The 144,179-nt window shown below is 37.3% G+C and overlaps 2 protein-coding genes, 1 non-coding gene and 1 pseudogene across 10 annotated transcripts; 3 read left to right on the top strand and 1 right to left on the bottom strand.

Moving 5' to 3' along the window:
• The first annotated feature begins 53,528 nt into the window (after positions 1-53,528).
• LOC141516487 (protein NDRG2 pseudogene) lies at positions 53,529-54,451 on the top strand (annotated as a pseudogene).
• Positions 54,452-61,400: 6,949 nt separating this feature from the next.
• On the bottom strand, positions 61,401-110,746 carry HPS5 (HPS5 biogenesis of lysosomal organelles complex 2 subunit 2). 6 transcript variants are annotated; one of them, XM_074230159.1, is made up of 26 exons: positions 110,611-110,746; positions 106,621-106,700; positions 105,917-105,945; positions 104,699-104,806; positions 101,806-101,977; positions 99,284-99,394; positions 95,386-95,450; positions 93,558-93,750; positions 92,872-93,005; positions 91,843-92,055; positions 87,572-87,643; positions 83,307-83,395; positions 81,742-81,920; positions 79,875-80,033; positions 78,885-79,059; positions 77,602-77,725; positions 75,989-76,138; positions 73,583-73,654; positions 72,413-72,981; positions 70,668-70,788; positions 69,784-69,939; positions 67,717-67,836; positions 66,852-66,965; positions 63,390-63,496; positions 62,526-62,808; positions 61,401-62,006 (listed from the first exon to the last, which is right to left on the bottom strand). In XM_074230159.1, exons 5-26 carry the CDS (start codon positions 101,911-101,913, stop codon positions 61,946-61,948), a joined length of 3,375 nt encoding a protein of 1,124 aa, XP_074086260.1. In that variant the 5' UTR covers positions 101,914-101,977; positions 104,699-104,806; positions 105,917-105,945; positions 106,621-106,700; positions 110,611-110,746; the 3' UTR covers positions 61,401-61,945. The 6 variants fall into 6 exon arrangements, with proteins under 6 accessions (XP_074086260.1, XP_074086257.1, XP_074086262.1 ...); XM_074230156.1 differs by lacking the exon at positions 104,699-104,806; XM_074230161.1 differs by lacking the exon at positions 104,699-104,806 and having other exon boundaries at positions 78,900-79,059.
• Positions 110,747-110,938: 192 nt separating this feature from the next.
• Positions 110,939-143,013, top strand: GTF2H1 (general transcription factor IIH subunit 1). Of its 3 annotated transcripts, none has more exons than XR_012477146.1 (16): positions 110,939-111,190; positions 122,416-122,584; positions 127,131-127,323; positions 128,326-128,491; positions 129,795-129,888; positions 131,471-131,620; positions 131,714-131,793; positions 134,871-135,001; positions 135,109-135,196; positions 135,819-135,907; positions 136,266-136,383; positions 137,251-137,341; positions 137,714-137,829; positions 140,436-140,528; positions 141,500-141,785; positions 142,736-143,013. XR_012477146.1 is itself a non-coding variant. In XM_074230162.1 (15 exons), the coding sequence occupies exons 2-15, from the start codon at positions 122,431-122,433 to the stop codon at positions 141,584-141,586; spliced, it is 1,650 nt and encodes a 549-aa protein (XP_074086263.1). In that variant the 5' UTR covers positions 110,939-111,190; positions 122,416-122,430; the 3' UTR covers positions 141,587-142,708. The 3 variants fall into 3 exon arrangements, 1 of the variants encoding a protein (XP_074086263.1); XR_012477145.1 differs by lacking the exon at positions 142,736-143,013 and adding an exon at positions 142,070-142,708; XM_074230162.1 differs by lacking the exon at positions 142,736-143,013 and having other exon boundaries at positions 141,500-142,708.
• LOC141519833 (U6 spliceosomal RNA) lies at positions 130,168-130,274 on the top strand. Its single transcript, XR_012477464.1, has one exon. It is a non-coding gene; the product is annotated as a U6 spliceosomal RNA (small nuclear RNA).
• Positions 143,014-144,179: the final 1,166 nt, after the last annotated feature.

The raw sequence follows: 144,179 nt of genomic DNA, 5'->3' as shown, positions 1-144,179 counted from the left end.
AGACCAACATCTCATACCCTATACCAAGATAAGATCAAAGTGGGTACAGGATTTACACATAAAAAACAATATTATAAGCAAAGAAGGAGAACAAGGAGTGGTTTGCCTGTCAGATCTATGGAAAGGAGAGCAGTTTATCACCAAGGAAGAGATAGAGAATATCATTAAAAACAAACTGGATAATTTTGATTACTTTAAATTAAAAAGCTTTTGAAGAAACAAAACCATTTTAACCAAGATCAAAAGAAATGTAGTAAATTGAGAAACAATTTTTACTACTAGTGTTTCTGACAAAGGACTCATTTCTAAAATATATAGAGAACTAGTCAAATTTATAAAAATCAAACAAGTCATTCTCTAATTGACAAATGGTCAAAGGATATGCAAAGGCAATTTGCAGATAAGGAAATCAAAGCTATCCAGAGTCATATGGAAAAATTGTCCTAAATCACTACTCATTAGAGAAATGCAAATTAAAGCATCTCTGGGGTACCACCTTACAGCTCTCAGATTGGCAAATATGACCAGAAAGGTCAATGATCAATGTTGGAAGGGAAATCTGGGATACCTATGAATTGGTGATGGATTATGAACTGATCCAACCTTTCTGGAGAGGAATTTGAAATTATGTCCAAAGGGTAATAAACACGTGCATACCCTTTGATCCAGCAATTTTTTCTAGTGGGTCTATACCCTGAAAAGATCATGAAAAAGGGTAAAAACATCATTTTCACAAAAATATTCATAGCAGCCTTATTTGTGGTGGCAAAGAACTGGAAAATGAGTGAAAGTCCATTTATTATGGAATGGCTGAATGAATTGTGGTATATGTATGTTATAGAAAATGTATGTTTCTAATAGAACAATAATGTTCCACAACATATATATGGAACACTATTGTTCTATAAGAAACCAGGAGGGATAGGATTTCAGAGAAGCCTGGAAAGACTTTGCATGAATTGATGCTGAATGAGATTAACAGAACCAGAGGAATATTGCACACCCTAACAGCAACATGGCGGTAAATGATGAACCTTAATGGACTTGCTCATTCCATCAATGCAATAATCAGGGATAATTTATCTGTGATAGAGAATACCATCTTTATCCAGAGAAAGAACTGTGGAGTTTAAACAAAGAACAAAGACTATTACCTTCAATTTTTAAAAGTTGTCTCTATTATGTAATTTTGCTATCTCTAATATTTTATTTCTTCCTCAAGTATATGTTTTTTCTCTGAACACATTCAATTTTGATCAATGCATAGCATGGAAACAATGTAAAGCTTATCAGATTGCCTTCTGTTGAGGGAGGGGGGAGGGAAGGTGGATTGTAAAATTCAAAATCTTACCAAAAAAATGATAGGTATAAGCTACTATTGTATGTAATCGGGAAACAAATAAAGTATTTATATAATAAAAAAGCATACACAAAAGAACCATACAAAAAAGATCTTAAAATCACCAAAGTCAAGATGGTGTAATAACTGATCTAGAACCAGACATCTTGGAGAATAAAGTCAAATGAGCCTTAGGAAACAATGCTGACAATCAGGCTAGTAGAGGTGATAGAATTCCAGCTGGGCTCTTTAACATCCTAAAATATGATGCTGTTAAAGTGGTGCATTCAGAAGGTGGAGGAGTATCAGATACTGTAGGTTCTGTGAATAAAGGAGCCCTCAGCTGAGCCAGACAGGCCTTGGTTCCTATGCTTACCCCACCATGGAAGTCAACAAGAGGGAAAAAGTAGAAGATTGGGCTTGTGGATTGAAGGTTACTGAAACCCAGGAAACAGAGTGTGCTAGCCCCACTTTAAAAGTTGAGTATATTCACAACAAACTGCTAAAGGATTTTCAGGACCAAGGAGAAGGAGAGTGCTTTCATGACTGTAAGGACTCATTTGAAGACAAGAAGGATCAAAGAATGGTAAAAACAGAAGACAAACTAAATGATGATGTAAATCCCTCAGAATTTGAGGAAGACTATCTACTACAATTGGAAAAAGATGAAGAGGAACAGAAAAAAGACAGGGAAAGCACCAGATTAAAGGAAAAAACAGAATCAACATTTTAAAAAAGGAGATTATAAGGCAGCTAGGTGGCACAGTGAATAGAACATTGGCCCTGGAGTCAGAAGGACCTGAGTTCAAATCCAGCCTGGAACAATAATTGCCTAACTGTGTGACCTTGGGCAAGTCACTTAACCCTATTGCCTTAAATTTTTTTAAAAAAGGAGATTATGTAAAATCTCCTTTTTTGTATCTTCATCCAAGCCATACCTGCTTATAGATGTCCCATAAGATTCTGTTGTGAAGCCTCTTCTCTTTTCTCTTTATACAATTTCACTTATTGATTTCTTTAGATTGTGTGGATTCAATTATCATCTTGGGCTCAAATCTACTTATCTAATTTTTCTGTTGATCTCTATTCTCACATTTCCAATTGTCTAGTAGACATCTTGGACTGGATATGATGTAGGCATAAAACTGACCCTTGACTAGAGTCAATTTAATAAAATGAAATATAAAAAGCTAAAAGTAAAGTCTTATACCTTAATTAAAAAATACTTTAATAAATGCAAAGTAAGGGAAGCATAGTTTAGAAGTTGTTTTTTTGCAGAAGGTCTGGGGGTTGCTTCACCATTACTCAGGATGAATCAACAGAGTGAACCATCAACCACAAAAGTCAATGCACTCTTAAGCTGCACTAAGAAGCACAGTTTCCTTCACAAAATCATGATCCATTGCCTCATCATGTCAGAGGTCAGACTGTGCTCTCAAAAGCTAAGCCTGAGGACCCAAACCTCTGGCAAGTTTTATTATGATATAAAGGTATCAATTATGCTTCTGGGAATAAATCAAGGCTACTTTCTAAAGAACCATCTAGCTAAGGAGAGACTCATTGCCAGTATACTGGCCACTTGGGAATACATCATTGGCCCTGCCAACTCATTAAAAAACATTCAAAATGACCCTCAATCTTGTGTAGCTTCTTGCCACGATAAAGACAAAGTTGCAGACAAGAGAAAAGGACATGCTAAGAATGCCACCAATTTGCGGGGTGCCTAGGTGGCGCAGTGGATAAAGCACCAGCCCTGGAGTCAGGAGTACCTGGGTTCAAATCCAGGCTCAGACACTTAATAATTACCTAGCTGTGTGGCCTTGAGCAAGCCACTTAACCCCATTTGCCTTGCAAAATCCTAAAAACAAAAAAAAAGAATGCTACCAATCTGAAAATATCTATATACTTCCATTTTCCTGTGGGTACAATAAGGATAAAATCCTTACCCAATGACCAATGTGCATGCCCACAACTGAACGAGTTGGATGATGTTAAGCTTGACATTTCCTCTGCAAAAGAAACCAAAAGAAAGTAGGAAACTGATACAGAGTAGAGCTTCCAGGTGCTCTTGGAGTGATAGAGAAAGGAATTATTAGAATAAATTTTATTCTATTCTTCATGGCAACAAGAATCATTATGTCTATGATCATGTCTTCTAATGTCTATTACCTATTTCCTAGTCCTCATGATAAATATTTGGATAAAATTCACCATAAAAATAATTTTATTTCATGCCTTGACATCAGTTATAGGGAAGGAAAAAGATAAAGATATGACATAAAAATCTCAGTAAAACCAATCAAACATCATAAATTTTGATGGATTAAATAGCATCATTGCAAAGGTTGGAATTGTTAACTATGGTGAAAAAAGTATTGAGAAACCTGAATGAGGAAGCAGGAATGAGTTCAGTGAGAGACTTGTTAACCTTATATAGAAACTCTTGTCTTTACATCATGAATGCATTCTTTCAGTAAAGAAAATAGAGGTAGTGTATATTGTGACCAATGAATCACATCACAAAAATGACTTTGTTTATATTTTAGTTTATCAGGAAAAGATTCATTATTTGGAAATCATTTTTACATCAATGTCTATGTACAATTATAAGGGTAAATTTTTAGAGCACAGATATGAGAGGAAATTAAAAAAACTCAATCTCGAACTACTTTCACAAGTAATGACCATTAAAAATAGGAAAACTACAGCAAAAATTACACCAAGATCAATTAAAATGATTGAATCCAGAAATTTGATTTACTTTACCATAAAACTGAAACCACCAACAAACTGATTGAGTTCACAAATACTAAGAGGGATATCAGCTGGAAGAAACACCACTTTTTTTAATAGTATTTTTTAGGGGTTTTTTTCAAGGCAACAGGTTTAACTGACTTGCCTAAGGCCACACAGTAATTATTAAGTATCTGAGGTTGGATTTGAACTCAGGTACTCCTGACTCCAGGGCAGGTGCTCTGTTCACTGTGCTTCTACCTAGCTGTCCTGCAACACTACTTTTGAATAGGAACTCCTTTGTAAAGTTTTTCAGTAAGAGATGATACTGGTTATGAAACAATGAAAAAACAGAGAATCAAATGTAGATAAAATCAATTTGGAGAATGTTGGCAAAAGATTTGACAAAGTAGCACTTAAGAATGAAAATTGAAGGAGAAAACCAAACAAAAGAAAAATGGTGATGATCTGTAAAAAATTTTATGACAAACTATAAAATGAGTTGAAGAAGGAAAAGGCATCCAAATGGTTACAGGACATAGACATAAAAAACAATACTATAAGCAAATTAGAAGATCAAGGACTAGTCTACCTATCAGATCTATGGAAAGGGGAACAGTTTATGACTAAGGAAGAGTTGGAGAACATCACCAAAATGCAATTAGATGATTTCGATTACATTAAATTAAAAAGCTTTTGCACAGATAAAACCAATGTAACCAAGATCAAAAGAAATGTAGTAAATTGGGGAACAATCTTTACAACTAATGATTCTGACAAAGGACTCATTTCTAAAATATACAGAGAACTGAGTCATATTTTTAAAACAAAAAGCCACTCCCCAATTGACAAATGGTCAAAGGATATGCAAAGGCAATTTACAGATGAGGAGATCAAAGTAATCTATAGCCATATGAAAAAATGCTCTAAACCATAAATTATTAGAGAAATGCAAATTAAAGTTTCTCTGAGGTACCACCTCACACCTCTCATATTGGCCAGTATGACCAGGAAGGATAATGATCATTGTTGGAAGGGTTGTGGGAAATCTGGGACACTATTACACTGTTGGTGGAGCTGTGAACTCATCCAACCCTTCTGGAGAGCTATTTGGAACTATGCCCAAAGGGCAACAAAAATGTGCATACCCTTTGACCCAGCAATACCACTACTGGGTCTATACCCTGAAGAGATGAGGAAAAAGGGTAAAAACATTACTTGTACAAAAATATTTATAGCAGCCCTGTTTGTGGTGGCAAAGAATTGGAAATCCAGTAAATGTCCTTCAATTGAAGAATGGCTGAGCAAACTGTGGTATATGTATGTCATGGAACACTATTTATTGTTCTATTAGAAACCAGGAGGGACGGGATTTCAGGGAAACCTGGAGGGATTTGCATGAACTGATGCTGAGTGAGATGAGCAGAACCAGAAAAACACAGTACACCCTAACAGCAACATGGGAGTGATGTTCAACCTTGAAGGACTTGCTCATTCCATTAGGGCAAGAATCGGGAACAATTTTGGGCTGTCTGCAAAGGAGAGTACCATCTGTATCCAGAGAAGGAGCTGTGGAGTTTGAACAAAGTGCAAGGACTATTCCCTTTAATTTAGAAAAAAAAAAAAAAACAGATAGCTTATTGTCTGATCTTGTTACCTCTTAGACTTCTCTTTTCTTTAAGTATATGATTTCTCTCTCATCACACCCAATTTGGATCAAGGTACAACATGGAAACAAAGTAAAGACTGACAGAGTGCTTTCTGTTGGGGGGGAGGGAAGCAAGATTGGGGGGAAATGTAAAACTCAAATAATATCTTTAATAAAAATAAATTTAAATTAAAAAAAGAGGGAATCTATCAGAAAAAAAGAAGGAAAAGGCAAAGCACACTACCATCTTTTCAAGAAAATGCCATATAGTAATATGTACTAAAAAGACTGAATAATAAAAAACATCTTCCATATAAGGTCAAAGATATTTTGATTGGCCCACATAATGAAGAAGAGTTGGAATTATGGTTGCTAATCTCCTCCCTAAATATTTTGATTGGCCTGTGTTTCAAATGAGAAGATGGAACTGGTGAGAATTCTTGGCAATTGCTGGTATGTATCATTTTTTTTTTAGTTTTTTTTGCAAGGCAAATGGGGTTAAGTGGCTTGCCCAAGGCCACACAGCTAGGTAATCATTAAGTGTCTGAGATCAGATTTGATTTGAACCCAGGTATTCCTGACTCCAAGGCTGGTGCTTTATCCACTATGCTACCTAGCCACCCCTGCTATGTATCATTTTAATGAGATACGATTAGTGCTAAAGAGATATGATTAGAGCTCTTGCCAATTGATCCCTTCTGTAGGACTACCCTCACCTACAATCCAGTTGCACTTAAACTAAAGACAAGCTACAATAAACATGGGTTCACTTCAGAATGATTGTGCAAAAGTGACAGATTTTACACAATTTACATGGTCATAAAACAGTAATATACGGTGAAGGGTATAAGTTTATACTTATGAGAATTTGTTAAAGAAAATTTGGAAAATTATCTTAGAGAAGAGAAGGCTTCTAAGGGTTGTTCATGATGGCCATCATTAAGAATTTTTTGTTCTAAGGTTAATCATCTATAAGAGGGAATAGACTTATTTTTCTTAGCTTTTCACATTATGTCCCTAGATGCTTCCCTTGAGCAAGGAAGTGGTTTTCAATGATATTAGATCTCATATATTCTCTTCCATCTCTAGCTCCCATAGCTATGGTCACCAATTGATTTCTTCCAGAGAGCTATCTCATCAATTACTGGAAACTTGGGTGAAGGGGCTCCACCTACACCATGAACCATGGCTCTTATGTCCTGTAAAATCTAATATAAATGGTTTTTGAGGTCCCTTCCAAATCTAGTATTTTATTCTTTTTTTGTATATTTGGTTCCTTACTGTATGCCAAGGATTTTTGTAGGTTCTGTGAGATCCAAAAGAAGTATCAGAAATGATCCATGACTTAATAGAAACTACAATTTCATTGGGATAGGATATGAACCTTTATGAAACAATGAATAATTGTGATGCACGTTCACAGTTGTACCATCTTACTTGGCTATGGAAGACTGAGTTCTGATGATAAAAATGAGATATGTTTCTCTCGACCTGAGAAATCGTGTCTTGTATTCTATCTATTAGCTCTCCTATCATCCAGCAATTGAGCACAATGAAAAATATGAATGGAAGTACAGATAGGACACATGAGGCACAGTATTTACACAGTATTTTGTCATCTAGGTCCCATACAATCCTAAGAAAGGTGGTAGAGGAAAAAATCTAGACTGGCCCAAATGAGCTGCTATAAATGTCTTGGATTTCTTCCTATTATTTATTTTCTTTCTCCAATAGACTGTGACAGGATTCCCACACAGAATCTTTAATCATATGAGTCATAAAATAGGAACATAAAAGTTTAACTCAATAATCTCTGTTTGTAGCGTTCTCTTGGTTTAAGCATGGGCCAGGCACTTTAATCCCTCCAGACCACAATTACTTCATCTGTGAAATGAAAATCATCTGTGTTATTTTCTATATGAAGTTGCTGTAAATCTCAAATCTGAGAATCTGAGAATATTTATCAGTTGCTTTATAAACATAGAAATGTTGATTGTTTTTATAATTCACAACTAAACTTGTTTCCAGCAGCTAGGTGGCACAAATGAATAGAGTATTTGACCTGGAGTCAGAAAAATTCATCTTCTTAAATTCCAATCTGGCCTCAGACACCTGCTAGCTGTGTGACCCTGGGCAAGTCACTTGATGCCATTTGTCTCATTTCTTTCCCTATAAAACTTACTGGAGAAAGAAATAGCAAATCCTTCCAGAACTTTTGCTTGGAAAACCCCAAAATGGGGTCATGAAGAGTCAGACCTGATTGAAAGAACTAAATAAAATAAACTGGGTTCAGAACACCAAGAGATTAGAAATAATGTGTTATAAAAAGCATAATGTATCCATAACAATCAAAATGTGTGATTTTCTGGTTCAATTCCATTAATGGATCCCATGAAGATTTTTCCTTTGTTCTAAGACAATGAAAGGAGGAGAAAGCATGCCAAGAATCTAGAGTTGAATGTTTTACAGCTTATGAAAATGGTAGCTTCTCTGTTCCTTGAATTTAGATCAATAATCATCCAGGAAGACTTTTTAAGGGGGAAATTCCCCAACTTTCTGGACTCTGATTGATTTACAGATTCAGTCTTTATTTGTTCCACTGATGAAAGGTTTATATAAATTTCAGTCTCTCCTCCTGGGCATCCACTTTGACCTAAATCAGAGGAGGACACCCTCAGTAAGTGTATGTTTCTCTAAGGTCTTGCTTCCCTCCAGCAAGATAAAGTCTTGCTGGAGACTTTATCACAACTAACCGATAAGGTTCCTGTGGGCAAGTACTCTTTCTTCTGTTTCCTTTTGTGACTTCAGGGCTGATAGGTATTAGATTCTCAGTAAGATCTGAACTAATAGAATGTAATCTTCTTGAGAATGGTGAGTACTTAAATATAGATAGATAATAGATAGATAGATAGATAGATAGATAGATAGATAGATAGATAGATGCTAACATATTGCAAGATATATATTAGGCAAATTAATAATGCTTTTTAAAATTATTTGGTAAATATGCCTGACTTACCTTTGCTGGTCAGTGACAAAATTGAGAACAAAATTTAGAAAAGATCCATGGTATCAATGCTATCCATGATATGGGAATTCTACTGGCTTTTTCCAAAATGCAATTTTATGGTTACTTATAAAACAATTTTGAATTTTTAAAAATTTAAATAAATATTAAATTTAAATTTTTTGAAAATTAAATTTTAATAAATATACATTTTAAGATTTTTAAATTTAAATAATGAAATCACATGCAAATATCAAACTAGAAAATAGTACAACTACAAAACCAAAAGACATGCATTTTGATCTGGATTCTTGAGCATCTTTTTCTTGTATCCCAGGCTGACCTGCACAATGAAGCTTGTCATAGGCTTTTTCCTCTTCTCTTTTTTCCTGAATGTCCACAGTGGAAAAAACTTTCATGGAGAGATAAAAGAAGGATTCAAAAATTTTACTCAAGGTAAGACCATGTTAACTGTATAGCGTTTGGTGTACCTGATTATCCCTCTCCTTAGGGAGAAAATTACCTTTGATAGTGCTGCTTTGCATATATCTGTGAATGATAAGAGGAAGAAGATTGTTTTTATCTAAAAAAAGTAACATTCCTCTAAGGGAAAAGGGTCCACAGTGGTGAGTGAGTGGGTGTTTGGTGTTTATGGGGGTGGGGGAGTATGTGTGTATGTGGGGGGGGGGGGGAGACAGGGAGTGGAATCCTGACACTCGAGTCCTTGTCCAACAGAGGAAATAATGTTCAACTATAGTGTTGCACTACTCAGAATGTAAAAGAGGAGACTTGTTTGTCTTCAGGCGACTGCTTTTATGTTAAATCTTTTCTGATAGATTTGAAGTCATATTGACAATATAAATTATATTTAGAGAATCCTGTATTTAGCAGTTGGACAGGGAAGAAGGTCCTATTTTCTAAGGTTCATCTTGACAAGTCATTTTCACTGGGAATAAGTAGTTTGGAAAATGCTTCCAATGACATCCCCAAAATCTTGAACCCCAGGAGGCAATTTCATTCCCCAAAAGAACCAGGTCTCTCTTATTTAAATCCTTTTTGGGACTCAGGATGCCTCTGTGATTGTTGTTCTGTTTTTAGGTATTTTCATGATGTGCAGTGACTACTGTAGGAAAGCTTATGAAAAGGCATTGGAAATCAACATTTCTGAGAACAAAAACTGGCAAAAATGGAATTTCTTAAAGAGTGAAGATAGTGACAAGTATGAATTTGGGGTTGTTCCTGTCAGGGGAGTGGATCTGGTATATCTAGAGACCAGTATATAAAAATCCATGTATAGCTAGTTCATTGTAACCCCTGCAGTTTCACTTTGTCCTCTCTTTTTCCCAAAATATCCATTTTCATGGTCCTGGGTCTTTCTGTTTAACAAAGACATCAGCAGGATATGATATCCTGCTGGCATAATCATTTATCCATTTCCTAAATGCTAGAAATGATGGATACCTGGACAGCAGATTTCTTTTTTTGAACTTCTGAATTTAACATGCACTTTCATACAGAAAGAATAAGTGGAGGCACATTGGATAGAGCACTGGCCCTGGAGTCAGGAGTACCTGAGTTCAAATGAGGCTACAGACACTTAATGATTGCCTAGCTGTGTGGCCTTGGGCAAGCCACTTAATTACCCTGTTTGCCTTGCAAAAACCTAAAAAAAAAAAAGTGGAAGAGGATTATACTTGGGACTATTACATCAAAATTTTAAATTAAAATCAAATTTTAAAAGTAGTGATTATCAGTGATCAAATTTTAAAACTCTTTCACTGATGCTTTGTCTTCATTTCTCTTTCCTTTGCCTTCCCTTGTCATTCCCTTACTTCATATGCTTTTCACTTGCTTTCCTTTCTTCTTTCCTTTTCTTTCTTTTCTTTCTGTTTCCCTTCTGCTTACCTTTCATTAATATCAAGTTACTCTCTTTTTTTGCTTAAAGTTAAAAAGAAAACTTTCTTTGTAACAAATTTATCCTATTTCAACAGCCTCTTGAGAAGGAATTTTTTATTCTGCACCACTAGTTCAAACAAGTCAATCAAGATGTAAAGGCATGCTTCATCAGCTATCTTGTGGAGCTGTGGATGGTCATGGAATGGATCCAAGTTTTTAGACTCAACAAATTATTTTTCTTGGCAACGGCACTGTCATTTTAGAAGTTGTTCTCTTATTTTTGCTAACTTCAGTAGGTTATCCATTCATATGAGTCTTTCCTTGTGTGTCTCTGAATATATCCCTTTCATCATTCTTACAGCACAGTAATATTTCATTGCCTTCATATATCATAGTTTAACTATTGCCCAATTAATGAGAATATACTTATTTTGCTAATCTTTACTACAAAAATATTCTACCACCAATGCTGTTGAATATACGAATTGCTTCCCTCTTTTTTTATTCTCAAATCATGGTATCTGCTTAGTAGTAGTGTTGCTTAATCAAGTGGTATTTATAGTTTAATGACTTTTTGGGTATAATTCTAAGCTGCTTTCCAGAATGATGATACTAATACATAGCTATATTGATAGTGTAACTAATATGATTTTTCTTCTACTTTTTTTTTGTATCTTTGCCAGTCTGAGAAGATGAGACAGAACTTCTGAATCATTTTAATGTACATTTTTCTTATCACCATTGATTTGGAACATTTTTTTCACATGATAGTTTTAGATTGCTTTTCTTCCTTTCATATACTTTGACAATTCATTTATTAAGAAGTCTCTTGTTTCCAAGTACTTGAATTAGTTCTCGATATAGATAGGTTTACAGATCTTTATCACAGAAACCATGCAAAGATTTTTCATTAATTTCTCTACTAATTTTCACTGCATTGATATTGGTTGTGCCAATTTTCAATTTTCTGTAATCAGAATAGTCTGTTTTCAAGGCAGCTAGGTGGTGCAGTGGATAGAGCATCAGCCCTGAAGTCAAGAGTGCCTGAGTTTAAATCCCACCTCAGACACGTAATAATTACCTAGCTGTGTGACCTTCTGCAGGCCACTTAACCCCAATGCCTTGCAAAAACCTAAAAAAAAAAAAATAGTCTATGTTCCAGTGATCTTCACTATTAGCTAACAAATTTATCCCCTAACAATTCTTATACTCCATTCTCTACTCTTTAAATGTATTCATTATGTGCTCTTTTTGCAGTTTATTAATTTTTATATTTGAAGCTTGTATGGTGTGATATGTTCTTTTAATCTAATTTTGGTTTTCTTGTATACAAGAAGGTTTTTCTTCTTTTTTTCCCTCCTTCAATCCTTTTTTTTCCTTTTTGTTCTTTTTTTTTCTTCTCTGAATTTTTTTTTAAATCATATTTTTCAAACATCATCATGGCTTTCCCAGGTATCCTGCCCTCCCTTTCCTAAGAGTCAAACTATGGAACAAAATAGCATTTTTAGAGAAGAAGAAAAGATCAGCAGAACAGAGCTGCATCAAAAAAAAGTCCAAAAAATGGAAAATGGATAAAACCTGTGGAACCCCCTACTTCTATCAAGGGGTGTCTGCTCATATCTCTTTCCTCATGTCCTGTTTGGTTTTTATAATTTTGTTAGATTTTCTTTTTTATCTTTGGTGGTTATTCTTTTCTTTTGCATTATAGTTGTGTATATTCTCTTCTTGCCTCTGTTTATAACTCTCTTTAACACTTCTTATTTATCTTTCTCTGCTTCTCTGTATCTATCACATAACCATTTCTTAGTGTACAATAATATTCCATTCCATTCATGTACCTCAATTTGTTTATCCTTACCCCAGTTGATAGGTATTCACTTTGATTCTAACTCTAAGCTAACACAAAAAGGACTCCTAACCTTCCCATACCAAAGTTTCACTTTAACTCTATGTGACCCTTTTACTGTGACTTCAGGAATGTCTGTTCCAAGGCAATAAACTACACTTCATCTTAAATCTATTCCTCTCCTACTGTTTAATCTACTAGCTCTTGATGAAACCTGCTTTTCCTTGATGACGCAGGCTCCCTGGCCATTCTTTCCAGTACTGACTATACACCTTTCATTCTCCTCATTCTCCATTGCCTCTTCTAGACTTTCTTCCTTCTTTTTTCCTTTGAGGTTCATACTATTCACATCTAACACCTAATCAAAATTCTGGTTGCTGATGTCTACAGACCCCTAAGGTACTCTCTTCCTTAGTGAGTTGAATACTTGCCTAACCATTAATTTTCCTATCTACTTTCTGCCTTCATACTAGGCAACTTCAACATATATATATATACATATATATATATATATACGTACATATATATATATATATATATTGATTCTCCATCAAATACCCTTACCATTTGATCTACTCACCTTCCACACCCATGCAAATTCACACATAAACTTCAGTCTTGTATCACTCCCTCAATTTGTTGCTAAACACATGCTGCTGAACAAAGATGAAAAAAAAATCATGCAAACGTTCTCCCTTTCTGTGACATAACCTCAATTGGGCCCTCACTGTTGCTAGTCCATCCTACTATACCTTGTTTATCAACTTTATATCTGAATTTTCACAATGGCTCTTCTGAACCTTTTCAGCCATCCTCAAACTACTCAGGGCTCCCCCCCGCCACTTTCTCATTCCTTGGTTCATATTTTACAAAGAAAATTGGGACCATTTGCCACAAATTCACTCTATTCCCTTCTTCCTTCTCTTTTCTCACTCAGATGCCTTTTGTCACTACTTGGTTCCTTCACTCTCATTTCATATGATGAAGTGGGCTTAACACCTTAGCAAGACCAATGCTTCTACTTCCTCATATGATCCCATTCCCTCCTGCCTCCTTGAACATATTGTCTCTTCTCTCATCACTCTTTCATGCTCTACTCTCTCATTTTCTATTGCCTACAAAAATACTCATGCCTCCTACATCCTGAATAAACTCTCACTTGATTCATTTGATTTTCCTAATACATGTCCTCTCTTCCAGATAACAACAATATCCATGAGAAGATTACTTCAGAAAATGTCTATTGGGCCAAAGATGAAACCTTCATTTCCCTAGATACACAACCTAGAAGGATCTGGAATCCCAGATTCTAAGCTGACTTTCCTGTTTGCATGCCAAGATTTTTCAGTAGTATTCTTTCTTCTTCCTATCTCCTTGTTTCAGTTGTGCAAAATGTAGCTACTAACATTTTGGTCATTTAATAAACAATAGAGCTGAAGATGAACTTTCCTGAATTTCTTGTATCCATGCTGAAGCCAAATAGCCTATGACCTGGACTCATGAGGGATCCCAGATTAGACTTTTGAGCAACCCCATTCTTGACCTCTTAGAAACCCCTGAACCCTAATTAGATTCATAAAAAAATACCAGGTCTGGAAATATGGTATCTAGTTGAAACACATGACCCCTTGAGAGCAGCTCTGAAAAACAATTGAAACCTAAAGAAAGGGCATTCTTGAAGAAAATGTCTTCAAAAAGTTGAGACAGGAAATAACACTAAAAGATTTAATGAATATGTATGCATACTACCAGATTTAATATAGGTAATGTGAACCACAAATAGCAAAAACAGCATACCAAATATGACTTCCTTAGAAAAACTCCTTATGTCATAGGATAAAGGAAAACTACCCACTGAGTCAGGGATTACATAAAAAGAGTTTAAATTCTGTGATATTTTATTTAATAATTCATTCAGCTGGGGAACATTGTGGCCCCAAAATGGTTTTATAATTATCAGAAATTGAAAGATATAAGACCAGAGATAACAGACAAGAGTCCTAAATAGTTGGATAATACCTCTGGAATAGATTCATGGATCCAACCAATAAAATTTAGGCATCTGGGAGCATCAGCTCAATCCTCCTCCCAAAGTCTTCCTCTGCTCTCTTGCCTTGTCTCTCTTACCTCTTACTTTTTTCAACCCCCACCTATCACTATGATCTAGCTTCCAGTTTTACAGTTTGCTTTTTTTTGCTCCAATTTCTCTGCTTTCTCCCTTATCTAATAACCCTAATTTACCAGCTTTTTCTGTGAAATCCTCTGCTGGTATTTGCCCTCCTATTCAGAAGTCAGTTGGGAAATTGCAACTCCAAGAATCCCAAGTGTGCAGTTCTGATATTCCAAAGTCATTGGCTGCAGTTCCTTCACTTTCTCTTTCTGCCTCTCCTTTCCCAGTCTCTGTACTCCATTCTTCCCCTGTTTCCACTGAGAGTTTCAAAGATCCCAAGGCAAAAGAAAAACTTGAAGACAGTTTTTCCTCTACAAGAGGTAGCCTTCCATAATTACAGAGCATATTCCATTCAGCCCCACTGATCCTTGTAAATTGAGGGGAAAAAAAACTCCTAAATTTGATGAGGATTCATTCAACTTCAAACAATTTTTAGTGGTTTCACTCTCAAATTGGGAAATATTAAAAATATGATGCAAATCTGCTCTCCTTTGGGAAAAGACAAGCTATTTTAAATGCATGAAAAGGTCAGTTTTGCAACTCAGTCAGCCCAACTTTGCAGGAACTCAAATGCAATCAAGAATTACATCAAATTACAAAAACCCAGGGAAACATTACTTAGAAGAATGAGTGTTTGGGTACACTGAAGAAGTGAGAAAGATTTCAACAAATTTTTCAGGAAGAGAAAGAGAATCTTGTTTTAATTTTATTTTTAATTTATGGAATAAAGCAAGCATTTCCATAACAATATGCAATAAAAAAGAGGTTTACAGTAATTGACTGTGCAGAATCTCTTATTCCTTTCACATATGCAACACAATTATCATGTAAATGTCTTTTTTTCTTCCCTCCCCTCTCAGTCGCTGCCTTAGAGATGCTACATTTATATTTACAAATATGTATATATCATATATATAAATGTTAACATATATGTAAATTTACTCTATACATACTTCTATTTATCAGTTCCTTCTCAGGATGCAGATGGTAACTTTCTTCATATGTCCTATATAGTTAATTTGGTATTTATAATAGTCAAAATAATTAATTTGCTCAAAGTCATTCTTTAAACAATGTTGCTGTTTACTGGATACAATGTTCTCTTGGTGCTGCTCATTTCTCTCATTACTATTTTTATTTAAAACCATTTTCCATGGTTTTTTAAAAAATTGGTAATGACTTGTACTGGCCAAGGGAAAGTCCCATGACCACAGTCTATAGGGATTGATTAGGCTGTCAGCTCCTGATAAAGAAAGGGTGGAAGGATGCTACTAACCACACATCATGCATGGAGAATTTCTAACTGCTATTTCTAACAACACAACACTCAGGAAAGAGATGGGGAGTACTTCTAGCTGCAAACTTCCACAGACACTATGAAAGTAAATGTAAGGAAATGTGAGGAAAAGATTGTACTGAGATTGTACTAAGGATTAGTCCATTGAGTAACAGACTTTACTCCATGGTGTCCTCATTCTATCAACAGAATTCACTGATGTTTTGCCCATTGCTGTAGAGGAAGGAGGTGTTTGTTTGCTGATATGGGAGAGGAAACTATATTCAAAGGCATGAGATTCCCAAAGCATTCAGATCATCACCCAAAGTCCTACCATGGGTGAAATAATTCTGGAAAAGGAAAGTGAGAAGGATGTCTTTACACAATATGCTCCTCACTATATAAACATAATGCGTAAGTTATACCACCATTAAGTTGGTTGGTGTGGGCTTCTTTGAAATTGAAGGACAATTATTATTATTATTAAACACCAAAAAGACTAACACTGAACCCTGAATGCTAGTAATTGGAAATCAAGAAGAATGGACATTTGGAATAGATATCAATTAAGAAATGGGGAGGCGGCTAGGTGGCATACTGGATAAAGCACCAGCCCTGGAGTCAGGAGTACCTGGGTTCAAATCCGGTCTCAGACACTTAGTAATTACCTAGCTGTGTGGCCTTGGGCAAGCCACTTAACCCCGTTTGCCTTGCAAAAACCTAAAAAAATGGGAAAGGACACTGTAGTAAGAACTCAAGAGAATGGATACTCGGGATAGAGATAGGGGACTAAAAAATAGGGATCAGGTTTTAAGGAAGCTAGCTAAATAGGGATATCATAATGGGAAATAATGACTTCAAGCTATACAAGCTATTAATAGTGTAAAAGAAGAAAATAGGGGAGGTCATCACTGGGAAAAATAAGAAAGGAAGTAATACAGAACTACAAAGGTGTGCAGTTCTAGGGTCATTTTCCTCTCCAGGTTTTATATTCCTATGGTTTAAGTTTCTCTAAAAGAATAGGTCAAGTCATTATTGGGCTGGCTCTCTCCTGGTTCTCTAGTTAAAACGAACTCTAGCTCATACAAGAATTGAATACAGTCAATCAGAGATCAAGCCCTGGGTCTGGAGGAGAAAATGGACCCCAAAGTCACTGAAAGACTGGGTACAATATTACTCATGGGCCAAGCTGGGGGAAATGTGAGATTCAAACCAAGCTATAGAGAAGTATCTACTTGGGTACACAGATAGCTAAGAAGGTTCATGATCAACATTGCTGTTTATTGAATACCAATATATTAGCAGGTAGGGTTCTACATATCCTGGGGAGATCTTTAGTAAAGGAAGAACTTAAAGACTACATGGAAAAGGAAACAAGAAAGAGAAGCCCTACTTAGTATTTGAGATCCAGGCCTGATGGTCTGAAGAGATTAGGGTCTTTGTCATTCTGACGCCATGTGTTGTCTTCCTGGTCTGTCATGGTGTCTTTCATTCACATGATACTACAGTTACCCTGAAAGAACTCCTTGCCATCCCTTAAAAAAAGAAAACCAGATACTCAAGAAATCCACACTTTGTCTAAAGCCCAATTCATTATGCTTCCTGCTTCCTTGTTGCTAATGGAGGAGAGAATACTTGGGTTAGAGTCCAGAGCAGCCTAGATACAGTTGCTGCTTTTTCATCATTCATCCAGGTAGTGGAGACACAGAACTCAACTTCTCCATTATATTCAGCTCAAAATCTGTCAGTTAGCCTTCTTGTATCTTGAGTGTCACAAGGAAACAAGAAGCATCAGAAGTCCTCCCTTAAAGTTATCTGATTGGCATGGTGTCATCACCAACAACCCCCCACCAATGCTGCACTATTCCTCTTAGCAAGACAGAATGAGTAGCTACCATCCAATACCCTGAACTTGTCCCTTTGAAAAATATAGAGTCAAGGGGCGGCTAGGTGTCACAGTGAACAGAGCACTGGCCTTGGAGTCAGGAGTACCTAGGTTCAAATCTGACCTTAATAATTACCTAGCCGTGTGGCCTTGGGCAAGCCACTTAACCCCATTGCCTTGAAAAATCTAAAAAAAATTTTAAAAAAATAGAGAGTCAAAATGGGACCTATAGTCTCTCCAGTAAGTTTATCCTTGGACTTTTCTAGGCTTCTAATAGTTCCAGAGAGATCAGATCTGTTCCACTGTCAGGGGTATCTGCAGATACCCAACCTGGTTCCCTCTGGGAACAGAATCATAGTCCCCATGAGCACAGAAGTATTTTTCTGAATTTTGAGGACTGGAACAACTAAAGCTGGGGATATGAAAAAATAGGAGTAGAAGTGGGGAGTAATAGCTAACATAATGAAGGAAAAGTATGAGTTAAGAAAAATTGAAGAGGTAAATCCAGAACACCACAGTGAGGACAAGTAAAGCCTCAGGGGGGAAGGCAGAGATGGTTTGACCACAAGAACTTCAAGAACTTCATGGCATGAAGGATATGAAGAAAAGATACAGAATTTGATTAGACCTTCTGAGGAACATACTGAAAAGATAATAGGTAGCTTAGAAAGAAAGGGAAAATATACACCATTGAATAGATTTTTCTAAAAATGACTTTTTTTCAAACAGAAAGTCAATGATTCAATGACAACTCAGAAAGATTAGAAGAAAATTAAAAGGCTGACAATTTAGATCAAGTGATCTATTTTGTCCTAGCAAAAATGTTTAAGAATTCCAGCCTCAGACACTTAATAATTACCTAGCTGTGTGGCCTTGGACAAGCCACTTAATCCCATAGCCTTGCAAAAACCTTTTAAAAAAAAGTTTAAGAATTGTCAAATTTCTGGAAATTGAGGGGATATCCATCAATTGAGGAATGGTTGAACAAGTTATGGTATATGAATATTATGGAATATTATTATTCTAAAAGAAACATGACCAGTAGGACTCTAATGAAACATGGAACAAATTACAGGAACTGTTGCTGAGCAAAGGGAACAGATCCAAGAGAACATTGTACATGTTACAACAATATTGCAGGTTGATCAGTCTTGATGGATGCAGTTTCTCTCAGTAGTTTAGAGTTAGGACAACCCTAGGAGACCAGCTATCGATAATGTTATACCCATCAACAGAAAGAAAAACAAAGCAAAACAAAAAAATCTACACAATCCGAATGAACACTACATACATTTTTTTAAATCTCTTTTATGTATTTCTTTCCTATCTCATGGTTTTCTTTCTTTTCCCTTAATCCTAATTATTCATACCGAAACTCAAATGTGTATATACAATATATACAATATACCTGAGTGTTTGCTGCTGAGGGGAAAGAAGTAGGAATGGAGGGTGGAAGGAAATTATTTAACTTTAAAAGATGCATATGCATGTGGATGAATATTGAAAAACTTTTATAACATATAATTGGAAAAGTAAAATATCAATTGAAAAAAATTATCAAATTCCCTGAAAGAAACCTATGATAATATCAAAACTCAATCCTAAATATTATTTCTTTTAGGTTTTTTGCAAGGCAATGGGGTTAAGTGCCTTGCCCAAGGCCACACAGCTAGGTACTAAATTATCATTTTAAGAAATAATAAAAGAAAACAGCAGATATATATGAGCAGTGAGTAAATCAAAAATAAAAATAGAATCCACTGGTCATCTCCTGAAAGAAACATCAAATTTAATTTTATTTATGGCAATAGGGTTAAGTGACTTGCCCAAGGTCACACAAAGTCTGAGGCTGCATTCGAATTCATGTCCTCCTGACTCCAAGGGCCAGTGTTCTATCCACTGTACCACCTAGCTGCCCCAAGAAACACCAAATATAAAACAATCAAGAACGTCATAGCCAAAACCCATAATTTCCAGGTCAAAGTAAAAAATACTGCAAAACAGTGAGAGAGAATTGAAATACAAAAGGAACCACTGGCAGAATCATAGAGAACTATCATAGACAACTGAAAAGGAAAAAATACTGTGGAACATAAAAGACACTTGTCTTGAGTAGCACAAAAAGACATGAATATGAAAGTGGACAACAAGGGAATAGTATTACTCTGGTACTAGTGCCAAGCAAACTAGATCATGTGAAATTTTTAAAAAGAACTGGGCATAGGCAATGAGCATTAAGGGAACTCTAGTCACTGCTAACAGGGGAGTGGATACCCAGGTGACTAGAAATTGGCATTTTGGAATCCAAAATATGTGAGGGAGATGAAGAGACTGATTGAAGACGGTCAACAATGAAAATCAGAAAATCTAAGCTAATGGTACTGAAGAGAAATACTGGTGACACTAAAGAGAGAATAGATTCTGGCGATATTTTCCAAAAGTGGGCATCCAAGGAGTAGGATACTAAACACAAACACTACAAACTAAGGAGTCAGGATTTTAGACAAGGTAGGGGACAGATTTGGGGAGAGTACAGTGAAAAGAATTATTGAAAACATCTGAATATAAGTAATGGAACTACAAGCTATTATCATTAAAGAAGAGTAGAAAACAAGGTTTCTGTAATGGAAGGTTATGAAGACAGGTGGAATGGGAATGGGATCCTAAACAGAAAATGCAGTTCAGAGACAATTTTCCTTTCTAGATGACATTATTTCAAGCTTCCACAAAATTTGTGATGGTACACTTTAGAACCAGGCCCCTTGGGTGACTAGTAGAGAGATACCTAGATCAATAAGAAACTAGGCAGAGGGTCCCTTAGAATCCACAATTGAGTGCCTGAGAAAAATGGTCCCAGGATCTCTAAGATGTCAATACATGGTCACTCAGATGTCCAGCATCAAAATATTCCTCGAGAACCAGACACAAAGTCAAAAAGGCATAGATTATTTGACTTCAACATGGATGAAAATAGATTCAGGAGTTCATTTTAGTAGCTACAACCTTGGGAGATGGGGGTTACTCCAGGAGAAGCTCACAAATTACATGGAAGAGGGAGAAGGAAGGAAAAGTCAGCTTAGAATTTAGGATTTCAGCTTTCTCTGAACTGAATGGGTCTAGGAACATGTGGTTACCTTCCATACTATATCATGTGCTGTGGAGTCTTCATTCTGGATATTGTCCTCTGGGGAATAAGACCGAATCATAACTGGAAGAGAGGAAAACATTTCGCCTTCTGACCAATGCCTTCTGTTTCAACAACTCTCATACCTGAAAGGGGAAAAGTATACTCTGGGAAGAGCACAAAGAAAGGTGCTGCTGAACTATTGTTTTCCAAAGCAATGAAAGCTTATTAATTATCACTATCATCCCCATATCCAGCTCAGCATCTACCAAGTAATCTTTGCTTGTCAGGATTTTAGCTGGTTCTTAAAGGAATGGCCTGTTTCTTAACAGCCAAGAGACCAGTGTTATTTGATTAAAGAGTATGTACAGGGAAGTAAGGCATAAGAAAAAGACTGGAAAAGTAGGAGGGAGCTAGGTTATGGAGGGTTGTAAATGCCCAGTAGAACATTTTGAATTTGATCCTAAAGAAAATAGGAAGCCACTGGAATTTATTGAAGAGGAGGGTGACATGATCAGACCTGCATTTTAGGAAAATAACTTTAGTGGCTTGAATGGAGACTAGATTGGAGTTGGTGGAGGCTTGAGGCAGGCAGACCAATCAGCAGATTATTGAAGTAATCAAAGTGTGAGGTGATGAGGGCCTGCATTACACTGGTGGAAGTACCAGAGGAGAGAAGAGAACATGTTCAGGAAATAATGCAAAAGTGAAATCAGCAGGCTTTGGCTATAGCTTGAAAGATTGGGAGAAATTCAGAATGTCTCCTATATTGAAAGCCTGAGGAACTTAAAAGGATGAGATTTCCCTCTACAGTAATAGGGAATGAAGGTGATGCAGTGCATAAAGCATGAGCCCTGGAGTCAGGAAGACCTGAGTTCAAATCCAGCCTCAGACAGTTAATGATTGCCTAGCTGTGTGACCTTGGGCAAGTCACTTAGTCCCATTGCCTTAAATAAATTTTTAAAAATTAAAAAAAAAAACAATGAAGAACAAGCATCATCAATGGTCAGGTAAGAGGATGGGAAAGTTCAGAGGAAAAGATAATTAATTCTACTGTGAACATACTGAGTTTATTCAATATTCAGTTTGAGATGTTGGAAAGACAGTTGGAGATGTCAGATTGGGGAGACAGATTTGAGAATCATCAGTTTAGAGATGGTAATCAAATACCTGAGAACTGATAAGATCACCAAAAGTAGTATAGAAGTAGGAAAGATGAGGACCCAGGACAGAATTCTGAGAAATATCTGTAGCTAAGAATGGAGATCTGAATCTGGAGAAGGATCCAACAAGGAGACAGAGGAGCGGTTAGATAACTACAAGGAAAGCCAAAAGAGAGTGGTGTCCCTAAATCTTAGAGAGAAGAGACTATCAAGGTGAAAAATAAGCCAGAAGAGATTGAAATTAAGTAGAGAATGAGGATGACAAAGGGGGACAATCTGTTTGAGGAGACAGGATGGAATGGGATCATATGAACAAGTGACAAAAATGAAGGGATATGAGAGGACACCCCCTATCCATCCTTGATGGAAGTGAGAGGTCCACAGGTGTTACATGTTACCCATGTTTTCATACTTTTTGGATAATGCTCTCTAAAAAATACTATTTGCTTTATGGTATGACTCTTAGGGAGGAAAGAAAATAAGTGGAATAATTGGAAAGATGGATGGAAGGAAGGAAGGAAGGAAGGAAGGAAGGAAGGAAGGAAGGAAGGAAGGAAGGAAGGAAAGAAGGAATATAAGAAGGATAAAAACCTACTTGGAAATACGAAAAGTAGTCTGGAACAAAATTAAGTTTAGATAAATGTCTCACATCATATAAGCTCTAAATGGATAAGTGACCAAGACGCAAAAATGATAAATAATAATAAATTAATTAAAAGCAATATGTTTAGCTGATGAACTTAAGCAAATTTGTTACAAAGAAGGGTTTTAAAAAACTTTAGGTGGAGAGAAAAATTAGTAATTGTGATGCAAGAAAGGAGAAGAGAAAGAAAGGAAAAGAAAAGGAAGCCAAGGAAAGGAAAGAGCATCAGTGAAGGATTTTTAAAACCAGTCACTGACAATCAATACAGCTTTAGAATTAACATATTGAATCATTATATACTTTTTAAAACTGTATGTGATAATTTTATGTATAATCCTAATGTTATTCTTTCTGTATGGAAATGTCCATGTTTGTTACTTGTCTGTCAAACTCAGGATTAAAAAAAAAAACCTAATAGAAAGTCTCCCCTGGGCATTCATATCATTTGAGAAATGGATACTATCAGTACCAACAACAAACCAAATCCTGGCGTTGTCTTTGTTAGACTAACAGAAGACACTAGGCAGCATTTAGCAATGTGTTATTTGGAAATACACAGGGCAAGGTGTATCTGCGTTGTCTAATGAGCTAATTCTTGATTTGTAAAATCCCAAAATATGCCAGATCTGCTCCACTGTCAGAAACATGCCCAAATTCATACCCAAATATGTGATCTCCAAAATTGACCATATCAACAGGGTCTCTTTGCACATGTTGTTCCTCATCACAGACCATCATATATGTACTTAACAACTAGAAAGAAAATAGATTGTCAGAGGAATACTGAGTCACAAGCTGAACTCCAAGAATAAAGATCTGGCTCTTAGGAAAAGAAACTTCTGCCCAGTGTTCAAGATTTTTCCTTATGAATGGCATAGAAACATTCCCCAGACTGTGGTCCTCCAATAGAAATGGCATGTCAAGAGTAATCTTACAATAAAGGAACTTCTGAATTCTCCTATCACAATTTGGGTTATCATTTTAGCTCCTTGCTAATACTGTTCCAGTCTGTTAGAAAGGATATAAAAACAAATCTGCCCTAACTCAGGAGTGTGGGGGTCCAGCCTCCGTGGGGTCCTTGGAACCTGACAGGAGGGATAGAATCAGAGAAATAAGTTGAGTCAACAAGGGGGTAAAGGCAGGAGCAGGTTGACTGACTGTCAGCTGCTTGGATTTATTTTTATAGTCTCAGAATCATGTATGCATCAAGCAAGCAAGCTAAGATCATTTCCTTGGTTACAAAGGTGTAAAATTTTCATCATCAATCATATAATTCATGTGGTTACAAGTTTTAATCATGTGATTACAAGTTTAATTAATAATCATATAGTTAATTGATTTCTTATCCCTACTCAGACCATGATGACCTCAACCTATCTGTTACCTTATTTATTACTACATTGTATAATTGTTAATTCATTTAAAGTTATTAATTAAGCAATTCTTTTCATGGAAAGTTTTTTATATTTTTGTGTAAGTAATGTTTTTTGATACACTTCCTTAACAATCTATAGTGAGGGTCTTTATGCTTGTCCACCCATCCATTAACTCTTACAATAACCAATTTTTCTTTCAGGCCTTGGTAGAAACCACAGTTTCTGTGACTTTTTTATTCTTCCCCATGAAACTAAGGCTGCTGGAGTTCACATATCAGCCACCTGTACTAACTATTTTCTCAACATCTTTTCCATATATTCCTGTATATGGTAAGGGGGGGGCAAAACTACTAATTTCCCTGGAATTCTACCCAGCCCATCTTGTATCTATATTCCCTGTATATATTCTGACATCTCCTTGGAATTTCCAGTGTTGGGTTTTCCAGAGATTTCATAATGTTGAGGCCTTTTGTATGCCTCAGGGAGAGGCAGTCCTGTTAAATTTGGACAGAGTTTACAATCTGTTTTATTCAAGGAATTTTTCTGAAATCTTTCCTTTATAGTCATTCCACTATTAGGGTGAGTAAATATTGCAATCAATAATAAACCTATAAATATTGGTATGCAAGGAATCCCTATATATATTGAAGAAGGAAATGTTCCATCAGGCAGTGTGATTGCCTTGAGTCTTCTTGCTGCAACTGTGTCAAACAGCTTAGAGACCCTGGCTCCCAACACAGGAGTCTCTCTCTCCTATTTCACATCATGAGTGACCCAATACTACAGATGAACACTTTTTCTTTCCACTGATAGCCAGTGAAAAAGGGAATTATGGCCAGGATTCCATACCACTTCAAAGCTACTTTTTCCTTGGGGAGCATTCCCTTCTAGGCAAAACAATCTTTCTCTTCTCAGCATTCACATGCTTTGCAAAGAAACATGCAAAGGATATGCAAAGGCAATCTACAGATGAGGAGATCAAAGCAATCCATAGCCATATGAAAAAAATGCTCTAAATCATTAATTATTAGATAAATGCAAATTAAAGCTTCTCTGAGGTATCGCCTCACACTGCTCAGATTGGCCAATATGACCAGGAAGGATAATGATCATTGTTGGAAGGGTTGTGGGAAATCTGGGACACTATTATACTGTTGGTGGAGCTGTGAACTCATCCAACCCTTCTGGAGAGCTATTTGGAACTATGCCCAAAGGGCAACAAAAATGTGCATACCCTTTGATCCAGCAATACCACTACTGGGTCTATACCCTGAAGAGATGAGGAAAAAGGGTAAAAACATTACTTGTACAAAAATATTTATAGCAGCCCTGTTTGTGGTGGCAAAGAATTGGAAAGCCAGTAAATGTCCTTCAATTGGGGAATGGCTTAGCAAACTGTGGTATATGTATGTCATGGAAGACTATTGTTCTATTAGAAACCAGGAGGAACGGGATTTCAGGGAAGCCTGGAGGGGTTTGCATGAACTGATGCTGAGTGAGATGAGCAGAATCAGAAAAACACTGTACACCCTAACAGCAACATGGGAGTGATGTTCAACCTTGAAGGACTTGCTCATTCCATCAGTGCAACAATCAGGAACAATATTGGGCTGTCTGCAAAGGAGAGTGCCATCTGTATCCAGATAAGGAGCTGTGGAGTTTGAACAAAGTTCAAGGACTATTCCCTTTAATTTAGAAAAAAACAGATGTCTTATTGTCTGATCTTGTCACCTCTTAGACTTCTCTTCTTTAAGGATATGATTTCTCTCTCTCATCACACCCAATTTGGATCAAGGTACAACATGGAAACAAAGTAAAGACTGACAGAGTACTTTCCGTGGGGTGGTGGGGGGAGGGAAGCAAGACGGGGGGGAAATTATAAAACTCAAATAATATCTTTAATAAAAATTAATTTAAAAAACATGGCTGATGTTTATCCAAGCAGAGGTGAGAGAGGGGTATATCAAATTCTTACTAGTTGATATGCTGGCATGTTCTTACCTTTACCAACCAACCACCTTAGAACCCTAATTAATGATGATGTTTGTCCTTCATTCTTTTTTAAAAAATTTTTAGAAAGATTTTATGTATTTTGAGTTTTACAATTTTCCCCCCATCCCCCTCACCCCCCACAGAAGGCATTCTGGTGGTCTTTACATTGTTTCCATGGCATACATTGATCTCAGTTGAATGTGATGAGAGAGAAATTATATCCTTAAGGGAAAAAATAAAGTATAAGAGATAGCAAAATTACATAAGATAACGGGTTTTTTTTTTTCTAAATTGAAGGTAATAGTCTTTGATCTTTGCTCAAACTCCACAATTCTTTCTCTGGATACAGAAAGTATTCTTCATTACAGACAGCCCAAAATTGTCCCTGATTGTTGCACTGAAGGGATGAGCAAGTCCATCAAGGTTGAACATCACCCTCATGTTGCTATTAGGGTGTACAATGTCTTTCTGGTTCTGCTCATCTGGCTCAGCATCAGTTCATGCAAATCCTTCCAGGCTTCCCTTAGTTCCCATCCCTCCTGGTTTCTAATAGAACAATATTGTTCCATGACATACATAGTTTGTTACATACAGTTTGTTAAGCCATTCCCTAATTGATGTCCTTCATTCTTGAAGAAGACCATGACAACAGGGAGGAAATGTCATGACAAGCACATGAATTGGATTTGTATGAAGAGGGCATGCTAAGTCATCCCAGCCTCACTTTCTCCTCCAGAGCCAATTGAGTCCAGTGGCTAGATATGGATTAGGAAGACTGGAGATGGCCCTGGATGGGAGCCAATCAGGGTTAAGTGACTTGCCCAAGGTCACACAGCTAGAAAGGGTCAAGTGTCTGAAGTCAGGCTTGAACTCAGGTCCTCCTGGCTCCAAGGCCAGTGATTATCTACTGAGTCACCTTGCTCCCAGAACCCCAATTAATACTGTTGACATACAAAATAAAGGAAAGAAGGAAGAGGCTTAGGTTGAGCTTCATTGTGAAGAGCAAACTGAAATGCAAAATAGAGAAACTCAAGCAGTCAGACAGACCAATACTCACAAATGCCTTTTGTTTCATTATTTTAATTTTCCTAGTTCCGTATCTCCATGTGATTTTGTAACAATCTTTCCTAACATACGAAAGCTAGAAAATTGTTATACAAAGAATCAAAAAATTTCAGTTACCATCAACCCTTGGGAAAAGCCCAATAGAATTCATTGTAGTAGAGGTACCATGCTGGGATACCATGTATACAATCAAACTTTCCTAGGTATGGCTTGCAATTTTGTTACTCATCAATAGAGATAAGTTGGGAATAAGATTCAATGAATCCAATGAACTCAAAAATCTTTGATTATCCCCCTACCACATATTATGATTTGCTATGCTCTGGAGATACAAAAAATAAATTAAAAAGTATGCTTTAAAGAGGCATACATTCTAATTAAGGCAGGTCATATTTAGAGATCTGAGGTCTCTGAAAGAAAACAAGTCAAAATGCCCTTCACAAGAATATTATCAACTCAATGTGGTAAAGGCTCTTTTGCAACAAAAAGGAGAGAAAGAAAGGTCTCAGAGAAACACAAATTTACCTGAAGTATTTCTCCTTTCTCAGTTCAATGAAGAAGTAAATAGAGAGGCTGCTGATACTTACACAAACTTTTCACCAACTGGGAAAAATAAGGATTGAATCTGTAATCCAATCCTACTTGAAGTAAACTGGGAATTCCCCTAGCAAATTATGCCAAGGAACAGAGATAATTTATAATTTTCTTATATTGCAAAACACTTAATCCTGGTTTCTAGGCAGGTTTTCCTGTGTGAATGCTTTCTCATACAATCATTTTCTAGGAACAAAAGAAAGAGCCTCATGGGGGCAATTAAGTACACTGAACCAGATAATCATAACCTTTGAATGTATGGATATATTGCAGTCTCTTGAGATCTGAGCCTAATTCAGTTGAAATTATAAAAACAACTAACTTTTTGATATGTTTATAAAGCATTTTACACATCTTCCCTCATTTGAGCTTCATAATAGCCTTAAGAGATTGATTCTATCTACAGATGAGGAAAATGAAGCTTGGACAGGTTAAACACTTAGACCACTGTTAAACTTAGGGAAAGTTACAAGGAACAGACAAAGCTTACTGAGTTCAACTGTGTTTATTTTCCTCTTTTCATTCTGCCTGAACTTGACTCCTGCCATTCTTGTATGAAAAGCTTCCTCTCCTCTCTCTACATAAAACATGTCCTTTAAAACACGAATAAAATGAATCTTCCCCAATAAGGTCTTCTCTGATTCCCCCAGATTACAAATGTCATCCCTATTCTTAAGTATTATTCTTAACTTGCATGAGGTAAAGCACTATGATAGGATATATATGCGAGAGAAGTGTCAATGCCCCACATGTAGTTTAGGGGAAAAATATATATTTCAGCCTCTCTCTTCAATGTTATTGTCTACCAGCCTAATGAAGAATTTTAATGTGAGAATTATGTCATAGTGTGTGAGAGATGAGAAATAAAAAGTAGATATAGGTACAAGAAACTTACAACTCATCCTAGTTACAATATATTGGGGCAATTGCCATATCTTTCATGTAATATTAGGCTTAGCGCCTGAATCACAGCAGTCAGTAAGAGAGTACATCTAAAATGGGATCTGAACATTGATGCCATATTCTAAGGAGTGAAGTCTCAGAGCAAAATATCTCATACATGCTAAGTGTCCCATGGTCAAGGAAGATAATCTAACAGTAGACATCTAACAGAAGTCTAACAGTAAATGTTCATTATCATACTTCTATGGTCTGTGAAGGCATGGACCAAGTCTTATATTTCTTTTATATCCCACCCCATCCATCACATTCCTGAGCATATATGAAGAAACAATAAAAATACATGGAATATCAGAGTTAGAAAGGACCCTAAAAGCTCATCCTAAGAACCGTGGTTTAAAGCAGACATGTCTAACTTGTGACCTAAGAAATTACAGAGGGCTTCTGAAGCAGATTAAAGTGTAATTGAGAGATAAGAGAGAATATCACCACCCCCAACTCAATACTTTGTGAAGGACCACAAGTGTTACAAGTTGCACATGTTTTCAGACTTTTTAAATGCAATGTTTAGCTGTTCTGATTTTTTCCCTCTCTAAAAAAAGGACTATTAAGGAATGATTCTCTGAAAGGAGATGAAGGGGGTTATTTGGAATAAATAAAATAATGTAAGAAACAGAAGAGAACTAGAAAAACATTTTTTTTAAAAATATAATGGGGAGGTGGCTAGGTGGCACAGTGGATAGAGCGCCTGCCCTGGAGTCAGAAGTACCTGAGTTCAAATCTGGCCTCAGACACTTAATAATTACCTAGCTGTGTGGCCTTGGGCAAGCCACTTAACCCCATTTGCCTTGCAAAAAAAAAACCTAAAAAAGGTATAATGAGGAAATGTTTCATAAGATTAAAAAATATAACACAGATAATGTTAATTTCTAAGTCAATATATTACTTACAGGGAACCATGTCTTACACTAAAGATCCCAAGAGTTTAAACAATTAATGTAGAACCTCACACTGGTTTCTACAGACTGATTTAACTCCCTAGGAGAAAGGAGTTGTTGATCATACCAATAGAGGATAGGATGAGAGAATAAGAGATCTCAGCCCACAGGAAGTAACCTTAAGGTTTGGTAATCAAGGGAATCATCTGTGATGATAATATAAAAGGGCAAGAAAACTAAGTCTGTTTCCTCTTCCAGATGAGATACCCTTAGCTCTTAAAGATAGATATAATATCTCCTCCCCAAAAGGCTTCTCTTTTCTAAGATACACATTTCCAGTTTCTTCAACAAATTCTCATAATGTATACATTTCTATCCTCACCATAAGTATCATTGTTCTATGGACATTATTATTTACCAGTGATCTTCCCAGAAGTTATACACAGAACTGAATTCTGTATGCTATAAGTTATCTGACCAGGCCCAGTGCCTTTGGACCATCTCAACCCTGGTTTGGATCGCTCAAAACCTCAAATAGATGTCATGAATTTTGGTATTTCCATCCCCAATGTATATCACAACTCATTCATGCCTGCTGACTCTGTGGGAATCTTATCCATATTCTTCCCAATTTCACTTCAGAAGATTCGCCCAGTGTGCTAGAGGTTTTCCTCACTTCCTTTTGACTTTTCAAAGACACCACTGAAGAATTCAGAGTTTCCTGATGGTATCCTTTTCTGTGATACATGAGTGGTCTATCTTTTTTTTTTCACATAGTATCTTTTACTCTGACTTCAAAATTCCTTATTGATTATATGTTGACAAGGTTAAACTGCTTTCATTGGTTATTTCTCACATCCATGAAGCTATGCAATATTTTATGACTTGATGAAATAAGTATGTCATCTACAAACAAGAACATTTGCCATATTTTAACCATCCACAAGTAATCATCTGGAACAATACTATTAATTCCAATTGTGACAGTTCTACTCTACTTAATGGCAACCACAGTTTATCATAAAAATCTTTACAGATCACCTCTATTTTGCTTTTGTTGATTGTTCTTCAGTTTTCATGCTTAAATGCCATTAAGATCAATTTGCTTAGCGGAATCTCTTGCCAAATTTCTTCAGTTTGGTTTTATCCACCATTATTGTCCCTGTTTTATGAGATGATACTATTCACAATAAGCATCATTTAATTCTGTAAGACTTTAGAAAAACATTCCTATTCTAAACTCGTGCTGCCTCCAGCTGCCATCTCTCTCGGTATTTGTGGACTTAAGTCTTTTTTTTTTTGAACTTTCAGAATCATTGTAGGGTCAATCATTTCAACTGATGTTGGATGTAATTTTAAGCTGTGCTTTTTCCCATTTTTCATGATTGATTATGTAAATAGTTCAAGATTGAGTTGCTTCAATTGCTTCTCATTATTCTTTCTTCTAATTTGGTTCATCGCTAAAAAGTTGAGATCTTTGCTACACCTACACTTAAACTGTACAAAGGCAGCTGAGGTATATTAATTTCATAAGAAATCTTTTCCTGTCAAAATATAAACAATTTCATTTTTTTGACATTTTTCAGTGCTCATAATATGCTGTGCCTACTGTTTCTTTTCTCAAAGAAAGGAGCTATGATACAATGGCAAAAAATTTCTATGTAATTAGCAAGTCTCTGATCTCTCTCATTCCTACTTCTTTTTTTTTCTTTTTGTTTTAATTTAAGGCAATGGGATTAAGTGACTTGCCCAAGGTCACATGGCTAGGCAATTATTAAATATGTCTGAAGCCAGATTTGAATTCAGGAACTCCTGACTCCAGGGCTGATGCTCTATCCACTGAGCCACCTAGCTGCCCATCACTCCTACTTCTTGATTCAGGTTTTCTATTGTTTCCCAATATAGTCAAATATGCCAACCTTTATGATGATATTACTATCAAAATATGTAATACTTTCACTTGAAGGATCTTTTTGAAGTTTTCATAGAATTTCACTTCTTAATCCCCTACAATTGATGTCAATGCACAAAATAAAATTATTTCACAGTGGATTGGGGTTTTTTTTCTGACATCGAGAGGATTACAAAAAAAGAACAAGTTCCTTAACATAAGTAAACCACACAATTAAACCAATGCTATTAATTCCTCCCTCTTACTCCCCAAGAGTCTCAGGAAGCCCTATTTCATTTTAGTTACAACTTCCTTCTTTCTTCTGGTTTCTTTTGTAAAGGGAATGTCAAGGTTGACGTGACCCAGATCCTTCAGTAGTATGGTACCTCCTTGCTCACTGGCAAGGATTTCATACTTAGAGTGCCCACAGGGAAGTTAAAGAGTATAAGCAATTTCAAATTTGTGGAATTCTTAGCACAACCTTGTCTACCATTCTGCTACCATCAATCATTGCAAAGAAGCTGCAGAAAATGACAGACAGGCATTTGAATTTTTCTTTGTTTGATGGATTGACATGGCCAGGGAATTCAACAAGTGATTAGCCAACTAGTAATGAACTTCTCTTTACTTGGCTAAACAAGCCTTTGGAAAGTTGTCTTTATCTGTCTTCAGAGCCATACTTGAATTTTGTATTGCATGGTAGAACTTGTCAGACTTTAAAATCCACAAGTATTTTCTTTGTAAATATAGACTGATCTCTTTGCCATGAGACACTAGATGAGGATTTTGCATAGTACACTCTATCTCTGTTAATATAGCCTAAGAGGGTAAGCTCTTTTTTAAACTGACATCCATTCTGTTGTCTCATATTGAATTTCCAATCTGCTGAGGCCAGACCCCAAATCTTTTGAAAATAAATGACTCTGGAAAGACCAAGATGGCAGAGTGGAGGCAAGAATTCCCAGAACCTCTTCCCCAGAAAACTCTAAATGCTGTAAAATTATGATTTAACCAAATTCTAGAGTGGGCAGAACCCACAGAAAGACTGAGTAAAACAATTTTCCGGCCCAAGACAACTTAGATGATTCATGGGAAAGATCTATTCCACCTGGAACAGGGTTGAAAGGAACCACCATGCAGCCTGGGCCACAGCTGTGCTGTGCCATTGCAAACCAACTCCAGCCTTCCAGGAAAAGCCCAAGGGGCACCTAGGTCCCTGGGGGAACTGGGTCTCATGGCAGTGGGAGCAGTTTCCAGACTTCTGACTCCCAGGGATCAACAAGAATAGCTTGAAGGGTTGGCAGGAGAACTCTGCCACACCAGATTGAGCTTGGAGCCCAGGTCAGCATAGGCCTCAGGGCAGTCCTGCCATGGGAATCTGCAGAGTCATCCAGCAGCTGCTTCCAGAGCTCTCAGCCACAAAAGTAAGGGGTTGGGAGAGACTGCAGAGGACTCTCTAATATCCCTAGGGTGGGACTCTGCTGCTTTACCCATACTCACATCCAAGTTGCAGTCTGGGGCCTCATACTGCCTCACACTCCTTACAACTCCAGAGCAGAAGGGAGGGCTTGTGTTCATCCACAGACCAGAATGAAGGCCAGGAGAGCATTCAGAGCCTCTCATAAGACCTTGAAGGAATTAAGATGGGGGCAAATACCAAAACCCTCCAAAAAACTTTGGAAGTACATTAAAATCATGTCATAAGGGACAGCTAGGTGGCACAGTGGATAGAGCACCCTCCCTGGAATCAGGAGGACCTGAGTTCAAATATGGCCTCAGACACTTAATAATTACCTAGCTGTGTGATCCTGGGAAAATCACTTAACTTCATTGCCTTGCAAAAACTAAAAAAAAAAAAAAAAACATGTCATAGTCTGGGGAATGAGCAAATAACAGAAGAAATAGAATCTGATCATAGAAAATTATTGTGGTCCCATGGTGGATCAAAACATACACTCAGAAGATGAGAAAATCAAAGCCTCTGTTTGCAAAACCTCCAAGAAAAATAGGAATTGGTTTCAGGTTATGGAAGAACTCAAAAAAGACTTTGAAAAGCAAATAAGGGAAGTAGAAGAAAAATTGATAAGAGAAATGAGAGCAATGCAGGAAAATTATGAAAACCAAGTCAGCAGTTTGGTGAAGGAAATATAAAAAAAAATCAAAATAACATGTTAAAAACCAGTTTAGGTCAAATGGAAAAAGCAGTCCAAAAGGTCAATGAGGAGAAGAATGTTTTAAAAAGCAGAACTGGTTAGATGGTAAAGAAAATTTAAAAAGCTCTCTGAAGAAAATAACTTCTTCAAATGTATAAAGAAGCTAAGGGAAACTAATGACTTTGTGAGAAATCAAGAAGCAATTAAAACTAAGAGAATGAAAAACTAGAAGAAAATGTGAAATATCTCAACTGACCTGAAAAACAGATCCAGCAGACATAATTTTAAAATTATTGGGCTACCTGGAAGTCATGACCATGAAAAGAGTCTAGAATTCATTTTTTAAGAAATAATCCAGCAAATTTTCCCTGATAGCCTATAGGCAGAGGATAAAATTAAAATTGAGGGAATTCACTGATCACCTAAGAAAAATCCCCCCCAAAAACAGACCTCCAAGGAATATTATAGCCAAATTCCATAACCCCCAAGTCAAAGAGAAAAATACTACAAAGAACCAGAAAGAAACAATTCAATTACCATGACAATACAGAAAGGATTACACAGGACTTGGCAGTGTCCACATTAAGGGTTCATAGGACTTGGAATATGTTATTCTGGAACACAAAAGAGCTTGGATTACAACCAAGAATCAACTACCCAAAAAACTGAACATCCTCTTTCAGGGGAAAAGATGGACATTCAATGAAATAGGGGTATTTCCTATTGAAATGACCAGAGCTAAACAGAAAGTTGGATCTTCAAGAACAGGACTCATGTGAAGCATGGAGAGGGTGTATGAGAAAATTGAGGGATTTAATGGTGTTGATATGATAATTCATATGAGCCTTCTCATTTATTAAAGCAGTTAGAAGGAACATATGTAGACAAGGTACAGGAAGGAACTGAATATAAAGGTATAATATATCTTATACTATATCATAAAAATATCAATGAGTGAAAAAAAGAATGTACTGGAAGACAGGGAAAGGAGAGATAAAATGGGCTAAAATATTTTACTTAAAAAAGTCAAGAAAAAGCTTTTGCAATGGAGTGGAAGGGGGAAGGTAAGGGGAAATGAGTGAGCCTTTATTCTCATCAGAAATGGCTCAGAGAGGAAGTAACATGCACACTCAATAGGGTATAGAGATCTATCTTACCCTAGAGGAAAAAGGAGAGGAAAAGTATGGGAGAAAGGGGACAGGGGGAGGGGAGGGGGATGTAAGTGATAGAAGAGTGGGAAGATCATGGGAGAGGGTAGTCAAATACAACATACTTTTGAGGAGGGATAGGATGAAAAGGGAGAGAGGATAGAATAAATGGGTGTGAGGAATAGAATAAAGAGAAACAGTTAATAATAGCAACTGTGGGAAAAAATACTGAAGCATCTTCTCTGTTGAACTTATGATAAGAATGCAACCCATCCCAGAGACAGAGCCAATGGTATGTGAAAAAAAGAAAAAAGAGATTGACTCCTTTATTTTGCACTTGTGAAGTTGCTGTCTTAAATCCAAGTATAAGACTTAACTCTCATATTTATTAAATTGGACCTTTACAGGGAGAAGAGGAGCCAGGATGTAGTTGTGTGGGATATCCATGGTCAGATCATGTGACCTGAATGAATATTAAGCAAAAGGGACTGAGTTGGAGAAGTCAGACTGGTAGATGAAGAATTAGGGAAGATCACTGTTCTGGAAACCTAGAGAGAAGAGAGTATCAAGGAAAAGAAGGCAACTGGCAACGTCAGGGCTGCAACAAGATCAAGAATGAAGATTGAGAAAAGGCAATTGCATTTGGCATTTAAGAGATCACTGGTAATTTTGAAAAGAGGCATTTATAGTTGAATGATAAAGTTATATGCTGGATTACAGAGAGGTAAAAAGAGAGCAGGAGAATGGAAGCTACTCTCAGAGATAGTCTTCTCAAGTTTAGTCACAAAAAGGAATGAAGATATAGGATAATAATTAGTGGGTATGGATGGACCAAGTGAGGATTTTTTAAGAATTGGAAGATATAGGTATGTTGATAGGCAATAAGGAAGCAGCCAATAGAAAGTGAAAGACTGAAGATAAAGGATAGGGTTGGGATAACAGAAGGGTCAATCTGACAAAAGAGAAGGAATACAATATGCTCACTTGTGCAAGATGAGGGGTTTATCTCAGCAAGGGAAGGGTCACCTCTTCATGTGAGACAGATGAAGGAAGAGGTAGTGGCAAAAGTCATCTGAGTAATGTGAGATGGGGGAAGAAAAGAGAAAAGGGAGCTGTTCATGAATGGTCTCAATTTTTTTCAGAAAAAATATAATGGGGGCGGCTAGGTGGCGTAGTGGATAAAGCACTGGCCCTGGAGTCAGGAGTACCTGGGTTCAAATCTGGTCTCAGACACTTAATAATTACTTAGCTGTGTGGCCTTGGGCAAGCCAATTAACCCTGTTTGCCTTACCAAAAAAACCTAAAAAAAAAAAAATATATATATATATATATATATACATAAAATGAAAGAAATCCTCAGTTAAGAGTCTGTGGGTGGCAGCTAGCTAGCTGGTGCAATGGATAAAGAACCAGCCCTAAAGTCAGGAGGACCTGAGTTCAAATCTAGCCTCAGGCCCTTAATAATTACCTAGCTGTGTGACCTTGGGAAAGTCACTTAACCCCATTGCCTTGCAAAAAATTAAAAAAAAAGAGTATGGTGGAAGGGAAAGCCATGAGAGGTGTGAAAGGGGATGAAAAGATTTAGAAAGTCCACTATGATGAGTATATGGTAAGCTTATTAGAAAGATGGACAAAGATTATCTAGCAGCAGTGAAGGTCCAGTAGAGGATAATTATGTAACATAAATTTGTATTTGATCCAATTAGAATCATGGCATCTTTCTTTCAATAGCATCTTTGCAGTAGAGAAGAGAGAAGTTGGAGAGAGTAATCCAAGGCTGAGACTTTTGAAGGATATATATATATATATATATATATATATATATATATATATATATATATCGGAGATTTAATTTAATTCAAGAGAAGAGGACAGTATAGAGATAAATTGTTAAACTGTTGACCAAAGGGTTGAGATAGGGAAAGGAAGAGAGTAGAGCAAGAGCAGAGCTGGGAGAGATCTGAGGGGGGGAAATCAAAGGATGGGAGGTCACAATGGAAGTGAAGAGCAGAGTTTAGAATCGTGAGGGAGAAGCAAGAAGCTTATAGTTTGTGAACAGATAAAGGAATATCATAGTTCCTAAACATGGAGTTTGTGGGTGATAAAAAAGATCAAAGATTTCTCTCTGATGTCAGTTATCATTTCTGCTTTCCTCAGTCATCCCAAGCCATGATCCCCATTCTTTCTTTTTTCTCAGAAGAATAAGTTCTTTCTGGATTGATTGGATTGTGTGAAGGAAACACCTATCATGGTGTGGACACTTACATTAGCATTTTGCAAAGCCCCAACTTGTCCTATGTGAAAAATAAATCTGTTGGTTGTTCTTCCAGGATCACCAAACTCACCTGTTCAGCAGTTATCCTTGACAGCTACCCTGATGCAATTAATGTTAGAATAAAACACCACTCTGTCTCTTACTTAATGTTTTAACCTTAACTCAGACAGTTGGGATTTTCTTTTATTTCTTTTGTTTTTCTTTTTCAAACAGTTCAAGATTAAGAAGTCAAATTTTCCACTTTAAAATTCTGTCCATACTTCTGAGAATGATTCAGTTTTGCTAGGGTTGCTTGCCACTTGCTCATTCCTGAATGAGAATCCTGGTTGCTTTGAGGTCCCGCTTGCTAAAGGTGAATAAACAAATATTTAAGGTTCATCCTGTAAAACATGAAATTCACAGTTTACTGGGGCACTCGTGAACCGATCCAACCATTTTGGAGAGCAATTTAGAACTATACCCAATGAGCTATAAAATTGTGCATACACCCCTTGATCCAACATTACTACTACTAGATCTGTATCCCAAAGAGAGCATAAAATAATAGGGAAAGAACTACATGTACAAAAGTATTTATTTTTGTAGTAGCAAAGAATTGGAAACTGAGGAATCAATTGGAGAATAGCTGAACAAATTGTAGTATATGAATGTGATGGAATACGATTATTCTGTAAGAAATCATAAGCAGGGGCGGCTAGGTGGCGCAGTGGATAGAGCACTGGCCTTGGAGTCAGGAGTACCTGGGGTCAAATCCAGCCTCAGACACTTAATAATTACCTAGCCGTGTGACCTTGGGCAAGCCACTTAACCCCCCTGCCTTGCAAAAAATAAAAAATAAAAATCATAAGCAGCTGAATTTCAGGAAACCTGGAAAGACTTATATGGACTGATACTGAGTGAAGTGAGCAGAAGCAGGAGAATATTGTCCACATCAACAGCAACACTGTTAGCTCTTCTCAGTAGTATAATAATCAAAGACAATCCTAAAAAAGTTGTAATGGAAATACCATCTACATCTAAAGAAAAAACTATGGAGACTGAATGCAGACCAAAGCATACTGTTTTCGCTTTCTAAAATTTATCTCATATTTTATTTTTTCTCAGTTTTTTCTTTTGTTCTGATTATTCTTTTATAACCAAAATAATATAGTAATATATTTAACATGATTGTACATGTAAAACCCTATATCAGATTATTTGCTATCAAGGGTAGGGGGAGGGAAGGAGGGGAAGTAGAAAAATGTGAAACTCAAAATCTTTTAAAAAATGAAAACTAGGGTGGCTAGGTGGCACAGTGAATAGAGCACCAGCCCTGGAGTCAGGAGTACCTGAGTTCAAATCCTGCCTTAGACACTTAATAATTACCAAGCTGTGTGGCCTTGGGCAAGCCACTTAACCCATTTGCCTTACTAAAAACCTAAAAAAAATTAAAAAATGAAAACTGTTTTACATGGAAAAAATAAAAATACATTTTTAAAAAACTGTGGCAGTCTTCTAATTCTGAACTCGCACATATTTGGCTCAGTCAATAGTTACCAGGTACCCTAACAATCCTATTTTCAATCATAAACAATGCAGGCTAGCAACAGGCAGCATTATTCCCATAACCCACTGGGTAGCTTCTGGGAAACCCAGTTCAGGGAGAGTATGATTGAAGGTCAGAGAAGAAAGGCAGAACTGATGATTAATCTATAGAGAGATAAGTCTGGTTTAACTGTGTTGCTGAAGCCCATCATGGTACTAATGTATACCCTGAGTCACTATTTTGTTACTAGATATCACATACTGGTTATTTACCAGGTGTCACTGGAGCCTTGAGGTGCCTTGCTGATATGGAAGACAAAACTAAACTCAAAACCAAGAGACTCCCATAGCCTTCAGATCATTACCAGAAGTCCTGCTACTTATCAAATCAAGTCCTGCAGCGAAATAGTTCTGGAAAAGGGAGGATGTCAACACAACATACCCTTTACTATAATGAACATAATATGTTAATCATTAGTTGGTGGCAAGATCTTCTTTAAACTCAAAGGACAATCATTATTATTATTATTATTATTATTATTATTATTATTATTATTTCAAGAAAGGGACAAGATCTGGGGTGGCTAGATGTCTCAGTGGATAGAGCACCGGCCCTGGAGTCAGGAGTACCTGAATTCAAATTCGGTCTCAGACACTTAATAATTACCTAGCTGTGTGGCCTTGGGCAAGCCACTTAACCCATTGCCTTGCAAAAAAAAAAATCCTTAAAAAAAGGGACAAGATCAAGAAAACAGAGGTAAGTCAGATCCCAATAATGGACATCAATAAAATAAAACATGAAAATACAAGACTGAGATCCAGGGACATTCTCTCCTGACAGCCTAGACAGAAAACAAATTATAGGTCAATGTAATTAACATACCTTGATTCAATAAACTAGCAAATAGAACATAATAATCTATCCAAAATCATCCATTCAAACTAAGTAGAATTTATACCAAGAATACAAGGTTAGTTTAATACTATGGGAGGGGAGGGGGGATCAACATTATAAATTATATTAACTAGAACATTATATAAAAGATTAAATGCTTTCTGTTTGCTTCTAATGTCTTACAAATAAATCTGAGTTACTGATAACTCATATGAACCTTCTCATTTATAAGATCAGTTAGAAGGAGTATATAGACAAGGCACAGGAGGGAGCTGAATATAATAGTATAATATAGTATAAAGATGGCATCAGTAGGCAATAAAGAAAGTATTGGGAGAAAGGGAAAAGGAGGCTAGAATGAGCTAAAACATAAAAGTCAAGAAAAAGCTTTTGCAAATGGATTGGATGGGGAGAATGAGGGGGAAAGAGTGAGCCTTCATTCTCATCAGAAATGTCTCACAGAGGAAATAACATACACACTCAATAGGGTATAGAGATCTGTCTTGCCCTAGAGGAAAAATGAGAGGAAAGGTATGGGAGAAAGGGGACAGGGGGAGGGAAGGGAGGAAAAGGTGATAGAAAAGAGGAAGAAGGTAGTCAGATACAACACACTTTTGAGGAGGGACAGGGTGAAAGGGGAGCGAAAATAAATTAAATGGAAGTGGGAAGGAACAGAATGGAGGGAAAGACAGTTAACAAAAGCATTTGTGGGAAAAAATATTGAAGCAACTTCTTTTATGGACTTATGATAAAAAATGCAAACCATCCCAAAGACAGAGCTGATAGTATCTGAACACAGACTGAAGTACATTTTTTTTCCTCTCACTTCATTTCTTTTGATGTTTCTCTATCTTTTGGGGGGATGAAGAGAGACTTATGTTTATATTCACAACAAGATTATTGTAATAATGTGAAAATCATTAAATAAATCATTAAAAAATGAAAATAAATAAATCTGAGTCCCAGACCCTTGTAACAGATGTTGGCAACAGGATTCTCAGAAAATGAAGCTTATATCTATACTAGGGTAGTCAACCACAAAAATTCAAAATTCACTCCAAAGTGTACCCAAAATTTGGCCCCCCAAAAAGGCATTTAATTAAAAATATCTATCCTTTTTATGATTTTAAAAAATAAGCTATGCAGTAATTAAAAAATATTTTTCTGATATTATTAAAACAATCTCCTTGAAGCTTTTGACTAATAAGCAGTCATGAGTAATAAAATCTCTTGTACATATCTCTTGTGTAAGAAGTTTTTAGTGGACCCCAATGCAAATGCAGAAAGATTTTGGAAACTGTGAAGCTGTAAATCAGTCTGAAGAACTAGGATCCCAAAAGGACAAACATTTCTCTGGCACTGACAGGTCTGCACCATTTTTTACAAAACCCAGCCCTGAATTTTTAACTCCGAGTCTTTAAACCCCACCCCCAAGCAATTGCAGAGAAAGGGGAGTTCAGTGCAGAAGTTGGGGAATTCAGACCTCCTGATCTTGGCTAAATGGACCTCTGTCCTTTATCTTAAAACACAATGAGTGGGGACAGCTAAGTGGTACAGTAGATAGAGCACCAGCTCTGCAGTCAGGAGAACCTGAGTTCAAATCTATTCTCAGACATTTGACACTTAACTAGCTGTATGACCCTAAACAAGTCATTTAATTCTGTTTGCCTCCTCCCCTCCCCCCAAAAAAAGCAAGGAAAAAACATGAAGGGAATTGCTTTGGCCAAGCCCAATGAGACATAATTTCTAGGTAATTAATAATTTTATTAATTGTGGCTAGCAAATAATTAATAAAAGGAGGTTATTTGGCTGTTTCTGGTAAACCAAAAACCCTTCCTGGAGGTTTTTTGACACTTATATATACCCTTGGAAGAGTGGGTGTTCCTGACAGGTAGAAACAAAATTACGATTGGTTAATAATTAACCAGAGAAGAATTATAATAATGAGGATGAGAAATGGACCTATTCTAATGGGACCTAGGGGATGTGACTTTGATTATGCCTCTCTTACTCCCAGATCACCCTCAGCTTCCCAAAGGATCTAAACAAAGGATCCATCCCTGACCCAAGCCTAAGTAAAATATACTGGGCCAGAATTCACCAAGATCACATTCTCTTTGTAAGATTTTTCTAATTGGGTGGTGTGGTCTAGGTGGTGTAAATTTTGGGACAAAGTCAGTAACATCCTTCAAAAACTGACTGTATTAACCTACAAGAACTTATTTTTGAATGAGGAAATAAAAAGAAAATAATCTTAATCCAAATGATATTTGGCTAATAATGAGAGAAAAGTAACCATTTCTCTCAACATAAGAGAAAAATAATCATTCCTCTCCTCCTCTAGCTTTAGAAGCTAGATTAGCTGCTTGGGAGACCAGACACACTGAGAAGAGGTCAAAAATATGGAGATTCTCTATGTGAATACCAATGCCCTGATAAATCCAAGTTAAAAAAAAAAAAAGAAACTGGCTTTTAAAAATGATGTTTTTTTGACATCTGAGACCTTGGTCAAGTATATCTCTCAAATATTAGACCCTGGTCTAAACAAGTTAAAAAGTTTCCATCTGTTCTGACCCATAATTGAGAATATGGTGGCCAAGATTGAAGAAATTAAATTTACTATCATATTCCACATTGAAAAGTACTATGTGTCTGGCAATTGTGATTGGCCATATGAAAATGACAGAAGACAAGCTAATCTGTAATATCCAACTGATTGATGTGTTGTCTCTGCTAAAGAGACAAAATATAAGGATTTGGGGATTTTGTACATCGAGAAAATCACTTCTGTTTTGAAGCATAGTATTGATAAATGGAAGAGGCTGAAAATGAAAGAGAAAAAAATAGATTCTAAATATGAAGGCAGAGGATTACAGATTTTATCACAATTGAAATTCAAGCATCAGAAGAAGAGCTAAAGAATAAGCCCATCACAAATAAAACCCTGCAAGAAGAGATAGTAAGGTGCAATTAGATGGCACAGTGGATAGAACACCAGCCCTGGAGTCAGGAGTCCCTGAGTTCAAATCCGACCTCAGACACTTAATAATTATCTAGCTGTGTGGCCTTGGGCAAACTTAACCCCATTGTCTTGCAAAAACCTAGAGAGAGAGAGAGAGAGAGAGAGAGAGAGAGAGAGAGAGAGAGAGAGAGATCTTGTTTATATCTTGTTTAAAATAAACTCAAAACAGTATAAAATGCCTAGGAGAACACCTGCCAAAACAAAATAAACCCAGGTACTCTATATCCAAAATTAATCTTAAAAAATTTTATACATATAAAATCAGATTTAAATAAATAAAGAAATTTTAATTATTTAGGGGTAGGCAGGCAATATAAAAATGACAATTTTATTTATATTAATTTTTTTATATTATATTTATATATATATTATATATTATATTTATTTATATTAATTTATATCTCCAATGCCATAACAATTAAATCACCAAAAAATAAGAAAATAAATAAGAAAAACAAAACAAAAATTTTTTGGAAGAACAAAAAAGTCAAAAATATCAAAGAATTAATTTTTAAAAAAAGCATAAAGGAAGTTTACCAATTCCAGATTTGAAACTATATTTTGAGGTAGAATTATCCAAACTGGCTAGGAAATAGAAAGATAGATCAATGAAAACAGAGTAGATATACAATTTACAGCAGCAAAAAATATAGCAACCTTGTATTTGACAAGTGTAAAGATATAAGACTTTGGAATAAGTGAAAATTATTGGGAAAACTAGAAAGCAGTATGGCAGAAATTGGTCATGGATCAGTATCTTACACTATCTAGCAAGAGAAGGTCAAAAATTTATATACAACCTAAATATAAAAAGAGATACTATAAGAAAATTTGAAGAACATGGAACATATTACATATCAGATTTATGGACAGGTGAAAAATTTATGAGTAAACAAGAGACAGAGCAGAGTGAAGTTATAAAATGGATCATTTTAATTAAATTAAGAAAGGTTTTCAAAGACTTTCTATGTGCCTTTAATTTTTTTAAAATTGTCTTATTATGTAATTCTGCTATATCTCATACTATATGTTTCTTCCTTAAGGATATGATTTCTCTCTCATCACATCCAATTTGGATCAATGCATACTATGGGGATAATGTAAAGACTAACAAACTGCCTTCTGTAGGGGGTGGGGGGTTGGAAGTAAGATTGGGGGAAAAAATTATAAAACTCAAAATAAATAAAACCTTTCTAAAATTAAAAAAAGGAATTGAAAACAATTTAAAAGGTTTTGTACAAATAAAACAAATGTAGTTGAGATCATAAGGAAAGCAGAAAATTGGGTAGGCATAATTTATAGAAAGTTTCTCAGATAATGATCTCATATTTCAAATATATAAAGAACTTTGTAAAATCTATAAGAAAATGAGTCATTCCTCAACTGATAAATGGTCAAAGGATATGAACAGGCCGTTTCAGATGAAGAAATCAAGATAATTAATAGTCACATGAAATAATTCATTATTGATTAGAAAAACACAAAAGAACATTAAGATATCATTCTATATCTATCAGATTTGATAAAATGAGGGGAAAATAACAAGTGTTAGAGGGGATGTAGAAAAATGGTACATTAATTCATTTTCAGTGGAATTGTGAACTGATCCAGTCACTATGGAGAGCAATCTGGAAATATGCCCAAAGGATTATTAATTTATCTATACCCATTGACCCAGCAATACTACTATTTGATCTATTTTTTAAATGTAATTAGAGTAAAAGAAAAAGGATCTATGTGTTCTAAAATATTTATAGTAATTCTCTTTGTTGTGGCAGAGAATTGGAAACTGAAGAAGATGCCCATCAATTAGGGAATGAATGAACAAGATATGGTATATGATAATGGTGGAATAATACTGTGCTATAAGAAATAATGACCTTGATGATTTAGAAAAACATGGAGAGGCTTGCATGAAGTAATGAAAATAAAATGAGCAGACCCAAGAGAAAATTTTATACAGTAATAGCAATATTGTTTTAAGAACAACTTTGGGGGTGGCTAGGTGGAGCAGTGGATAAAGTACCAGCCCTGGAGTACCTGAGTTCAAATATGGTCTCAGACACTTAATAATTACCTAGCTGTGTGGCCTTGAGCAAGCCACTTAACCCCATTGCCTTGCAAAACACTAAAAAAAAAAAACCCAACTTTGAATAAGTTATTTTCACTATTACAAATATCCAAATTAACTTCAAAAGACATATGAAGAAAGACACTATCTGTATCCAGAAAAAGAAATAATATAAATAGAAGAATGTATAGAATAATTTTGCATATATATATATATGTATATATATATACATACATACACACACACATTTGTTAATGGTAGCCAGCTCTAGGGCTGGAGAGAGGGGAAATAATTTTTAAATTACATGATAACTATTATGAATTTAATAGGAATAGCAAGTTGAACATAAAATATTTGCAATTTCATGTGCAATTATCTTATTTTAATTATACTATGTTATGGAAATCTATGTTTTAATTTATTCCATATTCCAATATTTTCATATTATTCCAATATTCCATATTATTTAATTTATTCCATAAATTAAAAATAAAATTAATTTCATTTTAAAAAGGGCAAGCCTTTGAGTCAGTGTCCAGGAGAAGATGCCAAGGACAAGTTTGGCTCAGTAGAGTAGAAGCAATTGCCAAAACATGGATCTAAATGTGGCAGAAGGAACGAAAAAAGATGTGGAGTCTTACAATAATAACAACCACCACCATCTTCAAGGATTTCAGTAAATGAGGGAGTAAGGAAAAATAGGTCCAGCATTAGGGGAGACTGGTAGGTATACTCCAGGTTCAGGCAATTTCAGATAATATGAAAATACAAAAGAGGAAGAGATTCAAGTTTAAGGTGAGTGTCTGAGCAGGGAACTCAGATTCCAGAAATGCAAGAAAACAGGGAACAGGAACTTGAGGTCTGATGGGTCTGGAAGGAATAGCAATATTACTGACAGCCCAAAAGGCTCAAGACACAAGTCCAAAAGGGCTTCTGATATTTCCATCAAATGATTTTTGGAAGCCTTTTGTTTGTTTTGTTAAACTGTTGCTGGACACATGTTTTTCCTGGTCACACCCTTTTCAAATTTATTCCCCTTATTAGATTGCTTTCTGTCAGGGGGAGAGAAGACAGAAGGGAGGGAGGGAGGGAGGGAGAAAAATGTGAAACTCAAATCCTTACCAAAAAATGATTGTTGAAAATTACCTTTGCATGTAATTGAAAATTAAATAAATAAATATTTGAAATGTATTCCCCATATTGAACCACAAAACCTATTCTTGTCCTATGACTTTCTTCATCCTTTCTCAATTTTAAACCCAGAGCACTCCATTACAGTGGATTCCACACTAATTCTTCCACTGAAATGCACACATTTAAAAGGATACAACTCCCAATTAGATGAAAGATGAGCTTGGACCTCTTGGGAGTTAGAAAAGGATTTGTTTCATTTTGTTAGAAACCACTTGAAGAGGAAATCTTAAGAGGAATGAATTGAGACAATTGTTTCATAGGAGTTTTCTAATCTCCAAACTTCTAGTCCTTTCCCTCCCTAACTAGCTTTATTGAAATATGTGTATATATACATATATACAAATACCTACAAACATATATAGACAGCTATAAGTCAATATATTATTTATAATATATAATAAACAAATGTAAATATAAATATCTTTAAGTATGCATTTAAACATATGCAAAATTTTTACATTTGTATCATATATAATATATATTTGTATATATCTTACACAGAGATATATAGATATAAAAATATGTTATTTATAATATAGAGACATATAGATATAAAATATGTTATTTATTATAGATATAAAATGTTTAATATAGTTAAGTAGAATACTTACATTTAAAATATACATAAGTAGAATACACATTCAAGAGTTATTATGTTTACTATATCATATACATATTGTGATGTGATACATACATGAATTAAGTGTGTTTCCCTTATTAAAGTATGTGGTAACATGCCATAATGAGAAAAGAATTGAAACTGAAATCAGAAGACTTGGGTTTGAACCTTAATTCAGCTACTTAGTGTTTGAAAAATCTTCTCCAGGTCTCAATTTCTTTATCTATGAAGAAAATTGGATTATGTCATCTCAAAGGTCCCTTCAAATTCTATAAATATATTATAGTAATAAAGTACACAATTTATAACAAACTGGAAAAACACATCTAAAATTCCCAACTTACCTTTCCATGATCAGATTGCCTTGAATGATCAAGGATAATAATGATATTTTAAATTTATATAGGGATTTATAATTGTCAAAGGGTTTCACCTGTTAACTCATTTAAGCCTCACAATACCCAGTATCACATATCCCTTTCTTACAGATGAAGAACCCAAGGTTCTTGAGAGAAATTGCTATTTCTTTTGTGTATTTAATAAGTAATTATTGAATTGGAACCAAAGTTTTTCCCCTTTTTCTACTTCCTCAATAGGTATTGCCTCAGTCAAACTGAGAGCTTTTAAAGACCTTAGATCTTAGATCTAAAGGCCAAGATCTTCCACTGCATCTGAAGCCATGTCCATATCTGGCCAGTGGACACAGATGGATCCCAAGGAGAAAGTGGGGCTGGTGTCTTAGCACAGCCCCCCCTTCATTCAAACCCAGTTCATATACTTGACATGGCATCACCTCCCTGATGTTATGGTCCTCTTTGAAAATAAAGAACAAACAAGAGCATCAAGTTCCTCCTTCAGAAATCAGTTCCTATAGGTTACTCAGTCAGCCTTTAAAAATGCAGAACTGATACAGAAAGGGAGAACTCAGAATTGTTAGAAAGTGAAAGTTAGATAAATTGATGGATTCTGGTCCACTGTGTTTTACTCCAACAGGTCTGGGGAAATGTACATTCTCCTTTTTGTCAGATTGGCAATATAGATACATTGAGCAAAGAGGATTCATAAAAGCAAATATATGAAATGATTGTACCATATCATCTAATCTTTCACTACCTAATACCTATAATACCTCTATATTTGGCAATATGTACTCAGATGTTCTCTCCATGTTGTATTAATTAGCAAGAACAAAAACAATATACTTGATGGATTTTTGGTATGTTTAATATCATTAATAAATGTCAGATGTCTAAAACATCACTTACAGTATGATTAATTAAAAAATACAGGAAAAACAAATTAATAAAATAAAAAATAGGAAGGTCCAAAGTAATCTTTTGCTTCTCAACATAATTCAATGAAACTTGAATTCTTCAGTCATTCTAATTAGATAGAAAAATATATATATATATACACACAAACATATATACATATATATGCACACATATATTTAATTGACTCAAATATATATGCATATGTGTATATATATACATAATATGGATATATAGGTAATCTTCAATTTAAGCATTGACTTGTTTTCCAAAAATGATGCTAATTTATTGGGACATGGAAAGCATTTTTTCCATATACAAACTGATATAATTAGTGGTTAAGTTCCCAGACTAGACTTCAGAGTTTAAAAAGTACTAACAAAAGTAACATTATTTTGAAAGGGTTAACATCTCATTTCTGTTACCCCCTGGTTGTATTATCTTGCACAAATCACCTCTCTAGGTATCAGTTTTCTCATCTATGAGTGTTAAATAAAATAAGGTTATATCTCTCATAGGATCATAGTGTAAGGAAGGTGTTCTATAGTCTCATATCAATTAATGTATTTTAATCAGTAAAGGGCATGATGAAATTTTAAATGTGTAAATACAATGGTTGCTGTGTGAAACTCTTTTATTGGATCAAGAAACAAAGAGCTGACTGACCAAAAAATTAATTATACCTATGGGATTTAAATAGCTTTAATAATTTCAGAGGGTGGCCTGGTGGCATTGTAGATAGAGTAATTGACAAAAAAGGTTAGTTTTGATTTTTAAATAATTTTTATTGTTCTCTTTTTATATTACCTACATTTCCCTGTAAGATAGAGGATGCTTATCTCTTTTTCTTCAGCAAGCAAGACTTTATAGCAATTCTTCTATCAACTACACATGTGTATACTGAAAATTAAAAGCAAACTACAATCTTAAACATGAATAGCTCACAGGACTGTGATTTTTAATTATTTTTTCTTTGCTAAATAAGTCCAAGGAGCATAATTTCCCAACTGAAAAAAACATCCTCCAAGCCTCTGACAAGTACTGAATTTTGCTAGAATCTCTCCAAGAAAGTTCTCAATACTGGTTGGAGATTTTCCACTTCTAGGTCACCAAGTGATTTGGGGTGATTAATCCATCAAGACAGCCAAGAGGTGGTGAGTTGGTGCTTGTGGAACACTACAGATGTCAGACATTTTCAGGCTTGTTTTGAGCCTCACCCACTGAGAAGGCAAACTATAGTATCAATTCCATATATGAAATCAAAGCATATTTCCATATTAGTTGTATTGCAAAAAAAAAAAGTAAAAAATCAAGTGAGAAAATTGTACTTCAATTTGACTCCCAAGTTCATCAATTCTCTCTTGGAGGTGATGAGCATTTTTCCATCATGAGTCCTTTGAAAGTTTTGCATCATGCTGATCAATGTAGCCAAGCCTTTCACAGCTGATCATCACTTCCCTTTTATGGTTAATGTGCCAAATGATCTCCTGGTTCTTCTCATTTCACTTTGCATCAATTCATAAACAGTGGTCCATGCCATAGTTTTCTGAAACCACCTTCCTCATCATTTCCCATAGCACAATAGTATTCTTATAATCATGCCATGACTTGTCCCTCAACCAATGCGCATCCCCTCAAATGCCAATTCTTTGTGATCATAAAAAGAGCTGCTATGTATAGAAGTTCTTTTTCCTTTTCTTTAATTTATTTAAGGCAATGGGGTTGAGTGACTTGCACAAGGTCACACAGCTAGGCAATTATTAAATGTCTGAGGCTGGAATTGAACTCGGGTCCTCCTGACTCCCCAGGGTCAGTGCTGTATCCACTCATAACCTAGCTGTCCCCGGAAGTCCTTTTTCTTTGATCTCCTTGAGGTAACAACCTAGTGGAGGTATTGGTGGATCAAAGAGTTACGTGAAGCTTTATAGTCCTTTTGACATAGTTTGAAATTGTTCTATCATAAATTCATTAGTATACCTATTTTCCTTTATCTGTTTCAGCATTTGACATTTATGATAGGTGTGAGGTGATACCTCAGAGTTGCTTTAATTTCTCTAATCAGTAATTTAGAATATTTCTTTGTGACAATGGAAAGCTTTACTCTTTACTTCTGAAAACTGCCAAAAAACATCCTTTGACCATACATCAGTTGGGGGATGTCTCTTATTTTTATAAATTTGACTGTTTCCTATATGTTTGAGAAAGATGACCTTTATCAGAAAAATCTGTTAAAAAATTTTATTACTTCATACCTATCAGCAAAATGTAGTTTCCCTTATTATCTCTTTTTAACTAAGTCTATTTTTACTTTTACTAAGTCTAAGATTATGACTTTTTTACTTCAGATGAAGCATAATAGATTCTGCTTCAGCTCTTTATTTTAACTTCACATACATCTTTCAGTTTCAAGTATATCTTTGTACACAACATAGTGATGGATTCTAGTTTCTAATCCATTCAGCTATCTGCTTCCTTTTAAATGGTTAGCTCTTCCCATTCACATTCACAATTATAATTGCTGACTTGCTAGGTGGCACAGTGTTAAGAGTACAGGGCATAGAGTCAGGAAGATGAGTCTTCCTGAATTCAAATCTGGCCTTATTAATAGCTGTATGACCCTGAATAAATCACTTAGCTCTGTTTTTCTCAGTTTCCTCATTTATAAATTGAGATGGAGAAGGAAATGGCAAACACTCTGGTATCTTTGTCAAGAAAGCCCAAACAACAAAATCTCCCTTGCTCCTATTTTCTTCTATATTTCTTTCTTTTTCTCCTAACCCTCTTCAAGAGTTTGTTTTGTTTCTGACCACTGACTCCCATAATTTACCCACTCTTCTATCATTTCCCTCTCACACATCTCTTATCCTTTTCCCTCTTATTTCCCCATTGGATAAGATAGATTTCTATATCCAACTGAATATATATATATACAATATATAAATATACATATATTTATATTTACATAAAATGTTTATATGTGTAAGTATATATATATATATATATATATAAATATATATAAAATTCTCCTTCCCCCCCTTCTCACAATATATCCCTTTCTCACCTCTATATTTTTGGGGAAATCATCCCAACCATCAACTAACACCCATTACCTCTGTCTATGTAGACAGACTCCTTCTAATTGCCCTCATAATGGTAAAGTTCTTAAGAGTTACATGGCCCTTGGGGCAGCTAGGTGGTGCAGTGGAAAGAGCAGAGTCAGGAGTATCTGAGTTCAAATCCAGCCCCAGACACTTAATTACCTAGCTGTGTGGCCTTGGTAAGCCACTTAACCCCATTGCATTGCAAAAAAAAAAAAAAAAGTAGATGGACCATCTTCCCATATAAGAATGTAAACAATTAACTTTATTGAATCCCTTATGAATATTCTTTCATGTTTGCTTTTTTATGCTTCTCTTGAGGCATCTTTTTGAAGTAAAATTTTCTCTACACTCTTTTTCATTAGAAATATTTGAAAGTCCTCTACTTCATTAAATATCCATCTTTTCCCCTGAAGGATCATACTCAATTTTTCTTGGTAGGCTTTTCTTCATTGTAGTGCTAATTCTTTTGTCTTCCAGATTATCATATTCCAAGCCTTTCAGTCCTCATGTCATCTGTAGCCCATGATATTTAAGTTTTTTCTTTCTTGCAATATTTTCTCCTCAATTTAGGATCTCTGGAAATTGGCTGTAATATTCCTAGGAGTTTTCATTTTGGGATATCTGTCAGGAGGTAATCAGTTGATTCTTTCAATTTCTATTTTGTTCTCTGGATCTAAGATATGGGGCAGTTTTCCTTGATATTTCCTGAAATATGATTTCTAGGTTCTTTTTTTAATTATAGCTTTCAAGTAGTCCAATAATTCTTAAATTCTTTCTCAATCTAATTTCCAAGTCAGTTGTCTTTCCAATGAGATATTTCACATTTTCTTCTATTTTTTCATAGTTTTTACTTTGTTTTATTGTATCTAAAAGTCTCGTGTAGTCATTAGCTTCCACTAGCCAAATTCTTATTTTTAATGAATTATTTTCTTCAGTGAGCTTTCATACCTCTTTTTCCATTTGGCCAATTCTGCTTTTTAAGGAGTTCTTTTCTTCAGTGAATTTTTGTACCTCCTTTACCATTTGACTTATTGTGCTTTTAAAGGAATTCTTTTCTCCAATGAATTTTGTGCCTCTTTTACCATTAAACCAATTTTATTTTTAAGGTGTTATTTTCTTCACTTTTTTTGTGCCTCTTTCACCAAGTTGCTACTTTTCATAATCTTCTTTTATCACTTTCATTTCTTTTTCCAATTTTTCCTCTACCACTCTTATCTTTTATTAACTCCTCCACAGCAATTCTTGCTGGTCTTGCATCCAACTAGCACTTTTTTTTTTTGAGACTTGTTTCTGTTTTTTACAATGATATCTTCTTGGTCTTCCCTGATACAACAGTAGCTTTTTATGATGATGTTCATTGCTTTTTTTTTTTACTCGTTTGCTGACCCTATTTCTTCACTATGAAATTTTATGTTAAAGTTGAGCTCTCCTTAATGAGGAGTAGGAAGGCATTATGCCAAGCTTTAGGTTTTTTCCATGCTGCTGTTTTTAGAGCTAGTTCTGGAGGTCTACAAATTTTCAGTGCTTCCAAATTGATGTTATCCTGGGATCGGTGTGGGCACTGCTTTCCTGACTTGTGCTCTACCTGTGATCTGTGGTCTGAGAAGGGCCCCTTCTCTTCTGTAGCCACAGATGCTCCTGGCCCCTGGATCTGTGACCTGTGCCCATACTCTTTTGTGTCTGATCACAAGTACACTTTTCCACCCTGGAACTGTGACCCAACCTTGCTTTATGAGTAATAGAGTTGCTAATCAGTGCCACTTGAACCCAGTGCCAGAAAAGGATCTCTTATAATCTCTTTCTGATCAGTTGTCTGACCTCCTTACGATTTCTGGCCTGAGAGCTCCTGAAAATGCTATCACAACCACTTCCAAGTCCCACTATTAATGTTCCTGTCATGCACTTTTCAAAACATCCTAAATTGTTAGGCTGGAAAAGTTTCCCCTTCTGACCTTTCATTGGCTCTAGCACTCCAAAATTTGATTTTGAGGGGAATGCAGGGAGAGTTCAGCTGGGTTCCAGTCTATACCCCACCATCTTGGCTCCACTCCAAAAAATGTTTATTAAGAAGTATATTAGGGGCAGCTAGGTGGTGTAGCAGACAGACCACTGGCCCTGGAGTCAGGAGGGCCTGAGCTCAAATCCAGTGTCAGACACTTAATAATTACCTAGTTGTGTGACCTTGGGCAAGTCATTTAACCCCCGTGCCTTGCCAAAACAAAAAAGTACATTAACAAGTATGAATAAATATATGTTCATTTGCTGATTGTTCTCTAATAACCAGAACTTCCTCCAAGGATAGGCAAACAAGGATGTAAGAAGGAAGAGAGTATACCAGTGTCAAATCAAAGAACAGTTTGCATCTTAATAAGAGAAGGTAAAATATAAGTCCAAAAAGGTTGAGTTGATTTGACCACTTGCTTTGATAGAGTTTGGGGTAGGGTAGTCAATCTGGAGGTGCTTTAATTTGGGAGCATCAATCTTCTCTCCCTACCAGAAGAATTTAGATTAGCCATCTTGGAGCAGAAGGCCACAAAAAAGGAATTTTGAGTGTGGATTATTTGGTTGCCTTTTGGGATCAACAATTCCCAAGTTCCTCTGGGCTAGTTTTCCCACAACTAAGGAGCAGAGAAGGCAACTACAGGTCACAGAAAAGAGACCCCTGGACTGAGAAGAGTGCCTCTAATCGCACTGCATCCAACTAATAAGAATCCAGTCACCATGGTGGAGTTTTAGGAGGCACATATTATTGAGAAGCCACTTGGACCAATGGAGACCTCCTATGGCTCTATCACTTTCACTGTCCATGGCACTGACAAACCCAAGTGTCCAGTGGGCAATCTTCACCCACCATGATGTAGAACTCAACTATAGCACTTATTTCAAACCCATTTGATTTCAGAGGCATGCAGGAAATTCTCAGTAACTTTGTTTGGGTTCATGTGGAGGCCCCTGGAATGGAGGAGGGAGCATTTGGGTTCCATTTGGGGTACCAGTATCTAAATAGCTTGTAGATATGATTCCAACTATCCTGTATATTAAACTTCTCTACTATAATTGGAATTGGTGTTGGAAATGGAGCCTATATCCTGTCTCAATTTGCTCTTTCAAACCCAGACTTAATGGAAGTCTTTGATTGCAATGCTAAAGGCTGCCCACCAGTGACTGGTCTCACCTCTTCTATCCCCAAGATGATCCTTGAGCACCTCTTCAGGCAGAAAGAGCTGTTCAGATTCTCAGAACTGGTGCAAAGGTATCAATATTTCATTATGCATGTCCCAACACTGAAGACATTGAGCTCTTCTGGATCATCTATGACCTTTGAGACCTATACTTTGATCACAGAGGTGAGGCAACCCTCAAGTGCCCTGTGATGCTTGGGCAGGTACCTATGAAAATGCTGTGGTGGAATGTAACTTGAAGCTGGACCCAGTTAAGACCTCTTTCCTCAAGATCCTGGAGGTGAATCCCAGCTGACCCAGCCAGACAAGTCATTTGAAGCTTCCAAGTATTTTGTTCAAGGCATGGGCTACATGGTATCTCCCAATATGGCTTGTTTATTCCCATCCTGAACTGCTCCACAACTGGTAGAGCTTTGATTGAAGAGGCCATTCCCAACAGTCTCTCAGAGCAGCAACTCTGGGACTGATCTTTCAAGATCTCCAAGACATACCATGGTGGTCTCTTGTTGAGCATTCCTTTCTCTCCTTTTGAAGATCCTGGCCCTCATCTCCCCCCCAACCCCCGCCCCAGTTCTAACCCGGGGGGTATATAAGGGTGATAAGCTAAAGAGAGAACAGGAGAGAGGAGGAACAGATTCTGTAGGGATATGACTTTGACCTTTTGATTTCTCCCCTAACCTTGACCTCTAACTTGTTATACCCTTACCCAAATCTTGGGAAAGAAATCCTAATGTCTCTTAGAGACCTAGATCCCTAACTTTTCATTCTTGGATTGTCTCCTTAATTTGAAAGAAAACTTGGGAGGGGACATGCTATTCCTTGATCCAAGAACCTTGGGATGAGGGAAGAGGGATTGCTGCATTTCTATTCAGATTCTTTTTTTTTTCTTCTATACCAGGATACACTATAAAATAAAGGCATCTGGACAGCCCACTGAGAATTGGTAATGCTGATTCTGATTAATCTGTATTCCCCTAAAAAGATTGCATGTGTGAGTGACAATATGAGTATTTAGAAAGCTTAGTAGGTAATCATCGAAGACCCTATGACTGCAATGGAGATGTCCAGAGGATAGAGAAGAAATAGAAGCGGGAGATGGTGGTGAGTGAATGGGAACAAGAGAAGGGAGGGAGTAGGAGCAGCTGGGCTGCATTAACTCTATAGTCAGTTTTATGGAATGAGGCAGGGGGCCAGATCAGGACTTTGCTGCTTGAGATTTGGCAGGACTGCCAAAGGAGCAAGAGCTCTGACTACATTATAGTAGAGGGGAGGTTACCCCACAACTCCCCTTGTAACAATAAATTGTGTAGACAATACTGAAAAAAAACTCCCCCCCCAAAAAAAAATCTTCCAAGCTCAGATTTATGGGAAACTATCCATTAGAATCCTATAGGATCCTTCAGAATACCAAAAGATTGCCCCAAAGGCAACCTAAATGTTCAGTACCCAAGTGCAAGTGATGAGCTGTTTAAGTTACGTGTTCTGCACCTATATGGGGGCTCTTGTGAGGCCTTTGTGTACTCTGAACTTTCTGAGGGGTGGATTAAGGCTTTTCTACTTACGTGTATTGCTGCTTAGAGTGTCTATATAGGAGTTAGAATCCTGAACCCCAACATTTGGAGAAACCAATACAAAAACACATTTTCTTGAACTACTCACAAGCAGAACATAGATAATGATTCTCCTGCAACCTCCAAGATCTGACCTAGACTAAGGGAACCTCAGAAACATATACTGCCTCCTCACCTCCTCTGGTGGAATGACTTGTTCCCTTCAAGGTTCAACTCCTGAAGTCTTTGACATAAATTATTTTGTTTAAACATCTCTACATATGTTGTTTACCCTGAGTAGAATGTAAGCCCCTTAAAGGCAGGGATTTCTTCATTTTGTCTTCATATCCACAGTACCTGGTATAGTGAATCTTGCACATAATAGATGCTTAAGAAATACTTCCTGAATTAAATTGACCAATTTATTAATATCAATTTTCAAAAATTAAATCGGGCATGTTATTTTTTTTATACTTGTGACAAGAACTGAGTGTTTCTGAGTGCCTTCTAGAAAGTTCTTTCAGAAGGTCAGTTTGTTGGATCAGTCAGCTATAGATAAAGATGCCAATATTAGAATGACAATTCTAGGGTGGAGCCAAGATGGCAGCAGGAAAACAGCCTCTCTTAGGTGCTCTCTCTAGAATATTTCAAAAACCTAAAATTATGACCCTAACTAAATAGAAAGCTCTAGTGAGGCAATTCTCCAGCCCAAAGTAACCTGGAAAATAGTGGAAAGGCTCTGTTCCAGGGGTTGAAGGGGCAACAGCTCGCCTAAGCGAAGGAGCTCCAGCCTCTGGGGAACAGCCCCAGGGAGTCTGGGAGTGCTGGCTCCCTTGCAGCATAAGCAGTTTCCTGACCTGCACCCCAAGGAGCACCAAACATAACTTGGAAGATGAGCAGGGAGATCTCTGCTAGAGTGAGCATGAAGCCTAGGCCAGCAGAGACCTCCTCAGTGTGGCGGTGGCCCTCAGAAAAGCCCAGATCCCAGGAAACAGAAGCAAGCCTGTGGAGCCAACCAGCAGGAACCTCCAAACAGCTACTCCCTGAGTGCTCAACCCACAAAAGGTAAAGGAATGGAGGGAGACTGTCAAGGTCTGTCCTCTGTCCCTGGGACAAGATTCTGGGGCTTTGACCATATTCAGACCCTGGTCACAGGGCCCCAGAAGGGTGAGTTTATAGTCATTCAACAGACCAGGAGAGCAGTCAGAGCCTCACAAAACTGAGGTCCTTGTGGGAGGGTCCCAATAATACTCAAAAGCTCAGGAAGCACCCCAAAACCAGGTGCAGGCTGGAGAAATGAGTAAACAGAACAAAAAGGACCTGACCATAGACAATTACTTTGGTCCCATGGAAGACCAAATTACACAATCTGAAGATGAAAAAGTCCAAGCTTCTGCATCTAAAGACTCCAAGAAATATAGAAGTTGATCTTGGGCTATGACAGAGCTCAGAAAAGATACTGAAAATCAAGTAAGGGAGGTAGAAGAAAAACTGGGAAAAGAAATAAGAGAAATGCAAGAAAAACATGAAAACAAAGTCAACAGCTTAGTCAAGGAGATCCAAAAAATACTGAAGAAAATATTAGGTCAAATGTGTGAAACAGTTCAAAAAGTTATTGAGGAGGGAGGCTAGGTGGCACAGTGAATAGAGCACTGCCTTGGAGTCAGGAGTACCTGGGTTCAAATCTGACCTCAGACACTTAATAATTACCTAGCTGTGTGGCCTTGGGCAAGCCACTTAACCCCATTGCCTTGAAAAATCTAAAAAAAAAAAAAGTTATTGAGGAGAAGAATGCTTTAAAAAGCAGAATTGGCCAGATGGAAAAGGAGATATGAAAGCTCTCTGAGGAAAACAAATCCTTCAGCTGTAGAAAGGAGCTAAAGGAAGCTGGTGACTTTGCAAGAAATCAAAATACAATAATTCAACACCAAAAGAATGAAAAACTAGAAGAAAATGTGAAATATCTCATTGAAAATTGGGCTACCTGAAAGTCATGATCAGGAAATGAGCCTTGACCTCATTTTTAAAGGATTTCTACAGGAAAATTGCCTAGATATCCTAGCAGTAGAGGGTAAAATAGAAATCGAGAGAATCCACCAATCTCCCCCAGAAAGAGATCCAAAAAAAAAAAATCCCCAGGAATATTATAGCCAAGTTCCAGAACTCCCAAGTCAAAAGAAAAATATTACAAGTGGCCAGAAGGAAACAATTCAAATATCATGGAGCTATAGACAGGATGACACAGGACTTAACAGCATCTACATTAAGGGCTTGTAAGGCTTGGAATATATTCCAGAAGGCAAAAGATCTTGGAATGCAGCTGAGAATCAACTACCCAGAAAAACTGAACATCCTCTTCCAGGGGAAAAAAATGGACTTTCAATGAAACGGGAATTTCAAATGTTCCAGAGCTGAAATGACCAGAGCTGAATAGAAAGTTTGATCTTCAAGTACGGGACTCAGGTGAAGCATAGAGAAAGGGAACGAGAAGGGTAAATCATGAGGGACTTAATGATGATGAACTGTGTGCATCCCTGTAATGGAAAGATGATACTGATAATATTCATATGAACCTGCTCATTTAATAAAGCAGGTAGAAGGGGCTTTTAAAGATGAGGCACAAGAGAGAGCTGAATTTGAAGATTAATATATTGCAAAAATGGAGTCACTGGGTGAAAGGAAAATGTACTGGGAGTAAGAGAAAGGAAAAGGAGAATAGGCTAAGATATTTCATGTAGCTTTTGCAATGGTATGGAATGGGGGAAAGCAAGGGGGAATGAGAAAGCCTTAATCCTCAACAGAAATGGTTCAGAGAGGAAACCGCATACACACTCAATAGGGTATAGACATCTAAAGGAAAAAAGGAGAGAAGGGGGACAGGGGGAGGAGAGTGGAGATGTGAGTGATAGAGGAGAGGGTAGATCATGGGAGAGGATAGTCAGATAAAACACATTTTCTTTTTTATTTTTTGGAAGGTGGTATTGGGTACCCTGTCCGGGACCATGGGGCCAGGTGGTTACTGGGTCTCTGGGGTAGGATGTAGGCTTGGGGCCTCTTGGCCCCAGGACTGGTGCTTTGTCTGCTGTGCCACTCAGATGCCCCACAGAACATTTTTGAAGAGAGACAGAGTGAAAGGAGAGAGAAAATATTAATAGATGGTAGTGGGGAGGAATGGACAGAGGGAATTAAAATCAGCAACAGCAACTGTGGAAAAATATGGAAGTAACTTCTATGATGGACTTATGATAAAAAATGTGATCCACCCAAGACAGAGTTGATGGTATTAGAACACAGATGGAAATATATTTTTTTCTCTTTTTTTTATACTTTTATTTCTCATGAGGTTTGATATTTTTGTGGGGGAGGGGGTATTATGTTTACTCTTAAGAATATTTTAGTAATGTGTAAATAAACTAAAAAATTTTTTTCAATAAAATAAAAAGAATGACAACTCTAAGAAATGGAGCTCTAAGTATACTGACACTCTTCCACCTCATAACATTCAAGTACTCAGCCTTCAATAACTGAAAATATCAATGGGTCCATTTTAGAAAAGGAATAAAGCCCCAAAGAAACAAAGATCAATCAGGGCTCAATCATCTGCTTCTAGCAGTTCTCAAATTCTTGGTCACAGGACCCTTTTTAAAAATCACTGATGGTGCAACAATCAGGGATAATATGGGGATATCTGCTATGGAGAATACCATCTGCTTCCAGGGAAAGAATTGTGGAGTCTGAACAAAGACTAAGGACTATTACCATTAATTTAAAAAAAAAGTTATCTTATATAATTTTGCCATCTTTTTTTTTTCTCTCTCAACACATTCAATTTAGTTCAAGGTATAGCATGGAAACAATGTTAAAGACTATCAGACTGCCTTCTGTGGGGGTGGGGTGGAGGGAAGCAAAATTAGGGGGAAAATTGTAAAATTCAAAAATAAATAAAGGGGGGGGAAGAAAAATCACTGATGACCCCCACAACCAAAGAGTTTTGGTTTATGTGAATTATAACTTGATATTTACCATTTTCAAAGTTAACACAATTTAGTATCATTATGAAAATATTATGAGCCCCCTGAAAGGTTCTCAGGGATTCCCAGGATCCTGGACTACACAGCTGATCTACAACAATAAAAGGCTATTTTGGAGTGCATGGCTAAACCGATCTGGACAGAAAGAAATATTTTTTGCCAGAGACGATTCACTATGAAACTATGTAGATTCACTATTGGGGGTTAGACATAAGTGTTATTAACCTGGAGAAAATTGAAGGTTAGACATATCTAAGGTTAAATACTGTACATTAAATGAAAGAATCAGGATCCAGACCCAGAGATGAAAGAAGCCATAGAAGTCACTTCATCCAACTCAGACTCCATCAAGGATCCCTGATTCAACACTGCCAGAGACTATCACCTAGCCTTTGCTTGAAGACTTTGAGGGGCAAACTACCCCTTCTGAAGCAAATGGTTTCACTCTTGAAGAACAAGTACTCATTACACCAACATACTCCAAGCACTATAATAGGTACTGGAAATATAAAAACCAAATGAGACAGGTCCTGTCATCTAGGAAAGTATGCTCTATTAAGGGGAAAAACATACCTATTAACATGCAGGAAATACTTTCCAGTGGAAAGGCACAAATTTACTATGAAGTGATGGTTTGCTAACAATAGAATGGAATTCCAGAGGGCCTGACAGGATGGGTCTGAGTAAACAGGTGGTGGAGGTCAGGAAAGGGAGCTTTGGTCTAAGCAGCCTATAATTATAAATTACAAGGATTCTGTATGGTCAAAAGGCATTACTTTCAGAATAGAAAACGTAATGTTGATTTTATCATATCGATATCTAAGAAAGAGGCACAGTTCATGGTCTTATTCACTAGCTAAGTAGAGGATGTCCTGAAGGAAGGTGACTTATAGGAGTATGGGACATATTGTCCCCTCTAGTTCTAAAATTGTATGATTCTTTAGTACATCTTCTTGGTGATTTCCGTGGGCACAATATCTTTATCCTTTTCTTCTGGGAAATTGTTTCTTTTTCCTTCAGAATTTCATTCATGAGAATGATCCATCTCTCCTAGGCTGATTTCCCCTGTAAAATTTTAGCTAATGACTGAATCGGGACATTTAAATTCCAATCCTACCTCTGAAATTGCGTGAGTGATCATAGGTAGATCTCTTGATGTCTTGGTCTTAATTTCATCTCTAAAACAAGGACAATAATTTTACGATTGTTGTGAGAAAGTGCTATAGAAACACAAGAAATTCCTGGCCAGGAAACTCCTTTTTTACTAAAACCGATCTGCAACTATCAAGAGCACTATGAGATTAAATGACTGGCCTAGCAGACAATCTAGGATTCAAGGTCTGCTCTACATTAATTCCATCATTCTGCCTCTCATTAAGATCATTCTTCAAGTGTTCCTGATGAAAGTCTATAATACTTTGCCCTCTTTCCTTTCTTAGTTCTGAGTCAGTTTTCTGGGAATTTTCCTTTATCTTCTCCTAAACCCACCTTTAAAATAAAATCGCTGCGTATGAAAGTATATTTTAATTTAAAAATCTAAGGTTTGGAGTAGCAGTAACTTAGATTTTATAATATTTGCAAAGTACTTCCCTCAAGCCACTTTGAAATATCAAAACTTAGACTCAAAACAGGAAGGAGCAAAACTGATATTCAAATAAAATTTGCCCAAGCTCACCAGTTATTTTTAAGAGTTACAACTAGACAGGAAATATGGTCTTTCACTACCTCATGTGGCTAAGAATCTTAAGTTTCCATCTCCATTTATAAACTTTGAAATTATTTTAGAAAACAAGTTTTTTTTTAATTTAAACTCAGTATGATGAGACACTTGCTAACAACAAGGAAACTTTATGAAACTTAAATAATGCAAGGGCTCTCTGAAAAGTACCAGTTAGTTTTTATTAAGAGTATTTTATTAAAGGACATAATTGTCAGGAATCATTCAATTATGGCAAGTGCAACAATAAAGCAGTCCATACCTGAGTATATACTGTAAGATGTCAAATAAACATTGGAGAATAGATGGTGAAATATTTAATCTAATTTTAAAATTCAATCATTTAATTTAAATGCACAATTTGAGTCCTGCTTAATTTGTTCTGTCTACTAATTGCTATAGCTGAAACACTTCACACAACAGTTGTCTTGTTTAAAAACAGACAGCTGATGCCCTCCTTCTGGTCAGGAGAAGAGCTCTCCCCCATGTGACTGGAGAGGTAGCTGAGGAAGCAGCATGAAGACTCACGACAATGGAGACTGTTCTTAGTCAGTTAGTGCAGAATTCATTTGAGTACGAAGGCAACCTTCTGCAGTCAGCCTTAATTAACACTATGATCCACTGAAACACATCTTCGCCTTTCATCCAACAAAGGATTCCAAAGGCACTTGGAAATTTGATGACCATCTTCCCCGTTCCTCCCCTACTAGGCCTGCTGAGACCACAGAAAACGGTCACACTTTTCAAGCATGCTTTGGATCAATGCTCTGCAATTCCAAAGAAAAGAAACAATCAAAGTGAGGGCCCATGGTTCACTGGGCACAGGAAGGCAACATCAAATTAATAATGCTTATTCACTCACAAAAAATGGGATAAATAAAAGGTCTTATAGAAGAGGAGGGAGAACAGGAGAGTCCAAGCACTGTCCTAGTACTCTGAAATATTCAAAGGAAGTCTTCAAGCACAGAGAGTAAATCTCCAATGGAGAATTTACAGAAAGAAGAAATTAGCACAGAATTAGGTGGCAAGGAGTCTCTGAAATCTCTCATACTATAAGATCATGGAACCATATACACATCTCAGGTCATCCCTACAAACAAATTAAAGCTGCATTTGGGAAGACAGCTATCCAAAAAGTTGTGAAATGGAGTTGGAGCTTTGCACATTCAGCCACTTCTCGAGTCTAGAAATGCCTCTCAAGAGTCTTGTGTGAATCAAATGTTACCAAACAGGGTGGCCCTAAAATGGGCAATCAATGAAATAGCCTAATGGCTGACAGCCTTTACCTCTGCCTTTTCTCAGCGATCCTCAGGATGTTACAGGTCCTGGTAAATCTTTCAGACAATCCCAGGGTCGAGCCACATTCTTGCAGCAATGCACAGGCCCGGTCCGGGCCCATGACCTTGGCTAACAGTAGAGCCACATTCTCTACAGTGACAAGGGGAGGCCCAGAGGAACTGTCACCACTGACATTTCTGTCTGGGGTTTCCTGAGGAGTTGAGTCATTATCTTTGCTGGAGGTAAGATTCAATAGAAGCTTCCACTCATCCACTGTCTCTGGGATCCAACCTAAATACAAACAATCAACTCTGGTCATGACTGTGCAAAGTCAAAGGCCTCTCCTAAAGCAGGATCTCACAAAATCTGTGAATGAACAGTTTCAATGTACTAAACAAAATGAAAAAAAAAATTAGCTTTAAAAATTCTTATCTCTTGTCAGGAGTAATCATTGTCAGGAGCAGAGGAAAAAGTGATTGATCAGTCATTCTTCAATCATAAGAATGAAAAACAGAAGATTGACAATCTCCGTTGCTCATATCAGCTGTTCTAAAAGTATAGCACTAATGCCTTAAGTACTAGGAGGCTGAGTTTAGACAATCTGAATACTGCTCCAGTCCAGGGCTCTACAATGCTCTAATTTTCTTTTCTATTTAGTGACTCTCTAATGTAAGAGTACAGGTTCTAATATATATATATACTTTTTAAAATACATGCAGACTCACAGGATACATAAATTAATGCCAGCTAGTGACACATATTGTCAGACTGTCTGCTCCTCGGCCCCACTCCCTAGCAGTATTTATCTTCCTTGGAGGAATCAATACAACCTCTCCAGAGAGTAAATACTGGAAAACTAAAGGTCAACTTACCATTTTCTGCACCCACCATTCTCATATCATTCAAATAAACAATATTAGTAAAGGCTTCTTTTCTTCTATCCAGCTCAAAACAGAGAGTAAGATAGCCAGGCCAGAAGCTGTTTATAGAGGAAAAAAGTTTAGAAATGAAACAATGATAATGATTTTACCTAGGTAGTTTTTAAAAGCCATTTTTAAAGCCACTGACATCTGAAGTGCTTGGCAAAGTAATAAATGTTTATTGATTGACTGAAGTCAAGCACTAATCTCCAGACATTTTGCTGATTTTCATACAAAGTGTTTCTTATAAAGAAGTATGACAAAATGACTGAGACTTATTCCATCACTAACACCGAAGGCCAGCTCCCCTGAGTTACTGTTGCTCCTCTAATTGCTGTATTCAGTGTCACCAAGTCTTGTTGATTTTTCCTTTCTGAGAATACTTAGTAGGACAGATTATTTTAATAACTGCAACATCTCAATTCAATAAACAGATGATTGATATTTATTGCTGCCCAAGTCACTGGGCCTATAAACACAAAAACAAAACACAATAATAAAAGTGTTTACAGTCTACTTGGGTGATAAAATAAAATACAAAGCAATTTGAGAAAGGAGGAGAAGAATACTAATAATGTTCATTAATAGCTTTAAAATCTGCAATACTTGGACTTTTGTAAGGTTCTTTGAAAAGTCTCTCCTGTTTTCCTTTTGGACAAGAAAGGAAGGTGTGGTCTAGACTGGTAGTGTTAAATTCAATTAGAAACCAGGGTCACGGGGACGGCTAAGTGATGCAGTGAACAGAGCACTGGTCCTGGAGTCAGGAGAACCTGAGTTCAAATCCAACCTCAGGTACTTAATTGTCTAGCTGTATGACCTCAGGCAAGTTACTCTTAACCCCATTGTCCTAAATTAAAAAAAAAAGGAATGGGGGCCATTAATCATAAGGATCCCTGCAGGTGACATGCTGACCTACTTTTAAAACATAATATTACCAGGGGCAGTTAGATGGTACAATGGTTTAAGTATAGATCTGGAGTCAGTACCTGAGTTCAAATCTGGTCTCAAACACTAACTATGTGACTCTGGGCAAGTCACCTAAATCTGACTGCCTCAAAAAAAAAATGTTATCTATGTTTTACAGTATTTTATTATTTCCTAATTATATTTTAACCTGGTATAGTTTAACCCCAAAAATGTTGTGAGCCAAATATTTTGACATCTATAACCTAGACAATACTTGAAGGGTCAGATCCAAAGATTAGTTACTAATGGTTAGATTTCAATTTGGAAAGAGGAATCTAATGAAATTCCCTAAGGAAATCTATCTTTAGCGTTGTGTTGTCTAATTTTTTTTTATCAATGATTGGAAAAGGTGGAATGTTTACCATATCTAAATATGACATAAAGCAAGGAAGATTATCAAAGACTGGATAGAAACAGAATCCAAAGGATCTTGACAGGTTAAAAAATGGAACTAAATATAAGAAGATGAAATGTGTTAATGATAAGTATAAATTTTTACACTTAAGTTAAAAAAATAGTTTAAAAAAATGACTGATAGTTCATCTAAAATAAATCTAAAATTTAAGTGTAATCCAAATTCAATGAGTCAATATTATAATATGGTAGCTAAAAAAGTTACTTTGTACCATCCACATCCAGAGAAAGAACTATGGAGTCTGACTACAGACCAAAGCATACTATTCTCACTTTTTAATTTTTTTTTCTTTCTCTTGTCCTGATTCACAATGTGACTAACACGGAAAAATGTTTAATATGATTGTATATATATAACCTGTACAAGATTATTTGTTGTCTTGGTGATGGGGGAAGGGAAGGAGAAAAATTTTGAACTCAAAATCTTACAAAAATGAATGCTGAAAACTGTATGTGTAATTTAAAAAAATACTATTAATAGAAAAAAGTGATTTGAGGCTAAACTAAGAGACACAATGTTCAACTCAAAGAAGGTCTAACACTTCCACTAGAACCAGGGCACTCTGCTCAGTCCTGAGTCCCCACTGTCAAAGGACAAGGGCAAGCTGAATAATATCTAGAGAAGTATAACCAAGACAGTGAAGGTTTCAAGATTATAACATATGGGAACTGACTGAGGATATTATAGATATTTGCCCTAAAGAAGAAAAGCCCTAGGAGAAGACAGAACTGCCTCCCACTAGTAGAAGAATAAGAATGCTCCCACTTGGTCATAAACCACAGAACGAGAAGCAGTGACTTCTCTTGCCTTTGCCAAATCTCCTAGAAGCTCAGAAACTGTCAAGTTGTTCCTGAAGATAAGTTCTCTCTAGAACATCACTGAAAAGTGATTCTCCAAAACTTCTTTTAATCTGTCTAACAAAGAAGAACTGGCTCTCTCCTGAGGCAGCCCATCTACTTCTGGAGAGCTCTAAGTCTAAGGAAGTCTTTCTTTACAATGAGTCAAAATCTAACCCTACTCTCACCACAATACCAGCACCCCCCCCCAACCTCCCTTAGTGCTCTAAGTTTTGCTCACTGAGTTCAAGCTGAGCAATTATAATCCCCCCTCCTATATGACAGTCAGTCGTCAAGTATTTATTGTGAGTAGATGCTGTATACTAAATCCTGAAGATACAAAGAAAAACAAGAAACAGTTCTTGCTGTCAGAGAGACCAGGAAAGGCAACACACAACAATACCTACAAACAATATATAAACATGCCTAAAAGCCTTAGGAAAGTTTTAAGTTAATAAAACTTAAAGTTACTAAGACTTCTGGGACACTCCAGATACAGGATAAATGATGGTGTGTTCTGTCATTTCAGTTGTGTCTGACTCCTCATGAGTCCATCTAGGGTTTTCTTGGCAGAGATCCTGGAGTGGTTTGCCATGTCCTTCTCCAGATCATTTTACAGATGAGGAAATTCAGACAGACAGGAGTAAGGAACTCGCCAGGGTCTGAGGCAGGATGTGTTTTCTTGATTCAGGCCCAGGACTCTTTGTTCTATGGCAACACTTGGCTTCCATAAATTAGAGGTAATGAATAATGAAGATCAGTAAAGACTTGAAAAAAGTGGGATTTTAGCTGAGACTTGAAGGCAGCAGCCAAGGAGAGCAGTCCCACAGCATGTCTCTGTCCTCAAGATTCTATGAAAGTTCATCCCAGGGGACCTCACAAGCCCAACGTGAAGAAGAGGACCTCCCAGGGGTTAAATGATTTGCCTGCCATCACACCTTGATAAAGGTCAGGAGGAGGAATGATAACTAAAGTGTTTTCTGATTCTAAACCAGGATCTTTCTGTAATAAAATACTGCCTTCCAAGTTTCACATACAGTTTATTCCAAGTTCAGAGTTGAAAGGTCATCAACTGAAATACATCTATTTGAACTCATGCCCTGTGAAATTCTAACTTCCCTACGACTTACACACATTATTAGTTAAATTGATGCTTGTTAACTTTGGACTTAAGACTCTAGGGAAATGTTTACTTACCCATGAGACTTACAAATGTCAATCATTTTTTCTTTGATTATAAAACTAGATGGAAGTTTAATCAGAAGCAGAATCAGATGACTGTAACCCCAGGCAAACAAGTGTGAATGGGATCTGTTAAAAGCAAAGAATCTGTTAATATCAGGATTTCAAAAGCATAATTTTTTTTTAAACAATGGAAATTCTCAGAAGTACTCAAAATAAGGGTAGCTAGGTGGCATAGTGGATAAAGCACTGGCCTTGGAGACAGGAGTACCTGGGTTCAAATCCAGTCTCAGACACTTAATAATCACCTAGCTGTGTGGCCTTGGGCAAGCCACTTAACCCCGTTTGCCTTGCAAAAAAAAAAAAAAAGCCTAAAAAAAAAAGTACTCAAAATGCAAACAAACCATGGCGTATTTCCTGATTGGTGCCTAGTTTAAAATGTTCTTAGGCCAAGAGGTCTCCAGCATCTTTACTGTAGGCTCTCACCCCATTGACAGGCCACATTGAAAATCCAGAGATAAGAGGAGACCATAGCACAAAATTTAGAATTTTTATCCACATACAGTATGGCTTGAGTTAGAAAATACTGGACAATAAAATATGACTCCCTACAATTTCTTTCAGCTAAAACTTTCCATATAGATTTAAAAGAAAGAATAAAAACCCAAACTGAACATTAATCAGAGACAGTACATCCAGTCCTCAACAGGCCTCCCTGGGTGAAGAAGTAAGAGAAAAACCAAGAACTCCAGATGCTCCAGTCAAGAGCTCCATGGAGGCCTCCATCTGAGGGGAGGGAGATGGAAGCTACCCCTCCCTGGGACAAGATAAGAGATTAACAAATTAAACTACACAGGGAGGATGATACAAACTCTCTTACCTAGGACGTCCATTATCATCCATAGTGCATGTCCTTTCTGGGGCATCCTGTGTCACTGCCAAGAGCAACCAGTCCAATTTTAAAGATTCAGGCTGAAGAAGAGACTCAAGGAAGCACAATCTAGAAGAAAATCACAGCAAATGTCAGCCATCTAAGAGCTGTAAAAGGAATAACCTAATGGGAATATTTAATGGAAACTCAAATGTGGCTTAATACAGATTTTCTTAGGACTAAAATGCAAATCGTGGCCACATCACCTCTTCCTTCCTTCAGGGAAAAGTGAGATTTCTTGGTAAAAGTCTTTTCCCTCTATGGGCCTCAACATCCTCATTCCTTCAAAAGAGAAAATTAATAATCTTTAAGATTAAGTTCTAAATCATGGAATCCTATATTCAATCTAGTCTTAAAATTAAAAAGGCAAAAATCCTACAATTCCTTATCCCTAATTCAAAGGAAAACCTTAACTTTAGGGGTATCTAAATCCCTCTAGAGTCTCCCAGAAAGGCAGTTTAGAATACTGAACTAAGCATGGTTATAGGATACAGAAGATAAGCTCTCATATTTCCATAATTGTATCATTTTTATGTGATACTCATATCCCCCACCAGATTATTTATCAACAAAAAAAAATTCATGCCAATTGAATGATAATTGAAAATTCATACTCTAAAACTCACATGGATCTGAGACCTAAAATATCATTTTGAGAGGTCACAAATATTCTTCAGAAAACTGTATTGTTGTAAAGCTAAATCCAAAAAGTATAATGTTATCTGTAAACAGGACATTTGGAAGACCTCATAGGAAATCCCTCTATCCACCACAATGACACATACCTTTGGTGAGCATATACCTCCCTGTTTTAAAATGACGCATATAATGTTTATGATTAGAGGGAGACTAACAGGATTATTTGTGCTGTTTTATATTTCAAGGAATACTTAATGATTTTAATAAGGGGGGACATCTTATTGATAATAAGCACAATAAATGAGTCCAACATTAAACTGGATGTTTCAAAACTGAAAAGAACAAGTTTATCTTCAAAGAAGGGAGAAAAGACACTTTTCTTGCTCATTTGTGGAGGGCTAAGTCCACAGATATGAAATATTACATATAAATTTATAATTTTCAATGTTCTGATTGATTTTACTGAATTTTTTTCTCTTATTCTTTTTGTCAAAAAAATTCTTTGTTTTTAGGAATGGTTCTCAATGAGGAAAGGAAGAGAAGAAGAAATGTAGCTGATGAAAAAGCAAAAATATAAAAAATAGTAAGCAAAGCAAAATCATGTATTCTCTATATCTGAATTCTCTAATTCATAAAGAAAAGACAAACAAATTAATATGCCCATAAGACAGAACTAACATCCACATCCTTTCTCCTTTTGGGACATCATTTGTTCTATCCCAAAGTCCATGAATGGAAACTATATCTATACAGTTAATATGTACTAAATGTCTAATGCTCATGCATGGGGTATATAAATCCAACAACCATTTATCAAATGCCTATTACATGCAAGACATATTGAGACAACATAGGCTGATCTCCATTGTGGGTTGGCCTGGAGAACTACATGATAAGGTTTTGTCAAGAGGAGGTGGGGGGGGGGGGTAAGCCGGTAGGTCTGCATGGAACCACAGCCTAAGCACTCTCCTCAGGAATATGGGAGAACTAGTTAAGTCTCATTAGCCAACAGACTCTGACCACCAGATAATAACAATCACCTAGAAAACAGGTAGGACAGACCCCGAGTACAGGATTTATTAAAAAAAAGTTCTACAGCCTTCAGTATTAGGTTACATTTGGGTTCTTAGCTACTAAGTAGTACTTAGGAGTTATCAGTCTCTAAACTTCCCTATTCAATTTGATGTAGAAAATCAGATTTTAAAAGAGAGCTAGCATTTTTGTTACCTTAAAGTTGGGATTACCATAGCTCAGCTTATAGGCCAAGATTAAATTCAGCCAAGGGCCCAAATTTCTCCCTCAGTCCTACTGTAGTAATAAAGGAATAATTTAAGGAAAATAACTTCACCATGAAAAGGAAAACCGCTTTTCACTTACCTTTGATCTTCAGGCTTTGATTTCATAAGATTGTCCAAATAGACTAAAAAGTGGGCTGGATGATTCCGACAAAGCTGCATGATGTCTGATGGCACAATGGATGGGAAGAACTTGACCAAAGACCTAAGAGCTTTTTCCCCAAACTTTTCATAAAGCCTGCAAAGAATCATAGACTCTCAGACATGTTAAGGACTCAGAGGTCATTGGTCCAGTCCAAAGAATATGAATCCCCTCTAACTTCTAGGTAAATAGTGATTAAACCTTCACTTGAATGCCTCCATTGATACTTCCTAAAACAGCACATTTGGTCCAATCCAAAGAACACAAATCCCCTCTACCTTCTAGGCAAATAGTGATTAAACCCTCACTTGAGTACCTCCATTGATATTTCTTAAAACAGCCCATTTCATTTTCCCACAGGTCTATCCTAAGTTCTTTATTACGGAGCTGGAATATATCTGTACTGATTCTAGTTCTCTTTAGGGACAAGGAGAACAAATTTCTCATTTGGTGGGTTTGATATGTTGAAAAAAGTCAATTCCTATTCTCATTCTAATACCTCACTTCCCCATGCCAACTGACAGCAGCCCTTTGCCATCTACATTCTTCACCAACACAAGCCCCTAATTTGAACACAAGCTAGGTCTTTGATTTACATCTAGCCAAGAGCCAGATCGATCTTCTCTAAAGAACAAAAGAACTGGAATTTTAGCTTAATGTTAGAGCTACTATTCTACATAAAAAGTTTTTTGAGAGAGAGAATATTGCCAACCAGTGATTTTAAAGTTTTCCACTATATAACCACATAAAAGTTTAGTGCCTGAAGACATCCTAGAAAATGTGGTGCTATAGCAACCTAGGAAAAACCATCAAAGGCAACCTGCCTGATGACATGGGCCATAAACAGAGGGTTGTTTGAAGGAACCAACTCATCTAAGAACTTTAACACTGTCAGCATATCTTCTTCTTCCATCTCTAGAGGCATAGGACTGGAACGTACCAATTCTGAAAAACAAAACAGTGTTCTCTTCTTCTCTCATTTAGTAGTGGGTACTACTAATACATTCACACAACAAACACTGACTAAGCTCTTATTATGGATAGATTCCCACATTAGGATCTGTGTTGAGGATCAAGTATCACATGGTCCCAGCTCTCAAGGAATCTACAATCTAGTTGAGAAGAAAAGGCATGTAGCACAGAGAAAAATCTTAAATCTAAGAAACTGTACAATATAAAACTATAGAGGAATATGACATTTTCAAAGATCTCCCAAGCTAAATTCTCAAAGCAGCACTGCCCTCTTCCAAGCATCTTTCTGCTTCTCATTCCAAGGAGGTCTGACAGTGCTCTAAGCATCTTGGGAATCTCCATCAGAGGCCAGGACTTGACAAATTTCACTGCTGGCCATTCTTCCTCTTCTGAGAGATATGATTTTGAAACAAGTCATTGGAAAGGGAAAAGCATAGGAAGAAAGCTGGTAACCAAACTGAATACTATTTTGGATGAAAAATAAAACAAATACAGACCAGGAAAAGAGTTTTTGAAATAGTTCAGGGATGTTCCCAAAATTCTTTGAATAATGGTAGGATTGTCTTAAAAATGAAATCCTAATGTGCAAATAGAATGCTGATTACTCAGTACTGGAAAAGATTCTAATATGTGGCAATATAATTCCCAAGCAAAACCAGAATTGTATCTTCTGTTACACCTTATATTTATATAAGCATTTCATGTTTTGTGAAGTGCTTATTAATATGCTTTCCTAGGGATACCTAGAACAATTCTGTACAGTTAACAGTATCACTATCCCCAATTTACAGAAGAGCATACAAGTAAACCTTACCTCCCACTCCTTCAAATACAGCTCAGCTTCTTTAAACAGAAGTTGGAAAGCTTCATTTTTTTTTAAAAAATGACACAATTAAAATGTATTGATGGTATAGCTATGTTGAAGTCAGACATTCTGAAAAGTAATTTGGAATCATGACCCACAAGTTATTAAACTGGACATAGTTTTTGATCCAGCAATACCCTATTAGGTCTATATCCAAAGAGATTAAAGAGGAAAAAGACTCATTTGCACAAAAATATTTACAGCTGCTCAGTCTGTGGGCAAAGAATATGGAACTCTACTGTACTACAGAAAAAAAAAACCTAATGGTGATGGTTTCAGAGAAACCTGGAAAGATTTGTATAAACTCATTCAAGGCTAAGCAGAACCTGGAAAATAATTTATACAATGACATCAATACTGTAAATACAATCAACTTTGAAAAACTTCAATAATCACAGTGACTTAACTCTGATTCCAGGGGACTCATAATGAAACAAACTAGCTACCTCCTAAAAGAGGTAATGAATTCAGAATGGAGACTGACATTTTTTTGAAACAGTCAATGCAGAAATCTGTTTTGCTTGACTATACACATATCAATTTTACTGTTTCCTTTCAATTGTGGAGGAGGGAGGGATGAGGAAAAGAAAAGGAGGACAGGTTTTTGGCTGAGTTAAGAAGTGTTATGAACTTCTTTCCCAATTTTTTTTAAAATCCTACAATAGAAGATACTATATATGTTTTTCCCTTAATCTCCCACTCTCCAAAGGAAAACAAACAAAAAAAAATTACCTTTCAGTCCTTCAACATAAGTATCCCAAACCCTGGGAATATCAGAATATCTATTCTTGGCACATTGCTTTACCCTTTCCAAGTCTAAGAGAAAAAAGTACTTCTTTATAAACTGACAAGCAGGAATCCAGGTAATGGTCTGCTGTAACTCTTGATCCATATTTACACATGGGATAGAACTAAATACACCCAACTCCAGACACAGAGTTGTCAGTTCAGCCAAGTCCTTCTGAAGACTGCTTTCTATGAAACATGGGCCATGTATTTGAAAAAGGTCATCTGCCGCTTCCCTCAAAAAGTTTACTGGTTCATTTGCTATTTTGCCTACAGAATTTTCACTATCTGAACAACTACTTTGTTCTTGTCCAATATTTGCTTCTAAAATTTGTTCTTTAGATTCATCAAGCAAAGGCATATCCTGGTCTGTCTTTGTATGTGAGTTGACAATCTCTGAAATGCTGGAAAGATCCTTCTTTGCAAATGTTTTTTCTAAGTGTAATAGCCACTCCTGTAGAACTAGTCTCAGAGATGTTGGATGAAACAGAATCTGAGGATCTTGAAGTTTCAATCTGCATGAGAACATCCCAAAAAAAAAAAAGATGAATGTTAAAAAAATAACAAAAATCAAGTATTCAAATGAAGAGATATGAGAGAATACTCCCAACCCTTTGTGGAGGTGAAAGGTCCACTGATGATGTATATTACATTATACAAGTTTTCCCACTTTTTCAATTTATTGATAAATAGTGCTGATTTGTTTTCCCTTTTTTTCCCCTTTTGGGGGGGGGACTCTAAAAAATACTATTTTACATTGGTATGGCTCTAAGAAATTATACATTAGGAAGGATAACTGATGATATTAAAAAATGTACCAAAACCTACTTTTAACAAATTATTTTCAAAAAAATTTTCTAGAAGACTTCAAAAAAATTTAAAAGAAAATAATCAGATATTACATTAATTACCCCAATAAAAAAACACTACTATTAGTTTCAATTCTTAACTATTTTCCCAACAAGAAGATGCTTAATCTTTCCCTCAGAATATTCATTTAAAAGCATGATATGGGGTTGTTTCACTATGAAGAGATCACTGCTATTCTCAAAGTCAGGTGGTTAAAATTTTTATTTACAACTCAAGTTCAGTGAAATTATTAAAGTCCATTCTTACACTGTCTCAGCCGTTGCTACCCTGAGTTCTTGAAGCTTATCTTCTTCTGAAGACTGATTTTTCACATCTCTCCTGAAAAGAAATGTAAAAAATAAGCATGATGCCCAAAGAAAGGTGTTGGTTTAGAGTACATAATGCCAGCATCAAAGTACTTTCTATGCATGCCTCCCCCAGTCCTTCACAGATCGTACCTGCACAGACTCTCTCTGAGCTCAATAAAGATAAGCTACCAAGCTGCCCTCTCAGGATTGTTCAGAAAGCTTCCCCCAGTGTCCAGTCAGGTCCCTGCTCCAGTCCCACAATCAAGGAATAGTGACACAGAGCTAAACACAACCAGAGCTCTTAGGACAGCCGTCTCTCTCTATCTTGCTGCCTCCTAGCCATTAATTGGTATGTCAGAGATCAAATGTCCAGCTACAAGTTTCTTCAGAAGCACCTTCTGCTTGAGGGAAGAAAATTCTAGACATGTTGTCTTGACCTTTGCCAAGCTGGATCCCTGGACAGACAGTCAGTCCCTCTGATGAGTTTCCTCTCAAGCTGCTTGGGAATTACAAGAAAGCACCAAGCCTATCTGAATGGGCTATTAACCAAGGGTTCCCTCAGAAGTCATCAGTCAGAAGGTAAGGGGATAACATAAAAATTAACTTTCAAATGCAGACAGGCAGCTATTTTATGGTCCAGCAAGTATTCTCTGGATGGTTTTACTCTTACTCCCCCAGTTTTGCCCTCATCTGTATTCTCAGTCTTTAGCATAGTCCCTAGCACACAGTGCGTGCTTGATAAATTCTTATTGATCTGACTCCTCTGGTTTAACATAATGCATATTAATTCATATTTCTTTAGCACTTTCAGAGAGAGTAACAGTGAGTTTTCCTCACATTGATACACCAAAGCCTCCATGTTAGCAATGAGGACACTGACAACACTTGCCCAAAAGGACACAGCTAGCAGCTCTGGGTAAGAAATAAGTAGAAGTTGATGCATTGATCAGGGCTGGAGTCTCAGGGGCCCATCTCCCTGCATGGAGAGGAGAGGCCACAAGAGGCCTACAGAGGGGAAGCACCTGTAGCTCACCACTAGGGAAGCAGAACACTATCTGTTCAGAAACTAATAGAGCCATGGAATACCCCAGCTGGGAAGAGTCGGAGCACCTCAGCTCAGACTCAGCTTCTACTGCTCACTCTGTGAAATGTCTCCTCATCTGTAAAATGAAGAATTAGATTCAGATACCCCTAGGGTCTCTTCCACATCTAAATTTGCAATCACATCTCTCTGACCTTGGACATAGGGCCTCCCAACACCTCCCTGGTCCTTTCCTCCTTCTTGCCAGGGATTCTCTTCTGTGACACTGGCCTTCTAGCTGTCCTCACACCAGATATTGCCCCCATTGAGAGTTGTCCTCCATCCCTGGAATGCTAATCCTTCTCATCTCAGTCTCCTAGTTTATCTGGCTTTCTTTGAATCCCACTAAAATCCTTCTGCAATAAGCCTTTCCTGATGCCCCTCTGTTGCTTTCCTGTATATAGTTTGTCTCAATACTATTGTTTGCATGCTGTTTCCCCCTTTCGACTGTGCTTGGCTTAGCCCAGAGCCTGATATACAGAAGGCATTTCATAAAGGTTTGTTCGTTGACAGCTGTCAAAATAAGGAAGCTAGACTAGATGGTCTCAAAGGTCCCTTCAGCTCCCAGCTTAATATCTGATAAATTTCCTAGTCCAAAAGGAGTTAAAGAGTGGCTCAAAGGGGCGGCTAGGTGGCATAGTGGGGCGGCTAGGTGGCGTAGTAGGGCGGCTAGGTGGCATAGTGGGGTGGCTAGGTGGCGTAGTAGGGGTGGCATAGTGGCGTCGTGGATAAAGCACCAGCCCTGGAGTCAGGAGTACCTGGATTTAAATCCGGTCTCAGACACTTAATAATGACCTAGCTGTGTGGCCTTGGGCAAGCCACTTAACCCCATTTGCCTTGCAAAAACCTAAAAAAAAAAAAGAGTGGCTCAAAAAAGGCAGCTGATCTCAAAGAAACACCAGACAGCATTCTATACCATTAAGAGGCAATACTGTAGAGCAACAAGTAAAATGTCCCAAGAACCTCACCCATGGGACTTAATAATGGTGGGTTAGGGGGCGGCTAGGTGGTGCAATAGATAAAGCACCAGCCCTGGAGTCAGGAGTACCTGAGTTCAAATCTGGCCTCAGACACTTAATGATTACCTAGCTGTGTGACCTTGACCAAGTCACTTAATACCATTGCCTTGTAAAAACTAAAAAAAAAAAAAAATAAAAAAAAATAATGGTGGGTTAGCTCGCTCTCTGCCAATCAGGGCAAGCTCACACTACCACTGGGAAATCTGGGCCCTGTCCAACCACTCAGCTGAGCATACTCCCCAAAAGGTCTGAGGCAAAGACTTACTCATTTCCATCTTCCTGTGGGCAGGTCACTCCGCTGGCCTCCTCCTCAGGAGGTTGCTCACCACCTCTGGGTTCAGGTCTCACTTTCAAATCAGGGCTTGAATGAAGTGTGCCAATCTTTTCAGTAGTTTTCCGCACAAAACTAGAAACACTGGAGTTGTGGAGTTTAAACAAAGACCAAAGACTATTACCTTTAAATTTTTTAAAAAAGTTATCTTACTATGTAATTTTGCTATCTCTAATATTTTTTTCCTCAAGGATATGATTTTTTTCTCAACACATTCAATTTTGATCAATATATACCATGGAAACAATGCAAAGACTATCAGACTGCCTTCTGGGGGGTGGGGAAGCAAGATGGGGGGGGGGTAAATTGTAAAATTCAAATGCCCAAACACAAATAATGACCTATAGTTCAGCAAGAATTAAGAATTAGGATTAATTTATAAATTTTGAACTGAAAGGCAAGATCAAGAAAAGGTCAGGAGAAGACTGAGAACTGTTATTTTCTCCTACTAGAACCAATTAAAAAAAGAAAAAAAAACCCAAAACACTGGAAGTCAAATGTCACAAAATTCTCATGAAAGAATTTCTATGGTCCAAAGAATAAAAAAATCCTGTACCAGCAGCTTCAGGTTGGACTTTGTTTATAAAGAAAAAAAATGTACTTAGTATAATAACTTCCCCCATAATTCATCTCTGACCCACTTAAGTCCCGTGTTATCACATTTTACTTCTTTTCTTAAGTGACATAAGGGCTGAATCATATTTTACTCTTCTTTTTACCTCTCCAGAGCCATATACACAGTAAGTGCTTAACTGATTTTCTTAAATGATCCAGAGAAAACACTGTTGTGGATAATGGTTCAAAAATTTATTTTATTCAGTATATGCTTCAGGATTGTTTCAAATCAATTAAAGTGGGCTTTGTGGCCATCTGTCCTCTCAAGCCAGATCAGGACACAGAACAGCAAACTTTTTTTTGTCATTTAGGCAACCACTACTACAGTCATCACAACCACCAAAGTTTATATGTAATTAAATCTAGAGAGTCATTTAAGCAATGGCATAAAGGTTTCCATTACAATAACCTGAGAGGGGCGGCTAGGTGAAGCAGTGGACAGAGCACTGGCCCTGGAGTCAGGAGTACTTGAGTTCAAATCTGACCTCAGATACTTAATAATTAGCTAGCTGTGTGGCCTTGGGCAAGCCATTTAACCCCATTTGCCTTGCAAAATCCTAAAAAAGACAACCTGAGAATGCCCAAACACAAATAATGACCTATAGTTCAGCAAGATTAAGAATTGGGAATAATTTACAAATTTTGAACTGAAAGGCAAGATTAAGAAAAGGTCAGGAGAAGACTGAAAATTGTTATTTTCTTCTACTAGAACCAATGAAAAAATTCCTATTTTATATTCTAGATCTATGACACACTATATATTCATCTGCTCACACACTTCCTCAAGAGTAAGTGAAGGTAGCATCTTCCTAACTAGAAAGGATAGAGCTTTAACCATTCTCCATTTAATAATTCTTTTTCTAAACATACTGAAATGTTATTGTGATGATTGAGGGCATATTTTTTTAAAAAGTGATTGAGGAACAATATACCTTTCCTTGACAGCCTGAAGAGAGGCGAGAGGAGATGAAGAACGAAATGATAATGGAATGCCAAATGGAAGAAAAGCTTCATTCCGATCTGACTCATCTGTCACTGAAGCATGAGATACAGTGTCTGACAAACAAAATTGGGGGAGGAAGGAGCAGTGTGAAAAACAAAATTTAATCACACTAGGGCTTCCTGTCTTTAAAAAATGTAAACAGTTGGAAATGAATAACCAAAGGAAGTGAAAACAAAAACCCCAAACTAGAAAGACCCAAATAGGAAAAGAAAAAACACAGAGTTGTGTGGAATGGACCCAGACTGCCCACCCACAAAAATGGTAAGGCAATGAGTGTTGAGAGATGGCCCTTATTTTCCTAACAATTCAGGATCTTCCTCCTCACGCTATCTCCCTACTCAATGGTAGAGATCATAAAGGTCAGAAATTGTGATGGACCTAAATTTTTCATCTCCTGAACCACTGATCACCCAGGAAACTCTGAAAACCCAGATGAACTATGCCCTCTATCACCAAAAAGGACTTAGAATCTTAAACTCTCAATAGATCATTTGATTGTTTTTTTGTGACTTTTAAGCACAATATAGTAAAGGAAACAGCTCTGTAATTATTTTTTCATTCTTAAAGAATATTATAGACCACTGAGTAATCATAATCAGCTCTAGCTGGGTCAGAATTAGGGGGGTGGTTTAGCAATAGCAAATTTTAGCCTAAAGGTAACATAAAGATTGTATTTACATATTAAACACATTCTTTCTAAAACTATAGGGGCTGATCTCCCACTGTCAGCCAAAGCAATAATGAACACACAGTGGGAGAAAATGGGATGCAGAATGTTGTACACACCATCAGATATGGGCACTGTGTAATTGGTTTGGCTAAAATGTTTTTCTTTCCTGGACAAGAGAACATCCAGGGCTGGATGGAAATGATGCTGTTATAAAAAATAAATGACATCATCACTAAAACTTAAAAAGAAAATCCAGTCAATAGAGTGCGTTAAAAAAAAAAGACCAATTTTTTTTAAAGATTCCATCTGGGGCAGCTAGGTGGCGCAGTGGATAAAGCACTGGCCCTGGAGTCAGGAGTACCTGGGTTCAAATCCGGTCTCAGACACTTAATAATTACCTAGTTGTGTGGCCTTGGGCAAGCCACTTAACCCCATTTGCCTTGTAAAAAAATCTAAAAAAAAAAAAAGATTGCATCCATGGTTGCAAAACATGAGTACTAACATAGACAGAGACTAGAATTCCAAAACATCATCTGAAATACCTTGAGAGCCATTACCCTGGTCTGGGCGGTCTTCTTCAGGCTGTACAGTGAATTCCTTAAGTCTCTCATCCTCTGAAAGTGTTTGACTATGAAGGGAAGAAGAATCTTCATCTGACTGGCTGCCTCTTCGACTAATGACACGATAAATGCCAGAGTCTAGGACACTGAAACTTTCCTAAAAATTAAAACAATTGTATGAAACCAAATCAGTTTTGGTTTATTTACATGTTTTGAGATTTTTTGTTTTGAAAGGCTTAAAAAGGAAGAAGACTTGCACTTCCAGCATTCTCATCAAGGACCTCTAACTTATTTCCTTTGTGACTGGCAGAAGCCATGGCTGAAACCACAAACTAATGAAAAGAGATTAGGATTCCAAATTCATTTCTAGTTGGTGGGGAAAATTGAACCTCTAATGGAATCATTTAACCCCACTCATCCCCATAGGCAAAAATGGACAAATATTCCTTATTTCCAAAAAGGCTTGGTAGTGACAGTACACATGAAATGAGATTAAGTCCTTAAAAAATGTAAACTGTGGGGGGCAGCTGGGTGGTACAGTGGATAGAGTATCACCTCTGGAGTCAAGAGAATCTGAGTTCAAACCCAGCCTCAAACACTTTATAACTTCCAAGCTGTGTGACCTGGGGCAAGTCACTTAACCCCAGTGCCCTGCAAACAAAGCCCTTCCCCCTCAAAAAAAATTCAAGCTGCACTGAAAATAACTGGGATCAACTGAAGTAATGGTTTAAGTTCACTGGAGCATCTAAATATCCTCAAAGAAAACAAAAAGCAGATGAGTCAGAGAATGAAAATCAACTAACTACAAACAGAAAAAGTATCAAGACTACTTTGACCTTCAGCCAAAAGCAGTGGCTAAAGAAAGCTATTATGTGGAAAAAAGGAAGAATGCTTCAGGTAAGTGACTTTGACTGTGCTCAACCTAATGTGGGCAACTCATAATCTAAGATTTTAAGTACTGAGTACACCTACATGTGAGGAAATTGAGCTTCTCCTACTGCTGCAGGCAGAATCTAGAGGTTCCAGTTTTGAAATCAATTCTTCCAGTTGAGCAATTAGATCACTTTGGGTTGTGATGTCCAGTTGTGATTTCAAGTGTTCCAACTTGTCAACAGGTAAAGTTTTCCTTGCCTAAGAAAATGTCAAGAAAGCATCAGTTAATGTCCTTGCTAAGCTGCTACAGCAGGTTATTTGGGTATTTAATCTATGATTTGTATCAAATAAATAACATGGTAGATAAACCTAACACAAATATCTTCTAATAATGCCCAACAATGAGGAAAATGACTATGACTACGTTTAAGACAACTATCTTGGCAATCAAATAAATTGATTATAATAAACACAAAAATTATAATCCCACACACACCTTTAAATCATTTCTCATAAAAGAAAGGAAGACCTAAAAGATAAGTTTGGATTAAACTCTGGTTAAATTTTGCTTTTAGGGGCAGCTAGGTGGCACAGTGGATAAAGCACCGGCCCTGGAGTCAGGAGTACCTGAGTTCAAATCCGGTCTCAGACACTTAATAATTACCTAGCTGTGTGGCCTTGGGCAAGCCACTTAACCCCATTTGCCTTGCAAAAAAAAAAAAACCCACTAATAAATAAGTAAATAGATAGATAGATATAGATAGATAGATAGGTAGATAGATAGATAGATAAATACATTTTGCTTTTAAACAAAGAACTATTCTAGCCATCACCAGAAGTGGTCCTGCCCAGAAGTTCTTTTCACTCAATCCCATAATCTCTTATCCAGAGAATGACAATAGCCTACTAATTGGTCTCTCTGCCTAAAGGCTCTCACACCTGCTGGGCCATCTTCCAAATGTTGCCACTGTAATTTTCCTTCAGTCCAGAAACCATGATGCTATTCCCTGGCTCAATAAACTCCAGTGACTTCCTGATCCCTCTAGGATAAAATATATATACTCCACTCTTTAGCTTTTAGGACCCTTCATAATCTGATACATTTCTCATATATGACCCCCTTCTCTCCACTACCTCAGCCATATTCTAGGTGATTGTAGGAGCTTTCTAATTCATCTGCTGCCAATCTGATTTTCCTAGAGCACAAGGTTGAGTTTGTTATAGACCCCTACTCAACAAACTCCAGTGACTCCCAATCAAATATAAACTGTTCTGGCATTTAGTCTTTCAAAATCTGCCCTCTCTGACCTCTCCAGTCTTCTTCCTTCTATTCATGCTCCATATACTCCTTTCTTTGTTTATTTGTTTGGTTGGTTGTTAGTTGTTCATTCATTCATACATACATTTATTTACTTTAGGTTTTTGCAAGGCAAATGGGGTTAAGTGGCTTGCCCAAGGCCACAGAGCTAGGTAATTATTAAGTGTCTGAGACCGGATTTGAACCCAGGTACTCCTGACTCCAGGGCCGATGCTTTATCCAATGTAACACCTAGCCACCCCTTCATATACTTTAGATTCAACAGCCTGTACCCTATTACTAGTGCATGTATACCATACTCTATCTCCTGACTCTCCTGATTGTGGTTTTCTGGCTTCCCTGGTTTCCTTCCAGATCTGCTCTCCCTTAAATTCCTCATTAGTGTCTTCCCTCTGAAATTACTTTTCCTCCACTCTCTCTATTTTATGTGCACATAGTTGTTTCTATGTTGTCTCTCCCAGTATGATGTGTGCTCTCGCATTTCTGTGTTAGCAATAGTGAGTGCTTGATATATGTTTATTAACTGATAATACTGGGTTTTAATCATTAGGACAAAGGCATATGAAGAAAGGATTAAGAGTAAATATTTCACAGACAACCTATTTAGCTAGAATAGTGATTCTCTGGTTCACTGGTTCTCTAACTCACTCGGCCAAGGACAATCGAATTTTGGAAAAGAAGGCAAGTATAGGTAGCCAAAGCCCATAGGCCTCTCCTAAGCAGGCGATCCACACAGCGCTCCACAGACAAAAGGGACAAATGTGAGACTTTTCCATTCGTATGTAGACAGAACAGGTCATTCCTGCAAACAGCCACATCTTGAATATCTTTGGGAAAAAAAAGAATTCTTCATTCATGTTATCTTGTCATTCCAGGCAAAGTTTAAAGACTGTATTTCAGGATAAATTTAAGGGGCAGGTTTCTTTGTAATATACACTGAGAAATGTCTCCCCATTTCTGGGCCTCGATTTTCTCACCTATAAAATAAAGAAGCTAGACCAAAAGCCTTTGAAGGTAGTCATGTCTGAATTCAGTCCCAGATACTAACTTGGCTACATAACCCAACACAAGTTATTTATCCTCTGTCTGCCAGTTTCCTTGACTGTAAAATGATGATAAATAATAGCACCAAGGATTAATATGAAATCAAATGAGACAATATTTGTCAAGCAGTTAACAGCACCTGGGATATAACAGGTGCTTCTCACTCCTTTCATTGCTTCCTTTTAGCTTAAGATCTGTGACCCTCTGATCTTTATTGTGATAAGTCAGGATACAATCAGACAAAAGATTATAGCAGTATTATAAGTAAACATGATCAATTGTGTGTCCCCTTACTTTTACTGTCAATGAAAAGAAATGAGAAACTTTCTCACATCTCTAAAGAAGACAAATTCTACCATTTAGAAGGAAGTAGTTTATGTCAGAGTCCAGATTGTAAAAGTCTGGGGGAAGCTGACCTTTAACCACTGTATGCAAATTAATTATAGCAAATTCCTAGCAGGTAAATGACTCAGAGGGGAGTCTCGGACTGCCTCCTGCCTGAGGATATTCCTGGGATTACTGTGAATTTACTCTTATTTTTTCCCATAAAGTAGGAAGACAATAAAGGAATCCACAGGCTGGCCAGGACATCCAAAGGAGCCTGGGACCCCTGCCTCCAGACCAGTCCACAGCTTTCCCCCTTGTGGAGATACAGCCTTGCTGCTAACTGCCAGACAGGCTGCAAAGCCCAGAAAACAAAGTTCTTGTCCACAAAGTCCTTGGCACTGACAATAGGTTCAGCATCAGAAACTGATGTGATTTTATTGGAGAAAAGGACCCAAATGAAGAGGCATGAGCATCAGTTCTATTGCATCATGCAGCTGAAACCTTGAATCTAGATGTGTTGTCTCCCACATTAGAATGTGAACTCCTAAAAAGCAGGGACTGTGTGGATCTGTTTGTGCCCCTAAAGTTTAGCAAAGTCATGTGCATATAATATGTGCTTAATTAGAGAATTTTCATTCATTCAAGAAAAATCTCTTTATAGTACTAAACCTTTCACATGAACACAAGATTACTAAACCCCTGAAGATCGGGCAGGAACCAAACATTTACTTTTGGATCTCTTCCACTGCCAAACACAGACTTCTGCATGAAGGTGAGTAAAAACAAATGTGTACTGAATGAATAATTTTAAAAGTACATAACAGCACAAAAGTAATGGTTACCTTTGACTTCACTCCAAAGAAGAACTTGAACACTCTGGGGAATGAAAATATAAATGCCTCTTTCATTCCAAGTCAAGACATAGTTCTCACTGTAAGAAAAAACAAGTATCAAAGGATCTAAAGGTTTGGTGTGTGTCCATTTCCAAGGCTTTAGGATACACAGGTCTAACCTGTAATTCCCAAGAATTCACTTTCTCATATGAGAAAACAAGGCCAATCTTCAGGTGCAAAAGATAATTGGTGATCTAGCTAAAAAATGCCATGATATCCACTCACCTACTAAATGATTCATTGAAACTTAGTCAAACACAATGGAAATTCTAATTATAAAGGAAAAGATGTCACCTCAAGAAATCTTTCTGAAAAGAAAAATCTGTCTTTTAGAAAAGCCTCAGGGAATAAAAGTCAAAATAAACAATTTCAATTCACATGATTAAAAAGTTTTTGTATTAACAAAATCAATGCAACTAGACTAAAAAGTAGTTTTCAGTAAGGGGAAAATGTATCTATTCAAATATCACTGTTATAAATCTACTCTCCAAGATATAAAAGAGTTACTGTGACCCTGGGCAAGTCACTTATTCACCTTGACAACAACAAAAATACACATGGGAACTGACACAAATATAAACAAAAGCCATTCTATAATAAATATACTGCCAAAGGATATTCTGTTTTCAAAAGAAGAAATACAATAATTTTATGAAAAAATGTTCTAAATTGAGCCAGGATCACTGGGTAGGAGTGAAAGAGTTCCAGCCTTCTAGGAACAGACCATAAGGTGCCTGGGTGGCAGCAGAAGCAGTTTCCTTACCTGTCAACCCAGGGAATACCAAGTACAATTTGGAAGATAAGCAGGGAAACCACTGCCAGAAGCAACGTGGCCCTCAGAGCAGCTGTGGCCCTCAACACAGCCTAGATCCCAGGAAAGGGAAGCAGGCCCATGAAGCCACCCAGCTCATGGAAGGTAAGGGGGTGGGGGGAGACTTTCTTCTATTCCCTGAGACAGGACTCTCCTTCTCTGTCCATATTCAGACCCTGATAATAGTCTGAGACCCCCCCATTGCCACAGAGCAGAGAACCTCCTCACAGCTCAAGGGCAGAGGGGGAATGCTTGTGGGTCATCCACAGACCAGAGTACAGGCCAGGAGAACAATTAGAGCCTCTCATAAGGAAATGGGGCCCTTGCAGAGGTGACCCAATAACAACTCAAAAGTTCAGGAAGCACCCCAAAACCAGGGCACAGGCTGGGGAAATGAGTAAACAAAAATATAGGAACCTGACCACAGACAATTACTTTGGTCCCATGGAGGATTAAAACACACACTCAGAAGATGACAAAGTCCAAGCTTCTGTATCCAAAGCCTCCAAGAAAAATAGCAATTGGGCTCAAGCTATGGCAAAGCTCAAAAAAGATTTTGAAAATCAAGTAAAGGAGGTAGAGGAAAAATTGAGAAGAGAAATGAGAGCAATGCAAGAAAAACATGAAAAACCAAGTCAACAACTTAGTCAAGGAAATGCAAAAGATACAGAAGAAAATAAGTTAAAAACCAGTTTAGATCAAATGGAAAAAGCAATTCAAAAAGTTAATGAGGAGAATACCTTAAAAAGCAGAATTGGCCAGATGAAAAAAAGAGATAAGAAAGTTCTCTGAAGAAAACTCCTTCAAATGTAGAATGGAGCTAAAGGAAGCCAAGGACTTTGCAAGAAATCAAGAAACAATAAAACAATATCAAAAGAATGAAAAGCTAGAAGAAAATGTGAAATATGTCTCATTAAAAAACAATTGACCTAGAGAACAGAACTAGAAGAGAATTTAAAAATTGTTGGGCTACCTGAAAGTCATGATCAGGAAGAGCTTTGACTTTATTTTTTTTTTAAAGAATTTCTACAGGAGGGAACAGCTAGGTAGAGCAGAAGATAGAGCACTGGCCCTGGAGTCAGGTGGACCTGAGTTCAAATCCAGCTTCAGACACTTAATAATTACCTAGCTGGTGACCTTGGGCAAGTCCCTTAACTCCACTACCTTGTAAAATACAAAAAAAAAAATCAGAGAAACATGAGATGACTTGTATGAAGCAGGTAGAATAAAGAAAGCAGAGCCAAAAGAACAAAATTCATCTCCTGGAACAATGCTTAGGACGTGATTAAGTCGTTAATTATTAACAATGATTACAACATATATGATAATAGTACTAAAAGGAAGTATTCTCCATGTTAAGGAGTCCATTATGCTTCCAGTCACCCAGATGTAAAACTTTAAGTTAACCTTGACTTTTAAAAATAACTAGTATCTATATAGAGGTTTAACATTTACAAAGCACTTACAATTATCTCATTTGATGCTCACAACAACCTTAGAAGTAGGTCCCCATTCTTCAGTTGAGGAAAATGAGACAGAAACCAGTGACTTGCCCAAGGTCACACAGCTAGTAAGAATCTGAGGTCGGGGTGGCTAGGTGGTGCAGTGGATAAAGCACCAGCCCTGGAGTCAGGAGTACCTGGGTTCAAATCCGATCTCAGACATTTAATAATTACCCAGCTGTGTGGCCTTGGGCAAGCCACTTGACCCCACTTGCCTTGCAAAAAAAAAAAAAGAAATATACAATTTGCTGTGTGGTCTTGGGCAAGCCACTTAACCCCATTGCCTAGCAAAAACCTAAAAAAAAAAAAAAAAAAAAAAAAAGAATCTTGAGGTCAAATTTTAACTCCAGTCTTTCTGATTTCAGGTCCAGTGCTCTAATTTGCACAAGCTAGTTGACTCTTCTCTTGATCTCCTCATTTTCTACTTCCCAACACATCTTACTTACATATTCTCTCTACTCACATAGCTACCATCCTAATTCAGGGCCACATCACCCCACCTTAACTATTCTGACAGTTGATTTGGACGTCCACTTTTCAGACTCAGGTACACCCTCCATACAACTACTAAAATAATCTTCAGAAAGTATAGATCCGATCAAGCTATTCTCCCACTCAAAAGAGTGCCCAGTGACTCTCTACAGCTTCTACAATAAAATTAAACTCTTCAGCTTGCTATTTAAAGTATAACAACTCTAGTCTTATATACAACTCTAGTCTTTCTTTCAGATTTACTGCCCCTATTCATTTCCATCATGGTCTGTTTTCTAGCCAGACTGGCCTACTTGCTTCTCAGGAGTTCAACCACCAACTGATCCTTGTGTCTGAATTGTACTCCATCCCCCTCTACTCCCACCTCCTAGGAGAAACCTCTCCTAATCCACCTAAGATGTCTGTGTTCTCCCATTTCTCCCCAAATTATCACATATATACTATTTACATGCTGAATCTCAGCACACCCAGTACAACACAATCCATAAACACCTTACAATAGGGGCTGTTTTGTTTTTCATTCTTCCTTTTTATTCCTAAGGTCTAAAGCAGTGCCTTTCACATAATAAAAATGCTTATTGGACTTATCGACCTAGGAAAAAAAACTTGAATTTGCAATTTGAGACAACATGTTGTCTTATTCAGACAGGGATGAGGAAAGGGGGAAAAGGGATTCTTAGAGGACACAGTCTTGGGAAAGAGCAGAAGGGCATATGGTCTGGTTTCCCAGAAAAGCCCAGCCACAGGGAGTATGGAAGGTGTTGAATTCTAAGAATAAGAACACAGAAATATCCTTGGAACTATCTCTGTGCAAAAACAAGTCAGTGAAGGGCAGGAACACTGAGAGTCTCCAGGATTGACAGAAGACTAGACCAGAAAGCAGGACAAGATAACACAGAGAGGCTACAAAACTGTGCAAATACAATGATTAATGTTAATTAATGTTAATACCAATTTGTTGCACTAAAGAGCACACCCTTCTTTTCTACCAAAAACAGACATACCATTTGGTTAGAACACATTGTTTATTTGGTTGTCTGTTGGTAAGTGTTCTGTGTCCAAACAAGACATACTAATTGTTTTTAAATCAACATGAGATTACTTGCCAAGGAATGCCAGATTAAAACAACAATAATACAACCACTAGTTGGGGATGTCAGATAGGCAGAAAAATAGAGTTCTTCTAAAGATAGAAAAATTAAGCTTCTAAAGAATAAGCCCATAATAAGTCTTTTTTGAGAGATCCTTTTAATTAAGAGATTAAAAAAATACTTATCTAGAGTTAATTTGAAAGTTGAAATGGAGAATTGCAAAAGTAGAACTGGGGCATTAAAAACTTTAAAAAGCAATATATGAAATGAAAAAGTTTTTACATTTTCTTAAAGAGAAAAGTAACAATAGAAACTTACCTTAGATATAAGAGTTTGGGAAAGGTCAAAGACTGAGATGAACCAACTGCACTATTAAATTCAGGCTCTGATCTAGGAAGTAAATAATATGCTTTTTAATCATTTAAAACATCTTTTAATTTTTACTTCATGGTAAAGGAAAATTATATCTGGGCAAAAAGAAAAAACACAACCATAGCTGAAAAATAGGTTCTTATTCAATGCACTCTGATTACAATCTCATTAAAGTCTTTGATGATTACTATCATTCAATCCTTTCAAAGACATTAATTGCATCATAGGTGGCACAGTCTCTCATCCAGAGGGCCCTCAATAAATGATCCTTAAATGATTAACTGGGAACTACACTTTACATTCAAGAAATATCAAGACAAGCCCTTCCTGGGGGGCAGAGCCAATATGGCAGCATGAAGGCAGGAATTCCTGGAAACTTGTTCCCCAAAAAACTCCAAAAGCTTTCAGATTATGACTCTAGCCAAAATTGAGAGGGGCAGAACCCACAAAAAGACTGAGTGATACAATTTCCCAATCTAAGACAACTTAGAAATTCCACAGGAAAGGTCTGTTTCACCAGGACCAGGGGTTGGAAAAAGCTGCGAGCCACAGTGCAGCAGAGTCAGGTCAGGTGCCTAGATCCCTGGAGGCATCTGGGTCTGCAGCAGAGGGTACAGTTTCCAGACCTCCTAGGCCAGAGATCTGAGAACAGCTTGAACAAGTGGTGAGAGAACTTTGCTGCACCAGAGTGCTGAGTGAGTGCCGGCCTGAGAGCAGCCCTGCAGTGAGAACCTGCAGTGGGAATCGGTGAAGACAGCCTGTACCTCCAGAGTGCAGTCCACAGATGGTAAGGGGGTCAGGGGAGACTGCAGAGGTCTCTCTGCTCTCCCTGGGGCAGGACTCAGCTGTTTGCCCACACTCAGATCCAGATTGCAGTTTAGGCTTCCATACCACCATGGCCAAACAGAGACCCTCCTCACAGCTTCAGGGCAGAAGGGAGGGCCTATGGTCATCCACATACCAGAGCACAGGCAAGAAAGCAGTCAGAACCTCTCATAAGACCTTGGAGGAATTAAGGTCCCTGTGGGTTGTCTCAAAAATCCCCCAAAACCTTGGAAGTGTGGTAAATCAGCTGGAGGCTGAGGAAATGAGCAAACAAAAGAAAAAGAATCTGACCACAGAAAATTTCTTTGGTCCCATGGAAGATTCAGAAGATGACAAAATCGAAGCTTCTGTATCCAAAACCTCCAAGAGAAACAGAAAATGGGCTCAGGCTATGGATGAGCTCAAAAAAAGATTTTGAAAAGCAATTAAGGGGAGAAAGCAGTGAATAGAACACCATCCCTGGAGTCAGGACGACCTGAGTTCAAATCCGGCCTCAGACACTTAATAATTACCTAGCTGTATGGCCTTGGGCAAGTAAGTCACTTAACCCCACTGCCTTGCAAAAACGAAAAGAAAAAAAAAAAAAAAGAAAGAAAAGAAAGTACAGGGGACCATCTAGATGAAGCATTGGATAGAATACTAGTCCTGAGTTCAATTCCAGCCTCAAATACTTGATACTAGCTGTGTGACCTTGGGCAAGTCACTTAACCCATTGCCTTGCAAAAAAAACTTAAAAAAAAAAGAAAAGCAATTAAGGGAGGTAGAGGAAAAATTGGGAGGAGAAATGACAGCGATGCAGATAAAGCATGAAAACCAAATGAGCAGCTTGGTGAAATAAATACAGAAAAATATTGAAGAAAATAATGTTAAAAACCAGTTTGGGTCAAATGGAAAAAAGCAACACAAAAGGCAAATGAGGAGAAGAATGCCTTAAAAATGCAGAATTAGCCAGCTGGAAAAGGATATTAAAAAGCTCTGAAGAAAATAACTCCTTCAAATGCAGAATGGAACTAAAGGAAACTGATGACGTTGTGAGAGCACAGGAAGAAATAAAACTATTCAAAAAAACCCCACAAGAATGTGAAATCTCATTGGAAAAACAACCAACCTCGAAAACAGATCCAGAAGAGATAATTTAAAAATTATTGGGCAACCTGAAAGTCATGACCAGGTAAACAGCCTAGACTTCATTTTTCAAGAAATAATACAGCAAAATTGCCGAGATCCCAGAAGCAGAGGGTAAAATAGAAACTGAGGGAATTCACCAGTCACCTCCTGAAAGAGATTCTAAAAGAAAAAACTTGAAGGAATAATAGAGCCAAATTCCAAAAGTCCCAAGTCAAAGAGAAAATACTAAAAGCTGCCAGAAACAAACAATTCAACTACCATGGCTCTATAGTCAGGATTACATAGGATCTGGCAGTATCAACATTCAGGGTTTGAGTTCCAGAATATGGGTTATGGAATATGATATTCTGGAAGGCAAAAGATCTTGTTTTACAACCGAGAATCAACTACCCAGAAAAACTGAACATCCTCTTTCAGGGGAAAAGATGGACTTTCAATGAAACAGGGGACTTAAAAAATTTGCTATTGAAACAACCAGAGCTGAACAGAAAGTTTGATCTCCAAGTACAGGACTCAGGTGAACCATAGAGGGGGTGAACAAGAAGGACTAACTATGAAGAACTTGATGTTGAACTGCTTGTATTGCTGCATGGGAAAAAGATACTGATAACTCACATGAACTTTCTCATTTATAAGAGCAGTTAGAAGGAACATATACAGACAAGGCACAGGAAGGAGCTGAATATAATGGTATAATATAGTAAAAAAGATGGAGTCAATGGGTGATAAAGAAAAGTACTGGGAGGAAGAGAAAGAAGAGGAAGAAGGGGCTAAGATATTTCACATTAAGAGTCGAGAAACCTAGCTGTGTGGCCTTGGACAAGCCACTTAACCTCACTGCCTTGCAGAAATTAAAAAAAAAGTCAAGAAAAAGCTTTTTCAATGGAGAGGAACAGGGGAAGGTGAGGGGCAAAAATGAGTGAGCCTTCAGTCTCATCAGAAATGGCTCAGAGGGGCGGCTAGGTGGTGCAGTGGATAGAGCCCTAGAGTCAGGAGTTCAAATCCAGCCTCAGACACTTAATAATTACCTAGCTTTGTGGTCTTGGGCAAGCCACTTAACCCCATTGCCTTGCAAAAACTTGAAAAAAAAATGGCTCAGAGAAGATGTAACATACACACTTAATAGGGTATAGAAATCCATCTTACCCTAGAGAAAAAATGAGATGAAAAGGATGGGATAAAGGGGAATGGGGGGAGGGAAAGGGAAATAGGGGATAGAAGAGAGGAAAGATCATGAGAGAGGGTAGTCAGATACAACACACTTCTGAACAGGGACAGGATGAAAGGAGAGAGAGAATGGAATAGATGAGAGTGGGGAGGAATAGAGTGGAGGGAAATACAGCTAAGTGATAGCAACTGTGGGGAAAATATCGAAGCAGCTTCTCTGGTGGCTACGATGGGGAAGACAATTCATCCCAGAGACAGAGCCACTGGAATCTGAACACAGACTGAAGTACACTATGTTTTTCCTCTCTCACTTTCTTGAGCTTTTTCATCTTTTTGGGGGGGGGGGGGGGCTTAATGATTACTCTCACTACAAAATTATTGTAATAATATAAAATAAACCAAAATGAAATTGTAAAAAAGAAGAAACATTTAGAATTTATTGTATATGTATTTTTAAAAGCATGTGGAATAGAATGAAAATTCACAATTTCAGGAAAAAAAATAAAGTTCAAATCCCTTTTTAACTTCTTTAGTGGACTCGTGATAAAGAAGACAACTCATCCCGGAGAGAGTCATCATTGGAATCTGAACACAGACTGAAGTACACTATGTTTTTCTCTCTCTCACTTTCTTGAGCTTTTTCATCTTGGGGGGGGGGGGGGGGAGGGCTTAATGATTACTCTCACTACAAAATTAATGTAATAATATAAAATAAACCAAAATGAAATTGTAAAAAAAAAGAAACATTTAGAATTTATTGTATATATATTTTTAAAAGCATGTGGAATAGAATGAAAATTCACAATTTCAAGAAAAAAAATAAAAGTTCAAATCCCTTTTTAACTTCTTTGGTGGACTCGTGATAAAGAAGACAACTCATCCCAGAGAGAGTCATCAATGGAATCTGAACACAGACTGAAGTACATTTTTTTCTTTCTCACTATTCTTGAGGTTTCTCATCATTTGGGGGGGGGTTATGTTTAATCCCACAACAAGATTGCTGTAATAATACAAAATAAACAATGTTTTAAAAAATAGGTTAAAAAAAAAGACAAGCCCTTCCAATGAAAGGTCTACTGATCACAGACCAGCCCTACCTTAGATTAATCACAGGAAGAGGTGATGAGGAAAGGAGTTTCTTGAACTGGTGTGTACTCAGGACTTCCCCTTCAAAGTTCACCTCCCACATTCTAGAGCCAGGGCGGGCACAATATATTAGGGGTTGCTGAGTCCCAGAGTTTCTTCCTGGGAAAAAACAAGCTCCATATTCTCCATCTCTTTCCTTAGTACCAATTTTCCAAAACTTTTCCCTAATAAGCAAAAAAAGGGGGGCAGGGGGGGAAGAGGTAGTTAGATAAGTTTATAATAAGATTAAAAGCAACAATACAGGGGTGGCTAGGTGGCGCAGTGGATAGAGCACTGGCCTTACAGTTAGGAGTACCTGAGTTCAAATGTGGCCTCAGACACTTAATAATTACCTAGCCATGTGGCCTTGGGCAAGCCACTTAACCCCATTGCCTTGCAAAAACTAAAAAAAAAAGGAAAAAGCAACAATACAGCAATTCAATACAAGGTCTAACGATATTAGTGCATGGTGGTATCCTCCTTGTTTTTTGATCCCCTAGCACTTAAATACACTGGTACCACACAACTGTACTTACACCACAGCCTGGCAAAGCTGAGCACTTCCAACATTTCTTTTATGTTTATAGATAATTTTCAGGTTATCTTGTAAATGTTTATTAGTTGCTTCATAAAGGCATAACAGTTTTGAAACTCTAGAAAAAGCTAGCAATGATCAGATGAGACTAAGTTGCTACCAATGTTTAAAAAAATTATAACTTGTCCAGTCATTGTTTTCATCAATAAAATATGAACACTATTGTATACTTTAAATATATATTACATATTTAGCCTGCTTTTGTTGAGGAGTGTGGAGAACTCCAAAAAATATCCACTGTATTAAAAGCATAGAGGAGAAAAATGTATCTGAAAGACAAACATTTACCTTTCCCTCATGAAAAATATAAAGTCTGACAAATAGAAATAAGGGCAAGTGTTTATTGATTCATTTAAACCACTGTTTAGCTAATAAAAACTACAGAATATGATGTAACCAAATTTACCTCTCAGTATCACATAAGAAGGATCGAGTGAGTGAAGATACAAGCAATCTTCCATCCAAATAATCTAATTGTACTATTCGAGAGTCAACTGTTGTTATTGTTTGAACTGGGAACATCACAAAGGTAGGAGTTGCCTAAATAGTTAGGGGGGAAGGGAATCAGAAGAAGAACATAGAAAATAAAAATGCATTTCATCACAGAATAATGAAATATTATAATTAAAACATTGTTCCCAGAGACAGCTAGGTGGCACAGTGGATAGAGCACTGGCCCTGGAGTCAGAAGGACCTGAGTTCAAATCCAGAATCAGACACTAAATAATTGCCTAACTGTGTGACCTTAACCCCATTGCCTTATATAAATAAAAATTTAAAAAAAAAACACTTGTTCCCTTCAAAATTTTAGATGTCAAAACAAAAGCAAATCAAAATGTGACATTTTTAAAGTCACATATCTTGTGAGAATTGCAATTCTTAATCAAAAGTTTCAGACAAAATAACTTTATAAAAAATTTAAAAAACAAGAACACTGTACATATTATTTCCTAGCTAATCCCCATCCAAAAAAATTAAACTTGGCTCTTACCACTTCTTCAAATTGTACAGTAGCTATCATATTTTCTCATGATTTCAGGGATCTGTAAAACCACTTTGTCCAATGGAAAAAGAAAAATAACTGTTTCCTACCTTCCCTTGTTTGGATGTGTTGAGTTTGATGGCAGAAACTCTTCCCAAATGGTCTCCTACAAAAACTCTAAGAACTGCTGTGTCCCAACAGAGAGAAGTAACTCTCCGGCCTTTGTGTTCTGAAGACACATAAATTCGTTCTGGTTTCCCACGACGCTCCTGATTTAATTCCCAAACTATTACAAAACCTTGACTATAAGAATAAAGAGTCAAAAAGAAAAATTATTAACAATACAGAGAGAATTGTGATGAGTATCAACTTACCTAAAAATAAAAGTTTCTGAAAACTAAAAAACCTACCCACAGCCCCATCCACCATCTTATAGATAGACAAGATGGAGAATATCAAGCTTTGCATCCTAAACTATGGAAAAGCAAATTTCAGATTACACAGATTAGATTAACAGGATGCCATGGCATGAACATAATATGAAAAGGATATATGCCATCAAAGATGAGAGGTTCCAAAGAATGAAATGTTGATGATAAAAACACAACTGATTTTCATAAAGAAAAGGATCAAGTTCAATGTATATCATGGAAACAATGTAAAGACTAACAGACTGCCTTCTGTGGAGGGAAGGAAACAAGATTAGGGGGAAAAATTGTAAAATCCAAAATAAATAAACTCTTAAAAAAAAAATTAAAAAAAAATGTTCAAATAACATCTAGCAGTTCCATATTTTGGTGCCCCTCTCCCCTTGAGAGAGGGTGCCATTTATTACAATGTCTTAATAAAAAAAAATTTTTAATTAAAAAAAGGATCAAGTGAAGTAGAATGATTAAAAAGCCTGATGTGACTAATCTAGGAGATCATCAACAAACTCAGATTTTAAAAGGTTAAGATAAGATCCTCCATCACCATAAGTTTTAAAGGGGAGTTAGATCTGACTTCCCCATTCTAAGTCCAAAAACTGAGATCTCTTATATCTCTTCATGTTTTTTAAAAGGCTGTTTTATGCTTCTGGGAAAGATAAGAAAATTTTTGAAATACCCTTATCGTTAAAAAAAAAACAGCTCACATGAGCAAAAATATTTATAGAAGATCTTTTTTGAGGTGGGAAAAATAGTGGAGATTGAGAGGATGCCCATCATTTGGGGTTGTGGGGTATGAATGTAATGGAATACTATTATGTAATAAAAAAAAAATGATGAGCAGGCAGATTTCAGAAAAACCTTCAAAGCCTTTCAAAAATTGATGCAAAGAGAGGCAGCTAGGTTGTACAATGGATAGACCACTGGCCCTGGAATCAGGAGGACCTGGGTTCAAATCCATCCTCAGACACTTAATAATTGCCTATCTGTGTGATCTTGGCCAAGTCACTTAACCCCATTGCCTTGCAAAAACAAAAAAATAAACTAAATATTTTAAAAAAAAAAGAATTGATGAAAAGTAAAATGAGCAGAACCAGGGAAACATCACAGTCATAGTAATATTATATAAGGATCAAGTACAATGACTTAGCTCTGTCTTCTCAGCAATGCAATGATCAAAGACAATTACAAAAGACTATGATGGAAAAAGATAGCCACATCCAGATAAAGAAGTGATGGATTCTGAATACAGAGGGAAACATATTATTTTCACTTTATTTTTTCATGTTTTTTTTCCTTTGGTCTGTTTCTTCTTTCACAACTGTGACGAATATGGAATTATGTTTTATATGAAATACATATATAATCTATATCAAATAGCTTATCATTTTAGGGAAAGGAAAGAGGGAGAAAGAAAAATTCAGAACTCAAAAATCTTGTAAAAATGAATGCAAAAATTGTCTTTACATATAAATTGGAAAAATATAGAATACTATTAAAAAAATCATTTTACCTGGTGGCTACAGCAACATAGTTGTCATCATGTAAACAACAGGCAACCTGAGAAACAGCACCTTCCTAAAGCAAAAAAAAAACAAACCAAGAAATGTCTTCATGAAATGTGGTTTGTATATAACATAAAAGAAAATTACTATTAGCTCTCAATTTAGGGGTAAGATCACATTTCTCTTCTAGTTAAAGTAACATTTTCACCCAGTGATAGAAATTATTTTTAATGAACTCAAATGGGACAATATATGTTGTAAATCTTCAAGGGCTACATGTATACTAGTTATTATTATATGAACCACCCCAGACAAATTGAAGTCTAAAAATGTCTAATTTACCAAAAGAGAGTTTGGGTTAAAGAATGACTTCTCTTTTCCTTCCCAAAAGGCTTCAACATTTAACACAAATAGTATACCTCCTGAGCACACTTACAACTCCATCTTTATCACTACTGAATTTCTGGTTTCTTTGCTAAAACAAAAAAATGATCTGATATTGCAGACATTATCTTCAGGGAACTATGATTGATGTAAAAAACAATAAACTAAAAGCAGCCCATAACTTCAACAATTTACATTCCAACAGGATATATATTGAAGAAAATACAAAAATATCTACTGTTGTTATTGTTGCTGCTAAATGATTTCAATCGTATCCAACTCTTCTCCATCTCAGGGTGCTCATAAGCAAAGATATTGGAGTGGTTTGCCATTTCATTCTGTGGTTCATTCTACATATGAGGAAACTGAAGGGAACAGTTTTGTCCAAGAACATACAGCTATTAGGTATTTGAAACCAGATCTGAATTCAGGTCTTCCTGAGCTCTAGAAGCTCTTCCAAGCTCTCTAGCGCCTGCACCACTGAGCTGCTCTAATATAATACATATACAGAAATACTAACACAAATTCATTTGAGGAAGGATAGAATACTCCTCAGGTAAGTGAACTGGGGAAGGGGAGACATGCATATCATGAAAGTTAAAGATTCTAAAAGACAAAGGAGAGAAAATCATTCTAATCATGGAATAATAATAATAATAATGATAATAATAATAATAATAATAACAATGCCTTAAAGTGTGCAGTGTACTTTATACATGTAATCTTCACAACCACCCTAGGAAGTAGGTTATTAAATTATTATCCCCATTGTACAGAAGAAGAAATTGAAGATAAGATCAGTTGTGACTTGACCAGCACATAGCAAGTGTTTAAAACATAATTTGAATTCATACTCTTGATTCCAGGTAATGGTCTTGGTCTTGTTTGTCCATTGTTCTTGAAGAAAACCACGATATCAGGGAAGTGATGCCATGGCAAGTATGTGAATTGGATATGAAGTAGGGAGAGGTGGATGTTATGCTAAGTCATGAGCCTTAGTTATGCTAAGTCATGAGTCTTCTGGGTCTAGTAGCTAGATATGAATCAGGAGGACTAGAGACAGCCCTGAGTTCAAGGCAGTCAGAGTTTAAGTGACTACCTTCCAGGTACAGTTTTCTCCACTAAACCACCCAGCTGCCTTTGTGTATGCAAGAAGAGATATGGAATTCTAACTTCAGTGAAGATCTCATAGATCAGTATGGCTGCAATAATATGAAATAAATCCAAAGATAGGTTGGAGTAAATTGTCAGATTGAAGAATTGTTGTCCTAAATACAATAAATAACTAATGAACATTCTTAAATAGAGGATAGGTTAGATTATTTTTGCAGCTACATATAGGGAAGATGAATTATAGGGGGCTTAGAAAAGAAACAAATTGGAAGGTAAATAAAGTAGTGGCTACCTGTGTAGAGAATAAGAAAACAGAAAAATCTTTTTGGATAAAAATCAGTAAGACTTGAGAATTTATTGAATAAAAGGGATAAAGAAAGAATCAAAGATGACTCTGAGATTCCAACTTGGGAAATAGAAAGGAAAATGATGCCTATAATGTAAGGAGCATGGAAGAAGAGGAAATAAAAGGAAAAAGATTAAATTCTATTTAGGACATATTGAATTTGAGATGATTGTGAGACATACACTTTCAGAAGAAAAAAATGGCAATGCCAGAATGGAGATTAAGAAATAGTAAAGGGTTTGAATACAGATTTGGGAATCATTTACATAAAGATAGTAAGTTGAATACATAAGATCACTAAGGGATGCTGAAATGAGACAAGACATGACAAAACATTCCCAAACCCATAGTTAAGGAACAGCCAATAATTCAGCCAATAAGAAGTGATGACACCAGTAATAAATTAAATGGCATCACAATTATAGACTCAAATAAATGTCAGAAATAAATATTCTAAATTCTCTCTCTCTCACTCTCACTCTCACTCTCTCAGAACCAGTTACTTTGCCTAGTTTAAAACCACATACTGCTGTGGTCTGGTCTTTTTATCAGGTAAATTTAAAACTTCTCTATTTCATTGAAAATCCATCTTTTCAAAAGAGACTTTAAAAAGTAAGTGGTTGCTTTTAAAATTTCTTAAATGGAGTCTGTAGGGTAGTAAAGTAGTACTATAATTCATGACTGTTAAAAAAATAATCGAGGAGCGGCTAGGTGGCACAGTGGATAAAGCACTGGCCTTGGAGTCAGGAGTACCTAGGTTCAAATCTGGTCTCAGACACTTAATAATTACCTAGCTGTGTGGCCTTGGGCAAGCCACTTAACCCTATTTGCCTTGCAAAATCCTAAAAAAAAAAAACCCAAAAAAAAACAACTAAAAAAAATAATCGAGTGAAATAAGTCATTCCTACTCTGCACAGGCAGTTTCACAGTGCCACGGAGTTACATTTCAGTCACAAAAGATGCTAGTTTTTTGTTATTGTTTTTTTAAGAACAGAAAAAAAAACTGTTTCTTCACCAGTATTTGTGTTGTTACTCCGCATAGTTAAGACTGTAACTTTTTAGCCATGGCTGACACATTATATCAGTAACTAAAATGACACTGAACATCGGACCAAGGAAAACCCTAAAGTTTGAAATATGCTTATATATGTCTCCATTAGATACAAAATCCATGAAGGAGGATATGATCATTAATTGTAAAACGTTTTGTAAAATTCACATTTACAAAATAATAAAGTCGATTCTAATTCAAGCTTCAAAAACAAAAAAAGGAAAAGGAAAAGAAAAAGAAAAAGAAAAAAAAAAAGAAAATCCATCTCTTCCCCTGAAAGGATATTACGAATTTTGCAAGGCAGTTGATCTTGCTTATAATCCAAGCTCCTTTGTCCTCCGGAACATCATATTCCAATCCTTTAATGTCAAAGCTGATAAGTCCTGCAGAATCCTAACTGTGATTATCTGGTATTTAAATTACTTCTTTTTGATTACTTATAGTACTTTCTCCTTTAGCTGATAATTCTTATATTTGGTTATTCTTTCACAACACAACTAATATGGAAATATGTTAAACGCAATTATACTTGTACAATCTACATCAGAGTACTTCCTGGCGGGGGGGGGGCGGGACTGAGAGGAGGGAAGGAAGGGTGGTAGAAAAATGTGGAACATAAAAGTTTGCAAAAGGATGAATGGTGAAAACTACCTTTGCATGTAATTGGAAAAAAAAATAACTTAAAAAACCCCCAAAACATACATATTTGATGTTAAACTCCAGCTAAGACATGTACTTCAGACCTTATGTTAGTGCCTCATACCACTAAATAGTCAAAAAATACTGTTGATTTGATTTAACTTATAGGAAATCAAGACTAAAATGGCTTCTCCAAGCTCAATCATCAGTCCATTCAGTGGGGAATGATTCCTATTCCTTCCCCAGACAGGAAGCACTATAGAATTGACACCATCAAGTGCTTCCTATTTGCCAAGTTGAGTAATTCAGACAAAACCGAATTCTGTCAGGGCTTTCCAGAGCTAGGGGTGTGGCAAGGTTTCTCTCATCTTACCCTGTGAGAAAGAAACAATCTCTGTTCCCAGCCTTCTTTCTGAATGAGGTTGAGTCCTCCTCCTGAGCTGCCCAAGGCCAGCCACTTTCGAGACACAGCTATACTTGTGCACTGAAAAGACAAAGTCAACTGATCATTTATCAAGAATTTCTTACCTAAAAAAAAAATTAAAATTAAAAAAATTAAAAATAAAAGAATTTCTTAAGCAAGTTCTTATTATGTGCCAAACTTGGCTAAAGATTGAGGGTACAAAGAAAAGAAAACCATCCTTGATTTCCAAGAGATTACATTCTAACAATTAGACAACATTTCAATAACTAGGCACAAACAAAATACATACAGAGCAAATGAGAGGTGGCCATAGAAAAGACTCCATTCATAGCTGGGGGGGAGGGGGAGAGGAAAAGATCTCTCATAAAGATGACATTTGAAACACCTATTATGCACTAGAGGATACAAATACTTAAATGAGACAATATCTGACCTCAGAAGTTTATGGTCTACTGGAATCAAAATTAGCATAAACAAACTATTCCACCAGGAATAGTCAATACTATTGTTTCTTATTCTGAAACAAGCCAACTAAAGTTATATTTTACTAATATCTACAGAGTAATAAATATATTGATATTGCCCTATTTTATAGTCAATCACACAATACCACAATAAGTTATTTAAGTTTGGTTCAACAAAATTTTTAACAGCTTTCTAAACACAAGGTACTGTAAGGATGAAATTTCTTTCCTTGTAATAGGAGCCAGTATCTATGGAACAGGAGAATGTTGAGGTGAGTCATATTCACAGATAGGGTAAACTGTGATAAGGGCAAAGGAAAAAGCCAGATCAAATCTGAGAAGAAAGAAAATACTTTTTTCAGGTGGCAAAGGAGTAGAGGTAGACGTAAGGGAAGAAATGACACTAGAACTGAGACTTGAAAGAAGAACAGAATTTTGATAGGAATAGACAAGGTAGGAATTCATACCAAGCAAAATTCAGAGACAAGAGCTAGCTGCTGAATTGGGGAAACAACTATAGCAATACAGTCTGTCTGGAAGAAAGCACCCAAAAGGCAGGCAGAATGACAAATTAAAGGTTAAAAAGACAGATTAGAGCCAGATTAGGAAGGTCTTGCTGTTTGTCCTTCATTCTCAAAGAGGACCACGACATCAGAGAGATAATGTCATAACAAATTGAAGTTGAGTGAAGAGGGCCTGTGCGAGGTCACCAGCCTCACTTTCTCCTCTGGAGGTTCAGTGGTCAAATATGGATCAGGACAACTGGAGATGACCCTGGAGGGGAGGCAATCAGGGTTAAATGACTTGTCCAAGATCACACAACCAGTAAATGTCAAAGTGTCTGAGGCTGGATTTGAACTCAGGTCCAAAGCCAATGCTCTAGCCACTGAGTCATCTAGCTGCCCTGGGAAGGCTTTAAGTTTAGGGTAAAGGAGTTTCACTTTGTCCCAGGGGCAACAGGAATTTAAACCAAATAACCATGTTGCATTCAAATGCAAAATTACAGAATCTAATATGTTCAAATTTGAATTCACCACCTTCCCCTATGAAGGGCCTCACTCTCCTGCCAATACCAAAGTTACAACCTTAGAGATGTCCTCAAGCATTCATTCACCCTCACTTGTCAATGTTACCAACACATCTTTCTCATCCCCTTCTCATCACAGAGTCAACACCCTGTTTTAGGTTCTCATCGGCTCCTAGCTGTGTTACTACAAAATTCTTCTAAGTGTACTCTATGTTTTCAATCTCTCCATTCCTCAAGCCTTCCTCCATAATAGCCAAAATAACCTTCCTAAAACACAAGTAACCATGTCAGTCACCTATTCAAGAATTCTCTGTCATTCCCTATTGCCTATGAAACAAAATAGAAACTCCTCAACTTATCACTTGAAACTTTTCACAGTCTAGCTAGTCTATTTTTCCAGAGTTATCCCATTTTATATACCTTCCATCAAAATGGGCTTACTAACTATTCCTAAAGGCAGCATTCCCTAGTTCCCTTCATTCATTCAGGTTATCTCCCACCCTTAAAATATATTCTATCTTCCCTTTTGTCTCTTAATAACCTTAATCTTCCTTCAAAGCTCAAATGAACTGCCACCTCTTCTAGAAGCCTTTCCTGATTCCCCTGGTTGTTAATGTTGCACCCATCCTTAAAATATAGTCTTCTTATTTATCTATGTAAATACCAACTTTGGTAGGACTTAAGCTCTATGAAGGTAACAGCTATTTCCTCATACTGTCTTTGGAATCCAGTATCTGAAAGGCCCTTGTAATTAGAAAGTTTTTACTAAATACTTGCTGACCTGAAGCTCTAATGGAAAAGCTATCTGCTTCAAATAACAACAAAAACATCCTCAGTATTAAAAAGGATATGTACCATTTCTAAAACAGATAAGAATTATTGCTTAAACAAAAATAAATGAAACATAAATATTTGCTCCATTTTGCACCTCGATCATTGAAAATATTCAATAAAAATAAAATGATGATAAAGAAACTCACCTTCAAACGACTGGAATCCAACCTGAGAGCAGATAACAATGGATCTAAAGACTCAAACTCCGCCAGGACATGGCTAGAGGTCTCTGGTATTCCTGGCACCAAAGTCATCTGGCTAGTCAGGCAAACTAAGTAATATATAACAGATATCGTATTCCTCACTCTGGAGCTCTACCTGAAAAGAGATAACATGGGAGGTATATTTGCTCAGAAACCATTCAGACTTACATGAACCAATGGTGAGTGAAGGGAGTAAAACCAGGAGAACATTGTACGCATTGACAGCAACATTCTGATAATGCAACTCCTCTCAGCAGTTCAGTTAGCAAGGATAATACTACAAGACTTGTGATGGAAAAATGTCATCCACATCCAGAGGAAAAAACTAAAGAGTCTGAATGCAGAGTAAAGTATACTATGGTCACTTTTTCAAATTTATTTTAAGTTTTTCTTTCTTTCTCATGGTTTTTTTTTCTCCTTTAGTTTTGATTCTTCTTTCAATGGTCACATACAAGATAAGTAGCAGAACTAGAAGCTAAACCCCAGTATTGTTGAGTCATTTTTTCAGTCATGTCAGACTCTTCATGACCCCATTTGTGATTTTCTTGGCAAAGAGACTAAAGTGGTTTGCCATTTTCTTCCCAATTTCATTTTACAGATGAGGAAACTGAGGCAAATAGGGCAATGACTTGCCCAGGGTTACACAGTTAGTATATGAAGCCAGATATGAACTCAGCAAGATGAGTCTTCCTGACTCCAGGTCAGACATTCCAACCACTGAGTCACTGTCTTAAAAATGTATGTAATCGGCGGCTAGGTGGCGTAGTGGATAAAGCACCGGCCTTGGAGTCAGGAGTACCTGGGTTCAAATCCGATCTCAGACACTTAATAATTGCCTAGCTGTGTGGCCTTGGACAAGCCACTTAATCCCATTTGCCTTGCAAAAACCTAAAAAAAAAAATGTATGTAATCTAGTATACATACTTGAATACATCAAGGATATATGATTGAATTGGTATGAACACTTCTTCCATCAATGTAATCACAACTTTTCCTCTACTATCTTGTAGCATAACTGGTAAGAAGCCTCTCAGCTAGGTCAGTCCTTCAATAGATAATCCATCACAAAGCTTATGCTTAAAGACTTTCTATACTAGCAAAATCTACCAGATCATATACTCTCTTCATTGGTCCAGAACCCAGAGACCCCTCTTTGCATAGAGAAACATAGGAAAACAAAGGAAAACTTTAATAGAAGAAACCATCTGCTAATTTCATGCTACTCCCTTGATAACAAAAACCTTCAATGTCTCCTCAATTTCCAAACTCCTCAGGCAGGTATTCAAGGTCATTTATAATCTAATCTAACCCTATTTATAGATCAACTGTTACACCAAAGACAGTACTATATAGTGTGATATTAAAAGGGTGCTTACAAATTCCCAACAAATTATCCTAGCCTCACTCCTTTAAATATGAGAAGGGTTTTTCATCTTTAGGAATATCCCACTGAAATCCACGTTCCCTTGAGAGGTATTAAAACTTCAATTGATTAATATCAAACTAACAGAAATGAAAACTAGGCCATGTGATCAATATTTTTGATGACTTACTTTGTACCTTTGTTCTAGGTGTACAATACTGCATGTATCTAATATATTTCTTAACTAAAGAGACAGAGCCACAGAAATTAACAGGCTATATAAGCAAATTCTAAGCGATACATGAGTATAAGTGTTAAGATAGAAATGATCTGGGCAGCATTGGCTCTGGAATCAGGAGGACCTGAGTTCATATCCAACTTCAGACACTTAATACTTACTAGCTGTGAGACTTTGGGCAAGTCACTTAAACCCATTCAACTGTCAAAAAAAAAGTAATTGAGGCAACTAGGTGATGCCCTGGAATCAAGAGGTCCTCAGTTCAAATCTGGCCTCAGACACTTGATGCTTACTAGCTGGGTGATTCTGGGCAAGTCACTTGACCTGGACCGCCTCACCAAAAAATAAAAAAAGCTAAGTGATTATCAAAAGTGGGGGTTGTTTCTACCAACAAAAGATGTAGAGAAGGAAGAATTTGAACTGGTCTCAAAAGGCTCTGATATTATCCCAAAGTTTAGAGTCAGAAATCATTATACACCATCTAGTCCAACCCCCTAACCTTACAGAAGAAAATTCATATTAAATATGAATATGCCCCATATGAAAGGGAGAAAGGCATTCGATCAAGGCTGCTCAAACTAACACAGAGAACATGACAATTTATGTGGGTTAGCCTGGGACCACAGAGGGTAACAAAGTCAAAAGGAGTCAACTGTTTGGAAGGGATTAAGTGAAGGAAGAGGAACCAGTCAGTATATATTTAAAATTTGCAAAATCTGTTAACTTGGGGGGGGGAATAAATAAGATACTGAATAAGAAAAGAAAAGAATAAAATAATAGGACATGGTACAATGGAGCAGCCTAAAGACCTGCCACTTATTACAAGTGACAGTTCCTCTCTCTAGGTCTCAAGTTTTCTCATCTATAAAATGAGGGGGTTGGATGAGGTGATCTTAAGAGTAAATAATACAAAATTCATGACCCCTATATCGGTTCTGTTTGCTTCGTTTTAAGGTAGCCTATGTGACTATGATGTGATAGATAGTATGTTTGTGCTATATTTCATATCTATACAAATAATCTCATGAAAAAAATAAAATTTGCATGTTCTCAGACAACAGGTTTTCTGTGCTAACTCTAGCCCCAAAATCTTTTTTTATTCTTGTAAATCCCATTTTATCTTCTCTTATTCCTGCTTTTTGTGGAAACTCCTAGAAATACTAGTGTTTGGGGGGGTTTTATGCTATCTAGAGCATATATAATTACTTTTTTATAGCCTTGAAATTTAACATTACCTATGTTAAGGTTGAATTTTTAGTTTTTCTAAATTGTCATGCTACGAATTCTATTTATCTTCAATCTGACTGTTTCCATATTATAGAAAAATGTTCTTGAATAATTCCCTGAAAAATAAAGGTCAAATAATTATCTCCTGATTTCTCAGAAAGTCAAATTAGTCTAAGATTTCTTCTCCCTAATCTGTCCTCAGTATTTTTGCTTTCAAATCTTTTTGTCACAATGAGGAATGGAGGTGATCCAAGAGTCTTAAGCATTGTAATAGCAGAATACAAGTCATAGCAGGTTCAACTGCTGAAAAGGCTTTAAATATAGCCTCAGCAACAAGCCATATCTGCTTTCTCAGTCCAAAGAGTCCAAAGAGACTTATCACCAGGAGGTTGATCAGTATATGATGGATTATTTATTCATCATTATATTAACAAAAGAAAAAATATAATTAAATGTGTACAGAGAATTTCCAGAGAATAGCAAGGAGAGACAAAGTTTTCTTAAATGAAAAATGCAAAGAGAAAAAAACAATAGAATGGGGAAGAAAAAAATATCCTTATGAAATTAGAAATATCAAGGAAATGTTTCATACAAAAATGGGCATGATAAAAGAGAAAAATGGTAAAGACTTAACAAAAGCAGAAGAGATGAAGAAAAGGCAAGAATATACAAGAACTACATAAGAAAGATCTTAACATCACCCTTAACCAATACCCACACGGTCTACTGAAATACAGTCCTGGAGAATAAAGTCAAATGAGCCTTAGGAAGCATTGCCAACAATAAGACTAGTGGAAATAATAGAATTTTAGCTGAGCTATTTAAAAATCATAAATAATGATGCTGTTAAAGTGCAATATGCCAGCAAATTTGGAAAACTCAAATGTGGACACTGTATTGGAAAAGATCAGTTTACATCCCATCCTAGAGAAGGTCAATGCCAAAAAATGTTTATATTATAAAACGATTGCACTCATTTCATACACCAGAAAAATTATGCTTAAGATTCTGAAAGTTAAGCAATATGTGGATAAGAATTACCAAAAAAAGCAGGCTGGTTTCTGAAGGAAAAAAAACAAACAAGAAACCAAATTGCCAACATTTACTGGATTATGAAGAAAGCAAGAAAGTTACAGAAAAAACATCTACTTCTGCTTCACAGTAAAGTTCTTTGACTGCAAGGATCACAACAAAATGTGGCAAGATCTCAAAAGAAATGAAAGTACCTGATCCACTTTCTTGTCTCCTGAGGAACCTGTATGGGAACCAAGAAGCAATAGTTATAACCAAACATGAAACAACTGATTAGTTTAAGATTGACAAGCTTATTTATTGTCACCGTAATTATTTAATTTAAGCGCAAAGTATACCATTTGAAATGCCAGACTAGATGAATCAAAAGTCTAGAATTATAGTTGCCAGGAAAAATATCAATAATCTCAGCTATGTAGGTGATATTACTCTAATGGCAGAAACTTAAGAGTCAAGAAGTCTATTGATGATAGTGAAAAAGGAGAGCACAAAAGTTGGTTTGAAATTTAACAAAGAAAAAATCTAACATCTTGGCAACTGGTCCCATTATTTCCTACCAAATAAAGGGAGAAAAAATGGAAGTGGTGTCTGATTCTATGTTCTTGGGGCCAAAGAGCACCACAGATGGTAAAATTAAAAGATACTTGCTCCTTGAAAGAAAAAGTTAAGGCAAATCTGGACAGCATATTAAAAGGTAAAGACATCACCTTGCTGAGATCCATATAGTCAAAGCTAAGGTTTTTCCCATTAGTAGCACATGACCATGAGACTTGAACTATAAAGATAGCTGAGCACCATAAAGTTCATGCTTTCAAATTCTGGTGCTGAAGAAAACTTTTGGGAGACCCTTGGATAGCAAGGAGATCATATCAGTTAATAATTAATTCAGGCTACTTACCAGAAGGTCAAATACTGAAACTTTATCCACTTAATCAGAAGATGGCATTCATTGGAAAAGACTCTGATTGTTGGAAAAGACTGAGGGCAAAAGGAGAAGGCAATAGTGGAAAATGAGATGGATAGATAATGCCATGGAAATAATGAACATAAATTTAGACTTTGAGAGAGTATAGAAGACAGAAGAATCTGGAGTGCTATGATCCAGGGGGTCATAAAAAGGAGGACATGACAGAACAACAACATAATATTATTATTAGACCAATGAATGCATGAAGCAAAGAAAAATAAAAAACTGCCCTTGGTCCTACATGGCTTTCTTCCACTTCTGTAGTGACAATGGCAACAAGGAAAATACAGGGTGACTGGAAGGCACAATGCCAGAGAAGTTGGGATTTGAAATAATTGTAGAAGTCAGGTGGGAGCAAGATTGTAGAGGTCCTTAAATGACAGGATGAGGATTTCATATTTTATCCTTGGGCAATATGGAGTTCCTAAATCTTCTAAATGAAAACTTGGAAGAGGAATGTGTGTAATATGACAAAATCTGTGTTTCAGTTCTGTTAACTTAAAGATCAATTAGGATATTAGTCCAAGGATGCTAAACCTACATAAAGATCACTGTGGTTAAGGGGCAACTAGGTGGCATAGTGGATAAAGCACTGGCCCTGGAGTCAGGAGTACCTGGGTTCAAATCCGGTCTCAGACACTTAATAATTACCTAGCTGCGTGGCCCTGAGTAAGCCACTTAACCCTGTTTGCCTTACAAAAAAACTTAAAAAAAAAAAGATCACTGAGGTTGTATATAGACTTAGAAAACCACATATTAATAGTATCTATGTTCTTTTGAATTTAATTTTGTTAAATATTTTCCAATCACATTTTAATCTAGGAGTTATTTCCTGCTCTGTGAAATCTTTGGTCCAGGAAAAAGAGGATTAGAACTTAACTTGAGAAAGTCAGAAATAATCCACAGCACATAGGAGATGAAAGAGGGAGATCTTGTAAATATAAATTCACCGAGATTTGGCATGTGATTGGATACTAAATGTAAAATGGAGGGAGAAGATAACTCTAAGGTTTGAATTTGCATGAAAGGAGAGATAATTGTGCCATCAAAAGAAATGGAAAAGTTTGATGAAGGGATGGATTTGCAGAAATATAGAGAACTAAATTTTATAAACATTAAGTTTGAAATACGGCATTTCATCATGCTAAGAACCACAGGATTGTCAGTAGGTTTACAGAAAAATAAAGACAAAAATCAAACAGGAAGTTGATGAAATGAGAAGTTTGACTATTAGCATGTAATGTTCTTTTATGATAATGTTATTTGCCTCTTGTCAGAGAGGTGATGGACATAGAATTATGCAGAATAAGACAAATTTTTGGACATGGCCAATATGGGAATTCATTTTGCTTGACTATGCATATTTCTTTTTCTTTTTTGAGTGTCTATTTCTAACAAAGGTTTTGTTTCTATTTTCCCCCAGTAGGAGGTAGTAAATGGAATAAAGAAATAAAATTTTAAAAATAAAATTAATTTAATTTCTAAAAATGTAAGATTCTTGAGAGGAAGAACTGTTTCTCTTTTTGTCTTTTTTTTTTTTTGGAGGGGGGAGAGATGATTTTTGCTTCCTCAACACCTAGCACAGTACCTAACACCTGGGAAACATTTAACAAATGCTTGCTCATGGATTCATGATATCATTAACATATAGCTTAAAACAGAACAAATGGATGTTAACAAGGAAGTGGATTAAGGTTAGAAAGAATAATAATAATTCTCTGATGTAGAATGAATTCCAAGTGGCTGATGTGCTGCCACCTCTACTACCCCAGGTCGTGCTTGGACACAGTTAAGTGATGTCAAATCCAGACAATGAGACTGGAACCTAATTGGAGACTTAAATTTGCTTCCCCAATCTGCCAAGTTCTAAAAAATGATATTAGTCATCATAAAATGTGGTTTAAAGCCATTGCTAGTTTTTAAGGAAGCTCATGAATAAAACTTTTGTTCTTCTCAAAATGTGGTTAAAGTATTCAAAAAACAGATTAGTCAGTTATAGGGAAACTGCTCCCCTCTCAAAAAAAAAAAAAACCAAACCGCTAGTAACTACCCCATCAGGGTCTCCTTCAGCAGCAAAAATGCTACAAATTTTAATAGAAAATTTGTAAGAATAAACAATAGTCTTTTCCTTTTTTTTTTTGAAGAAAAATATTGAAAGGGCATTTTTAAAAGGACCTAGTTTCTCAGTAGAAGATGGGAGACTTTGTACTCCTTAATAGGACTTGGGAAATTTAGGATGACCCCTTAAAGTGTTGATCATTGAAATGCCCAGTGGATACAAAGCTAGACTAGAATCCAGAAAGACCCAAATCCAAATGCTGACTATGACTACCTCTGTAAACCTGGGCAAGTCACTTAACCTCACATATAAAAAAGGTGGCGTCGTGGATAAAGCACCAGCCCTGGAGTCAGGAGTACCTGGGTTCAAATCCGGTCTCAGACACTTAATAATTACCTAGCTGTGTGGCCTTGGGCAAGCCACTTAACCCCGTTTGCCTTGCAAAAAAAAAAAAAAAAAACCCTAAAAAAAATGAGTATATGGGGGTGGCTAGGTGGCGGCTAGGTGGCGCAGTAGATAGAGCACTGGCCCTGGAGTCAGGAGTACCTGAGTTCAAATCCTGCCTCAGAGACTTAGCTATGTGGCCTTGGGCAAGTCACTTAACCCTATTGCCTTGCAAAAAGTTAAGTAAATAAATAAAAATAAAAATTGAGTATAACACCTACCTCCTAGGATTGTTGAAAGAATAAAATGAAATACCATGTATAAAGAGCTCTGTAAACCTTTAAGGACTTTACAAATCTTAAAGTGCCATATAAATGCTAGCTTTATTACACGACTATTAAAGTTAGAGGGTAACTTAGAATGATGAAGTGTTTTGAATTCATACCATATGAAGATCATGTGAAGAAGCTGAGGATTTTAACCTAAAGAAGAGTTAGAGTAGCCTGTGATAAATGTTTTCATATATCTTGAAGGTCTGTCAGGTCAAGTCAAAAAGCATTTGTGTCAGACAGTAAAGAAAGGCAAAACGGTCCTTTCTCTCAAGAAATTGTGACTAATGAGACTGACAATGTACGAACATCTATATTCAAAAAAGTATAACTATAGGATCATTTCAGAGGGAATCCAGTAATACTAAGGATGAATGAGACAGGTTTCTTATAGGTGGGATTTTAGGTAGGACTTGAAGGCCAAAGAATTTATGATAAATATGGTAAAGGTTAGGTTAGATCTGTACTACTTGTCCACAGAAAGTGGAAATTAAGAGCAATAGGTGGAAGTATCACAAAAAAAAAACAACCATAAATTTAGCTTAGATTCTAGGCAAAACATCCTAACAAATCAGGTTGCCCCAGAAAGCAACTTCCTTATCAAGGCTTCAGACAAAAGCAGAAAGAGCCCATTTCTGGGATGAAGTAGAAGAGATTCTGATCTCCGGTGGAGGCTGCGGTAGATGGCTTTTGGGTTCCTACTGATCCAGACTGGGGGCCACTTGAGTCCAGACCCAGCGGCGGAGTGCCAAGCAAACCCGTGTAGGCCTTGGTGACCCGGGCAGGATGGCTCCATGGGGCAGAAGGGGAGATACCGAAAGGGGGAGCGCCGCATTAGGTCCCAAGCATCACAAACGAGGGATAAATCTAGCGGAATTGTCGGACTAGCACCGGCATCTGGTGAGATCTGGCCCCCATCTCCGCCCGCCTTGGGGGCGCCTGCAGGCCCCGCCCGGGCTCCCCTCCCAGTCCGGCCCCCCGTACTCCAGCTGGAGCGCCCGCCAGGACGTCACGGTGCTGGGGAAGGCGCCCCCCCTCCGGGCCGCCACCGGGTCCCGAGCAGGCAGAGGCGCCCTCATCACCAGCGTCCGCGAGGGGCACTCCTCCTCCCACTGGGGTCCCGCGGACGGGGGGGGGGGGCACACTCACCGCGCGCCGGAGCCTAACAGCCGGCCGCCCGGCAGCTCCGACCCCGGCGCCGCAGACGTCAGTCGGGAGCGCCGGGCGCACACCTTAGATGTCACCGGCTCGTCCCGTCACCTGACGGACGCGGTCCCACCCCCTCGGGCCGAGGCCGCGCCAACGCTCCCCCCCACGACCTGCCGCCGCCGGGGGGGGGGGGGGGGGGGGGGGGCCCGGGCACGGACCTGGCGCGAGCCGAGGCCTGGGGGGAGCCGTGGAGCGGGGGCGTCTGGGGCCGCCCCGACGGCCGCGGTCCGACAGGAGCGTCGGGGAAGGAGCGCGTGAAGGTGGGAGGGCGGGGGAGGGGGCCGAAGGCGTCATGGCGGCCGCGGTCCCCCGTCACGTGGACTTCCGGCTCCGCCTCGCGGCTTCCGGTCACGTGCCTCCCGTGTCCTCCCAGCCAGCCATGGAGGAGGCGAGAGCCCCCAGCAGCGGAGGCGGCGGCAGCGGGAGCCCGGGCTCCGCCGGGCAGCGCCAGTGAGGAGAGGACGGGAAGCAGCTCTCTCCGCCGACCCTCCCTCCGGGCCCGGGCCGAGGTTCCTGCACGGTACGTCTGCGGGGAGGGCGCGGCCGGACACGCGGCCCCGCGCGGGGAGCGCCGCGGCCCGGCCTGCCCGCCCCCGGCGAAGGAGACGCGGCCGCCCGCGGGGCCGCACGCTCGCTTTGAAGCCGTTTTCCGCGCCCGGAGGCGCCGCTGTGCGGACCGGCTCGTCCCCGGGCCCCTAAGACCCGGGCCGGGCCAGACTGGCTGGGAGGGGAGCTGGGGGGCGACCGCGGCCCGGCCTGAATCGGGCCTAGACCTCCCACCCTTCCCCGCCCGGGACCCCGCTCTCCCCCAGCCCGGCCTCCTCGGCCCTCCCCCCGCCGGCCTCGCCCCTCCCCCAGGCGCTGCTGCAGAGAGCCGGAGCCCGGCCCGCAGTTTCCACCCTTGGCAGCCGAGCTGCACATCACATTCCCGACGGTGTCTCCTCCTTGCATTGAACCGTGGTGAATCACTTTACTTAGAGGGCAGCGGGATCCCACGTTTTCCCTACCTCTAGGGAAAAAAATGTAGTTATTTTCCCTATTGTTTGAAAATAATATTATATTGACAATTTACTTATTCTTCCTGAGGAAAATTGTGTCTCTTGTAACCCTTTCCTCTCAATGCATAAGGAAAGCTTAGCTAAAATAGATAGACGAGTCTCATTTTTTGGAACAGAGGTGTTCCTCTTTTTCTTTTTTTCTTTTTTTGCAAGTGGCTTGCCCAAGGACACACAGCTGGGTCATTATGAAGTGTCTGAGGCCGGCTTTGAACTCAGGGACTCTTGACTCCAGGGCTGGTGCTCTATCCACTTCACCACCTGGCCACCCCTAAGTAATTCTCTAAACTGGAAATGAGGAACACCTGAAGTTCACAATTCTTTTCTTATTCTGTCAAGGTATGAAATGGGCCTCAAGATCTAAAGAGGAGAATCATTGTACTTGATCATTTCAACTCAGCTATGCTTTCGCAAGCCCTTTCAGCTTTCATATTGTTGTGGCTGCTGCTTATTAGGAGTTTTCAAATTTCAGGTGCCTTGCAGAGAAGGTTAAAACGTTTATTTCATCTCGATAAATTCCACTACTTTTATATCAGTTCCTAATATTGATTTACTTGGATGCGCAGCCAGAAAATATGAAGTAATGGCATATTTTCAATACAGTGTACAGTTTAGAAGAGGAGTTTGATAATAGAATGAAAAGTTTCATTGTCCCTAATTTACAAAGAATCTTACATTTGAAAGCTAGACTTCTTCCTGTCAATGCACATTTGACGTTTTCCTTAGGTCATCTTTGAGCCTTTTAAATTCAGTGTTCCTTCCATAGTTATGAGATCATGTGACCAAAACAACTTTATGCATCTTTCTGGGAATCTGCTTCCTCAGGCTTCCTTACTCTTAAAATTTAGAGTGAAAGTGCCTGGATTAAATGGGAACTTCTATTGCCTTCATTGCTGGACTACTACACAAGTTTTCTTGCCCTTAGTCTAGTGATTGAGTTTTTGTCAAATCCATTCTGTTCCCACCCATAGAAAAGGGATTCTTCCCAGTCTTTGGCCCAAAGTTAGCTCTCTTAAAATTCAAGCTTTTTTACTTCCTTCAGCCCTATCTTAGAGGTTTTTGAAATGTGCTTTTTCTGACTAGTCCTCTGAATCATATTTGACTGTCACTGATTTATCCATTTATGGAAAAAAGATTCATCTTGAATCTATGGACAAGGCCAATAGATCCCTTCTGTGGCCTATCTTCTTCCTGGAATCCTCCATGGGATTCCACACTTATTTGCTCTATCACCCCAAACCTCAAATTGATTGCAGGTGGATCCATTCCCTCTGTCTGCTGAACCAAGCCACAGACCAATAATGGCTCAGCACCATTCCTCCTCATCCCAGCATCAAGTCACTAGACATTTTGAATCGATCTTCTTTAGAGAATTGACCCAACATCTTCATTAATCCTCTGCTTTCCTTTTTTCAGAAGATGAAGCCGCCTTTCTTTTCAAGTTGAACCCTTCCATCCTGCAGGATTTTATAATTAATTCATCAGTTAATTTCATGTTCATCTGTAATCTTTTCACTTCTGTTATTGCATTCAACACTGCTAGCCATTCTTTAATTATTACCCAATCCTGATTCTGCCTTAGACTGATGGATTGTTCTTCATCTCTTAAAATGGCTTATCTTCAGTCTCCTTTCCCCTAACACCAGTTCTGTCCTCAATCCTCTTTTTCTCTGAACTCTTCCCTCGGTGGGGAGAGTTCAATTCCATTACTTCACCACTTCCCATTAGCCATTCCATTTGCCTGCTGGATATCCTTACGTTAGCACTTAAAATTCAACATGTTCAAAATTAATCTTTGCACTTAATCTTCCTCCAAACTTCCTATTTCTCCTTATGGTACTGCCTTCCTCTCAGTCACTCAAGCCAGATATCTTGTTTCTCTGTTCCTCACCCCCATTTCCAATTGATGGCAAATTCCTCTTGATTTTACCTCTGTAGTTGTAGTCTTGCATGTCTCCTTTTCCCTTCCACTTGCTGCCACCTTGCTGGTTCTTGCCCTATCCCCTTTTATCTAGATTATTATAATCTCATACCCCATAGCCAATTTGGTATCATCTTTACCCACTTGCTAAAGACTTTCTGATTTTCTGAAAAATTTGCTTTTGTTATGGTTACCTATCATTGTATATAAACGAAGTTTTCAGCTTTTGAAAGTCTGCTGCCCTGCCAAGAAAGACTCCAGGGAACATCTGTAATCCCTTTGGGGACAGCTCCACAAGTTCTGTTGACTCTGGGCTGTTATCCCCTGGGCTTTGTATTTCTTCTCAACTCAGAACACTCCGGCGTCTCATCACCTTTAAGATAGCAGAAATTTCTCAATTTAAGGACATGGTTAATCTGTTTTCATTCTTCTTAGCTTTGATGTCACTATCTACTTGACTGTGTATCCTAGTTGGAGCAGTAGCTATGTGCTGCCCCAAACCCCAGTCACCCCAGCTCTGTGCAAACAAGGGTCTCCCCAGGCCTTATATATGTGTTGATTTCCCTCCTTTGCTGCTCTTGCCTTCAGATCTCCTACCTTGACCTTGTACTTCACGTATCCAGATGTAAATTCCTCGTCTTCCTTCCTAGACCTGGACACAACCCTACAAACTTAATGATCTTGGAGGAGGGGAATCTCCATTTATTAAGAGCCTTCTTATGTGTTATGGACTGGACAAATTGATCTCACTGGATGGCAGGTGCTACTGTGATCCCCACTTTGCAGTTGAGGAAACTAGAATGCAAGTTTAATGACTTGCCCAGAGTCACCCATCTAGTCTGAACAACAATTGTTGTTCTCTTGTTTCTGTGGCTGTCTCTAGGATAAAATTTAAAATTCCTTACTTTAGTAGGATTGACTTTGATCAACCTTTCCAAGCTTATCTCACATTCTTCCCTTTCATAACCTTCTTGATTTCTAGCCAAACTGGAGTAATTAGATTCCTGATCTTCTAAGTTCAGCTTAGGTATTACTTTTTCCTTTAACCTCCCTTCCTATCTCTGCCCCCAGTCAAGTGTGCTGTCTGTGCTTTGCACAGATTTAAAAGATACTATTTTACAGATTAAGAAACTAAAGTTCAAAAGTTCAAGGACTATTCCCCTTAATTTCTAAAAAAACAGATACCTTATTGTCTGATCTTGTTACCTCTTAGAATTCTTGTTTCTTCTCTAAGGATATTTCTCATCACACCCAATTTGGATCAAGGAACAACATGGAAACAAAGTAAAGACTGACAGATTGCTTTCCATGGGGGGGGGGGAGTAAGATTGGGGGTGAAATTGTAAAACTCAAATAATATGTTTAATAAAAATTAACTTAAAAAAAAAGAAACTAAGGTTCAGAAAAGTTGAAATTATTTGCCCCTTTGAATGTAGGTCTTCCAGACCTTTCAGCACTTTGCCTGTTTACAGGTTGTCTTCCCCTCTCACCCATATCCCAATAGAAAATAAGTTCTCTGAGGGTAGATCTATTTAGGTTGTGGTTTTTTAATCCCTAGGTCCCAGAATAGTCCCTTGAATGAAATAATTGCTAAATAAAAAATAGATGGGAAAAGGAGAGGATACTATTTCTTTGCTCTTAAGGAAGTGATCCTTTAAGGTATGATGAGAATCCTCTTGATTATTCAGCAAGCATCCAGGTGCCTACTGTATACATAGTATACAAAAATTAGTCTCTATGCTCTAGAAACTTAGCATTCTACTGGGAAATTTTTTTTAAAGCAATTAAAAAGATCTATAAGTTAAAGATAATTTGAGAAGAAAGCACTAATAACTAGATCAAGGATTCTTGTTTGTATTGTGAACCTCTTTGGACCAAGTCACCATCTTGACTTGATAAAGTCAGGGAATCCCTTCTCAATACTCTTTTTAAATGTATAAAATAAATACATAGGATTACAAATGCTATTGAAATATAATTAGAAAAATTTAAGGGGAAAAGAGGTTATAGATTCCAGGTTAAGAAGCCTGGTCCAGAGGCATCAAGAAAGGCTTTCTTTAAGAAATGGAATGGGAGCTTACTCTTTTAAGTGATGTTTTCTAGCACCTGGAGTCAGTCTATCTGAAGGACTTGAAATGTAGTGATGTGTAGTAAGTCAGAAAAAAAAAGATTTCAAATTAAAGATTAATTTGTGGTACATTTGCTAAAAGTGTTGGACCTAGGGTCAGAATGACTCTTCTTCCTTTGTGACCCTGAGTAAGTGATTTAACTCTATTGCCTCGGGTTCCTTATCTGAAAATAAGCTAGAGAAGGAAATAGCAAATCACACCAGTATCTTTGTTAAAACATTGAGGACTTTAAAATAAATAATATGTAATAAATCAGATGGATGGGAACCAGATTGAAAAGAGTATAAAATGCTAAACTAAAATTGTATTATATCATAAAGGCCATTAGCAGTCACTGAAGAATATTGGGGAGGGGGGGAATGACTATTGTTACTGTGGTCCAGAATAGTGATGGTGACATGAGTAGAATCTACAAGACTTGTTAATGACAGAAGCATTGAGGAAAGAGTCTAGGATGACTGAGGCTGTTGTTGCAAGTCTAGGTGACTAGAAGGATAATAGGATGTTGGTGCCCTCACCAGAAGCAGAGAAGTTTAAAGGAGTGGCAAGTTTGGGGGGGGGGGATTCTATTGGTCATACTGACTTAGAGCCACATCAGGATAATACAGCAGGAGGCTAGTTCTTTGAGAATGGAGTTCAGAAAAGAAATTGAAGCTACACATATAATTTGAAAACCATCTATGTGGTGGATGATAGTTTGAGAATTGATGTGAGGTGCTATAGAGAACAGGGCTCAGATTTATCACAGAAAACACATGTGTATAGTATTTCAGTATGAGTATCTTCGTGACTTCGAACCATCTGTACATTAAATATTGTAGTGACCCTCCCAAACCCCTGGATTAAAAGTTTCATGACATCCTGAAAGACACAGACCTCTTCCATATCCACTCCAGTCCAGCCTCAATCACAGCCATATACCGTATCTCATCATCTTTGGAATTGCTCTCCTTCCTTGATTTCACTTCTCTCATTTACTTAAGCCTTCAACTCTTCTTCTGAACCTTTAGTCTGTCCTTGGTCTACCTGTCTTTACTTCCCTACCTACTCAGCATGAATCATTTCATTGTAGTTTCCACTAATATCATATATTCCCTTACCATCTGACTTTTTCCCCCACACCAATTTTAATCTGAAACCTTCCACAATCTCTCTCCTCATCTGCTTCCTAACCTTCATTAGAGACAAAGAGCTGATCCATGCTGGAAAACCTGTCTAACTTGAAGTAGGAGAGACCTGGATTCGGATGCTATATCTGGTATTTACATGATATGTATCTTGAAGCAACAAAGCCTCAGTTTCCTCATTCAGAAAATTGTAGTACCTAACCTCATGGGGCTGTTGTGAGGATCAAACTGAATAAGTGTATCAACTATGCTGTGCAGACATCAGGCTTGACTATACTAACAGTTGCTTTGGAAACATAGGTTTGTTCCGATATGATTGATGTATTAGGAAATACAATTGTGCATGAATCTATCCCTCAGAAAAAGTCATGTTGGGTCAAAAAGAGACAGACAGATACACGCACATGCACATTTATTTATGGCTATTTCAGCTCTCCAGTTTTATCCTATAGGGTGGTCTTTAATTATTGAGAAGAAACTTGAAGTAACAAAGCTAACTATCTTCAGTCACAGTAGGAGCTGGAAGTGGTGGAAGCCCGATCCTGCCAGAAGCTCCTGGTCCTACCAGAAGACATTTGTCTTCTCTCTCTACTTCCTCATGTCCACTCAGCTCCATCTTCTATTGTGACTGGGACCAATGATACTGCCATTATTTTATGGCAAGTTTTTGAGAAATGTACCCCATCCCCATTTCCCTTACAAACTATGGATTTTGCTAATGATTTTTAATGACAATGTCTAGGCTATGTCAGAACTCTTAATAGATACAGGATAGAGGCTACACCTGAAGTAGAACACTGAGAGGTGAAATGATCCATTCTGAGGCTCACTCTCAATCCACTACTCCCCACCTTGCTTATTTCTAGTCAACAGCAAGGTATCATCACACTGATGATACCAAACTTTCACCTTCTCAAGGCTTGTCCAACACTTTACTTTCTAAAGATGATTTCACCTTGTGATAGAACTTCAGCTTTTCTCCTCTTACCCTGAGAATTTCTCTGCATCTTTGCTATATTACACCTACATTCCATATCTAACCCTTATACTTTTCCTGTCATTTCCCTCCATTCCTGCTTCTTCTAAGACCTTGTACTCAGTGGTTATTCCTCACTTGCCTTTGTCATTCTTCTACCCATTCCTTCTGTCTGTTCAACCTGTAAACATACTCAGAACTTTCAAAAAGAATTTCAAGTCTGCTATACAAGTTAATATCCTTTTTTATCTTAACTCTCAAAAGGATAGCCATTTAATGTGGCCCATAATCAGATTTATTTGAATTAACCTTACATATTTATCACAAGGATTTTGTTTTTTCCTTTTCAATGGGGAGGGAGAAAGTGAGAGAATTTTTAATTTAAAAAAAATTAATTTTTGAAAGGGTAGCACGTATATTTCTAATCCTACTTTATCACTATTCAGTCCTCAATCCCTTTCAGTCTGAGGTTGTAGTTTCCTACCATCAATGAATTGACTTTCTAGGTGTTTTTAATCACCAGTTCCAGTGTCCTTTTTTTTTTTCGCCCTCCTTCAGTGTACCTGCTATATTTGACAGTATCAATCTCACATCCATAATGAAACTTTTTCTTGATTTCTGAGAAGTATAGAGAAAGACAGTGGCCTACATATAGGTAGATGGTATATAGCTTGGTTTTGTTCTGATCACTGGCTTTTCTTTACCTTCTTAACCCATGTTTATTCTGCCTCAAAGTTCTGTTCTCTTCTCTCTCCCCAATTCTCTGTCTCTCTCATACATGTATGGATGGATGGGGATGTGTATGTGTGTGTATTCTGTCTCCTGGTCTCATCCACTTCTAAAATTTTATCTAGTAATAGTTAGATGATATCTATATTGCTAGCCCTTATAATTGCTCCCAAACTGTTCAACAATATTTTCAGTCACTTAGGTAACTAGCTCAGACTTCAAACTTTACTTATTTCAAATGGAACTTACCCCTAAAATCTATTTCCTCTTCTACTAATTTCCTTGTTTTAATTCAAGGATTCCGCAATCTTCCCAGTTGCCCATGTTCAAAGCATAAGTCTTCTTTGAGTCTTCCTTTTTTCCCTTACCAGCTGTGTTCTCTCATTTCTTTCTGCAGGATCTCCCACAGCTATCTCCTCATCTTTTCCTCTCCATTACTGTTCTCTTTATTCAGGCCTTCATTGCCCCTCCCTTAGAATATTATCACAGTAGTCTCCTAATCAGACTTCCTACCTCTAGTCTCTATTATCTCCAATCCTTTGCAACATTTTCATATTAATCTTCCTAATGAATGGTTTTGATCTTCAAATTATTGGGCTCTTGAAATTATAATAATGACCATAGAAATCATCTGGTCCAGTCCCTTTATTTCCCAGATTCTGAAGCCCTAGAAGTAATGTGATAGCTGACAGCTAATTAATGAATGGTAGAAATAGAACTAAACCATCATCACTTTACTCAGAAACTATCTATGTTTCTCAAATATTTCCAAATTCATGCAACCTGATGCCATTGAGATGATTACTCTCCATTGGTATAAAATTTAACCCTGTGCTATGCCTGCCTTTGTATGACTTTTTAAGTTTCTATGACCAAAATCTGATTCTGTCATAGACTGTGAACTGTGATTCTTTTACCCCTGCAAACTAAACTGCTTTAAATAATACCCAACTCTAGCCTGCACTTTCCTTCTCCCAACCCTCTTATATGAGGCTTGTTCTCTAGGCTAGACTAATCTATCTCCTGAAAAACATCACTTTATATTTCTCTTTAGTGTACTTTACATTCTAACCCATATTGTAGCTTACATGTTTTATTATTCTCTCCTATACCGAGAGATTCCTGAAAATAGGTAGCCATTATGACTTGTTACTTTTTTCCCCACTGCTCCACCCATCAGAGAGCAAATGGTCAAGTGTGAGTTGAATGGTGGTTTAAACATCTCAGTTCTCATTTGTTGGGGGGCTTTTTGGCAGGGCGGGGAGAACCATGTGTAATTCAACATCAAACCTGCATGTGTGACCATTGGCCTTTTAACAGTCTTGTGTAATCAGAAGGTTCTGGGTTAATGTGTAAGGGACATAAAATGACTAAATTCCATAAATTCCTTTCTCACATGTTACAAGTTATACTAGTTATACTGAATCTTAGAATATTCCTGGTACTTGGGAGCTTTTTATAGACTTTGTTCACAGATAGGAATAGGAAAAGGCAGGATATAGATAGTCCCTAAGGAAAAGCACTCCAGAGTGTGCTGAAAGGGCTCCAGTAACAGTCCTGATCTTGCAGCTAAGAAGTTTATTTGTTACAGTAATTGAATCAAGCTTGAAAAGAGAAGGGGAAAAAAACATTTAAAATAACTGATAGAAGGGATGGATCAAATATGGTGGATGCAGCTTCCCTCCAAAGTTCAGTGTTCAAAGACAATTTTGAGAGACAGATCTGTTATGGAAAGTGCCATCTACATCCAGAAGGAAACAAAGCACTAGAGTTTGAATGTAGAGGAAAAGCACATTATGTTCACTTTTTTAAATTTCTTTTATATATTTTCTTTCTTTCTCATGGTTCCTCCCCCCCCTTAGTTCTTATTCCTCTTTCACAACATGACTAATAATGGAAATATGTTAAACACAATTGTGCATGCACAACTCATACCAGATTGCTGCCATGGGAGGGAAGAGGGAGTGTTAGAAAAAATGTGGAATTCACAAACTTTGCTTGTAACTGGGAGAAGAAATAAGATAAAGTAAAAAAAAATAACTAGAATGTTCTACAAACATTCTTCAGAAACATATGAAATTGCACTTTCAAAGAAAACCATTGCAACCTTGATGGAGAGTAGTACTATTCAATGATTGATACAGTTGAATTCAGTTTACAAAACATTTAAATTCCTACTACATCATAAAACCATATCAGATCAACTACACAGAAAAAAAGCTGGTTTCAAATAAACAAAGATTAATCAAGAAGTCTTAGATGAGGGGGAGCTAGGTCACTCCGTGGATAGAGCACCAGCCCTGGAGTAAGAAGGACCTAAGTTCAAATTTGACCTCAGACACTTGGTACTATCTATGTGACCTTGGGCAAGTCATTTAACCCATTGCCTTGCAAAAAAAAAGAAATGGTAGATGAAATCAACAACTATAGGGTAAAGGAGATTGAATTACTAAAAGGAGACATTCAATCAATGAAGGTGAAAGTTTGAGGCCTTGTATCAGATGGAATTTTGTTTAGAGACACAATATAGACATTATGGTAATGAAAACAGAAAAATAGACTCGAGGGCTGAATTATAGCCTCACTTTTGACATTACCAAGCTGACATTGGGCAGGTTTTGCAATTTTTCTGAATACATTTTCCTTATGAGCTAAAATGGAGAGTTGGCTGACTCTATAGCAAATATTCTAAACTAATGCCTTTTTTAGGCATTATAGAACATGATTAAAAATAAAATTATTTTTTGAAAACTGTGCAACAGTATCTAAAGCAATATTTTACATAACTCAAGAAGAAAAACCAGGAAACCACCCAAATGCCCAGTGTTTGGGGAGTGGCTGTGAAAATCTCAGGTACCATAAATAATGACCTGCAGTGAATAGAGATATAAAAGTAGCTCTATAAAAATAATACAGATTTTTTATTTTTGCAAGGCAATGGGGTTAAGTGGCTTGCCCAAGGTCACACAGCTAGGTAATTATTAAGTGTCTGGGGGTGGATTTGAACTCGGGTACTCCTGACTCCAGGGCCGGTGCTCTATCTACTACATTACCTAGCTGCCCCCAGAATTTGTAATCTTAAAGATCAGAATGAATTTTATATGGAATAAATTACTGATAATGGTTTCTGATACCTGTGCTCAATCTTAAGATTAAAAAGTATGTTATTTTAATTATAGCCAAAGAGCTTAAGGGTATTTTGGATGATATATACAAGGAAAACAGAATAGATATTTAATTTTTAAATTAACTGTTAATGAGCAGAACCAGAAGAACATTGTACACCCTAACAGTAACATAGGGGTGATGATCAACCTTAATGGACTTGCACATTCCATCAGTGCAGTAATCAGGGATAATTTTAGAACATCTGCACCAGAAAATGCCATCTATATCCAGAGAAAGAACTGTGGAGTTTAAACAAAGACCAAAGATTATTACCTTTAATTTTAAAAAAAAGTTGCCTTATGTACTGCATAATTTTGCTCTCTCTAATATTTTATTTTTTTCCCCAAGGATTTTTTTTCCTCTCAACACATTCAATTGTGATCAGTGCATAGCATGGAAAAATGTAAAGATTATCAGATTGCCTTCTATTGGGGGGGAAGGAAGGGATGTTGGGGAGGGGAATTGTAAAATTCAAATAAAATATTTATAAATAAAAAATTAATTAAACTGTTACTGAACCCAAAAATATACAAGTTTTACTTAGAATTCTAAATTATAATTCTGTTTCAAGCAGATTTATGTGCTTTATTAACATCATTCTTAAGAGGGTGATCATGCCTTCATTTTTTTTCTCCAATAGCACCTTCCAGCCAGCATGGCGACCTCATCAGAAGAAGTTTTACTGATTGTAAAGAAGGTGCGTCAGAAGAAGCAAGATGGGGCCCTGTATCTCATGGCAGAAAGGATAGCTTGGGCACCTGAAGGCAAAGACAGATTTACAATCAGCCATATGTATGCGGACATTAAATGTAAGTCATTCATCTAAAGCAGAAATTTGGTTTTTTCAACATTTTTATAACTGTATTTCAATAAAATTTGTTTCCTTTGCAGTCCAATGTATTTTATTTTATGCGTTTAAATGCGTTCTTCTGAGAGGAGATCCCTAATCAGACTTTCAACAGGACCCATAACACAAATTCCAAAAGTTATTTGAGCTATTATATTTGCAGCACTTTTAAAATAACTGTAATGTATTCGATAGGCAGCATGGAGTAGTCAGAAGAGACAGTGTTGGAGCCCCAAAAACATGGGTTCAATTCACAGCTCTTAAAATGCCAGCTTTGTGACCCTACTAGGCAAATGACTTAACCCCTTAGTGTACTTAGTAGGGGAAAAGTGTCTTTTCTTTATCTAAGTCTTCCCTTCAACAACTGAGTTACTGGTCCAGTTAAATATCCCCATCTTTGTTATGTTTAGCTGTAAATCTATTTTTAAAGATCTCTTTTTGGGAGCAACTAGGTGGCATGGTAGATAAGAACATAGGGCCTGAGTTAACTCTGGCTTCAGATACTTAAGAATTGCCTAGCTGTATGACCTTGGGCAAGTCACTTAAACCCCATTGCCTTGAAAAAAAATAAAATATATCTTTTTGCTACCCTCTAGTTTATAAGTTTAGCTTTGGACACTTAAAAATCAAGGTAAATATAGAACTTTGTGGCATGACACAAAATTCATTACATTTTGTTTTTAGTATCTTCCTTTCACTTTGTTTCTAACTGGAATTTGAATCTTTGCTCAGAAAATGACCTTTCACTTGTCTCAACTTGTGGGAGACCCATGATAAAATAGACCAGTAACCCCTTAGAGGGATTGTGTCTTAATAACTAGTCTGGTTCACTTCACCTTCATATTGCTGTGATGTTCTTCATAATACTGTATTAATGAATTAATTTATCAGACTAGGTAAAGAAGAATATAGGGTTTATTTGACAATGTCAAACAGCTGCTTAGGTAAAATCTCATTACAGTTCACATTCAAGCCAGAATAACTCCAGATACAGCTGGCTGTTACACAACCTGTGAACATTTAGAGCTTAGTACAAGGCCTAGCACATCGGACACACTTAACAAATGTTTGTTGATTCACTGTTTCAGATAAGCACTGGGAGAGAAGTCTGAAGTGGCCAATGGACAATTGGTGATAGGTCACTGAAGCTTGGGGGACAGACTCGGCCTGGATCACAAGAGTCATCTACAAAGACAGTTAACTTCCTGAGATTAAGGGAGTTGTTAGAGAGGAGGGCCTAGGACAGTACCTGGGAGCATGCCCAAAGTTAGGGGTGTGAGCTGGGTTGACAAGCCACTAAGGAGTTGTCCGGTAAGAGAAGAATCAATCCCTCTAAGGGGTTACTCGTCTATTTTATCATGGATCCCCCACAAGTTGAGACAAGTAGAAGGTCATTTTCTGAGCAAAGATTCAAATTCCAGTTAGAATCAAAGTGAAAGGATGATATGGTAAATGCTACTAAAAACAAAAATGCAAAGCAGTATTGCAACAACTCAGAGGGAGAGAGGATAGTCAACAGCATCAAATGCCACAGTTTGATTGAGAAGCAGAATTTAAGAGAAAACATCAGATCTAGTGATTAAGAAGTCTTTGGTAACATTAAAACAGTTTCATTTGAATGAAGTCATACAAAGATTGAAGGTAACTTCAAGAATCATGGTTCAGTACAGCAAGAAGCGAGTTATTAGGTGAGAGGGTGAGGAAGACACAGCTGTGCTGAATAAGTGAGGCAGTCAATTAGGAAGGAATAAAAAACACCTAAATGCAGTGAGAAGATAGATAAAAAGAGTATGTAATGTCCTCAGTCAGCATAGGGGGACTTCCTCCAACTGCTCAGGAAGGTCCAGACAGTGCCAGGTAGATGATTGAGAATGTCATTGAGTGCCAGGGAGAGAAAAGTCTCAGGGCCAGGACAGAAAGAGTATTTTGTTCACTGTGAAATAGTACAGCAACTGCAGAAGACTAGATAATAACTGAGTGAGAAAGACAGAGGTTGAATAGAAATGGGAAAGACAGAGATAAAAGATAGAAGTTTGCACCTATATGACTAGTAATAGGAGAAAAAGTAGAGGTAATGCCAAATTGTAAAATGCAGTCTTCAGGCCTAGCTTACCCAAGTGGTGGGGACAGCTAAGTTCCTGTTTGAGCTGATTCACCCCCACCCTACTCCCAGTGAGTCGGGAGAGCTAGATCAGGGAGAGGAACAAGGACCCTGGGACAACCTAAATGGAGTCAAGATGCTGTGGTTATGTCAGGGTCATTGGTTATCAGGATTGCCCAGGAACTCTGCCCCTTATCTCCATTGGGGCTTCCTGAAAAATATTTTTACAGAAACACAGTTTTGGTTTCTGTAGAGCTCATAATATGCTTGGATCACACTGGATTAAAGGGCATTTTTACAGGCTTTTTGGGGAAGCCAGCCACCATTGCCTTGGTAAATTGCTACAATTTACAAATAAAGTTTTGGAGCTCTTAATTTATTAGCATTTCTACAGCAAGAAGACCTAGCCTTGTAGTTCTGAAAAGTCTACCCTTTTGCCAGCAATTGTACTGTTAGTATTATAGGACATACTCTTATATTAGTTTCCTTATCTACATTAGCTACAGAGCATCAGTCACAGAATGAGCACACTATTAAATGCCTGCTTTGGTGGGGCAGCTAGGTGGTGCAGATGATAGAGCACATGCCCTGGAGTCAGGAGGACCTGAGTTCAAATTCAGCCTTAGACACTTAATTACCTAGCTGTGTGACTTTGGACAAGTCACTTAACCCCATTGCCTTGCAAAAACAAAAAATGTGCCTGCTATGGTCAAGTACTATAAGTACTATAAGACAAAAATGAAATGACCCTAACCTCAAGAAGCTTAACAAGCACTTAGGAGCAAAAGTACAAACAAAGTAAGTAGAAGATAATTTGCATGGATAAGCAAACCAGTATCTAAGGAGCCCCAGAAAATACTAAGGTGAACCTTCATCAGAATATCCAACATTTATCTTCATTTTTACTTCAGTTAAGCAGAGAAGGGAGTGAATTTCAGGCAGAAGAGATGAGTATCATTACATGAGGAAGAGCCAAAAGCCCAATCTGACTGGACTGCCAGGTGCAGGAAGGAGGAGTAAAGCAGAAAAAGGTTGTGAAGTTAGTTCCAAAGCCTTTGGAGTTTGAGTAGTGGGTATGACATGGTCAGACATATGGACCTATCCTTTTGAAAAATAATTTTAACAACACTCCAGTTGAGTGCGGCCCATTTTTCTGCCAAGAGCCATTTGATCAAACAGTTCATCCCTAAAAAGCTGCCAGATTTATTTAATTTCAAGTCCCACCTGATGTTACCTTGGCAATACCACACCAATATGACCCTTGGACTAGAGGTAGTACACCAGTTAGGCTCCTGCAGCCTGCACTAGATTAGCTTTCTGGTCATGTTGGGTGGGAAGAGGAAGGTCAGGCTAGATCTGAATTCATCTACATGATGAATTCCTATATCGACACGACCTAGAGCAGTACAGATACAGTTTGTCCCTATCTTATACTCTTAGAGTGCTATTTGGGATACTGAGGGTTAAGGGATGTGCTTGTGGTCATGCATCTTCTGAACTCTTAAGACAAGTGGAAGGTCATTTTCTGGATCTTCTGACTCTAAGATTGTCCTTCCATTTACTTTGTAGGACACTACGATTTCAGTGTCTTAAGTTGTTGCCTTATAAATTTCTAGATTTGGAGCCTACCAAAAAAGGTAGCAACAGTCTCAACAAAGCTTAGATCTTTAAGCTGAAGATAAGGGGAGCTTGTGTAAATGAAAATGCCATTAAATTGTGTAAAATAAAATCCTTTAAATATAGGAAAAATCCCTACTAATCTTGGTTTCATTCTAAACAAAGAAGTAGGGTATATAGGAAAATTCTCATGAGACCGATTCAGAATGCACTATTTTCCTGGTGGACATCAAATTATTAAAACTTGTAAATTATGTAAATAAAACTATTAATCAGTTATTTTGAAAGAAAATATTCTGCTCATCATGGTTTTTCTGATCTAGGGCTCATTGATTATAGGTAAATAGATGAGAAGTTTTCAGTAAGCACTATTGTCCCTCAAGAACAGAAAGAAGGGGGTGGCTAGGTGGCACAGTGGATAGAGCACCAGCCCTGGAGTCAGGAGTACCTGAGTTGAAATCCAGCCTCAGACACTTAATAATTACCTAGCTGTGTGGCCTTGGGCAAACCACTTAACCCCATTGCCTTGCAAAAACCTTTAAAAAAAAAACAGAAGCTTGTAATCCTTATATCACACATGTTGTAGCAGTGGCTGCTCAGATGATGTTGATGTGTGGACCTGGTTTAAAAACTTCTCTAAAGACTATCTTGTCATACTTCTTGTTACCATAGGGAGCAGGCTGACTGGACCTCGAATTTGAAAAGAAAATAAGACATAGTATGCTGTCTGAGGTCCTACAGAATAGGCACTTGATGAACACATGCTAATTAGCTTAATGTTTGTTTTTAGGCCAGAAAATCAGTCCAGAAGGAAAAGCTAAAATCCAGCTTCAGCTGGTCCTCCATGCAGGAGACACAACCAACTTCCATTTTTCTAATGAAAGCACAGCTGTAAAGGAGCGAGATGCTGTGAAAGACCTTCTTCAACAGTTGCTACCCAAATTCAAGAGGAAAGCCAATAAAGAACTGGAAGAGAAAAACAGGTGAAGAGCATAGTGTTCCAAAACTAAGCTCCCTCTTCAGTGTGCTTCGCTATTCCCACTTGGGCTGCATTGGAGTAACCCCATGTAATAATAATGTCACTAGTAAAAAAAAAAAAAGTTGATAATTTTTCAGTTCTCTTGTGTGCTTCCATTCAATCCTAATAATAATTGGAAAGTGGGGATTGTTGTTCCCATTTTATAGGAGAAGAAAGTGACACTAAAAAATGTTAAGTAATTTGTCTGCACTTACACAACCTTTCGCTGGCAGGGCTGTAATTGGAATCTATATCTCTTGATTCCTAGAATCGTACTCTTTTCTCTGAAGCATACCAGATTGTCTATTTAAAGAACTAAAGAGGAAGCATATTGAAGGGAAAAAGGGAGAGAATGAGTTCCCACCCTAGACAGTATTAGAAAATGTCAGCATAGGACTGCTAGGTGGCGCAGTGGATAAAGCACTGGCCCTGGAGTCAAGAGTACCTGGGTTCAAATCCGGTCTCAGACACTTAATAATTACCTAGCTGTGTGGCCTTGGGCCACTTAACTCCATTTGCCTTGCAAAAACCTAAAAAAAAAAAAAAAAACCAGAAACTGTCAGCATAGCTAATCTTCCAGAGGGGGGGAAACAAATGAGAGTGAGAGTTGGCAGAGAGATTGCCTCAGAATTTGAGTTTAAATTAAAAATTCCTGTAATTCTTCAGTGTCTCATCAATGGTCAAGATTTTCCTGGGCAAGACAGTCACTGGGGGAAAAAAATATTTGCTGGAACTTTCTTCTACTACCATACCCAAGGCAATATTATTCCATTATTACAACACCACCCACACTGGCCTAAATATAATCCTCCTAAAATGCTTTCTGCTTTGATTGTTGAAGAAGAAATGAAAGAGTTTATAGTGTTGATCCTTGATATCAGTTCAGGATTATGTGTTTTGATGCTACTTGTATAGTACATTATTCTAAAAAGTTTGATTTTTTTTATTTAATATATTCTATCACCAGAATGCTGCAAGAAGATCCTGTTTTATTTCAGCTTTATAAAGACCTGGTTGTGAGTCAGGTGATCAGTGCTGAGGAATTCTGGGCCAATCGTTTAAGCATAAATGCTGTGGATAACCCTGCAGCCTCCAATCACAAGCAGGATGTGGGCATTTCTGCAGCATTTCTGGTATGTGACCTGAGTTTATTCTCAGACTTCTAAGGAAAGAAAAATTGGAAATTATATACCTGATAGTAGATAAAAATTTATAATATTTATGCCAGATTTTCTACCAGAACTTTGGTATTTTCTGGCAAGAGTAAAATGTTATATTGAATTTAAATTTTTCATTGTGTTAACATTATTATTAATTATTAAAATGGCATATATTAAAGATTTATTTTGACTTCTGTTTTTACCATTTGTGCTTTAGACTGAGTAATTAGATAATGTTCATAGATAGTAATTAGTTAGCGTTCATAGATAGCTTGTTGATTATTCTAGTTCTGAGGCAATCTGGGTTTTAAGCAGAGTCGCCTGTATTCCATATTGACCTCCAAATAACTAGTTCTTATTTCCCCCTTGTTGTAAATTATGGCACACCTCTTCTTAGAATTCTGCCTTCTGAAGCATTTTTGTAATTATCTAAATTAAAGTGCATTATAAAATTGAGAGGAATATAGTGGCAGTGCAACTGACCTGAGACTCATCCGGAGCTGCCTGGGCTCAAGGCTTGCTTCCAAAAATTGGAGATGACTGGTCAGTTCACTGTACTGTAAATTTAGCTAGTACTGTATTTTGAAATGAGGTGAGGCAGCTATGATAGGTAATTCTTTTCCATAATATACAGTGGTCAAAAAAAAATTCTAAAAACTTATAGAAAATATCATTTACTTCCAAAGAAAGAATACTTTAGAGTCTGAATGCAGATCAAAGCATACTAGTTTCACTTTTTATTGTTTTTTTCTTTCTAGTGATTTTTCTTCTTTTTGTTCTGATTCTTCTTTTACAACATGACTAATATGGAAATATGTGAATATGATTGCATATGTATAAATTATATCAGATTATTAGGTGTCAAATGGGGCAAGGAATAGATGAAGAGGAAATTATTATGAAATTGAAAACTTACTCTACATGTAATAGGAAAAAATTATATTAAGATTTTTTTTTTAAATAGAAAGTAGATGAGGTTTCCAGGAAAGGACAAATACTCAGCAGGTGTCAGCCCTTTGCCATCCTTGAACTCACTCATTTTCCATTGTGAAATTTCTAGAAGTAAAAGTCTTCAGAAATTGACTATTGTACATAGCTGGACCTTTGGGACCTTGACTTAGTAACAGAGAAAAAGGCTGGGGAGAATATAGACAGCAACCTAAATGGTTGAAAAAGTCAAACAGTTTTGTTCCCTGTGCCTACTCTCTGGTTAGTGCTCAAGTATTATCCTTCTTGTGTCATTCCAATTGGCTTCTGTTTGTGTTCTTTCTCTTAGGCTGATGTCCGCCCCCAAACAGATGGATGTAATGGCCTAAGATATAACTTAACTTCTGATATCATTGAGTCCATATTTAGGACCTACCCAGCAGGTAAGAAGGTACTCTTCCCTCAAAGAGACAGAGAGAGATGCATCCTTGAAAGACAGCTCCCAATTCTTGCTTCTTTTCGGTTTGTCTTTCCATTAAAGCTTCATTTGATCAGATTAGGTTTCTCTAAAAGATTAAAAGGACCATTTTTATTTTTTGATTCACAGAGAGAATAATACAAATCTAAACCATTTTGTTTCATTTAGAACTATATATTCACATTAATTTCTTACTGCTTCGTCATCCACTACTTGTAATTAGATTGTATGTAATTAATCTCATGTGCTCGCTTCAGCAGCACATATACTAAAATTGGAACGATACAGAGAAGATTAGCATGGCCCCTGCGCAAGGATGTAATTAATCTTATTCACAGTCTCAGAATTAAATAACATTTTAGGGACTTTTGAGGTACAACCTTACCTGATTTACTAATTGTACTCAGTTTCCTTTATAGAATCCCAATCCATTTCTTAACACCTCTGTTGGCTATACCAGGATCTAACCAGAATCTTTTTTCTCTGTTAATTTTTTCTTGGCATTTTCCAAGTCCCATGAGTTCAAATGTGCTGTCTAATCAAATAATACCTAAATCTGTGTGCCCCACCTTAATTTCCTGTCTGCGAAGTCTGCATGTCATCTGCTTCCTGGGTACCACATTTAAACTCATCATGTCCAAACAGCTCATCATCTTTCCACAAACTCATCCCTCACTTTCCTATTTCTGTCCAGTTCACTACTGTTGTCCAAGTTACCAGGACCCCAGAATCTAAGAAACATTGTTTGTCCTCTTTCCCCAGCAACACTGGCCAGTTGTAAGTTGTCAGGGCTAGGCAGTTTTACTTCCACAAAACCTCATGTATTTCCTTCTCTCTACAACCTCTACAGCTACCCAAGTTCACCCACTTCCAACCTCTCAGCAGGATGGTCATAGTTGTCCCCGATGGCTTTCCCTTCTCATCTCTCAGGTTGCTTCTCTTGTGGCATAGACCCACTGTTCCACACAGCCTTGACAACTTGCCTGTTCAAACTGATTAAACATTACTTTCTCACACAATCTTTACTAGAATCAAACTCACCTTCTCACTGTTTGTTGTGTCCTTTCCATGTGTAAACCATCCTCCCTACCTAAAATGTTCTTCTGTTCCTCAGCCTCCTAGAACTTCTAACTCCCTTCAAACCCTCTTCTTTATTCCCCTGGTTGTTAATGATTCTCCCTTCCTCCCAAAAAGATTACTTATACTTGTTTATATTTATTAATGTCTAGGTTATTTCCTACCCTCTTTAACTCCCTAAGGGTAAAAACAATTAGGATTTTGTTCTTGCATCAGCCCTTAGTCTAACCTAACACACCAAATATTGGTACTTGATATCTGCTTGTTGAATTAAATTACTTTATGTGCATCCTCTAAGATCATTGATCTCCACTGAGGGGGCATTTGACCTCATTCTACGTCATCCTATCCAACTTAAGTCTTACTCTTCAGGCTATTCTTAAACAACTTAATAAACATTTGTTTTGATTTGCTTTTTAAGTAGTCTCTAGATTTAATTATACAGCTTTATCTGTTCTGTTTCCCCACAGTAAAAATGAAATATGCAGAAAATGTTCCACATAACATGACTGAAAAAGAGTTCTGGACACGGTTTTTTCAGTCCCATTATTTTCATAGGGATCGGCTTAACACAGGATCAAAAGATCTCTTTGCAGAATGTGCCAAAATGGATGAAAAGGGTGAGTATCACTGTCAGCATTCTGATTTAGATTAAGGATTATATGTCTCTGAAATGATGTGAAATGACTCTTGAGTTTTGTTTGGTTTTCTAGGTTTAAAAACAATGGTATCACTAGGAGTGAAAAACCCACTACTCGATTTGACAGCACTAGAGGATAAATCATTAGATGAGGTAAGGAAAAATAGAAGACTTTTATTATAGAAAACCAAAAAAAATACAGTTTTGAGGTAACCTAAGGCAGGTATTTTTAACCATAGGGTCCACAGATCAAAGTCAAGAGACCTAAATTTGAATGGAATTAAATCTTTAATTTCTACTAATCTCTGACTGAAGTTTAACATTTCTTTCAGGTATGAATATAGGCAACAAGCCACAGTAATATTAGACCTCATCACTAACCAAGAATCCTCAAAAAAAAAAAAAAGAATTCTGGAGAACAGTTTGAAATTATGATCAGAGCACTATAAAACTGCTTACCCTTTGAATATAAATCTTTATCCTGTTGTGGTGTTATCATTCTGATGGAATGCTATTTGTAATATAAGAAATGATAGGGGGCACAGCAAAACCTGAAAAGACTTAATGAATTGATGAAAAATGAAGTGAGAAGAACCAGAATATTGTACACAGTGTCAGCAATATTGTAATGATTATCATCTGCAAAAGTACACCTCTGATCAATAGAGTAAGCCTTGATAGTTCCAAAAGATTTATGATGAGAACTGATGAACTCTTTGAGTGCTAACTGAAGTATAATTTTTTTCACTTTCTTTATTTTTCTCGTTTTGGTGGGGGGAGATTTATTTTTTGCAACATAGCTGATAGAGAAATGTTTTGCATGATTTCATACATATAATTGATATATTGCCTTCTCAATGGGTAGCAGAGGGAGAGAATTTGAACCTCAACATTGGGGGGGAGCAGTAGAATGTCTTAAAAATGGAATAAAGGTTAAAAACCCATAATCTCAGTTATCACCAAATCTAGTGACAAAATGGTCTGTTATTTCTGTCTAAAAGATTTTCCTAAATGTCCTGTTGCAGGATGCTGTGCTTTATATTCAGATTATACACTAAAATAAGACACTGAAAGTTTGTCGCTACTTGTCCTTCATTATCAAAGAAGATCTTGGCATCAGGGAAGTGATGCCATGACATGCAGGTGAATTGAATTTGAGTGAGGGGGTGCTGTGCGGTGTCACTAGCCTCACTTTCTCCTCCAGAGTCATCTAAGGCCAGTGGCCAGATAGGAATCAGAAAGATTACAGATGGCCCGGAATTCGAGGCAATCGGCTAGGTGGTGCAGTGGATAGAACATTGGCCCTGAAGTCAAGAGGATGTGTTTTCAAATCCAGCCTCAGACTCTTTGACACTTATTAGCTGTGTGACCTTGGGCAAGTCATCACCCTGATTTCTGATTTCTCTGAAGGAAAGTGAGACTGATGACTTAGCACAGCAGCCCCTCACTCAGATCTAGTTAATAGGCTTGTCATGGCATCATCTTTCTGATGTCATGGTCTTCTTCAAAAATGAAGGACAAATTTTTTTTTTATAGACACTGAAAGTATCTTTGATTCAAATGGTTTATAATTTCATCACTGTGGGAATGTTCCTTTATTCGTGACCCAGTGGCCCTTTCTAGATCGCTCCATATCTACTCAGACTAGTTCCTAGTTGGACAACAAGCCATTGGCAAGGTATAAGAAATCATCAGAGTAGATGGGCCTTAATTTCATAAGGGTTTCCTGTAATGGAAAGTGTCTACAGTGACTTTCTTGTTGTATACTTTGTTATGGTTTTTGTGAGGTGTGATCAGCAATGTCCTAATTAATTTCCAACAATTTGTTCTCCTATAATTTGAAGCTATTTCCTGGAAAGTGTAAAATGATATTTTAATATATTTAAGTCATCCATCTAATCTAATTCTGCTGTTCTTATTGTAGAAACAATTGACATAAAGCAAATCTTTCCACACATGTGATTTACTTATACCAATTGTGGCATGAGACTAGGCAGAGTGTAAGCTCTGATGTGATAGTATTTGTGAGAAAATATTTTTTCCCTAATATCTAAAGCGTCAAGTCTTACAAACTAGGTTTGACACTTCTTTAAGAGATGGAAATAAATTGAGAAAATGTCTATTTCGCTCACAGTGAATAATTCTGTTTAACTTAAATTTGTTCAATTTAAAACCTAAGATTTTTGTTGATGTCTAACTTTAAAATATGAATTCTATCACAATTCCTTGAAATTTAAAATATGTAATATATAATCAGTGGATGTGTCTGTGATATTGTGAGACCTTGGTCTCTTGTTACAGATCACAGTAACACAGATTCTTTTTAGTGTAATTTTTGTTTTTCTGTAAGTTCGAGACAACCCTCAGCCAGCACTAAAGCAATAGTTCCTAACTCGACAGGGTATCAGAGAGGGAGACCATGAATTTCCTTGGAGGCCTGGAAAGTTATTACAAAGGATGAAATCCATAGCAGGGACAACTGGATTGAAGTTGGAATTCATTGCTTCAAACAGATCTTCATATTCTGTTATTCTTTTTCATATATGGGGGAGGGGGAGAGAGAAATAGATCTATTGATTTTTCTTCTAAGGGTTAAAAAAACAGTAAGAGACACCAGATCTATGATTCCATTAATATAGAGAATTTTTTTAAAAGTTCCATGTGTGGAGGCAGCTAGGTGGTGCAGTGGTTAGAGCACTGGCCCTGGAGTCAGGAGTACCAGAGTTCAAATCTGGCCTCAGACGCTTAATAATTACCTAGTTGTGAGGCCTTGGACAAGCCACTTAATACCATTGCCTTGGGGAAAAAAACTAAAAATAAAAAGCTCCATGTTTGCTGTTCTTTCTGGGGTCCCACATTTTGGACAGCTTTTCCTCTCGATTTGTGTTTGGGAAGGGTGGGGTTCTGTTGTTGGGTTTGGTCTCTTACCCATCACTCTCTCTTTTAGATTCTAGCTGCCCTTTTTCTGGTCTTGCTATTGAATTTGCTTTTATTCCTTGCCTTAAGTATACAAGTCTTCATGGATGATGTGCTGAAGACTTAAACCTAAGAATTTAGTAATTATGTGGGAGCGGTTTTAAGCACCGGTTATTCAACAAAGTTCTTTCAAACATGTATTTTCCCAAAGATTCACTCTGACAGTTTTTCAAAAGGATCCTTATTTGGGAATTTAGAGAAAAACCCTATTTTTACAAATAATTTATATCATAACTTCATATTGTTCTTTACAGGGATATGGGGTTTCCCCTGTGCCATCTACTTCCAACTCTTCAAAATGCATAAAGGAGAATAGCAATGCTGCGATCATCAAGAGATTTAACCACCATAGTGCTATGGTCCTGGCAGCGGGTCTCAGGAAACAGTTAAGTTTTATTGCTTGCACAAGAATCACAGTTGGAATCTTGAGGCTATTTCTACATTTTCTCTTATCCTTTACCATTTAAAAAGAATTTTTTTTTTCATCTTTAGTGAAGCACAAAATAATCACCACAATGAAAACAATAGCACAGATGGGAACTCTCAGGATTCAGGTGTCTTTCAGCCTCCAGTCAAAAGGGTAAGGAATAGAACTATTACTTGGCAGCAGAATTCAGTCTTCCTTTACTTATTCCTTTTATTCAGTTCACTCTACCTCTCCCTCCTTGACACTCATAGAATTTGGAGCTGAAAAGGACTAGTCCCACAATCTCGTTTTATTGATTCTGGAGGAAACATAAAGACAAAATAATGATTGTCTAATAAGCATCCTTGATCTTCGATAACTATGGATAGAATTATGTCTTTCCACAATACGCAGGCAGAAATTAATTTGGGCAAACTAGTGGGGCCTACAGATAGATAAGTACTTTATTGAAATAGCACCCCTTGATGTCTTACTAGGGCATTCATATTTGGTCCTAAAAATTTTAGGGAGACATTGTAGTCTTGCTATCTTGTGAGCAGAAGAATGGAATAAGGAAACAATTTGGAACAAGAAAAATGCTCTCAAAATGTCTCATTCAAGTCTTTTCGGAAATATATTTAATACTATATAATGTGATGTCACTTCAGGTGTTACTCTTTACTTGGGTTTATTTGAGATAAATGTAAAGAAAGATTTATGAGCCTTGGTTCCTTTTATTTACTTGTTATCTTAAGTGACTATTAGCATATAATCTCACGTTTATAAATAATTCCAGGTGAAGTTACAGGAATCCATTGAATATGAAGACTTGGGGAAAAATAATAGCATAAAAACAATTGCACTAAGCCTGAAGAAGTCAGATAGGTAAGTTCATTTTCAAATTAAAATACTTGTAAAGTGTGATTGTTTTTATAAACCAATTGTGTGTGGAGAGTGATTCTAGAATAGCACAGCATTTAGCAAATACTCCCTTGAAGATTTCACACCTTAACTGAAATGATTACAGTTCAAGACATTTTACACATCTTGTGATCTCAAAGTCCAGTGAATAACTTCTCCACAAATTTGTTGCTTTCTTGAATATAGTGTAGAGAATGGAATAATTTTACTGAAATGTCTCGTATTTCTGCAACATCAGGAAAACCATATGGTTACTTCTGAGGAAGTTGAAAGGCAAAACATTTGAAATTGATCTATTATTAACTTTTTCTTCAATCTTCAGGTATTATCATGGTCCAACACCAATTCAGTCTCTTCAATATGCAACAAGTCAGGACATTATCAATTCTTTTCAGAGTATTAAGCAAGAGATGGAAACTTACACACCCAAACTAACTCAGGTAGGTAACTTCAGATGGTAACTCTTACATCCTTAACTTATCTTGGGATAGATTCTGAAGGAGCTTTAAAATAATTATTTCTGCCAAATGATATTTCCTGTTTGTTGTTCCTGGTTTAAGGAGAATCACAGGATCCTGGAATATGAAAATTAGAAGGGACATTAGAGGTTACCTACTCAAAATTTTTTCTTCTTTTTTTTTAAATAGTTGTGGATATTGGTTCATAATAGATATTAGTGAAGAAAAAAGCAGTATTGAGGTTGCTCATGTTATGTACGTGTATGCATGTGACCTTAGTGGAAACATTAGACTAGAAATTTCCCAGAGAAATTTCCCCAAATACTGACACGGTGAAGAATATATTTTCGAGATTTTTCTTTTAACTAATTGTCTCCATTTCCTGTGCTTCATTTTAAATAAATAAATGACTGAATTTCTATTAAATCGATTATCCTTTTTAGCTAATACCAAGAAGACAGATCATTACAGCCTGTTTCCTAACCTAGTCTCTTTCATTCACTATTGCTATCATTCTACTTTACCAGAAACAGTGTGTAAAGTAATTGGGCAAAATAATTTCACTTACTCCACAAGAAAGGCCCTATTTAAATACTACTGCTCTCCTTGGTCTCTTTAAGCACTTAGTGAGTGCCCTGATATTTCAGATAGTGATCACCCTGGTCTGATGGTAAGAAATTGAGGGACATCCTTGAGTAGTAGAAGGAAAAGCATGGTGCCTCTTTAAAATATAAGAATGTGAAACTCCTATTGAATTTCATCTGCTATTCTTTCTTATTCTTCTGAATTTTTTTTACTTTTATTTTTATATAATCTGAAATTCTAAAAAATTTGTTTCTTGTTCTCCAGGTTCTTTCAAGTGGTGCTGCAAGTAGTACCATCACAGCCCTATCCCCTGGAGGAGCACTTATGCAGGGAGGACCACAGCAAGCCATAAACCGTATGTGTATCAAAGAGTCAACTGGTGTCCCTTGGATAAAAAAGAGTGGGGGGGGCATAAACTCTCATAATGTTGTAACCAGTAACAATTTTTTTTTTTAAACCTGGCCCATATATAAGTTTATTATGCTGGGAGGAAATATGTCAAGTTAAATGAAATCTTACACTTAATCACTTATTTTTTACAGTTAATTATAAATAAAATTGTTATCTGATCTCCTGGAGAAAATCTTAAGCTCTGGAAGATCTGTTAAGATCTCAGAGGAATAGATCCACATGGTATTTGAGTACAAAGGGGCCAGTCATGTGGATTCTGTATATGGTGCAAAGAGAGGACTTGAATTATAAAAGTCCTTTCCTTTTTTTCTTGCAGAGATGGTGCCAAATGACATTCAGTCAGAACTCAAACATTTGTATGTGGCCGTGGGGGAGCTGCTGAGGCATTTCTGGTCCTGTTTTCCAGTAAACACACCATTCCTAGAAGAAAAAGTGAGGATGGAGAAATTCCAATCTGCTTTGATTGCTAGTGGTGGTTCTATGGCTCAGGAATTGGTGATTCTAAATCAGAAATAGATTCTTAATGGGATAAATTTAAAGTTTTACCTTAATTCAAGTTTGTTCTTTTTAAGGCCCTTTTCTATTTAAGGCATGTTGATCAAGGACCCAGAATCCCAGCAGAGCAATTATTTATTTGTTTGTTTGTTTGCATTTTGCAAGGCAGTAGGGTTAAGTGACTTGCCCAAAGTCACACAGGTACGTAATTATTGTCTGAGGCTGTGTTTGAACTCAGGTCCTCTTGACTCCAGGACCAGTACTCTATCCACTGCATCACCTAGCTGGCCCTCAGTCCAGTTACATTAGTCCGTTAGAAAAGTGGGGTAACTTGATAGTAAAGACACAGTGACTGTTTTCACCAACATGTTGCCTTCATTCTACTTTGGGAAAGAGGGATACCAGGAAGCAATTTCCCCTAAAGCTCAGTTGCTTCAGTTCAGTTTAACAAACATCTTTTGAACTTATAGTGTATCCCAGTTGCCAGGTAGGCATAAGGGGGAGAAGATCCAGCAGCTGGGAAAAGAGCATTAGTTAGATAAAGCTTTACAAGGAATCATAGTTCTTTGTGAGATCTTTCTCAAAAGTCAGGTGCTGGCAGCTTTTACTAGCATTCAAACTAAGCAAGGAAAGGGAGCACTGCTAGTTAAAGGCAAGAGGCCAGCCAGAATGGAGATTAGTCCTTAACTTTAAATTAGATTCACCTAATAATATTTTCAGAGTCTGTAAGGTTGGAGTAGAGAGGACCACTCAGGCATCAGGAGTAAGCAATGAGTCTGGTAGGGAGCTTAGTGTTCAAAGGAGTCAGATGTGTGGTAAAACCTGAAAGTCATAAGCTGGAGCCAGATTTGAGACCCTTTAATGCAGAGAAGCTTGGTTGTGATCTAAGAACAAAGGGATCCTGTGGTACCTTCTCAAGTAGAAATGTTCCCCAGCCCTGTGCTTTTGGAGGATCCTCAGCTCTTAGCAGCTGTTTGCAGGGAGTTGGAGATGGGAAAATCATTTATCCAAAAATAGCTCTCTTAGATACCATCAGTTAGCTGGGAGTTACCAAATAGAAGAGAAAAAACTCAGAGTTTATGAAGAGGAACAAGAATTTTCAGGTGACTGGCACAAAATGTACTCTAGCTATGTCTATGTCACTAATGAGTAACAAAGATTTGCACAAAATGCAGATTGGGGTCCTTCTTAAATAGGATTCAACTTAGCAGGGCAATGAAATGTTCCTTGAAAAAATGACAAAAGTATTTCCAAGAGGAATCTAAGAAAATAGGTATAAAGACACAGAAGGGAGGCTTAAACTGTACCAGTAGAGTGGAAGATGGGAAAATGTGACAGAAAAGAAAGGGAAAAAGGTTGCAAAACTCTAGCTTTCTTATTGTCCATGTCCACACTGTGCCTGGATCTGTTGAGCCAGGCAACTGTTATCTACTTCTAGGAGCTCTTGAAAGGAGAAATACTAAAGTCAAAAGGAAGCTGGAGAGCAGAGGACAAGGATAGGAATTACAGAACTGCAATTTAGATGTAAAGTGAACAAGACAGTATCTAATGACCCTTCAAACAAAGATTCTAACACAGCGCAAAAAATCACAACCTGATTAACATGGATCTGTGTTTAGCATAGTTCCACAAGTAGAGCCTATATTAGATTGCTTGGGGTGGGATATAAAACTTAAAAACCTTGCAAAAAAAATGATTGGTGAAAACTCTCTTTGCATGTTGCTGGAAAAATAAATTTTTTAAAGTGCATTAGATCAGGGGCGGCTAGGTGGTGTAGTGGATAAAGCACCAGCCCTGGAGTCAGGAGTACCTGGGTTCAAATCTGGTCTCAGACACTTAATAATTACCTAGCTGTGTGGCCTTAGGCAAGCCACTTAACCCCATTTGCCTTGCAAAAACCTAAAAAAAAAAATTAAAAAAAAGAAAATGTGGAAGATGTGGAGTCAGATCTCTGAAGGCAAACCAGAGAATTTTCCATCTAAAGAAAATTCAGCATGGGGCTATACTATAGTGCTTTGTGGGTTTTTGTATTGGGTTAGTGGATAGTTTTGACCCAGACATTTTTATCAGTTTAGAAAATTCCCAGTATAGAAACTGCTTCATCTGTGGTTCATAGTCTTCGAGTTATCTTAGGCACTGAAAACCTAAATCATGTACCCAGGGCAGTCACTTCTCATCTTATTTCTAGGGATTACATTTTTTGGTAAAACAAAGCTCTTCGTTTCTTCAGTGAACATTTTACTACTTAGTGCCTGTTCTATGCCAGACCTTGCAGTGGGAAAACAAGTCGAAAAAGAAACAGGGTTGCTTCCCCATTCTCTGCCATCTCCTGCAAGGAGATGACCTTCTGTTGGGGGAAAGACCATGTACACATTGAGGCAAAATAAACAGTCAATAGAAGATCTTTTGAGTTGTGAGGAGGAGCAAGGTTAAAGACAGGTTGCTGCCATGTGTCCGAGGTACTACTTGAACCGGGTATTTTCTGATTAAAAGGTCAACCATGTGCTGCACTGCTTCTCAGTGTATTTGCTCTTATTTTTCAGGTAGTGAGGATGAAGAGTAATTTGGAACGATTCCAAGCTACTAAGCTCTGCCCATTCCAAGAAAAAATTCGGAGACAGTATTTAAGCACAAATGTAAGAAAATAATGTTAGTTTTTTTTTTTCCCTGTATGTATCTGATTTTGTATTAATGAGTAGGTTTATTTTTCAGTTAGCCAAGATTATTTACCATTCTACATGTAAACATAATGGGTTGCAGAGCATAGATAGAAAAGTTTTCTTTAAAATGTTGCCCCAGTAGACAAACAAATGAACTAAGTCACTGAGCAAGGTAAGACTCTGTAGAGTTCCTCACAAGTGAGACTTTAGAAGATAACACATCTCTCTACAAACAGGTGATTTTTTTAATATTAAGGAAATACCAAAAAAAATTTTATTCAAAAAGGAGTTGTTTTCACTCATTTAAGTGTTATTCTGTGTCTCTTCAAACCTCCACAAATATGCTGCTTCTTAATCAGAAAACTTAACCATTCTCTATGATATAGAACTACTTCTCAATTTTTCTTAAGAGCAGCAATTTTTAAAAGTAGAAAAACCAATGGCTTCCAGTTTGGACTGCCAAACTGAACCAAGTGAGAAGGCTCAGAAGCCCAACATGGAGTCATCTCTCTCTCTCTCTCTCTCTCTCTCTCTCTCTCTCTCTCTCTCTCTCTCTCTCTCTCTCTCTCTCTCACTCACTCACACACACACACACCCCTCTCTCTGGCTTAGAGAAGCCCCTCAATGTCAGCAAGTTTCTAAAAAGACTCAAAAAATACTGTTAAGCTTGGGTCAAGTGATTCGGGACTGTGCCCCTCAAGGGTCATCCCAGCACTCCTCCTAAAGCAACTGTGACTACAGGATCCTGAGCCACAATCCCTTGGGCAGCAATGGAGCCTACTCCACCCAAGCCAAGGGTAGCCCCTCTGCTGTTTCTAGACCCTGCTCTTCCTTGGCCAGGGTGACCCTGATGTGTGGTCAGCATTGTCGTTCACCAGTGAAGGGCGTGTCAGCAGAAACATGGCAGCCTTCCCTGGTGGTGTCAGAAGTCTTTGGTTGTTTTTCAGTTGGTAAGTCACATAGAAGAGATGCTGCAGACGGCCTACAATAAACTCCACACGTGGCAGTCCCGGCGCCTGCTGAAGAAGACGTGAAGGAGCCCCAGGCAGGGGAGGCTTTGGTCCCTCCCTGGGATGCTCTCTGCAGCAGTTGTGGGAACACATCCTGAGCAGCTCGAACATCATCCAGATGATGCTGCAGGGACGTCTGCAGCCACTGGACTTGGGAGCTGATGCTATTGAACTTGCACATTCTGGAGTGAAAGGAGCTGTGGTTAAACTTGAACACTGGGAGGTAAATTAAGGCAGAACCAAAACAAGCTGAATTGCAAAAAATATATATATTTTAAAAAGACACTGTTTACTGCAGTTACTCAGGAACTGCTTTTGATTTGCATTAAGAGCTGCTTTCAGAAATAAAAAGTAACTTTAAAAAAGAATTGATAAAATCTGAAAAAAATTTCTAACTTTTTTTTTAAGTACATGGCACAGGGTAGAAATTAAATGTTTTGTTTTTGTTTTTTTCCTCCACTGGATCCTCACGTTTTACTGGATTCTGTTTGTACTTTACTGAAACAGGTTGGAAAAGGAGTATTTTAAATAAAGCAGAGAGAAGCTGTCGCTCTAACCATCAGGAGACAGTTGTGGTCAGAGGCATCTTCTGCTCTGTGTTTCCTACGGAAATGAGAAGCAATAGAATTGCACTGAGCGCTTATTTGTGGTTTGGGGTCCTGGAATGACACAAGGGGAACAGTTTTGCAGAAAGTCTTGAATTTTTTATGCAAAATTTTTTCAAGAGACAATGGAGCTGCATGGTTTTGTTTGAGTGCACATGTGCACTGCTGAGATTTTTTTAAGATGGCATGTGCTTTGAGGAAACTGCTTTTCTAAGAGTTTAAAGATCTTACAAGTGAAAAAAACTATAAGAATCATTTACTTATTTTCACCTCTTTAAGAGAAATAAAAAGTGTTTCTGAAGTCTGTTTTTCTCCAGTCTCTACCTGACTGTTAAAATTATTTTTGGCGAATCGATAATCATTGCATAGAGTGGAAAGCGTGTGAATGCAAAAAGAAAAGTTAGATATGATATTGTATCTGGAATCTGTGCCATATTTTGTTCCTAATAGGATCAACTCACTGTTTATCTAAGACTTAGCTGTCTTGTATTAAAAAATATACAAAAAAAGTAAACCCGTTTTATACACACTTTAACTGACACATTCTGTGTTTTTTCATTATTTCTAGGTGTTTATATCTGATTGTGCATTGGATTAGGGTGCTCATGACTGACTTTGAAGCATGTTTCATGTAACAATGTCATATTCAGAACACAAGTGAAAACTTTATTCAGCAGTTGAACATGGGAATTTAGTAGAGAAAGGCCACCAAAACTCTTAATCGGTGATCATTGTTAGACTCTGAATTGCAATTTTCTTGGAAGTTCGTGTCTCAACGTAAGGTATCCCTGAATTTCAGTCGGCTTCAATTTACCTTACTCAGGGGGCTAATTGTAGACCTTTGGCAGACTCCAGCAGAGGCTAGTTGCCCATTTTGAACAAGGCAGTTAAATTGACAAAGGGGGGGGGGGTCCTTTGTTTATTGCCAAGCCCAAGAACACCAAATGAGCCAAGAGTCTTTTTCTTCAAACCAGGATTGCCTTCATGCCACTGTCAAACTGACTGAGGTTGCTATTTGGTCTAAGACTTGGCCTTTTTGCAAGTTAGTTTCTGCTATATTTGACATTTAACAGAGATAGAATGAAAAACAGACTCTGCCTTAAGTGATCACCAGGTGCTTCTGGATGTGGGGGGGGGGGTGGGATAATTTCACACAAACACACACTACAGATTATAATATTCTTTAGCTTTCAGAGCTGAGAGGGATTGTAAAGATTAGTATTTAGATACTTGATCTTATATTTTCAACAATATAAAAACAATTTTTTTAAACTTCAATTTTACTTGTTATACAATTATATTCCAGGGATGGTAGATGAAATATGATGTGTAAGATAAATTGTCCTGTATATGGCGAAAGTTGAAGGTGTATATAGTAAGTAAGAAAAGTAAAGTAAAAAAGATCCAGGCTGTAGAGAGATTAGAATTCCAACTCAGTTTATATTTGATAATATAAAGGTTGGGGAACCACTGGGGGGAAGGGGAGGATGACACAGCTAGACCTGTGCCTTATAGTAATGCATGGATGCCATGAAGAAGTGAGATCAGTGCAAAGGTGATGTCAGAGAATTTGGGGTTTTAGTACTCTTCATCCTCAGTACTCTGTAATCATTTCAGTGGAAATTGGCTTAAGCAAGGTCTTGTCCCTATGCTTGAACTAGTAGTGTATTAGGAGAACTAATGCCATTAACTCATTAATTTATTAGTTAGCTTAAGTTTTATTCCTCCCCCAAAAAGATTGCAAATGCTAATGGGCTTTAAAATGAGAAGATCTGGTCAAATTCAGCTGAAGACCATCCTACCTGCACAAACTATCATTACCATATAGTTAGCCATGGTGGGTATGACTAAAATGCAAGGAGAGCCTATGTAAAAAGTATCAGTGGAGTACAAGGCACATTGAGAAGCTAGGAGGAAGAGATCACTTCTAGCTGCAAAATGCCCAGTGTCCAATGGGGGCATCTCCCATTTTATGTTAACAGGATGCTGCCTGCTTCTATTAGCAAAGCACT

Source organism: Macrotis lagotis, chromosome 3 (assembly GCF_037893015.1).
Source record: "Macrotis lagotis isolate mMagLag1 chromosome 3, bilby.v1.9.chrom.fasta, whole genome shotgun sequence".
Taxonomy (NCBI): Eukaryota; Metazoa; Chordata; class Mammalia; order Peramelemorphia; family Peramelidae; genus Macrotis; species Macrotis lagotis.
This window is presented reverse-complemented; position numbering and strand designations above follow the sequence as displayed.

Coding starts and splice junctions, on each gene's coding strand:
- GTF2H1 (XM_074230162.1), top strand. CDS start 122,431: ATGGCGACCTCATCAGAAGAAGTTTTACTGATTGTAAAGAAGGTGCGT. Junction 127,324..128,325: donor GAACTGGAAGAGAAAAACAG/GTGAAGAGCATA, acceptor TTCTATCACCAG/AATGCTGCAAGAAGATCCTG. Junction 131,621..131,713: donor TGCCAAAATGGATGAAAAGG/GTGAGTATCACT, acceptor TTGGTTTTCTAG/GTTTAAAAACAATGGTATCA.
- HPS5 (XM_074230159.1), bottom strand. CDS start 101,913: ATGACTTTGGTGCCAGGAATACCAGAGACCTCTAGCCATGTCCTGGCG. Junction 93,006..93,557: donor ACACATCCAAACAAGGGAAG/GTAGGAAACAGT, acceptor CTAACTATTTAG/GCAACTCCTACCTTTGTGAT. Junction 80,034..81,741: donor ATTCGATTGTCCTTGGCCGA/GTGAGTTAGAGA, acceptor ACATTTTCTTAG/GCAAGGAAAACTTTACCTGT.